Raw genomic sequence first — 141,222 nt, forward strand, 5'->3', positions numbered from 1 at the left:
GGAATGAGAGAAATGATCGGAACGATTGAGGAAAGAAAGAGAATGGCAGCCCCTTTCCTTTCGCCCAGAGGGCATCGTCGTCGGGGACAGGCTTCGAGGGTTCTTCCATATTTAGATATAGAGATAGATGATGATAGAGATCTAGATCTTTCTATAGATAGATCCTTTGATAAATTTCTATTGATCCGCTTTCAAGATCTATGAACAAGAGAGAAAAAATAGAAAAGTAAAAAAAAGGAGATGAATAGATAGGGCTGAGCCGATAGCAGGACTGGGTACGATGATGGGGCGAGAGAGGGAAAAAAACCTTCGGGATGGATCGGGAAAAGTGACCCCCGGCTCAGCCCACGACTTCCTCCCCTTCGCATAGCTCTAGTGATTCCCTTCCCCCTTTTTTCCCAGAATGAATTCGCCCGACGCGACGAATCCTGCCCTCCTGTCTTTCTTTCTCATTGAATGAACCACTGCCTGGGATGCCCCTATGCCTATAAATTCAATGATTTAAGGGCCCCAGGGGAAACTTCGGAAAGAAAGCCTACTGGTTGGTCTGGTTGTCCCCTCGGCGATGCCCGGGCGGGCCTCGGTTCAATCTTGCCGATTCTACCTACACATGGCTCAAAACGAAGGGGTAAGGCCAAGTGTTCTTAAAACAAAACTCTCAGTGCACTTCGGAGCACGGTCTTCCGTTAGGTCCTTTACGGACGACGAAAGCCCCTTGGCTATACTCTACTCTTCGCCTCCGGCTGTTCTGTTCTTTTCTTTCCTTTTGGCTCGGCGGAGCTGAGCTAGGTTCCATTACACTCTGTAGTAAATGCATGGACAGTCCACGCAGCAAACCGAGGCCCTGCGTGCGCCGTACGTACCGCCTATGAATAATAGGTAGCCCCACCCCAGGCAGAGTTTGTGAGCTGTGTAATAGGCGACTATTTTGCGCGGTTCGGGGGGCACTTGAATAAGCCGCCGGCCCCCGGCTGTGTCTTTACCCCTATCCAATTTTTGGGCCAATTCCCCCTTCGTACTACCAAAAAATGAGATTCTTGCCGAATCCAAGTTTGCTGCTCCAACCATTACAAAACTAATACTTATTCTGTTTAGTACTTCAGGTGCTTCTCTAGCGTATAATGTCAATCTCGTAGCGGATCAATTCCAACGAGCCTTTCAAACTAGTACTTTTTGTAATCGACTCTATAGCTTCTTCAATAAACGTTGGTTCTTCGATCAAGTTTTGAATGACTTTCTAGTCAGATCGTTCCTGCGTTTCGGATATTCAGTCTCATTCGAAGCTTTAGACAAGGGTGCTATTGAGATATTGGGCCCTTATGGTATCTCGTACACATTCCGATGATTGGCCGAGCGAATAAGTCAACTTCAAAGTGGATCTGTTGTGCGAAGAGTGCGTTATGAACCGTGGCCGCCTACCTGCTTTGGTTGGTGGGGGCGGCTCCTCCGTTGTGGGTAAACGGGAAACCCGACTCTACGAACCCGAGGAAAGGCTGCACTGCTTCCGTAGGGGCGTTAAGACCGGAGCTTTTTGTAGTGCTAGCAGGAATGCAAGTGAATGAATCCAATCCCATCCCCTCGGCGAGGTAATACCTTATTGAAGTAGGGCATGCTACGGCAACACAGGACTGACGGGGTGGGGGCTTGCTGTCTACTTGGCGAGCCTTCACTGCCCCCTTATGTAACTTCCCTTCTTTCGCCCGTCCACGAGGCAGTCAAAAGAAAGAGAGAAAGGGGTGGCTATAACGCAGGAGTCGTGGCGGTTGTATGCCACAAGGTCCCTATAGACAAGGGGACAAGTGAATCATCGCTTTTGGGTGCAGGCAGCCCTCTACCATCCATCCCATTGCATCCCTCTTGTAGAGTACTGTACCGTCTCAGACCAGATACATTTATGGAAAGAAAGGATTTCATATAAAATCTTCATTTTTCTATTTGTTTCCCATGCATTCCGTTATTCCCGTAACTATGGATTGATTGTCCCTACCTAACTAAATGGTAGTGGTCTAGGGAGCGCAATTGCTAGAGCACGGGAGAATGAAGAGTAATGATTTAAGCAAGAGCAGCCGGACGGACTACTATAGTCAGTCTAGTGACTACTATAGTCTTTTCTTTCTTTGTAGCTAAGGTATAGCAGCCTTTCCGAGCGAGTCTCTGGGATCTCCTATAAACCCCCATGATGTGCTAAAGGGGGGATATTAGGGGAAGCAGTGAGTGGAGATTCCCCTACAGAGAGCCGGATGAGGGGAGACCCTCACGTCCGGTTCGGAGGGCGGGGATATCCCGACCCTACTATCATTATGCCTTTGCAATGTTACTTGGTTCAACTCCATTTGTGACCTTTTCTCGTATGTGGGACTCTCTATCTTCTTGGGTAGATTCTAGATCGTCTTTCATTTTGTTAGTGAGCAGTTTTCTTATTAATAAGTCAAGTCAAGAATAATAAGAGAACCGTAGGAGCTTGCCAGGACGGCTTGGTAAGCAAGCTACCTGTTATGTAGGCGCCAACTCCCAGTTCTTTCTCTTCTTTCTTTTTTTTATTCTAGTTTTTTTGACTATAAAGTATAGCTATGGTATTCTCGGCCAATCTGTCTATTCAACAAATAAATGGAAGTTTTCTCTCAAAATATTGACATAACATAGGAAAAAAGATCGGAAAGCATTGTTGTTTACCTAGGATTCTTTTCTCCTTCCCCTGGGGACCATTTGCCTAAATGCTTCGCCAGGCTGACCAGATAGATTACTTCTTTCTGCTAGCTTGCCCTAAGAAAAACAACAGTTCCACAGATATCTCCGGTGCTTTTCTATTCAAAACACAAGGGCGCTAAGCAAAGAAAATTTCAATTAACGAACAGTAGGTGCTTTTTCTTCCTTGGCCCATCTCAGCGATATGTAGGCTCTCGGCCCTTACTTGAATTATCCTTATGTTCATCCTCCCTATAGAAAGAAAGCGATTTTATGCCCTCCCGAAGGAAAACGTTTGGGCTGACTGGAGCTCGACACGGAGCAAAATGTAGATGATCTCAGCAAATGGGCGAGGTAGGAGGACGCGGTTGGAAGTTTTTTGACACGAGGCCTTGTGCAAAAGACGAATACTTCAGAGCCCACCAGGAAAAGGATATTGGTTCGCATCTCTATATTGATCCGCGGCGCTTCTATGAAGTTTTCCTTGTCTCTGATTTCAAAGCTGAATGGATGACTGAATCTGTCGAAGCATCATTCGATATTTGCATATTGACGTAATGCTATGAGGAGTTAGAGTCTTCTGCAGGAAAGACATTTCTTGTAGAGTTTTTTAGATCTTTTTGCTCTACTTTTTTTAGTATTCCTTACATAAGATCTCGGAAGAGCCGATGTTTCCTTCCGCTTTTCTTTCATATTTTCTTAAATCTTTTCGTTTTTTATCGGACCAAGAGAAAAAACTGTTAGACCTAAACTCTTTTAGGAAAGAAAAACAAATGCATATACAAATGTATGATGCATATATCATAAAGAAGGGATATGGAGCGGGTAGTGGGAATCGAACCCACAACCCCATGGTTATGAGCCTTGTCAGCTACCAAACAGTTCTATCCTGTTAAACTAAAGAGCGGGGAACTAGTGGATAAAAAGGGGTTGAATACGCCCCTCTACCATATCTATACAAATAGAATAGTCCATTTATACAGAATGGTAAAGAGGGCTCTTCTACGATCATCAATTCCGGAAATCCATACAAATACGAAGGGTATTTTATCCTTACCAACTGGATCTTGTTGCACCCGGTAACAAACATGCATAAACCATTTCTCGAAGTATGTGTCCGGATAGCCCAAAGTCTCGATAGTTAGCTCTAGGTTTTCCGGTCAAAAAACAACGTCGATGAAGGCGTGTCGGTGCACTATTACGTGGCAGGGATTGCAATTTTTCTTGCATTTTCGTTTTTTCACTCAAACTCAAAGGGTAAACTTTGCTTCTTATCTTTTTTTTAAGATCGACGAATCAAATGATATTTCTGTTCTAATTTCTACCGCTTCTTCTCTCTCTGAATCAAACTTTTTTTGCCATAATGTGCCGTTCCTACTATCTACCAAGTATATGGTTCTAATCCTAGATGGAAAAATAAATAGAAAAATAAATCTAAGAAGGCGGATCTTCCCCCTCCATCAAGAGTAATGAACTAGGTGCTGATACAGTACAAAAAATTAACTAAATTAACCAAACTTGCCTGATGTTGAGGCAATCAAGAAAGCGGCATAAGTGAATATATAACCCACGGAAAAGTGAGCTAATCCCACCAATCTTGCTTGCACAATGTAAAGAGCCACAGGCTTATCTCTCCAGCGAATTAAATTAGCCAAAGGTGTCCATTCATGAGCCCATGCTAAAGTCTCAATTAATTCCTGCCAATATCCACGCCAGGAAATTAAGAACATAAATCCAGTTGCCCAAACAAGATGTCCAAATAAGAACATCCACGCCCATACCGATAAACTATTCATCCCAAAAGGATTATATCCATTGATAAGTGTGAAGAATTTAACCATAGGTAATCTCTTAACCATCCCATCAAATCAGTGAGAAATCCTGTGATAAGTTTTAAGAACAGCAATCGCTTAATGAGATATAAGACTATAAATTGGCTGTAAAGATATTTTAATGAGATAAACGATGAGAGAGAAAGCACTGGGCTATAGATTTGTAGCTATCTACAGCATAGACTCTAAAACGCAGTGTGTGTATGACATATGGGACACAGTAGTATATATTTTATAGATAACTATCGTATGAATTGAAGCTAGCAGTTAGCTAAACTTACTCTAAGCTAATACTCCATATCAATTTTTTTTTGACGTTGGCTAGTTCAGAAAGCATCGAACATTTGTACGTGGAGGGAGTAGTCAAGATGAAATGCTCAGTGAATGTTCAGTGGGAGAAGTTAAGACGGATAATTTAGGTTTTGGTTTCTGGGGTTGGTTATGACCAAATTACGGGGCATTTAGGTAGAGTTGTTACCGGTTATTTATTATCCACCGCTATATACATACTAGTGTCATTTGAATAATATATGGGCAAAGAAAAATAACTCATTGGAATTTTTATATTGGGGAGGGTATTATTTATTTTACTCGTTTTATCCGTACTCATTTAGTATATGTAAACTTGAACCTACCATTTTTAAACTAGCGTCATGCTACAAAAGTTTATCAAACTTAACTGAGAATTGGTGTAATAATTTATTATGTATAAGCAACTTTGTATAATTTTTGATCAATTTCTAGACGTGGGGCCTACAAATGTGTCTCTTCTTGCCCACTGGTTACCCATTTGGATTGGTAATTTTCTTAGAAATAAGTGTGTGTAAAATTGGGTATGGATATAGGTTACCCAATACTCTCCCTAGTGGCAGGTCTACATTCAGGTTACAAAAGACAGCGAGTGTGTTTACAAATTTTTGGGAGCACCTCCCTATTTTTGGATTATTTTTTGACAATTCAATAGCACTAGATAATACTCAACATTATATGAACCAATTCACCAAACTAACATCAATTAAAACATTTCTAAGTTAAAATTCATAGCCATCGCTCCATTAGCCCGTCACGATTCACAGTATTTTTGTTTGTTAGTTTTTTTTTTAGTACTGGCAATAGAAACCGAACTGATTTCTGTTAGTTCATACTACTAACAACAAAATTGACTTCGATTAATTTGGGTTCGGTTCGGTTTCGGTTTGTTTTGCCACCCCTAACTCATGATGTGTCTCTCACCTCAAATTATACTATTCTCTATTACTACCTCTATCCTAAAATACATAGGCACCGTATGGAAGTCACGGAGATTTTAGGTTTTTGGATTATTTTATTTTTGTTATAGCTATTTAAGGGTATAAATAACTAAATTAACTACTAAAAGTAAAAAAATATTGATTGCGAAAGATCATACGGGGAACATATTTTACACCCAATATACTATTTAGGAGTTTGGAAATCGAGACGATTAAAATCTATAATCCAACATGGATCTCAAATGTAGCCTTATTCGTTCTAGGTTGTTTAACAGAAAATAGAGTTAAAGAAAAATGACCATAGTGTCTCATATTAAATGATGTATGGTTGAGAATGGAAGTGTAGTTAGGGATATGATGGAGATAAATTTGAACAAGAGGTGTTTATTGTGACCATACTTTAGAGCATCTCCGACAATGGGCCAAACAAGTCCCCAAAACAATCCCCTTATTTTTTTTTTGTCTTAATAAATTCCTCAAGATCCGGTGTTTCATCATGTGAAACACTAACATTTTCACCTCCCTCATCGAACCGTTCTCTAGGATCCACTTCTCCCTCATCTTCTATTATCATATTATACATGATAACACAAGCTTTCATAATATATCCTAGTGTCTCTTCATCCCATGATCGAGCCGACCCACGAACAATGGCGAAACGAGCCTGTAGAACACCAAAGGCTCGTTCAACATCCTTTCTTACCACTTCTTATGCTTTTGCAAAATATTTCCTTTTATTACCCTGTGGTTCTGGTATGGTTTTGACAAATGTCGCCCAAGATGGATATATGCCATCTACAATATAATATCCCATTGTATAATTATGACCATTTATGTTATAGTTTACTTTAGGAGCCTCACATTTGGCTAGCTTAATTTGCAAACAATGGAGACCGATGTAGCACATTGATATCATTATGAGACCCGGGTAGACCAAAAAAGGCATGCCAAATCCAGAGATCCTTTGTAGCAACAGCTTCTAAAATTATTGTAGGCTCGTGCAAGCGGCCGGAGTACCGTCATCACAAAATACAGTTATTTAAGCTAGCCATGATTGCCATTAAGAACTTATTGGAACCGAGAAAAGAAAAACACATGTTCTAGCTAATTTAGTGGAGCAGAAAGAGAGAAACTTACACAAATTAAAGAGATTCTAAATAAATTGAAACATATTTTATTAAATTAAAATACATAATCTCTGATGGGCTCTATTTTTTAGGGTCTCTGTGCGGTCTCTCACCTCTCTAACTAGGCGCTAACAGGTAATATCGGGCACCTCCAATGCATAGTGCTTAGTGAGGTACTTAACAACATGATTAAACTAAGCTATGCTTAAGAGAGCTACTTAAGTATAGTGCTTAGCTTAATAATATTGTTAAGCACCTCACTAAGCAGTAAGCACTCTGCATTGGAGGTGCCCTATAGCTTCTATTTTTTTATGCTCCAAATATATGTAATGATTTATGTATGTGTTTGTCTAAACTTTTAAATGAATATATATATATATATATATATACACACACACACACACACACACATACTAGCAAATGCCCGTGCGTTGCAACGGTTTTATTACAACGGGCTTTAACAATACAATTTTATTTTATTTCTGTAAATGATACGGGAATTTTCATATTAATAAATTCACTATTTAGTGTGAACTTCAATACAATGCTGATTTTTTTAAGAAAAAACTAAAATTTAGAAATTTCATCCCTATCGAAATATGTGCAGCGAATGTTAAAAATATTTGTGGTATCGATTATAAATATTGATTTAATGGTAATTTTAAAAAAATGAACACTATTTCTTTTTTAAATTTGGAAAGATGTTTTTATTTGATTGGTCGAATACTGTATGTACTGATAATAAACTTTTATGTGGGCTTCTAAATAACTTGATCAAATATGTTGTGATGAAAATATATTTAGCAAAGTAGATAAAATGCATCAACAATATCGTGAGAACTTCTGTATACTCCAACCCTCCTCTTCTAATGGACAAAACAAAGGCACGACTGTCCATACCAAGTTGAATATATTTCTCTCTTATTCGACTTAGGTAACGTGTAGAGAAACCTCATGTAATCATGACGAGGAAACTGGATCAAGAAAAGGAAATCACGAAGGAATCACCAAGCTTCCTAAAAGCATAACTTGCAAACAGATAATTGATTTGTCTTTCCAGATTCAGAATAGCGCCATCCGCCCATCCTATTATAACGGCAAATAGAACAATTAGATCAAATATAGTGTTTGTGCTATAGAGATTTACTCTGAAAGCATCACGTGAGAAAGTGATGATATATATGAGAACACAATGATTGAAACTTGAGAGTAATACATGTAATATCTGATGTCTTGTTCACTGGATGCGTTGTGATTGCCAGGTTCTGTCAATATCTTCATACTACAAGGAACTAAGAAAAGAGCACATCAAAACATATAGCAACACACTCAAATCACTTGTTAGTTTAAGTGTATAAAAGCTGGCTTCCTGCCTACTCCTTCGGTCCTTTAATAAACCAAATTTTTGGTTTCTGTGTCCCGCACCATCCATCTTATTTGAAAAATTTTCAAGAAATTAAAAAAAGTTAGTCACATATAAAACATTATTCATGATTTATTATCTAATAAAAACAAAATTGTTAATCGCAAAAAATTTTTGAATAAGACGAAGAGTCAAACATTATAGGTAAAAAGTGAAAAATTGGTTTATTTTGGGGCGGAGAAAGTAGACAATGTAACTTTGGTGTTCTTGGAAAGGAAGGAATCTTGCAATATGAGTGAAATACACAGAGCCACAGACACAAACAGTCCAAGGGTGTGTCATCTAAATTCTCATATTCTCAAAATACACATCTGAATCTCATAACTTATCAGAGTATGCCATTTCAGCCTCAAAGTCACGGTTCCTTTGGGATCCTACGTGGCCTTGACATGGTATGCCATACAGAAGCTGACATGTCCTGCAATACAAGGAGGAGATAAAAGGGGAAAAAAAGAGAAGAACAAGGAGAACAAAAGGAAAAGAAAATAAGGAAAAGTAAAATTTTTAAGTGGATCTATTTTTTGGTGTCCACGTGGCATGCCACATCATCTCCACGTGGATCATGGAGGGGCGGTGACAATTTAGTATTGGAATAACATACATTAACAAATCATATGATCCACATATGCATTTTGAGAGTTTGAAAACCTAGATGACACAACCCCATAAATTATGCATATACAATATGCCCCAATACAAATGTACAAAGGCAGTTTGGAGTTCATCAAAACTGTTTTTTAAGCCCGTTCATCAAAACTGTTGCATGTCTTATAAAGTGCATTTTCAACTAGAAGTTCACATAACCTGTCGGTGTCTTCGCTATTATACACCCCGTATATCATGTGCCCTGCAAGGACTGCATTTCCCCTTCCTCAATGAAGAATCCCAAGTTCCTAACATGCATGTTTTTATCCACTAATATTGGTTGTAAAATTCTAATGTTGTTAGGCATCTGCGCTGCATATGCTTCTTTTAGGACATCCTAATTAAAAACTTACATCAAAATTGGGGTTTCGAAAGCATAAGAGTCGTTCAATATATGGTTCAACCAATTCAATTACCGCACCCACAGTCATACAATTTTGTTCTGAAACAAACCCGATCTCCGCCGCGTCGATGTCGGCGAGCACCCCACGGGGCCCTCTGAGCACGGTGGAGGCACGCGGCGTCGTCCTCGCCGACGAACGTGGCCGGCTGGTGCATCAGCCGTAGCCGCCGGATGACCTCCTCCTTGGGGAGCGCGTCCTTCTCCTCGTCACCCCGGTTCTCCGCCCGCGGCATGTCGGCCACGACGCCGGCGGAAGTTGCCCCCAGAGCGGAGGGCGACGTGGCGCGATGGGAACGTAGTTGCTTCTGCAGGAGGAGCTGGCGCTAGGCTTTCTGGATTCGCTCGATCTCGGCGCGTCGGAGGAGCTTGCGGCCGGCGGCCGCCGAAGTCGGATTCGAGGCGCTGGCGCTTCCGCTGCAGCTCGCGCTTTAGGACATCCATGGCTCGCCGCTCGCGGTGGCGCCGGGTCGTTAGCTGCAGTTTCAATTTGGATCCATGGATCGGGTCCGGATCGCGGATCGGACAGGTGATTGGTTCTGGAAGCATCGGACACGAAGACGAAGGGGCGTCTGCTCAAACGGCCCATTTGGGGAGGTCGGCCCAGGAAAGAAGCAGGTGGCCCGTGGAAACCTGGCGAAGCAGCCCGACGGCCCACGACGGACGAAAATCATGGCAGAATCCTTATTCTTTTTTTATAATAGTGTATATATATATATATATATATATATATATGGGATAACAAAGAAAATGACTGTTAACAAATTATTAGTGTATAGAAAAGGTGCATTCCTAGATATAGATAAAATATAAATGCACTTATAAAAAGTGCAACATCATTGGCCCATAACTTTTGTATATGCTACGTGGAAAAATATCTGATGAATTTTTTTTCCAATTGTTCTTTTGGATTAACCAGTCATCACCTTTAAGAAAACGAAGGGCTGTCATATTAGATGGGAGCGAGTGAGGTTGGACGGTTGGAATAAAGTCGCAAAGATTACTAGATTAGGATATATTCGTACTAGGATTACTCACAGCCATATAAGTATTTCCAATTTGGTTTGTTGTTATATGATATTCTTGGTTGTAATATGCGAATTATCATGAATGTCCCACCTCCATCCCCACCCCTGACATAACATATACAAGGGTGATATTGACGTATTTACACGTGAAAGATAATTTGTTAATGAAACGTTTATATATGTATTCTTAGTGATCTAAAAGCTAAGATTGAAAATAAACTACCATGGAAAAAACCCCAAAATCAATGGAACGAGATCCTCTAACTTTGATCTCAGTGGCTGACACATGGGCCGATGGACGATGGAGCCTGCATGTCAGACACCCACGTCCGTCCGACTTAAGTCAGAGGGACTGTGTTCAAAATCAACTCTAAATTTAAAGTTAAAAATTTAAATTTGGATTATAATCGTAAATAGAAACAAAAAAAGGATGATGCTGACAGACAATGAGGTTAATTCGGCTCTCATATTTCTTTTTGAGGCTGAAGTCAGGAGCTCTGCCATTCTTTAAAAAGGGGAGAAAACGCTCGGTTCGAGATTAGGTTACATGATCCACCTTAGAACAGGAGGTCAGCCGCTACACGTTTCTATTTAGAATTTGATCGGTAACAGATCTATCATCATATTGGCCACCTTCATCGACGTGTTGGGATAGTTATTATTGAAAATCGAGTGAAGTGCACCAGCAGTTCATGACATATTGGTGATGCCATATGGGTCCCACATGTTATTATCTCTCTCCTCCTTATTCTTTTCTTTCTCTTCTCATAGGCGTCACCGTGGCATGCCACGTCAGCGGATGGAGCGGGTCGAAGCTCGTTTGGACCTATATGACACCCCCGGACAAGTTCGGGAATCCAAAAATACATTTTAAGAATTCAGAGATCTAGATGATACATGCACACAAGTTTAGAAACCGCTGTTGCACTTCAGTCTCGAAGATTCGGTCATTGCGGTGCAAGCACTATAAACAAAAGCTGCATCCAAAATTTTCCGTTGTTCCTTCAGAATCTTGGCCCTGCACACATGACACATGCCACCACTGTAGGTAGTCTCCATTACAGAGAGTGGCCGTAATTAGCCCAACTCCAGTCCAGCCATAGCCATCTCAGCTCCTGAATTCCTAACCCTCCCATGTGTTTTGGGTCTGCATCTTGCCTTCCAGTTGATCAGGCAACGACCACCGTTAGCTGATTCTGAACCTATCCACACGAAGTTTTAGTTTCTTCTTATCCTGTCCATTTTCTTGATTGGTCCAGTCTTTAACCTCAACACACTGGCACAGGTTTGGTTTGGTATATGTCACAGGAATTTGAGCTAAAGCCTCTGAAATGATCACCAAGATACAATCTTACGTGATAAAATTGATTAGGGCCCCTTTTAATCGCAGGAATGAAAAAAATGGAGGAATGAGAAAACATAGGATTCTGACAGAAATGTAAGTGTAAACAGAGGATTGCAAAACACAGAAAAACGTAGGAATGACCGTTTGATTGGACCACAGGAAAAACACAGGAATTTGAGGAGAGATAAAGACACAAGTATTTTTTCCATGAGGTTTTACCTCTTGCTAAATTTTCTCCAAAACTTATATGGGAAGAGGAATTTCATAGAATTTTATAGAATTCATTCCTTCGATGCAAAGGGCTTTGTAGAAAAAATTCCTATAGGAATGAAATCCTCTAGAATTCATATAAGTTTCCTTTGAATCAAATGGGGCCTTATATGTTTGGGTCTTAGGTTGTTCTCATCGGTGGCGAGGAGGAAGGTGACGAATTGACGACACGCCTAACGCCTTTCATCGTCCTTGAGGATGGTATGCTTACGCTTATGGGTGAGAATGTGCCAAGACCTGTGGCTATGTTCACAATCCTATTTATTTTTTTTAAAAAAATTAGTTTAAAACTTTACACAATTTTATTTTGAACCCATTTTAAACCCGGCTCTTAACTTTTATAGTCAAAATGGTTTGGCCCATTACTACCCCTAACTACGCTCGTCATATATCTTTGCGTGTGTCGGAGTTGATCAATATTATAGCGGACGTTCGGTGTTGGCCAGTTTAATGTTTATTTTTCGTAACAACGTGGTTAAAATTATTCTCTTACCCTATTCGTTCAAAAATATTTATTATTTAGCATAAAAAAACAATTTTATGTTAAAATAAACTTACAAAATATAATAAATATAATAAGTTTACGATATTATGAAACTACATTCCGAGGAGAAACTATATGTACCATCTTGTATATTTACGCTAAGCATTTAACAAATTATCGATGATCGAAATTTTAGAAATTTAAACAAATATCATAAAAACGATAAAAAAAATTTAACGGACAGAGCATAATTTAGAATTGATCAAGCTACTTCATACTCCGTTTAAAATAGACCAACCATGATTCTAGGAAGTACCCATGTCCAATGGTTAAATCGAACTTCCATCCTTATCGTTGTTCATGTTGACGGGTACGTCTGTACCACTGGAATTAGGGATGAACGGTTGAGGTGAACCGGTGGAACACAGTGATCGATCGAGCAGCATCCTGTGCTTGCCAAAAAGCCAAAAATGATACTAGTACTATCAAACTGACAAGAGAGGTGTACAATCAATGGACGTATATATGGACGGTGCACATTAAGCAGAAGAAGAACATCATGCACATGCCATTCCGGGATAGCATTATGATTTTGTAGGAAAGGAAGATGATGTGATTTATCTATGTCGGCCTGGATTATACACATGCTTTTTCTGTAATTTGTAAATTCTGACCGATTCAAATAGTTACTACAAGATCCGCCCCAAAATATAATCATTTCTAGTTTATTTAGCATGACCTAAAGATATGTCAGAGAAAGGATAATTTTTTAATTTGAAATCTATTAGATTTCGTTTCTAACTATCTGATTGTCTTTGAAATCATTGGAATAGTTAAAATTATGACAATTAGTAAAAAATATTTATATTATTGTATAAAATTTGAATACTATAAATACTTATATTTTAGAAAAAAAATTACACTATAAGAAAACACGTCTAAGAGATATACCAATTACATATATAAAAACACTGGATTTTGGAGAGAATATTGCAGTTTTTTTAAACATGGTACAGACAATACATAGATGATAATAACAAAATAAACTACTGTACCATTTTTTTTCCTCGGGCAAGTACTACTTTTCAAAACGTTGGAGGGATCTCATGTGATGCCTAAACTAGAGTGCATGGATCGGTGATTTTTCATGGGAATTTTGGCGTGCTAAACCGGTACACTTAAAAGTTAAAATGCATGCTTAATTAATTTTTTTCTTCTTTGGACCACACGAGTTTGTGATGATGTTTCCTTTTCTTATGGGAGAGTGGCCAGATTACGTGCATCTCTACAAAGTCTATGCCAAACACTGTAACATTTACGTCACAATAAACAAAACAAAAACAAAGAGTGAAAGAAGAATACCAAATAAAATTTTGATAAGTAGATGCTTCTAAAGAGCAATTAGATGCTTATAAGAAAATATAATCAATCCAAAATTAAAAAATTATACATCTTCTTTGTTTATACCAGATACCTTACAAATGATTATATTTTTAACGGTGGTCACATTAAAACAGTTAAATTTATTGGCACGACAAAAAGTCTCTAAACCAAATAGCCTAACACTTCTAACACTTACTTGGTTTCTTTGTTGAGCTTCCCTAGAATGAGCATTTTTTGGTTTTTTTAGCATTTAACCATTTGTTATTTTAAAAATTATAAAAAATTAAAAAAATTATTCGCCTAAAATGCTATCCATATTTTATTATCTAATAACAATAAAAAAGTAATAATTTTTTAAATAAGACGAAAAGTCAAACATTCTGTAAAAACCTTAAAAATTATTTATATTAGAACGGATATTATATTTCTATATCAAATTTGAAAGGGTCTAATTTACGACAATTCTAAAGTCACATGGTACGAAAAAAACAGACGAGCACCGAATTTTCAACATCCAAAAATAAAAAAATGAAAAAAAGACCGCACGAACACGTGTACTCGGTGGGGCCCACACACGTGGGAAGACGCCTCCAACCACGTCCAGCCGAGGCGACCGCGAGACACGATGGCCCCAGCGGCGGGGCCCACATCGCAGCGAGAGGCGCGTGGCGTGTCCAGCTAAGCCTAGGCGCAGACACGCGCATCGCCTCACCTTGCCAGCGAGGCGCCCACCACCCACCCACCCACCCAAACCAAACCAAACCCGCGACTCCGCGAGAGAGAGAGAGAGAGGGAGAGGAGGCCGGCGGCGGCGCCGACGATCTCCTCCGGCGCCATGCTCGCGCCCGCGCCCGCGCCGGCGCACGCGGGCTTCTCCTCCTCCTCGCCGTCCGTGGTGGGGAGGAGGGTGCTCGGGGCTCGTGCCCCACCGGCGTCGGTGGCGGTGGCGGTGCGGGGTGGTGGTGGTGGTGGTAGGGGCAGGAGGCTCGCGGGGGTCGGGGTAGCGGCGGCGTCGCCCGACGAGCTTCACGCGCGTGGGAGGCCCCTCCGCGGCGGCGCCTACGAGGAGGTGAGCGCCGGTCCAGCAGAGCCTATTGCTGCTGCTGCTGCTCCTCCTCCTCGTCCATGGAGACCGTGGTTTAGTCCGTATATTAACAGCAGAATTTTTAATACGAAATCGAAAATTCGAGGTGAATTATGAATCGACGGCTCCATAGTACTAGCCTCTCTAATATGCGAAGCAGTGAAACCTGAACCGATCACCAGCAGGATGTGGTATGGTGCGTCGAATGGCCTAGGATCTGATTAGCCCAAAGTGAGGCAGCTGGATTTGCTGTAGATTGTATGGTACATCTGTTTATTTATCCTGGAAATGTCCCAAGAGCAGGCGACAAAAAAAAAAAAGTGGCAGCTGGATATTAATCGTGACACTCATCAGTCTTAACTCTTCATGAGATGTATGGGCTTACTGAAAATGTTTCCGATGATTCAAGTGCTAATATGGTTAAACCTTTTTAGTGTGTGCTACAATATTGTTTAGCCCTCGTTGTCGGATGGCAGTGATAGAGAAGTAATTCAGAATGCTTGAGTGTCTCCACAAAAGTTTGAGGATGTTATTTAGCTTTCACCAACAAAGAATATATGCTTTTCATCCTGAGCTGTCAAATTTATCTAGATGAGAGCATTAGCATCTTTTTGGTCCTATTAGGTTTCTAGATTGTCACTGTTCCTTATCATGATGCTCCTGTGTTTCTTGTAGAGATCTGCGCTTTGGAACTTGATAAAAGACATTGAACCTTTGGATCTAAGCATAATCCAGAAAGATGTTCCTTCTGAAACTGTGGATGCAATGAAGAGGACTGTTTCAGGCATGTTGGGCCTGCTTCCATCTAATCAGTTCCATGTGGTCGTAGAGTCCCTTTGGAATCCTTTTTTCAAGCTATTGGCATCTTCAATAATGACAGGGTATGCTTTCTCTGCCTGAAAATTAGCTTTCATGTTCATCCACTGTATTGATTATAGACTTCTAGTTGAATCTAGTTGGTCAAAAGAACTTGCTTTTAAGCATCATCACCTTTTGCAGTGCACATGCAAGTAGCAAATAACTTGATGTGGAATTTTAGGTCAATGCATTAACATAAATAATTATGTAGCGTGGAACAGAGAAGCTCCTTTACACCATCTATATGCATGAAATGGAAGCACTATTTGCATGTACTTTGGCTAGTTTAACAAGACAATCACAGCACTTCTAACCTTCCATAGCTTTGTTGTCCATGACATTCTAGTGCAGAGTCTAGTATACTGAGTGCATATTACAAATGAGCAACTTATCTTTTCTACTTAGAAAATTATCACCCATATAATCTGCAAATATTCCTTGAACATTTACCTCCAATTCTCTTCCCTAACTGGCTATTCTTCCACCCTTTTAATTAAAGGGCTAGCATTCCTTTTCATAATAGTTCCTTGGTACCAGCTTGGCACTCGTCTAAATCAAACTTTATTACTCAAAATTTCAGATTGAATTATTATCACTCTTCCTCACAAAAAAAGGAAGAAGATAGATTAATAACCTTTTTTTATGGCAACCAGCTTTCTTTCATCCGATAATTCTTGATATGGTGAAATATAATTTTTCGATATTGTGAAAAACACATATAATTTAGCACAAATACATGATGAAGTGATTTGCATGTGCCAGGAAAATTAGTTTCTATGTTTGCCTCTATGCAGGTATACTTTATTCAATGCTCAATACAGACTCTCTCTTGAAAGAACACTGGAGTTTTCTGAAGAAGAAACTGAATGCCAGAAAGGAGAGATCAGTGAAGATATTGACCATGTTATCAGTGTTAGAAGGTCTGCTATGTTTTTCAGGTTACCAGAAGATACAGGCTTGACACTTGAATCAGAAATGGCAGATGAAAAATTATGTGGAAATATGGATGGACTAGGTAACTTAAGTATTGAAGCAAAGAAACTTATTCTCGGTATGCAATCTCGCTTGGATTCCATGGAAAAGGTAATTTCCATCTCTTATCGGATCGGATGATCACAGATGATTGGTAGCGAATACTTGTGTGGCCGTTCTATCGCCCCGTTCGGTAGGAGGGGGGAGGGGGTTAGTATCCGGCGTGAAAAACGTAGTAATAGATTAGTACATGATTAATTAATCATTAATTATTAAAAAAATATAAAAGAGATTAATATGATTTTTTAAAACAACTTTCCTATAGAAAGTTTTTGTAAAAAATACACCGTTTAGCAGTTCGGGAAGCGTGCACGCGAAAAAGAGAGGTGTTAGATACCTTATTGGGGTGGCCGAACATGGCCTATGTATAAGAACTGCTTGCATATATCTGCCAATCTCGGCCTACCTACTATACTCAGAGGAAATGTCATGACTGATTAATTTCACTGTTCTTTCTGCATCAAGAATGCCTGCTTATTGTAAGCTTGACTAGTTAGTATAATTCTATGTTAATGACCCATTGGTATTCTTTAACATCTTTGCAGGTTTAAGTTTTCACTTGAAAGCTATTGCTGCAGAATTTAATTGTGTTACACTATTCAACCTTGCAGGAGATACGCGAACTTAAGAAGAAAAAATCTTCCCAACAAATGCAAGAATTTGCCGGAGAAGAGAAAAATGAGTTGCTGTATTACTTGAGATCGCTATCACCTGAGAAGGTTGTTCTGTCTCTGCTCTTCCGTCTTTTTAGTTCCACAGACTTCCACTACTAATATATTTCCTTGTGTTGGATACTGATGTGAACAAAACCAACAATAGCAACCAAAGTTAGATGGAATTTTCTGGTAGACACATTTTGTTTTAATTTGAGCTAATAAGCATTTTGAGCAGGTTGTTGAACTCTCGGAGTCTTCCTGGCCTGGCGTGGAAGAAGCTGTTCACTCTGTGGTATATGGTCTGCTAGCAACACTCTCCCCCAAAATGCATACAAAGGTCTCTCCGACATCAGAGAACATGGCAAATGGAGCACTAAATTTTGGACCGGAGGATGGTGACTTCGCTGAACTCGTGGAGGATGTGCCTCTCCCATTTCAGCCTGTGATAACCATTCCTCGCGACCGTCTTGCACGTCTCTTATTCTGGTAAATACTAGACGATCGGATCGATAAGTTTCCTTCCCTGTGCCGCCTTCTGTTATTTGAGAGCGTTTTGACCTTGTGATCTTGCAATGGTTGTTCAGGTGCATGATGCTGGGCCATTACATCCGAGGCCAGGAGTGCCGGCTAGAGCTGACGCATCTCCTGACAGTCCCTAGTGATGCAAACTCATGATCTCCCTGGTGGTGGTAGCAACAGCAAATCTCCTGTCACTTGATTGAACGTCTGCATGCGAAGATGGAAACTGGAAACACCACTATGGTGGCATCATCCGAGTCGATCCAATCCAATCTCGATGCAGTTACCAACACCAGTATCAGATACGCAGAGAAGGGTGAACTGTGACTACTGGAGCAAACTGGCCAAAGGTTCCTGCACTCTCGTCAGCTCCTCGTCCCTGCAGAGTACAGAGCTCGAACCAGGTTGCCCATGAGCGTCGGATTTCCATATGACCATTCCATGGCATAGCGTGCTTCTTTTTCACCTTTTCTGTCGCTTGCGTTATGTATACTTGTATTTCCTCGTCCTCACCGATGTTTTGGTAGTAAAAATACTGGTTTTTCGTAGTACTAGTCCTAGCTAGCAACCTTGGTGTGTTGATCTGTATATATAAATATAGTTTGGCCATAGCGTGTGATCGTCGCCTCCTGTATATATACGTAATGTACAAAAAATCGTTTTTTTTCCTGTTTATAGAATCTCTAATAGGAGTATTCATTTTCAAGATAAAGTTGGACCCCTTTGGGAAGTACTCTATCTCCTAAAATAACCTTAACCTGTTAGATATAATGCTGTTAGATATAATGTTTAACTCTTAGTCTTATTTTAACAACTTTTTACGATTAATATTTTTATTTTATTTTTATTATATGATAAAATATAAATAATACTTTACATATTACTAATTTTTTAATAAGAAAAACTTAAAAATTGTGTCTTTTTGGAACGGAGGTAGGAGTGGGCCGGAATTCCCAGGGCCTAAATAGGCTCCGCGGTAATAATCACCGTAATTTATTATTTACCTCTGCGAGGAACCCAAAATTTACCCACGTGGCGATAATTTGGCGCCTAGTCACGAGTAATTTCGAGTTTTAAACCCTAGCTCGCCGAGCAGATCCCGCCCGCGGAAACCAAACCAAAAAAAAAAAAAAAAACTAAAGCGAAACACGATTCCACGAAACCCTCGTCGTCCTCCTCGCGAGATCGGATTCGATCCAGCTCAACTCGTTCCGGAGGCGGAGGCGGGGGCGCGTCTCCACCCTATTCGAATTCTCGATTTGGCGCTCTTCTTCCCTCCCCACCTCCCATTTCCCCACCCCCACCCCACAAATCTACTTAACCGCCGCCGCCTCGCCGGTGCTGCTCCAAATCAGTTGCCGGAGGGATGGCTGACAAGGAGAACGCCACCCCGGCCTCCGCGGCGACGCGGCTCACCCGCGCGGCGGCCAAGCGCGGCGCGGCCGACTCCGGGGCGCATGGCGCGCCGGCGAAGAGGAAGCGGGTGGCGCTCGGTGACCTGCCGACGCTCTCCAACGCCGTCGTACCCCGCCATCAGCCCCCGTCGCACGCGCCCCTCGTCGTCAAGCCGCCGTCCAAGCCGGCCGCGGAGGAGGCGGCGGAGGCCCGTGAGCCCGCGGCTGCGGAGGGCGTCGGCGGCGGCTCCCCCGCATCCGTGTCGACGTCGCCGCCCGCCGCCGGTGCGGACCCCCAGTACGCCTCCGACATCTACACCTACCTCCGATCCATGGAGGTACGCTCCGATGAGTTCCTCCGCATTCGAATGAATGGTGCTACTACTAGTGTAGGGTTTAGTTGGGGAAGGGGATCTGATGATGCGGTGACGCAGGTGGAGGCGCGGCGGCAGGCGGCGGCGGACTACATCGAGGCGGTGCAGGTGGACGTGACGGCCAACATGCGGGCCATCCTCGTCGACTGGCTGGTCGAGGTCGCCGAGGAGTACAAGCTCGTCGCCGACACGCTCTACCTCGCCGTCTCCTACCTCGACCGCTTCCTCTCCGCCCACCCGCTCAGGCGCAACAGGCTGCAGCTCCTCGGCGTCGCCGCCATGCTCATCGCTGCGTAAGCGCCGCCTTGATCCCCACATTGCTTCTTCTGCTCTCATTCCGTCCGAGATTGGGGGTTGATTGGATTGTTTCGTGTGGTGGTGATGGTTGCAGGAAGTACGAGGAGATTACCCCTCCTCATGTGGAGGATTTCTGCTACATTACCGATAATACCTACACTAGGCAGGAGGTTGTCAAGATGGAGAGCGACATACTCAAGCTCCTCAAGTTCGAGATGGGCAATCCTACCATCAAGACATTCCTGAGGTGGCACACTGACCCAAAGCCTCATAAATCTTCTGAAAATGCTTGCTTCCAATCTGAACCTGTGGCTGAATGGCTCTTTTTTTGTGCATTTTCCCTCTGTCCCACTGAATTTCAGGCGGTTCATGAGATCTTGCGAGGAAGACAAAAAGGTGACCATCAATCCTCGTGATTCATTATGTTTTGGCCATTTAATTCTTGCTCTGTTGCTTCCTTAGGTGCATAATTTGGTGTCCCTGATGTTATTGTTGTATACTTGTTGCAGCGCTCTAGCTTGTTATTGGAGTTCATCGGGAGTTATCTTGCTGAGCTTAGCCTACTGGACTACGGTTGTCTCCGGTTCTTGCCGTCGGTGGTTGCTGCCTCAGTGGTGTTTGTTGCTAAACTGACCATTGATCCGTACACCAATCCTTGGGTAAGAACTGAAAACTATTTCTCTGTTCAAATTTCTGCCATCGATCTATATTCAAAGGCTAAAGACTGTCCTGTATGTGGTTCTAGTGCAAGAAGATGCAGAAGTTGACAGGGTACAAGGTGTCTGAACTGAAGGAATGCATAACGGCCATCCATGACTTGCAGCTCAATAGAAAATATTCATCCTTAACTGCAATTCGTGACAAGTACAAGCAGCACAAGGTATGCGCATGTCCTGCATTTATGTAGTCTTAATCAGATCATTGTCATAACTGTAGTGTTGGTCTAATCCTGCAATTATTTGGAACAGTTCAAGTGTGTGTCAACATTGCTTCCTCCTGTTGATATCCCTGCATTGTACCTCCAAGATTTAACAGAGTAGCTGTTTTTGGTCTGCAACATTGTGAGGTTAACAGTCTGAGCTCATCTTGAGCTCCTGGAGATAAATGAAGAATTACAGTTGCAGAGCAGCTTTCTCAGCTGAGCTAAGTTAGGGTGCTGTAAGCATTTAGAAGCTGGAGGTTTTAAAGCCTAAGCCTCAGAGGGAGATCTGGAGTCCATTTAGGAGTCACTGAATCACTAACAGGCATTCTCCTGTTTTGTAAAATTGTAGTTCTGTATTATAACTTACAACATGGTGCCTTGATCTGTTGGGAGAAAAAACCTGTAATATTTCAGACGCTGATCCATTCCCTTTGTTCATCTTTTTATGAAATTATCTGTTACTGTCAATAAACTCAGTACCTGGTCCCCCCCACCCTAAAAACCACTGACAACTTGAATAGGAATGCTCGACATGTTGATGTGATGCCTCTTGCCATGTACGTGACAATTTGGTAGTATTGGAATGTTTTGTTCAATCAAACTTGTAAATGTATGTGCCATTGCTAATGCATCATCAAGAAATATTTGATGTAATTGGCGTTATGATGACTACTGTGTTGAGGAACTCTGGTGTGGTTTATTTGCAAACTTGCATTTCTTTCAGTTTCAGGGCAACCAATGTGGCAGAAATAACCTTTACAGTTGTCTCTGTTATATAAGTGCTGCCTATATTTGTGTTTGCAACAATACAGTAGCCTAGGTTAGTTCAGATGCCATTTCTAGTTTTCTACTGATAAACTTGTGCAGCTTGAAAGGTGAATAAAGTTTTGTCCTTTTGTCCCACCCTTTCTAGCTTGAAGTTTTTCTGCATAGGCTGCAATGTTTTTTTTCTCCTTTCCATAGTTTTTCTTAGCTGAGTGAGAACTGATAATCTTTCCTTACCATTTTCATAAAAAAAAGATAACCGTGTACTACTCTTTAGAACTATCTTCCGTAATGCCTTTTTGAACGTTAAAATCTCATAGGATTTGCACTAATTTAAAATTAGTCAGCCCATTTTCTGTAGGAATTGGAAAAGATTCCTGCCGTTTTGAACTGTTTTTTCTGGGATTTTTGCTACATGTTGTTTCCCAATTATTTCGTGGGCATGCTTAATAGGTTGATATCTTAGGAAAAACAAAAATTGAGAAACATGCAATATAACTGAATTACTGATATAGACAAGATACTTGGTTTGTGTAAGAAGTGCTGAGGAATACATATCTTCCTTCGCAATTGAATTAACTATGATCACTCTAATAAGTTTCTAGCTACAAAATTATCAAAGTAATTTGGCTCTGAAAGTTTTTCAATAATTCTGCCAAGACTTTCCAAATGAACAATAATACCTTCGAAGTTCAGTACTACCATATGATTTCATCAGATGGTGAGCTGAACCTATTGAATACTTCAAACTCATTTATTCAGAACTCAGAAGGACAAGCTTGAGGAGGGACTTATGTACTGGTCAAATTGTACATCAACCTATCAAAGCCTGAGATTCAAGTCTATCTTACTCTGTTCTGATGGTTGGTCTGAAGGTTGTGATCTCAATCTGAAGCTCCCTGGCCATGTCGAATTCGTCACCTCCTCATAAGCAAGCGGTGGCCAGCTGATGCTGCCTTCATAGAATCTTGGTGCTGTCCTGATCTGAGCTTGCTGGCTTGTCTTCTGAATCACTGAGCTCTGGTTTACTCTTAGGGAGTGCACAAAGGCGGCATGTGCCTCGAGAGGCAGCCCCATCACCATCCTCTGGGCATGGTAGGAGCGTTTGGCGGCGCTTCGCTCTCGCTTGTGGGCGTTCTGGTGGCCACCCAGAGCCTGTGAGCTGAAGAACTTCCTCATGCAGAAGTTACATGAGAACACCTTGTGTGGTGCAGAAGTTTTAGGAGGCTCAGACTCCAAGCAGTTTGCTGCTTCTGCTTCTGTTGCTGCTTCTTCTGGTGATCCCTTTGCGCCAAGGGTGAGACTCAGCCATGTCGCGCTGTCATCTTGCTCGCCGGTAAGCAGCTGCTCCGAGCTCTCCTTGTTCACTGATGACTCGTCTGCTGGATCCATCTTCTATCATGTAAGTGGTTCAGGCTTCTGGCTCTAGTTTTGCAGCTCATGTATGGTGCATCTTCTTTCAGTTTTCAGATGGCTTTATAAAGGATGACGAGGTACGAAGGCAGAGGGAATTTTTTTTGGGGGCTAATAATTGAGGCTTGTGGATGGTCTTTGTGAGGAATCAGGAGGTAAAGAACTTTGTCTGTAGTTAGTGGATCTCTCTTTAGTTGCTTATTATCTCTTCTTCCCTTTCTTGCCTGGCCCTTGCATGTACTGTAGTGGTGCTTGCTTACCTGGTACATATCCCAGGGGTAAGGCAGTGCATGCTTCTGTCATCTTTTCCTGTTGCTTGAAATTGTGATTTGATATCTAGGTCCACACCATCGCACTTGCTGATGTGTGTACTCCTGTTCTTTTTCTAAAAGAAAAACAAGATTCATAATACGAGGCATGAAATTTCCATGACAAGCTTTCTTCCATTGGCTGGTATGCCTCCTACAGGTGCCGTTTGACTATTCAGCAGGGGGTTTGATGAAAGCGATCCCCCATTAATAAAGTCATGAATCTTGTTAGGATTTTTGGTCGAGTCTAATCAGGCAAGCCCACAGTTTCAGGCTCTAGAATGATGGTTCGGTTAGGCCATAAGAAGCAATCCTATAATAGTCTTCATATGTACGGTGTATTCCTGTTGAACATCCTGGGCATAGGTGCTGTTGCAATAGTAGCTATATAAATTATCTAGTTCTTTTTTTTTACCATCTGTACCATACTACCATAGACCATAGTTCACTTATTTCTGATATTAACTTGCAGAAAAAGCATGATGGTTAGGTCAGAATTCACATTAAGCAGTACATATTGGTGCCAGCAGAGAGATAGTAATTAGTTAATCCCACCACTGTTCTTTTTGTAGTATTATTCAAAGATAGTGTTGAAAAAAAAAATACATACATCCTTCTTGTTACTTCTACCAATATTATAACAATCTGATCTGCGAAGTGACAAGTGAGAACTAACAACTAAAGTGGAGCGGTGAGGCGAATAGAATTGTTTTATGCATCGTGTTATCCTTTCAAGAACCAATAATGGAGTTATATACTGTTGGTATATTGTGGCTATCTTGCTGTTAACTTGTTAGGCATCATATTTCTTTGCTTTAGTGGGAGACTGTTGCTGTCACAAGCGTACTGGAGGAGGACCACCTGTACTTTTTAGGTAGTCTTTTGCTGGAAGATGGAAGCTGAGTTCTTGCCATCTTGCTTTCCCTTCCTTTGTGCAAGTGTGATGATGATGTTAACATTGGGATGGATGCTTTATTGGGGATAGATAGAGCTTACATTTGATACTAGTCAACTTGATCAAGATAGAAAAGGAGAGGCACCTAGCTTCCTTCCACATACTTAACCATATCTGCAGGGGGCAGTACCCAACATGTGTCGCTTTCATCAAGATATGTAGATCTATATGCATTTTTCAAGCACAATTTGTCAGGGACCCATTGGTATCTAGTTCTTTTGTTTGTGCAAACCTCTTTCTGTTCATATTTGATCATTACTAGGGGGAGGTCTTTGTTTTTGTTCCTGATCACTGCTTTTCTCTGGCCTAAACAGGAACACATCACTTGTTTCCCCTGTTACAAGTGCTATACTGATGTCACTTGAGGTACCAACTAGTTCTCAATAATTTATCTTGTTGCAATGAGCTCCAATTCAGCTCCTGCATTCATTGGTTTACAGTTGAGAGTTCAGTAATCTGAATGTGAAGTGAGAAATCTTATTTGTTCAGATATCTCTTTCTTCAAAGGGAGGGCAACAGGCAACTGCATAGCTTCTCCCAAACTGATTGGACATGTACTGGAATCCACTCCATGTGAGAAATGAGCAAACCTTTTTCCAACAGTCAGCAAATGAAGAGGATTAGCCATATCTCCTTGTCCAAAAGGTAAATAAAATTTCTTCTATGGGATTTTTCCTGTGATGATCACTGTTGTCTGCCATTTCATATACTGGATTGGTGACTCAACAGACATTGCACCGATGATAGCTGATTGCAGATAGTCATATAAAAAAGGGTTGCTCTTTGGATTATGTTTGGCCACAATAGCACCTATAGGCAGGGGCAGAACAAGGCCTAGAGCAGCTATGGCTGGAGCCCTAAGTCTAGATTCATAATCCCTTTAAAATAATGCAAAATTATCCTATATATTTTAAAAATAATTAACAATATATTAGCTTAGCCCTGCTGTTCAATTTTTGTTGGTTTCGCCCCTGCCTATAGGATCCTATAGGATACTTCTCTTGTATTGTCTAGAACGAGGAGAAAAGTGACATCTTTTGGCGACGTGCATGTTTAGTGCTGACAAAGTACAGAGAGTGGTTGACAAGATTGCAATAAAATTTTGGACTCAATCAGGCCTGCCTCCACAATGTTAACTCAATCTTATGTCCATATTAGCCGCCTGCCTTTTCGTGTGACACTGACCTCTCCTTTAAGGGTGCAGTTGTTGGGATTCAGAAGGATCTGAAAAACGTTGGACAGTAATTTTCAGTAGCAGTTACAGCTTACAAACTGTTGTCAGCAACTCCAAGTCTCCAACTGAAGTTCTCTTGATGCCCTTTTCTTATGCAGATGAAAACTGTGACGCATTTTTCTTATGCAGATTTTCTTGGCTTATCTGAACTCTGTATATCTGCATGCTGACGAGGTTAGCAGGTTGCTCAAGCAACTGAGCGTGGAGATGAAGACCGACAAAGTATGCGTAGGAGAAAAGGTTCATTGAAAAGACTCCCTTTTTTGTATGAGTCTGCCCAACTGTCTTTACTTCCTTTATGTTTTATTAAAGTTCTCCATAAGCTTGTTATCCTACATGCTGAATTTACATTTACTGGCGAATATATTTAAGTAAGGAAGCTCCCTTCTCTGATGACTGCCTTGAAAAGGCTTTACATACTGAATATAATATAAAGCTATCATTAGAAATTTAGCATGCATCTTAGATGTGGTCCTTTACTAAACACAGCCAGTTATTAACTATTTTAACAATAGCATGGTAATTAATAGAAGTTTAAGCTTGTCCTCATCTTCTCATTGTTAACAATTCGAGCTCCGGCTAGCTCGTGATTTGCTCGAAAGCTCTTTTGGGCTCAAAGTCCATAGCTACATCGATTAAAAAGCCCATAAGACTCGATGCTTGCAAATCTGTCAAAAGATTCAAGATGAGGTTCGTTTGCTGGGCTTTTAGGAAGATTTTGGACCTTCAGAAGTCAGAACTTGATAGTGTACTTGTGGGCACTGAAAATCAGAAAAAAGAGTAAAATAATTATTACATACCCAATATTTTGCTTATGCTTATAAGTCAAAATTTAAATTTTAAAACTTAACTTAGATTTTAGGTTTTCTCATCATAATTTATTTTACCGTTTTTTGCTTTTACAATGATAAGAACACATATGCAATGGTTTTATCTATAAATTTTTTCCAATATTTTATTTTGTTTATGTTTATTATAAGCGAAACGACGAGGAGTATTCAAAGGGAGGACTTTGGTATTTGGCAACTGGAAGTTAAGAAATAGATTTGGTGTCAAATAAATATCTTGAGGTACCATTGGATATAACATTACACATTCTATTCAGTTAGATTCAATGGTGAAAAATGATTTGAGTACTTTTTGTTGGACTAGAGCAAATCTATTTTAGCTATCATAGTCTACTTGTCACCATATGGATTTTGTGCAGAAACCTGCGTCCAATGGTGTCCAACCCAATCCTACATGGTTTTCTGCAGAAACCTTCATCCAATTTTATCCAAACCATCCGATATTCAGAAAGAAGCAGAGACCACCCGGGGCCGGCAGATGGCTGCCAGCGGCGTCGCCATCGGCATCGACAGCCCGCCGCCTTCGGCCATGTCGACGGCGCCGGCCTCGTCGACGCCCCACTCGAAGCACTGGACCAGCGCCGCCAGCGTCACACTGACAATGCGCATGGCCAGCCCCTCGCCTGGACACCGCCGCCGGCCGAGCCCGAACGGCAGCATGGGCGCGGTGGCCGCGCCGGCGTCCAGGAACCGCTCCGGCCGGAACTCCTCCGGCGTGTCCCAGACGTCGCCGTCACGGTGGATCGCCCACGCGTTGACGAGGATCATCGTGCCACGGCGGACGCGGAAGCCGGCCACCGTGCAGTCCTCCATGGCCTCGTGCGCCGGGATGACCGGGCCGACGGGCCGGAGCCGGAGGGTCTCCTTGACGACGCACTGCAGGTAGGGGAGGCTCGCCATGTCGGCCTCCTCCACCAGCCGCGCCGTGCCGACGTTGGCGTCGATCTCGGCTCGCACCTTCTTCATCGCCTCCGGGTGCGTCAGCAGCTGCGCCATCGCCCACTCGGTGGTCAGCGCCGTCGTGTCGGTCCCGGCGGACAGCAGCGACTGCACATCATGCATCATGTCAGTGCAGTCTACTCACCAAGATCACAATGGAGTCGAGCAACTGAGCAATGGCTACTCACCAAGACGATGCCCTTGACGACATTGTCGGTGTAGTGGTTTGGATCGGTTTCTTGCAGCGTGAGGAGGGCGTCGATGATGCCCTTCTTCTCCTTGTCTCCGTCGCCGGCGCCGCGGCTTCGGCGGTGGTCGTCGATGAGGCGGGCGACGAACGCGTCGCGCCTCGCTTGCAGCCTTCGTAGGGCGGCCACGACGCCGCGGAGACGGTCGACCCACCGCAGCGCCGAGAAGAAGTCCCCGAGGCTCGGCGCGCCGGTCGCCCTGAACGACTCCTCGATGATTTCCTGGAACCGGCGCGCGTCGCCGGCGTGGCGGCGCGCCGTCAGCGCGCGCAGCATCACGTTGAGCACCAGCTCGAAGAGCCTGGGCCGGAGCGTTACCGTGCCCCGCCCCGCGGTGCCGGCGCCGGCGTCGCGGAGCAGGCCGTTGACGAGGTGCGCGACCTCGGCGTGGCGGTCGGCGGCGAGCGCGGCGACGCGGGCCGCGGAGAAGAGCTCGGCGACGTGGAAGCGGCGGAGGGCGCGCCAGTGGTCGCCGAGGGAGGCCCAAACGATGGTGGTGTAGCCGTACCCGAGGATCTCCCCGGCGAGCAGCCGCGGCCTCCCCGCCAGCGCGGCGTCGCACGCCGTGAAGCACTCCTCCGCCGCGGCGTGCGACGACACCAGCAGCGCGCGCCGCGCTCCCAGCCGCAGCGACACAACCGGTGCCCCGACCCCGGCGGCGAGCGCCGCCAGCGACCGGTGCAGCGGCTTCGTCAGCAGGTGCAGGTGCCCGAGCACCGGGAGCGCCGGCGCGCTCGGCGCCGCGCCTCCCCGGCCGCGCCACCTCGACCACCACCGAACAAGAACGACACCCACCAAGAACAGCACGGCGATGCCGCCGACGCGCAGCAAGGTAGCGCCGCCGCCGTCCATGGGTACGTCGAGATCAGCCATCCGGCGAGATCCAAGATGCAATTCGTCGTGGAAGAACTCAAGTAAGTAGAGATCGTAATCGAGTCACCGATGAAGACGACCGGCGGTGGTCGCCGTGGTTGCGGTCCATGGCAGCTAAACTGACGTTTGGTGTACGTCGAACATACTATGCATGTGGCTGGCATGCGGCCACGACAGGCACATGGAGGAATCTTCTACCCAAGATTTGTGAAATGTTGGAATAATCATATATTGGAAGTTGAGGAGTGACATAAACTTGGAAATAATCTCTCACCTCATAGGCTAGTTTTTAGGATATAGAAAGGCTTCCTGTCAGTTGGGCCGGCGTCTTCCCAAAACAACCACAGGTGTGAGGCTTGTATGCGGAGGGAGTGAGCTTTGAACGGTCGTATTAGGCCCTAGTTAGTTCAAAATATTTTTCTACAAAACATTACATCAAATCTTTAGATATCTAAGAGCATCCCCACCGTTCATCTATCTCATGAAGATATGGATGACGAAATTTAGATGATCTCTTATGAATGCTCTAAATGAAGCATTAAACATAGATGAAACAAAAATTTAATAAACAATTATGGGAGAAATCACGAGATGAATCTTTTGAGCCTAACTAATCTCTGATTAGCCATAAGTGCTGCAGTAATCCGCATATACTAATGTCGGATTAATTATGCTCAAAATATTCGTCTTGTGTTTCCAGGCGAGCGGTGAAATTCGTTTTTTCATTCCTGTCCAAAAGTCTCAACCGACATCCGGTCAAACATCCGATGTGACATAAAAAAAATTCTTTTTCCCAACTGAACTAAAAACAAGTTATTTCAAATAACGTTGCATATTATAATAGTTTGTTTAATGATAAATCTAGTAATAATATTTTACGTGATCGATTTTTCTAATTCTTTTACTAGCAAAAGTATCCTTACGTTGTACCGGGTGAAGTTAATTTTTATAGTGTAAATTAAAATAAATTTAGTCTTTTATCGTGCGTCACCTACCCATTTCGTTGTGTATTGTTCGGTGGCACTCTTCGAAGACGTAGATGACAGTGGAGGGGGAGTCAACGCTCTGATTGAGAGCTAGGTTAGGCTTGAGAATATAATGTCCTTTTCGGTCGGTTTGGAGGAATTTTACAGGAATTTTGGAGAAATTGAACTGTTTACTCTGAAATTCTTGTGATCCAAAGAAGCCCTAAAAGTTTAAGTTATAAAACACATTTAATTATAATTATAGTCCAAGACTTGAGAGAGCGAGAGGGAGAGAGAGTCTAAACTAGGCCCATACATCCAAGATATTTTGCAGCTTTTTGATAAGAAGTTTCGTCTCTAAAATTAGACAATTAAGACGAATATGAGGCTAGTTTAAATCACGCTAGATGATCTAGGTGTTAGTACGGTACTACGGGCATATATATCAAGAGGATATCCCTTGAATCGTAGCATCGACACCTATATCGTAAAAAAAAAAAGAAACAATAATATTCTAACTTATATACCGATATTAAAGTTAAGAAAAATAAAAGAATGTAGTAACCCTTAATACTATTATAAAGAGATTCTGTGCTATACGTTATGGTGATGTCAGCAGCAGAGTCAGCTTTCTCTTTGTTCTTTTCATCCTCCCGTGCGACGCTTGGTCTGTTTTGTTTCTGTTTTTGGTTTGTCCGCGCCTATCCATCGTGGGCCTAGCGCAGCGCTCTTCCACCAGCAGAGGCAATGACAGGTCAGGCCCGCACGCAGGCGCATCGAGACCAAGGGCTGGCGGCAGGTTACCTTCACTAGGAGGCGGTCCGGGCTGTTTAAAAAGGCGTCGGAGCTCTCCATCCTCACCGGCGCAAGCCTCGCCGTCGTCGTCCTATCTGAGGCCCTCAGCGCATTCTGCTTCGGCGACCCGTCCGTCGACGCTGTACTCCATCGCTACGTGCCGCCTAACGCCGCCGTTACGACTGTCGCTCCTTCCATGTCTAGGGGGACCCCAGCGACGACGACCACCACTCCTTCCATGTCTAGGGGGACCCAGCGACGACGACCACCACCACCACGAGGAGTTGAGAAGGGCGGCGGAGGACACATGGTCGCAGGTCGCCGTGGAGAAGTCACTGTTGCGCGAGGTGGCGAAGAAGATCGCGGATGCGAAGACGGACAGGCAGTTCTGATGGGAGGCCGACGTGGAGGCGCTCGGGGAGGTATAGCTGCCGGAGTTCGCCAGGGTGCTCGAGAAGCTCATGGCCAACGTGCGCAGCCACGCCGACACCGGCTGTCCGGCCAGCCACAGCAGTAGCGAGGAAGACGCAATTGATGCACTCTATTCCTTAAATTAATTACGTACTTAATCGCGTTTAGTGCTTGCTTAATCAAACATGCCACTAGCGCTACTGATTGGTTCTGATTAAGTGATTCTATTTAGCCGAAGCAATTAGATCATCTGTTTCCATTGATCGCATCTTGGTAAAATTTCAGATATTTTTTTTTTGATTCGCTTATGATATTTTGGAAGGAAGTAGCGACCAATATCTTGATCAACAAATTTTTGGAAGGCATTTCTGTTGATCTGGATCATGGAAAAATATTTTATTTCAACCAAATTTTCTGCTTCATAATCGATTTGGATTATTCTCATATTATATATATATATATATTAATAGTGATCTGCTAGCGAAATTGTAGGTAGAAATTTAATGTGACGCAGGCGTGGGCCCCAGCTAGGTGGGACACACTTGTCAAGTAGCGTGAGTAGAGATGCAGCTGTGTGAGAAGCGGTTGGATCTTTGCAAAAGCAATCTAAAAATTAGCCACATCAGCTTATCAGCCTATAAGTATAATCAAGTGAAGTTGTTGGTTACATAAAGATACGGCGGAAATAAATGATAAATATTCAGTAGATTAATGATAAATATTCAGTAGATTATGCATACTACGGAACAAGGATTTGGCCGACAGATGTAGCATGCAAAAGACAAAATTCATGCCAATCAATGTCCAAATACTAAGCAAGTATTCTATCTGTTTCATATTATAAGATTCTATCTGTTTCATATTATAAGATTTTCAGGGTTTGTCGAGATTTATCCATCTAACATATGTGTCTAGATTCATTCACACATATACGAATTTAAGCAATGTCACAAAATCTTATAATGTGGAACGAGGGAATACTATATTTCCAAAGATTTTATTTATGTATGTATGTGCACAGAGGATATCTTATCGTAGTGTAACAATTTGCTAATTATTATAGCATGTCACACTCGTGAGGATTAAATAAAAATTGTTGCACAATTCAAAACAAATAGGACTACCGCATGTCCGCTCAACGGGATAAACAATTCAAGGCATCCTATCCCTCCAGAATGGCGACCGTCTACCCAGTGCCGCTACCCACTTCTAATAAGGTTGACCACACATGCCTTTTGCGTTACTCAGCCTCGGCGCCTTCTAGATCATGCCCTGGCCATGGGCTACTCCTCATCTTTGCCAGGTCCTCCTCTCCACCTCACCAACAGGCAAAAAGCGCCCCCTTTTGTTTTGCTTGCCTTCTTGAAACCTTGGGTTTTTTCATTTGCTTCCGGCGTGATTGCTTGTGGGCACTGCTAGAATTAGAAGCTCTATAGAGGCAATAGAAATTGATTGTGGGGATGATATGATTTGGGTTTTTAATTAGGAGTGTGGGGGATGTGGGTCAATGTTGATTCGGTCTAGGGTAAATCTTAGCTGTGGCATTGTGAAGCAACAAAAACTTCTCAATTGATGATATTTTGATGTTGTATGGTCCTGAGTTTCTATTTGAAGTTGTAATTTGTTCCATAGCACTAGAGTGTCTGTGAATTTGTGATCATGGAGGTTGCTGGAGCTCGCAAATGGGGGGAAAGTTTGGTCTTTTTAGATTGGTTGGCTTCTGTGGTTATATTTTTTATGCCATCCCTAAAGGAGGTTCCCGCGTGCTAGACGGAGGAAAATATGAATATTTGTTCAGTGCAATAAATTAGAATACAATGAAATTTTATATGAAATACTTTTTATTATTTATTAAGTGCAATAAATATATTTAGTAATTCCTTTTATTCTCGTGGCGAAGCACGGGCATTGTGCTAGTAAATATAAAATGTAGGTGAACTAAGATTAAAAGATAATAGTATTAAAAATATTTATATTTTAGAACGGAACGAGTAAAGTTAATTTCAGTTTTCAACATGAGTTTAGTAGGATTGGACTTAAATATGAAACCCATCTGCACCAATTTACGCAAAATCATCATATATTCAGGATTCAGATACAAGAGGCCGATACCACACTCTTGACAAACTCCCGCGGCCGGCACACGGCCGCCACCGGCGTCGCCATCGGCATCGTCAGCCCGCCGCCTTCCGCCATGTCGACGCCACCGGCTTCCCACTCGAAGCACTGGACGAGCGCCGCCAACGTCAGGCCGACAATGCGCATGGCCAGCCCTTCGCCGGGACACCGCCGTCGCCCGAGCCCGAACGGCAGCATGGGCGGCGCGGTCGCCGCGCCGACGTCCAGGAACCGCTCCGGCCGGAACTCCTCCGGCGCGTCCCAGACGTCGCTGTCACGGTGGATCGCCCATGCGTTGACGAGGATCATCGTGCCGCGGCGGACGCGGAAGCCGGCCACCGTGCAGTCCTCCATGGCCTCGTGCGCCGGGATGACCGGGCCGACGGGGCGGAGCCGGAGGGTCTCCTTGATGACGCACTGCAGGTAGGGGAGGCTCGCCATGTCGGCCTCCTCCACCAGCCGCGCCGTGCCGACGTTGGCGTCGATCTCGGCCCTCGCCTTCTTCATCGCCTCCGGGTGCGTCAGCAGCTGCGCCATCGCCCACTCGGTGGTCAGCGCCGACGTGTCGGTCCCGGCGGTGAGCAGAACCTGCGTACCATTGTCAGAGCACTTGGCAATTGATCGCAGCTGGCAAATGGATACTCACCAAGACGATGCCTTTGACGACATTGTCGGTGTAGTGGTCGGGATCGGTTTCTTGCAGCGTGAGGAGGGCGTCGATGATGCCCTTCTTGTCGTTGTCTTGGTCGTCGCCGGCGACGGCGCTGTGCCTTTGACGGTGGTCGTTGATGAGGCCGGAGACGAACGCGTCGCGCCTCGCTTGCAGCTTTCGTAGGGCGGCCTCGACGCCGCGGAGACGGTCGACCCACCGCAGCGCCGGGAAGAAGTCCCCGACGCTCGGCGCGCCGCTCACTGAGAATGTCTCCTCGACGATGTCCTGGAACCTGCGCACGTCGCCGGCGTGGCGGCGCGCGGTCACCGCGAGCAGCATCACGTTCAGCACCAGCTCGAAGAGCCTGGGTCGGAGCGTCACCGTACCTTCGCCGTCGCGGAGGATGCCCTCGACGAGGCACGCGACCTCGGCGTGGCGGTCGGCGGCGAGCGCGGCGAGGCGTGCCGTCGCGAAGAGCTCGACGCCGAGGAAGCGGCGGAGCGCGCGCCAGTGGTCGCCGTGGGAGGCCCACACGAAGGTGGTGTAGCCCAACCCGAGGATGTCCCCGACGAGCATCGGCGGCCTCCCCGCCAGCGCGGCGTCGCACGCCGTGAAGCACTCCTCCGCCGCGGCGTGTGTCGACACGAGCAGCGCCCGCCGCGCGCCCAGCCGCAGCGACACCACCGGCGCGCCGGCCCCGGCCGCGACCGCAGCCAGCGAGCGGTGCAGCGGCTTCTTCATCAGGTGCAGGTGGCCGAGCACCGGGAGCGCCGGCGGGCTCGGCGCCGCGCCGCCCCCGCCCCGCCTCAACATAACAGCAACGGCAGCAACCAAGAACAGACCGGCCACCACCGCCGACGCAGTGCCCGTGGCTACCTCCGGACCGGCCATCTGCCACGGCTCCGGCAAGAATTCTCAAGCAAGGGTGTCAACTGCTTCCTGGAGGTGGAGTGGAAATCAAGAAGAGAACTGACCATCACCGCCCAATCATCTACGCCGCCGGCTGCTGCCCGCGCATTGCTGAGGTCATTGTCAGCTCAACGAAGTCAAGCGGGCGTCGCCATCGAAGCTAGCCATGGCGTGGATGGAGGAATCGAGGGGAGGAGATAGGCGTGCCATCTGGCGCGCTCCCGTTGCCGTTGCCGTTCGTGCTGGAAGAACATGCGGCCAGCACGTCGCCACGAGAGCAGGATTCATCCAACCGTAAACCGTTCCGTCCCGCTGTATTGTTTTAGAGCTGAACAGGAAGTTTACTTATTTTTTTATAGATATTTAATAGTATGAAATTAGCTATTATAAAATTTAAAATCTACTTTGGAAAGATGTGATTATGAACTTTTACCTATAGTTTTTTTTCCTAAAAAAAACTACACCATTTAAATGTTGGGAAACACGTGCGCAAAAGGGAGAAAAATGCAGGGAATAAGGGGGAAAAGAACAGTCAAAAACCGTTTTTTTAATCGTGCAGAAAGCATTAGACACCCATTGACTCCCGGTAAAATCTGCTGTCTAACTGTTTTGCTGAAATTAGTATAAACGAAATGCTTTATTAATAATTAAAAAATAATTTGAAAAACTTTTATATTCTTACTCTTAGCAATCTAAAAGCAAAGTTTACATAAATTAGGTGGGAAACATAAATTAATTCTAAATTTAAGTTTTGTCTTATAAGTACAAGAATAAGCGAAAACGTAGTGCTAGTCTTTGCAAAATGTATAAAATTCAACAGGCTAAGGGTTCCATTGGAGCATGCCATCAAATTGATTGGATTACGTAGAAACAATTTCTCTAAAATTCTTATAATATTAGTTTTGATGTTCTACAAATGTCAGGGAGGGGGGGGGGGGTGTTGTCAGGCATAAAAAGGTGTAAAGGTACGTGAGGTATCACTCGCTCAGATTTCATAATTCATATCGTTTTTGATAAAAAAAACAAGGGTATATTCGTTGCTTTAACATTTCAACTACTCTTTTCTCTCTCCCTCTTTTTGGACAGGAGAACACAAAGGCATGACCAAGTAATTTAGGCCTGCTGAAGAAATAGAAGGATTCGGGCCTAAGGCCATGTTCGGATTTAGGTAGGTTATCTGGTGTAGAAAATATAGTAATATATTAGTACATGATTAATAATGTTAGTTATAAAAAATTATAAAATAGATTATATGGTTTTTAAAACAACTTTTCTATAGAAAATTTTTGAAAAAAATCGCTTAGTAGTTTGGAAAATGTACAAGCGTAAAACAAGAAAATCTGGCTTATTAGAGCAAGTTCAATAGTATAGCCAACTAGTAATTCTAATTTATATATAGCCAATCTAATAGCCAATTCATACAATAGTTATCTAAAAAACATATACTACTATATCCCACTGTCATACACACACTACGTCTTGGAGAGTCAGTGCTGCAGCTGACTACAAATCAAATCTATAGTCCACTGCTCTTTTCTCTAATATCTTATCTTACTAAAATATGTTTACAGTCAGCTTATAATGTTATTGTACCTGCTCTTAAACGAAAGAAACCAACGCGCATAAATACAAAAGGTTAGCACATACCATGCCCTTAGAAGAGTGCTGAAATTAAAAGTGAAGCCTGGTTGCATTTATATGCTGGGCCAAAAGGAGGAGTTTTTGGCCCAAAATTATCTGAGGCATCAAGTGAGGCCTTATAGACAATCTTAGTAATCTTGCACATGCCCTTGTGCTTATTATTATTATTATTATTATTATTATTATTATTATTATCTAAAATAGCGGCGTATGTGGTACCGTGAATCTTTTACTCCGTAAATAGATCAATTTCTGTCTACGAACATAGACACTGTACATAGAAATTGCTTTTCTTTTTTCAAAAATGGAGGGAACAGTTAGGACTGAGGAGAGAAGTGCTAACCATATAGTTAACTGTTAGGTCGAAACGATTATACAAAATGATTATTTGGCATGACAAACTAAGTCATATACTGTAACATTTTCAAGAAAAAAAGGAGCCCTAGAGACTTTTGAGCAGAGGCATCATCTCCACGCGCGGCAGGCACACGGCCGTGAGAGGCACGGCCATGGGCATGGTCAGCCCGGACCCCTCGCTCATGTCCACCTCCTCCTTCCCCACCCGCTCCCACCGGAAGCACTGGATCATGGCCCCCAGCGCCACCCCCACGGTCCGGACGGCGAGCCCTTCGCCGGGGCACTTCCGCCGCCCCATCCCGAAGGACATCATCCTCCACCGCGCGGCGTCGTCTCCGCAGCCCATGAACCTCTCCGGGATGAACTCCTCCGGTTCCTCCCACACACGAGGGTCTCGTTGCATAGAGTACACGTCCACCAGCACCATCGCCCCCCGCGGGACGACGACGTGGCCGGCGGCGGCGGCGACGGCGCAGTCTCGCGACGCCTCGTGCGGGACGAGGTGCGGGGCGAGCGGGTACAGCCGGAGCGTCTCCGCGACGACGCACCGGAGGTAGGGGAGGCGGCCGCCGGCGAGGTCGGACTCCTGGACCAGGCGGGAGTCGCCGACGGCGGAGTCGATCTCGGCCGTCGCTTTCCTGAGCGCCTCCGGGTTGTTGAGGAGGAGGGCCATCGCCCACTCGATCGTGCTTGCTGACGTGTCCGTTCCGGCTTGTAGCAAGCTCTGCATGCGCACGTGTTGGAGAAGATTAAAATTTGCATATTGACAGGCAGCTGGCGACAAATTTCAAAGTTTTTCAGCATTCCATAGTAAAATAGAAGTATAGTGGGACATTAGCATGGCTCAAATATTTGTTAAAGGTGACGTCAGAGTGAAAGATCATTACCACAAACATTAAATTAATCAATCAATGCTGAAGTGTGTACTACACATCAGATTGTTGACATTAAGGCTAGTGTGCTGCATCATCACTGACGACTAATGTCCTGCACGATAACTTTGCTTTCTGTTATATACTATAAACTAACACCAGTACCGTGCATTTTCTGTATTTTAATAGATGATTCCGTCAAAATTTTGTCATACTTTCGATCATGTATCTTATTTAAGAAATCTGTTCAAATATGTAAATCTAAGCTATAATTAAAACATACTTACTGATATATTCAATCACAACAAAATAAATAATAATTATATAAGTTTCTAAATAGGACGGATGATCAAACATAGGACGAAAAAAATCAATGGCATTTTAATAGATACTACCGTACACAGAAGAACTAACGTGTTTTCAAACTTGTACAGATATGGTCACATTGATTAATTATTAATTATAAAAAAACTAAATTATTGCCACTAATTTAATCAGCTCAATTCGGCAGTGCAGTACACATCGGCCTCATTTCGCGGTGATGAGATGGATGCACGCGCGACAACTTTTGCGCCGTCGGATTAAAAATCGACGGCTCCCACAACGTGCCCCCAAATTAATCACCATGTCTGAATCTGAACTACGGACAAATCATTTAAGCGGCGATCGGTGCAACCACCGCGTGACGTGACGAACGCGATTTCATGGGAGTTCGCATGCGAGAGTTGGGATCGATCGCTTACCAAGCAGACGGTGCGGATGACGTCGTCGGAGTACGACTCCGGCGAGCTCTCCTGCTGCCGGAGCAGGTCGCCGACGACTGTCCTAGGCGGCGGCGGCGGCGACGGGGAGGTGGTGGTGGCGGTGGCGAGGTGGCGGCGTCTGTACTCGTCGATGATGCGCTGGCCGAAGTCGTGGCGCTCCTTGGCGATGCCGGCGAGCCTCCGGTTGACTCTCCCGAGGTCGAGCACCCGGAGGAACGGGAGGAAGTCCTGCCGGTTGGCCGCCCCCGCCGCCGCGAGCGCCGCCTCGGTCAGCGCCTTGAACCGGAGCACGTCGTCGTCCGCCATGCGCTTGCCGGCGACCATGGACATGATCACGTTGGCCACGAAGTCGTACGCCGCCGACTTCACGCTGACGACGACCGCCGACGCCGACGACGACGAGCTGCGGCGCCAGAGGCTGCCCGCCATGGCGCGCGCCTCGGCGTCGCGCGCGGGGGAGGTGGCGGCGAGGCGGCGCGCGCAGAGGGCGTGGACGGTGGCGACGCGGCGGAGGTGGCGCCACCGCGGGCCGTACCGGGCGGTGGCGATGGTGGGGCAGCCGTCGGTGAGCAGCCGCTGCGACGCGAGCCCCGGGCGGTCGGCGAGCGCGGCGTCGTGCGCCGTGAAGCACTCCTCGGCGACGGCCCGGGACGAGACGAACACCACCGGCCTGGCGCCGAACCGAAGGAGCAGGAGCCCGGAGCCGTCGCCGTAGCGCGCCACCAGCGCGGCGAGGGAGCGGTGCAGCGGCTTCTGGAGGAGGTGGAGGTGGCCGATGACGGGGAGGGCCGGCGGGCTCGGGATGCGCCGGCGGGCTCGGCCATTGGCGTTCTTGGGAGGAGCTTGGTAGGAGAGCAAATGGAAGAGCAGCCATGTGAAGAGGAGGAGAGAGGCCAAGGCCAGAGCTTGTGAGATCTCCATGGCCAAGTGAATGATGGCAATCTGCATGCGGGGCTCAATCTCAATATGGCTTGTGTTTATGTAGTAGGGTTCTGTTGGCCTTTGATGTGGTGTCAAAGATGCTATAGAATCTTGTTTGATCTCCTAAATCAGCGGTCGATTATTGTGCCGAATGAATTTTAATTACGTCATCGTAAGTGATTAAATCGAACATAAATTGGAGGATAGCTGAGTTGTAAATATCAGACATTTGCCCATTTATTAGACACCGGAACGAAGAGACCTTCAATTAAAGAGTAACTGAACTATAAGGTGTAAATAACAGACATTTGCCCATTTATTAGACACCGGAACGAAGGGACCTCCAATTGGAGAGTAACTGAACTATAAGGTGTAAATACCAGGCATTTGCCCATTCATTAGACACCGCAACGAAGGGACCTTCAATTAGAGAGTAACTGAACTATAAGGTGTAAATACCAGACATTTTCCTATTCATTAGACACCGCAACGAAGGGACCTCCTATTAGAGAATAACTGAACTATAAATTAACTTTCACCCAAATCTTATTGGTGGAGAAGTTGAACCAGAGAGACTAAGATAGAGAGTAGGGGATATATGAACGAAAAGTGAGAGATAAGTTGGTTCAATAATTTTAGAAAATACACCAAAAGAATAAATAGTGACATATATCGATTACCAATGAAATTATAATAGTATGGTTTAAAATAGGTGAATATTAACAATATTTTTATTATGGTGAATTTGTTATGGCATAATCCAATTATCTCCTTAAAAAAATGGGCAAATAAGGGCCCACAAAATTCGACACAAGGACTTAGCAATCTCGAAACTTTAGAGAAAAGAAAGAACTACTAATAGTTGTGTGTATACAACTTATAGTGTTCTGAGATAGTGGTTATATTTCTACGAAAGATTCTTAAAAAATAATAATAATGAAGGATAACTTTTCGTTTTAAGCTAATGGATATGGTTCACATCTATAACTGCATATCCATCTTACATCCTCTATATCTATAAATTCTAAACATAGCCAGGATAAGATATTTTCCCTTCATATTTTTTTTATATAACGCCGTTGACTTTTAGGATTACGTTTGACCATTCGTCTTATTCAAAATTTATATCCAAATATGCAAAATTATAATGCATACTTAAAGTTACTATAATAATAAATCATATTATAATAAAATAATTAATAATTATATAATTTTTTTAATAAGACGAATGATCAAATATAGACCTAAAAGTTAACGACGTTATATAAAAAAATATGAAGTCAACGGCGTTATATAAAAAAATACGAAGGGAGTACTTTAGCTAGAAATTCCAAACAAAATTGATGATTGCAAGCAAGAAATGGACGCGATGATCCCTGCATTATATATCCAGGAATGCATGCATTTCGATCGATCGTGCACGTGGGAAATGCTGACACTAGGGTTAGCACATATAAGTACCACACGTTTTCCATCTCGCACGTTTCTTTCAAGAGATCGAGATGCATACATTAATGAATGGTTAGCGCTTAGCCGCTTTTAGAACACTCCGTGTGTTGCGATGCGTGCGTGCACGCAGGCACCAGCTGTGTCTGATTCGGATCCATCTAGCTGATCGTGATCAGTCGGCGAGTGACGTGTACATGCCGACGTGGCATTGTCCATGCAGGGCCCCACCCGATGAAGAGTGCTACCCTCTCTGACCCGAATTGAGAGCGTGCAGTACCAAGGCTCACACGTCAATACTGCAGAGGATATGCATCCCTCTAACCCTATCCCTCTAACCCTGGTATCGTGGTAAAAATAGTTCCATTAGATCAGGCTATTAACTGATCTAAGGCTGCGTTTGTTAAGAAGATAGATAAGTTAACTTATCTGATACGAAAAAACGTAACAATAGATTAGTATATAATTAATTAATTATTAAAAAAATATGAAATAGACTAATGTGATTTTTTAAAGCAAATTTACTATAGAAAAGTTTTACAAAAAATACATCCTTTAGCAGTTCGGGAAGCGTGCGCGCGAAAAACGAGAGGGGTAAGTTATCATATCTTGCTGCCCAACGCGGCCTAACTTTAACAAAATAAGATGATCAATGTTAAGCGGCTGCAACTTTTATGTATGATGTGTCAAAGAAGCTACAAATCTAATATAATTTTACGCGTACATTTTTTAACTCATATTAATTAAATTAAAAGTGTGGTTTTATCAAACTATATGGCCATATAATCTGTGGTTACTTACCACATAAAAAAATCGTGTGATTTGTGAAATTTGGTGCATACTCTGTGAAATTTACTCCAATGCAAAATTGTCCTCGATCGGTGTACGGGGAACCTTGAAACAGCTGGCCATATGTTGCTACATTGCCCGCTGCCCAGAGATGGACTTTTGGTCTCAGCTTGACTCAGATCCGACCGTCCAATTGGACAACAGAATCAAGTGTGCATGAATGCCTAGCTGGCTCTAACTGTTTAACCCTAATAATTCTCTGCTCCTCAAGGATGAACACTTGAAAAAAAAAACGTCGCATCATTTTGCTTATCCGTAGGGCTTATTAGTAAGCAAAAAATAATTATGAGTAATTACTTTTGTATATGTACGTGTGTTCTTAGTAATTTAAAAATAGTTATCATAAAATAAACTATGATGAAAAAATTATAAAATCAAGACTAAGTTTTAAGTTTTAAATTTTAGTTTATAAGTATAAGCACGAGCATGGACGTAATTTAAGATGAATGCCTCCCTGAAATCATGACCAAACATGTCCTTTTAAAAGATGTTGGGCTGCCTCAGCACAACTGACCAAAGTTAATTAATTAATTCTTTGGCCATTGTCTTGGCTACAACCCAGATCTCTGATCTTGTTTTACATAAACAAATGCCTAACATGGTGGTAAATAACAATTAATTAATTGACCTGAAACGCAGTAATTTCTAGCTAGCTAGTAGTAATAATTAATCCCTGCATGTTACCAGAGCAACGCACGTCAACGGTGCTAATCTGTCTAAGGTATTTGCCGCTAAACAACGTGTATATTGTCAAGCTAAGCAACCTAAGTATATGTGCGAAAAGCAATGCCATTTCGTATATCTTCTATCTTCTCTTCCTTTTTTTCGCATTCATAGTTAGGTCTAATTGGAACGAGATCCTACTGCAGATGAGAGCTACAAATTAAATACTGTGAATTTAAGATATCTTATTATCGATGGATTGCGTATTTTAATACTGTTAATAACATTTATTCGTAGTTATCTTCACATGAACAGTTATCCTACACAGGCCGCGTTCTTTCTCCCTCCTACTAATCTAGATTTGCTCATTTTTCACACACACACTTCCTAAATTGTTAAACGGTGTATCTTTTTACTATAGAAAAATTACTTAAAAACCATAGTAATATATTTTATGATAATTAATTAGGCATGTACTAATATGTTATTATGTTATTATGTTTTCCGTGTCGAATAACTAACCCTCACCCGAAAACGGTCACATTAGTGTAGAGAAACCGGATCCAACCTAACTAGTGGTGGTACACGACGATGTAGAATAAGGTAAAGGTAGCAAAGAAAGATATATAAGAAGAGCTGAAAGTTACTCCTCTACAGTGTCCATCTTAGAATAATACTCCCTCCGGTCTCAAATAATTAACACCAATAATTAACACCAGTTACTATCCATTTGTGAACATTTGACTATTTGTCTTTTTGAAAAATATTATGTATATCAAAAAATATATTATATTTATAATATATGACGTATAAATATACAATGGTATAATTCTCACTAATCATGTAATTGTTATTAATGAGTAATACTCAACGGTAACAAGTAAATGAAGGCGAATAGAGTACTAATATCTTTGTGGTTTAATTTGACGGAGACATTAGTTTCTCTGTTATACTCTTGTCTTTTCGTTTATATTTGTAAGCTAAAATTTAATTTTTCAGTCTTAAAAATTAGACCACGGCAAAAAAAACTCTTTAAAATTAACTATATATTTATGATTAAAAATTTAAAATTAACTAAACAGAAGCAAATAGACATGGTTTATTGCAGTAATATTTGGCTATGAAAACCAAGTTCCTGTTGATCAATAAAATAATACGCATGTTGTAGTAAAAAGAAGGAAAAGAATGCTACTGCTACTACCGCCGTAGTTTCTTCTAGTAATCCGTGTAACAACAAAACCACGCATGTCACGTTTGCTGATCTACCAAAAGTCTAAACAGGTTCGTTGAGCAGTTGACTCTCTGACGGGTGCACCCCTCGATGCAAAAATCGCAATAGAGGAGGTGATTATATATTTATTCTTAGTAATCCAAAAGTTAATGTAAAAATACATTTTTTTAAAAAATGAAAAAAAAAACTCTAAAATTTAAGATTAAAATTAAAATTTAACTTATAAATATCAGCGTAAATTTAAAAGATTAGTTGTATGTATTCCCCCACCTTGCCTCCCCCAGGGAAATACGTATTCTAACGCCTCGAGAGCCGCACACGTTGCTTCCCGCCACCGCACCACGTCAGCGCTTTTGGGCCACGTGTGCCCACTTCCGGATGGGTTCACGCCGACAGTGCGTCACCCGTGGGCCCCACCTCACACACTGACAGTGGGTCCCACGGATAACCGCCTCCTCTTCTTTATACTAGAAGTGTAGCGGCGCTAAAGTGGAGTAGTAGTACTCTCTCTCTCGGTGGGTTAGCTGGTGTGCCGCTGGCCGGTGGGGCCCACTCGCGCGGCGGGTTCTGGAAGGTTCGGGAAGGTTCGTGGGGAGGAGCGGGAGGCGGGCGGGAGGATGATCGTGTCGGCGCTCGCGACGTCGGTGGGGATCAACCTGGGGCTGACGGTGCTCCTCGCCGCGGCGTACGCGCTGCTCCGCCGCCGCCCGCCGTACGTCGGCGTGTACTCCCCGCGCAGGCCGTACGCGCCGCTCGAGCCGTGGCTGCCCGCCGCGTGGCGCCGCACCGAGGACGACGTCCACGCCGCCGCGGGCCTCGACGGCGTCGTCTTCGTCCGCATCTTCGTCTTCAGGTCCCAACTCCTCCTCCTCCCCCGCGTCGTCGTCGTCTTCGCGCTCGTGTTTTTTTTTTTTTTTGGGCTTCGCCTTGTGCTCTTGTGGACGAGGCGGAGATGGAGATTGACGAGGGGTTTGGCGGGTGCAGCATTAGGGTGTTCGCGGCGGCCGCGGTGCTGGGGGTCGGAGTGCTGATGCCGGTGAACTTCCTCGGGGACCAGCTGCGGCAGATTGACTTCTCCGATCTGCCGAATAAGTCCGTCGATCTCTTCAGCGTCTCCAACGTGCAGGATGGCTCCAACAAGTGAGCGATTCTTGACCTCCTGATGCCTGATTTCGGTGCCAATTTAGTGGGGTTTTAGAGGGTTTTGTGTGATTAGTGCTTCAAGCGGGTATAATTGGTTAATTAGTTAATTACCTGCCTCATAGAGTTCATTCAAATCCTCAGCTTGGTATCAGGCGGATGATTCTCTTGGGTTCTAGTGTGCTGTTTATATTTATGAGGTTGAGTGTTGCTATTGAGATGTTCAGAATTCGCTTTACAGCTCATTTTTAGCTTAGGATTCTCAATTTGGTGAAATTTTGATTTTCTTTCCCCTTTCCCTACCCCCTAGCCCCTAGCCACTCATATGTTTATAATGTATGATTTGAATCTCCATGGTTCCTTATTCATGTTTTAGTTTGTGTTTTCCTTGTTTCAAAGGGGCAAAGGCCTATTTGGATGAGAAAAACAGAGATTCACTAACTTAGCTATTTGGCGCTATCTTATAGTAGTAAGATTGTAAGTTGTAACTATGGATTGAGAAAATATGTTGCAAGTATCTCATTTTTGTTTAAAAAAAAGCCTTTTGGTAGTGTTCGGTTTTCATATCGATCATTCAAGATCCAATAGTTTCAAACATATGTCCTGCATGCTTAACTCCATGCTTATGCCACTGTCTTGCTAGAGTATAAGTTGATACCTGTAGTGTCAATTATCTTCATCATTGGGCTAGAAATGCATAACTTACTCATTACCGGTGGTAATTTGGTGAACAGATTGTGGCTCCACTTTTCTGCTGCGTACATCATAACTGGAATTACATGCTACCTCCTTTATTATGTAAGTAATTAAACTTTCTTCCTCTTGGTTACCATTTTTCAATTAATTGAACTTTCCATTTGATATTTCAGTTGAACTCATTACCTACTAGAGTATCAATTGAACTTATTTGATATTTCAGTTACCATACTAATGCATGTGTCAAATCTGACATGCATCTATCACATTCTTTTATTTCAAGTTCCCTATCGCTCTACTATTTCACATCTGTTCGTACACAATGGTTCATGTTAGCTCTTTGCAGGAATACAAATATATTTCTGGCAAGAGGCTCGAATATTTTATGACATCAAAACCACTACCTCAGCATTTCACAGTTCTAGTTCGAGCTATCCCTGTAACCAATGGTGGCTCTGTGAGTGATTCTGTTGATAAGTTCTTCAAAGAGTATCATCCATCTACCTACATGTCACACACTATTGTTCATCAAACTGGCAAACTCCGCCGCCTTCTTGTAAGATTCAATTGTTTCGCTACTTTGTGTTGCTTCAGTGTGCTTAATATACTATATTCCTATATTTCATCCATGGTTCTAAAAAAAATACTACATGGGGTTGACTATGGATTGCCTTTTGCATATTATGTACATGTTGTCGTCTTGAAAATAAATAATAGTGTTAGTTGTGTAAAGCTTGCATTCTGTTCCAGTTATAATCAGTACCTTTTGACTCAACTTATTAGTCCTTTCCTTGTTTTCTTGTAACTCAGCATATTGGAGGTTGCTATTTTTCTTTTGGGAACATGGCACCTGAACTGTATGTTTGTAGTCTGACATACATCTTATTATCATACTGAAAATAGATGTTAGGTTACATGTGAAGTCACAAAATCCTTCTCTTCCATTGTTTTATAAAGAAATTCATAAATTATTTCATATGTTTCTGTGTCGACATGTCAAGGGTCAAGGGAAGAATATACACATAAGTTGTGATCCTCATTTAAATCATCTTATTTCACCTTTCAACATAATTTATTTTCTTACCATGCAACCAGTTCCGTTTAACCTATATGTATCTGAAGTAATGGTAAAGTAACATGTTTTGTTCACAACCTGAAAAACGTAACAATTCCATCTCTACATTATGATTTCACAGTGTCTTCATTTTAATTTGCTTAATGTAACCTCCAATTCCATTTTTATAGTTGATTCCATTTTTATTCAGAATGACGCTGAGAATATATGTACAAAGCTTGCCAACTTAAAGTCTGTACGGCGTCGTTCCGTAGATCCTCCAAGAAGATTTCTTGGAATATTTGGTGGAAATGATCTGGTTGGAAAGTATCAGAAAAGGCTGGAGGACATAGAAGAAAATGTCAGAATGGAACAATCAGATGCTACTAGGAGCAGACAGGTGCATATTTCTACTTTTTTTATTGTTGCTCAACCATGATGTACTGATATCTCCCAATCTATTAACTAATTTTTATCCTGTGATGGAGATGTTTTTGGTTCTGGGACTCATCAGTCAGAAAATGCATACATAAGCGTTTCATTATTCTATCATCTGTTCTCATTTCTTTACATCTCTTCAGGAAGTTCCTGCCGCTTTTGTGTCATTCAGATCTCGATATGGTGCTGCAAATGCTATTTACATTAGACAATCAGACAACCCTACTGAGTGGCAGACTGAGCATGCTCCTGATCCTCATGACGTTTACTGGCCTTTCTTTTCTACATCCTTCATGGAAAGATGGATATCCAAGTTTGTAGTCTTTGTAGCTTCTGTTCTCCTGATACTCGTCTTTCTCCTAGTTTCGGCATTTGTTCAAGGACTCACCTATTTGGAACAACTAGAGACATGGCTGCCTTTCCTGAAGAACATACTGAAAATGTTAGTTTTATTCCATCTATTTATTTTTCACCAAATTCTGTGTTTTGTTACTTCAAAAAGGAAATTTTCTGTCATTATTAGTTTTTTTCCTTTATGGCGTGTGGCTGTGTGCATCTTAGCTATGCAGAGGCTGGAAGTGTTCTCAGAACAGTTGTATCACCTTGATAAAATTGATCGAGTTCAATGAAACTTTCATTATCTAAAAAAAAGGAAAATTTCTCAGATCATATTAATCATGCATTTGTTTGGATGCTTAGTTTGTGATACTAATGTTTACCAGTTTAACCTTGTTGGTTTTACTTTATCTAATGTATCACACGATGTGATGGCATGACTAACCAAGTTTAAATTTATTTGGTTATTGCAGAGCTGTTGTCAGTCAATTGGTTACAGGATATCTTCCCAGTGTCATTCTTCACTTTCTTTCCTCCTACGTGCCCTCAATAATGAAGACATTTTCAATTATGCAAGGGTTCATCTCTGTGAGTGGGATAGAAAGAAGTGCTTGCAACAAAATGCTTCGGTTTACAATATGGAGTGTGTTCTTCGCAAATGTTCTTACTGGCTCAGTACTCGGTCAACTCGAGATATTCCTTGATCCAAAGGAAATTCCTTCAAGGCTTGCAGTTCTTGTACCAGCACAGGTACAGCATGTGTTTATCATTAATAGCCTTCATGAATCATGATAGGAATAATATGCCCATGAAAATCTTGGTCCCAACTTTTGAAGTCTTCTGCAAAAACGTTATAATAAGTTTTGGGAACCAGTTCTGCCTTCTAAGCTTCATATGGCATTGACGGTTTTCTTTCTTATGGGCATGATATGCATACATTGATAGATTTATTATTCATATGTTAACAATCTTAGCAACCGTTTTATTAGCTTAGTGAGTTAAAAAAACTCTGTTTTTCAATGTGAACTGCTGTCCTAACAATCTAGTATGGTATACATCTTTACCTCAACTGTGCATTGCTAAGCTGCCCTTGCCTTACGTTTTCTCTGCAGGCCTCTTTCTTTATTACATATGTTGTAACATCTTGGACAAGTCTAGCATCAGAACTTACTCAAACTGCTGCCCTTTTATACCATTTGTGGGGTAGCTGTGCAAAATGTTGCAAGAGGGATGAATCGAAACCTCCATCAATGCATTACCATAGTGAAATTCCTCGGGTTCTCCTGTTTGGACTTCTTGGGCTCACATACTTCATTGTATCTCCACTTATTCTCCCATTTGTACTGGTATACTTCTGCCTTGGATACTTTATATATCGTAATCAGGTGAGAACATTGCAGTCCATTTTATCATCTTTATTTAATTCTGTTCTACTCATTGAGTTTTTGTGCTGTGATATACTTGGATGGAATTTGGACAGAAATTGGTACCTAAACCTGTTCAAAATTTGGATAGCAGCCCAACAATTTGTTTGACATTTGCATAATAATTTACTGAATTTGGTTTTGCAGATCTAATATTTAAAATTAACTTACACCATGGGGTATGGATGGCATCTTGATTGCATGAGTCCAATTATCAAAACCTTTTTCTGAGAACGTTTAGCACATAATTGTAGGTTGTTCCTGAAAGATGATCTTAGTAATTAGGAAAGGAATTTCGTAAAACTGTGCCTTAAGTAACAGTTCAAGTGTTTATTATGAGGATTTCTCTACATAATGCATGCCTGGTAAACAGTAAAAAATACTTCCCCACAAGTATCTCTCCTTTTCATTTCTTGCAAATAAGATTTGAGTTTGATTTTGTAATCTTGGTGAGATATAATAGAACAAACGCTCCCTTTTATATGTTCTTTTAAGAATTTTGAGAACTTCCATACTCTTTCATGTGTTAGCAACACTCATGCCATGTATAATAGCTGTTGTAATAACCTCAAAAAAATATAATAGCTGTTGTAAACATTGTGTGTTCTGTTTATGCTGGTCCTGCAAATACTAAACAATATATTATTTGTAATGAGGAAAAAATGCCAAATCAATGCGATGCATTCTATAAGTGGATTGTTTTACTGGATGAATTTCCTAGACCTGAGAACCATGACAAGTAAAGTGATATTTTGCTAGAGTAGTTGATAGAATACTACTGGTTAACTCTACATGCATCATAGTACATACTTCAGGTACCTTTAATTCACTCTTTTGGACTTACTGCAATTTTGCACGTGTTTAACTTTGTAACGACTTAGTTTATCCATGTGCAATTAACATTACAAAGTACAAATGCAGCTTTTTAATGTATATTCACCCAAGTATGACACTGGTGGAAGATTCTGGCCAATTGTGCATAATGGAACAATATTTTCTCTGGTGCTGATGCATATAATTGCAATTGGAGTATTTGGATTGAAGAAACTTCCTCTAGCATCAAGTTTGCTGGTACCTCTTCCAGTGCTAACCCTTCTGTTCAATGAATACTGCCGGAATAGATTTTTACCGATCTTCGAAGCATATTCTACTGAGGTACTACTTTGTGTTTTCTATTTTGTTAGAGCGGCAATGCAATACTCTTTGTGCAACTTTTTATCAACACAAATGATCTTTCCTTCTGGTTATTTAGCTATCTCTTTGATTCATATAATGTGACTCCACATTCTACCTATTGTGTCTGCAGTCATTGATAAAGAAAGACAGAGAAGAACAGAGTAAACCAGAAATGGCAGAATTCTTCAGCAACCTTGTAACTGCATACAATGACCCAGCAATGAAACCCATCCAACTATCCACAAATTCAGATGATCGTACTGCACCTCTATTGTCTCCTGCTTAGATCCAGATAAGTAATATCTTCATCCTGACTCTAAACGGCGTAATTTTGGTTTGACGCCGATAATCAGATATGAAACAGTACATTTTGTGCTTTCTTGTGATGTTACACTTGTAAAGTTCCAAGACCTGACTGTATTGTTGTTGCGCGGGTTTGATTTGTACATCTTAATTTGTGCTCATTGCTTAGAGATGAATAATGCATTGCTCCTTAATGAAGTAGTGCCGGCAATGCAAACTTGTATGGGTTTGTACTTGTAGAGATGTCAATTATCTTCTTTCTTTGAGTGATTGTATCACCTAATCATCTGAGATCAATAAAAGCTTGCTTTATCTAAAATTTATTTTTGTGTACGTGGATGTTTTGCTTCAACTTATGCAGTGATGAGATTATTTGGCACTTGGAGTGATACTTGTACAGTTGTACCCATGCTTTATTATCAGCTGAGTTATACGTCCCTTTTTTGACCTCTTTAAGACTATTATCATATAAAAATTGACGTCAAAATTGAGTTTTTCTACATACAGAAGATTGCAAACCGTTTTGAACACAACATCAGTTGTTTAGCCTGCCTCTTATATTTTGCTGTAACCCAATTAATTATATGTTGAGATCATTTGACAAGTTCATACTCTACAGTCACTCTAGCTTTGAAAATGTCTTGCCACCCTTATTTGTGTACTATTCTCATTTCTCAAAATGCTACTCCAACAAAGATTTGCTTCAGTCAGATTGAGCACATACATGAGAGCAGCAACATTGACGTATTCCTAATTGATTGTTCTATTACTTGGCTTGCATGAAAAGGAAATGGTTATCCGATTGCCTGCCACTTGGAGAGAAAACAGAGATGGTGCTGTGGTAATCTGTCTTAAGCAAGCCTGTTATTAGTACTCCTTAATTCCTTATACGGGGGCTTAAGTATTAACAAAGATTATGTGATCATCGTTCCATTTGGCTCCCCTGTTGTCTGTTGTAGTACTACATTACTGGATGCTGATCAATCCTAATGTGGCAAGTAGAATTCCATGCAATTCAATCCATAGGCCTTAAATAAAAGGGTAGGCCATACCAACCTTCTTGTGCCATTTGTCTTCCTTGTTCAAAGGAAATCTCATGTAGAAATATGTTATGATGCTGATGATATTTTCCTACAGGCAAGTTGCCTGGACAGATGAGGATCATGTTCATATCAATTTGGTATCCCTGTTAGTAGTTTAATCATTTTGCTTTGTCCTAAAGTCTATTGTCATTTGTGTCTTGCAATTTGTTGGACATCTGCTGGATTCTTGGTCACAAAGCATGAAAAGGCATTGTGATGTGACCATAATGATGTCTATAGGAAATACAGGGTATTAGTATAATATTAGAGGTCCTTTTCTAATCTACATGTCCTCAGCCAAGACCCATAGAACTCTAATTTACAACTGATTGCAGCCTTGACCCTGTCATACACCTTGTGTAAAGACCATTAGCTAGATTAGACTTGACCAAGAGACTGAAGGAGATGCATGATGACAGGCTGGGTCAAGCAGTCAATAGCAGCAATATCAGCACGTCCTGTTTGCTTTGCAACCGTGGAAAGGAAGAGTTAAGTGACTGAAGAATGTATATGAAATTAACCTTTTTTTTTTTCGTGGACTATACAAATCTGTGATACCTGAGAGCACATGATATAACCTATATCATATAACTACTTGTTTAAGTGAAGCTAGATAAGGATAAAACATATTATAAAGTGAAACAGAGATAATATTTGATATGCAAAGAATGAAGTTAGTATATTTTCTATGAAAAAAATCATGTAGTTATATTTTTTTTTTTACAAATACACAATTAGAAAAGTCATACTACATCTGTTTCATAATTTAAGATTACATCCGTTTCATAATTTAAGATGTTTGACTTTTGTTGGTTGCAACATTTGACCATTTGTCTTATTAAAAATTTAGTATAAATATAAAAAATGATAAGTTGTGTTTAAAGTTCTTTTGATAATAAAGTAAATCATAAGCAAAATAAATGATATTTTCATAATTTTTTGTAATATAAATGGTTAAACATTGCAAGTAAAAAGTCAAACATTTTACGTTATGAAACGGAGGGAGTATAAAATAACATACCCAGAACAGACGCAGGTAGTAGCGCATATGGAAGAATATAAACGGTACATTCTGCCGAGTCCTTTAGTTTGCATGCTTTCTTTTCTTATTAGAAGAAGTGAGAAAAGTTACAATCATTGGCTGAAGAAAAGGCGTGTAAAGGTTCATTGGATGCACCGTCATCGTCGTCCATGACAAACACAGAGATAGCAGGAAAACAATTGTATTGAAGCCAATCTGATTACTCTGGGGTAAAGTAAGTAAGAAAAGCATAGAAGCACAAAGATTTCAACCCTTTTGGTTTATCACTCGTCGCAGAAACATAATATATATTGGTTTGGCAGATGCGCATTTTGTTAATATGTGAGTATTTGTATAAGATGTAACTTGGTCGTGCATACCGTACTAGTTAGAGGATAAGTTCTTTTGGTTCTCTGAATATATATAGACGATGTATTATCTGATTTTGTTATTGTATTTGAGATTTTGAGGGTATTAATGAATGATTTAACTATTACAAAACTAAAAAATTTGTTTGAAAAGGTATCCAAAGAAATTTGTATATTGTAAGTTGTTGCGGAAAATCACATCATTTAGGAGCTTTAAAAGATCATGGTTATCCATAATCCGTAAGACCAAAAGAACAAACCAAATTAGATTTTTTTAAAAAAAATTACAAGGAGAATTGAGCGAATTTGTTTCATGAATTTTAAAGTGATAAATATAATTATGGTGGAGTTTTTAACTGAAATTTGAGCCCTCATCTAGGTCATAGGTGGAAAATGGACTGATTAACCACGGTTGCCTTTCATCACCTTTGGTGATCAAATGATCTGTGCTATTTGAATCTTTCATAATTATGATATCACTTGCTAATTAGATCTTTGATAATTGCTCTCATGCTATGCTTGACCTTAGTTACAATTAGGGCTGGATAACGAGCCAGCTCGGCTCGGCTCGTTATCGTAACGAGCTAAAAACCAGCTCGGCTCGGCTCGTTATAAAGCTCGAGCTGGCTCGTTAGGCTCGTGAGCCATGCATAAAAAGTTAACCTAAATAATTTTTAATAGGTTATACAAGCAAATTTTTATTTCAAACATGCAAATTATATGAAATTATATTTAAATATTAAAGTTTGAATCAACAAATCACATGGTGAACCTATAAAGTACTAAACACATGTATTCCAAGGTAAAATCAATGAACACAGGTAAATCTTGTATCTTTGGTCTAGCTTGTTAGGCTCGTGAGCAGCTCACGAGCCAGCTCGAGCTGGCTCGTTATCTCTAACGAGCTAAAATGCTAGCTCGGCTCATTAGAAAAATGAAACGAGCCGAGTTGAGCCGAGCCGAGCTGAGTTTGTCACAAGTCGAGCGAGCTAACGAACTACGAGCTTTTCCTTTTCCCTAGTTACGATCTGCATTAACAAAACTAGGCTGGATGACTAACTTCCCTAGCCTTTTGGTTGTCTTTGGACGTTATAATCCAAGTTGTGTGCATCAAACTGCATTGCTACTAATAAAATGGTGCAAGTTGCACAGAATGTACAATGACAACATACTACTAGCTATAGTTGATCAATTCAAGCCCATAATTCACCAAATATAATATAACCCAAGCTTGCATCACTCTAAAAAGGCTCTTGAATTAGCAAGTAAGACATGAGCTAATCGCCAAAAGGTGATATCTGGATGTCCTGGACCTAGTCAAAGGCAAATGTAAGTATGAACTGGGCAAGGTCATTTTCATGTGTTTTTTGTTACCATTTGTTCCTTGTCTTATTTCCATGAAAATGACGACCACCAAATTAATCTGAGAAATTGATTTATACCATAGACAATGTATAATTTTTTAATGTGTGCCTTGGACTAGCATTTATTTGCAGTTTTTTGTTGGTCCATGTGTCGAGTATGTGCATCCTATTTGTATAACCTATAGCTTATACACGAGTGTAATTATCGTTTACCATATTACATCTACCAATTTCTTAGTCTTTAGAATTCATGAATAGTTTGGTGTAGTGGTTCCAATTTGTATGTTAGATTTCAACATGATGATAATAATCAATAATAAAAAGGAAAATTTCTGACGTGGAAATGCCCTTGCAAGAGAAAATCGCAAAAGAAAACCACAAACACTGGCCGATCATTATGTACATGGAGAGTATTCACAATCACAAGGCAATTATTAGAATAAGGCGAAAATTTTCCCCCGTGACTTATAAAATGTGTACGAAGAAGGGTGATATAAGAGTCCTATAGAAAACCATTACAAACAAGCAAAATCTCTTATATTTTAGAATGAATGCATTATAATCCATTCTAGTGCTATTATTACTATGCTCCTACAAACGGTGCCACCATCGCTATATCATGAAATCTAAATAACATATAACCAACACATAGTGATCTAGATTAAAAATCATGTTTCTCTGGTATGATATGACCTTGCCAACAGTTATCTTGAAAAATGAGAGAAATTTGTGCTGATTACAAATGGGGAACATGGAGGGTGAGCTGCCACAAATTGATCCTGCTCTCTTGCCTAACTATAAACAATGCATGAAAGCCATAAAAGTCTTAGCATAATACAAGTGAGGTAACAATGTCTGCACTACTGCAATCTCAATGTCATGTCCACCTGTCAATGACTAGGCCTATACATCCTTACACTCATATCCTTAGCTAAGCAACATCATCAATTGAATTAACTAAATATCCAATCTCTCTCACTAGATTACCTTGTCCCCCTCCACAATCCAAACAGTACTAAATTTAAACCTTATCAATCCATCATCATCAACAACAACATAAGCACAATAGATTGTATATAACATACAACGATTTCCAAAACAATATATTATATTATACATAAATGCTCAACAATAAGGTCTAATAATGATACTACTCCCTCTGTTTCATAATGTAAGATGTTTGACTTTTTTGCTTCCAATGTTTGATCATTTGTCTTATTCAAAAAATTATAGAAATATCATTTATTTTGCTTGTGACTTACTTTATTATCAAAAGAACTTTAAGCACAGCTTGTCATTTTTTATATTCATACTAAATTTTTAAATAAGACGAATGGTCAAACGTTACGACAAAAAAAATCAAACATCTCACTTTATGAAATGGAGGTAGTAACTCTGTTCTTTATAATTAAGTTTCCAAATTTCGTGCCTTCAACCTTCTTACCACTAGTACGTAAGGAATTACTAATAGTTGTTTTACAACAATTTCAATAATAGATTTGTCATTGGAAATGTTATAATTTTATCAATGCATCTTAAGATGTTAATTGAAGTGCCATCGTTATAGCCACAAAAAAAATTTTAAAAAAAACACTTACCCTAATCATAAATATTTGACGATTAAGATAAGATTAAGCCAAACCGTTAAAATTCTCATCATCAGTAATTTCTAAATGCTCAATTTAAAAATAATAAAAAAGAACATACATATATTTTGTCTCCAAAATTACCATTGTAATATAAAGACTCATTAGAATTTGTAAATTCACTCTAATACTGATCAAATGTTTAAAAGTTTAATCAAATCTTGTTCAACGTCGACCATAGCTACTAGTGAGCGAAATAATTAATATACCAATACACAAATATAATTAGCATAATGGTCACATCTTCTCCATCTCCAACCGTATATATACTCCTCCATCGCCATTGCTACCCACCTCCAAGCTCAGTCACGCGCCGAGCGAGCTCGATCGATGGCTCCGTCCATGGCGAGGGCGTCTCCGTCCATAGAGAGGAAGCGCAAGGCCACCGAGGACATAGACGCCGTCGCTCCCGACCCGTCGGTGGCGGTGGCGGGCATGACGGTGGCCGCGGCGCCGCAGCCGCCGAGGGGGAGGAAGCGGTTCGTCGGCGTGCGGCAGCGGCCGTCGGGGCGGTGGGTGGCGGAGATCAAGGACACCATCCAGAAGATCCGCGTGTGGCTCGGCACCTTCGACACCGCCGAGGAGGCCGCGCGTGCCTACGACGAGGCGGCGTGCCTCCTCCGCGGCGCCAACACGCGCACCAACTTCTGGCCGCGCCCCTCGCCGCCTCCGGCGGCGGCGGCGGCGGCCGTTGTCGCTGTCCCGCCACCGGAGCCGGCGCCGGTGGCGCCGGCGCTGCCGTCCAAGGTCACCAACCTGCTCCTGCTTCGGCTCAAGGCTCGCAACCAGCAGCTCGTCAGCGCCGGCGCCGCCGCCGGGGCGCCGCGGGAAGATGATTTGGTGGTGCACCAGCAGCAGCAGAGGCAGAGGCCGTCGCCGTCGCCGTTGCCGTTGTCGTGTCAGGAAGTGTTTGTCCATGGCCACGGCGAGGAGTACAGCTTCCACGTCGACGACTTCCTGAGCGACGAGTGCAGCAACGAGCAATCCGGCAACAGCTCGCAGGAACTGGACGACGACGACGACGGCGAGGAGGTAGAAGAGGAGGATGAGCTGGACTTCCAGTTCATGGACGCGCCGGACGCGTCGACGACAGCGGGGCTAGGCGAGGTGGGCGTGCTGTGCTCGCCGTTCGACGTGGTCGCCGCGGAGCTCGGCGGCGCGGTGGAGGCCGACGGCGAGCCGGCGACGGCCGTGCACGACGCCATGAGGCAGATGGACTACGAGAGGAAGATCTCGGCGTCGCTCTACGCGCTCAGCGGCGTGTCCGAGTGCCTCAGGATCCGTGCCGGCGCCGCGCGGGAGCAGCTCTCCGGCCTGAGGGAGGCTTGCCGGAAGAAGCAGCAAGAAGCGGCGGCGCAGCAGCAGCAGCAGCAAGAACCATCTCGATCTCCTGCCATAGAAGCATCAGCAGCAGCAGCAGCAGAGGATGGCAAGGCAGGTCAAGACGACAGCTCAGGCGGCGCGTCGGAGGCGGCGAGCGGCGGCGACGGCGACGTGCTGATGTGGAGCTCGCTGGACTTGGCTCCGATCTGCCACATGGCATAGCTTGGTTTGGAGGCTCCAATGTTTGATGATATATTAGCACCTTACTTAGGTTGTGGAATTAATTCCTTGGTGACATGCATGGTTGATGATGGCAAACACTGGCCATTACCCTTGCTTTGCTTACCTTACCCATTTGTTTTCTTCTACACCAAAAATAAAAGTTCAGATATCCTCTGATCATAGTCATAGATTGAAATAGTTTTTATGTTGGGTCATCAGATGTGAAATACAATACTGCCTTCATTTCAAAATGCAAGCTTTCTAGAATTCAAATGTTGTGCCACCATATAAGCATTTTGGCACTGATTTCCATGGATACTGATCATTTCAATGATTGCTAAGCTAACCAAGTGCTTGCAAAGGAAATCTAATCCATTGGAAATTCAAAAAAAACCACTAAGTTACTAAAAGGGAATCTTTTGACATAATCTTCATATTTGCTAAACAAATTTCTGAACGGAGGGAGTACAACTGTGATATTCTTTGTATTCATGACACCTTGAGTGCATATGACTACATGAGAAGAGCTAACCAGTACAACTTAGGTGAGATTTCTGATCAATTTAGAAGCCCAAAGTATAGCACACTCCTTCATTTTGAAGGAGAAAAGAAAACATTTAAAGAACCCAAGTCATAAGAAACTGGAATGGAACACTTACAAAGCGAATCCAAACGATAGACAATGCCAAACGAAGTCACCAATCTATCATCTCTGGTTTGTTATCTGTACAACAGTACATGACACACACAATACCTAAGTAATCCGGAATAAGGCAACTCAAAAACAAAAACGCAACACTTCAACAGATGCTGGAATGCTGCTTGCAAGGTCCAGTACTTGGTCAGTTAGCCTCATAGTCACTACTCACTTCTATAGTACTATATCATGTGAAACTTTTTACTGTCTCATAGAGTCCAGAGGAAACTCCTTGGCTTGTCAAGATCTTGTCGATGTCAAAATTGGGCGAACTGCATCTGTGAAATCTTCATGGAACCTCTGCTCAGAAAACCTTTGGGCGCGTTTTCGTGCCACTGCTGCCATTTCTTGCCTCTCTGCCTCCGGCATTCTCAAGACCTTGACAATTGCCTCCGCATATTCTTCCTTCTCAGAGGCTAGAAAACCTGTCTGGTGGCTATCCTCATCTAGCACAATGTCCATCATTGGTCCTGCTGATTTATGGGCTGCAGAAAGTATGGAAAGTTATGGTTTGGTGTAGACATCAATGATACAACTTATGACCCAGGCATCTTGGTTGGTGACCTCAGAAAATTCAACTTCTACTTATATATGTTTAGTGGCATTTGCTTCATGGCTTGAAATTTATCATGTCCTTGGTATTTATGCCCCAAGAAATTGCAATATGAAATGCACTCATATTTTGGATTTATTAAAATAATTGCTGAAAAAACAGATCATTCTGAGCAGCCTTGACGAAAACGAAGTGTCATGAACTGACAAGATGGATAGGGCAATCTGACAGGTACTTACCAATTGGAATAGCACCAGCAGCCATGTATTCAACAACACTTATTCCAAAATGCTCATCTGTCATTGAATGGAGCCCAGCAACAGCACCACCTAGAAGCTGTACCAAGTCCCTGATATATCCATATGAATATCCTGTAAGATTACTAAAACAACTTGCATGGTGAGAATTTATTAGTGCTAGGTTGACCGCAATACCTGTAAGAGATATCCTTGTGGAACTCCACAAGCTCATCTATGTGTAGTTCAGTGGATCTGTCTTTAAGCTTTTGTAATCTTTCCAGATCCTCTTTATTCCGACAACTTCCAGCAAATTGAAGCTTTGGCTTGGGAAAACCTGGACCTAGCTTATCAAGAGCAATTGCAAATGCCTCAAGCTGAAGTCCATGGGCCTGGGAGAACAAATGGGTGCACATTCTTACTCTGGAGTGAGTGAAGAGTACAATCTTGTGCAAAGAATGTGATCCAATGGTCAGTTGGCTTACCTTTTCTGGCCGAAACTGTGCAACTGATATAAGAATAGGAGGTGTTGTTGGTCTTTCCAGTGGAAGCATCTGTTTTATGCAACATGTGTGTCTGATGAGTACCAAAATAATCGACTCCATTTGATTAAAAAAGAATACAGGAGTAATTTAAATCAATTTCTTGCTTTCTTAGTATCCAAACGGCCATGAGATAGAGCTAATTAGGATTGAAATAGATATATAGATGGCTAGAGTCTGGATGTACCTGCAGGGCAGAAGTATCACATGGAGGATATACCCTCCTAGTACGCTCTGGTATCCTCCAAATGTTTTCAATATGGGATCTTGTCCATGACGAATTTACCATCACAAGATGTGTGCATGAACCAACCAGACCATAGAACCAACTGAATGCGCTATAGTAGAGGATTTTGCACCGAGACAACCATATGCTAAATCCAAAAGAATATGTGATTATTTTTGAAAGCTAAGACCGCTGTAAATAATATTAATAGATCATATGCAAGGCACAAAGAAGAGAGAACATGGTATACAAAAGCACTTTTTAGGTTGCCCCGATAAAGTTGAGTTAACCGATGGTTAGGTATAAAATGAGAAGTTTGCATAAATCTATAATCTGTGAATACATGATCATGTTTATCCTGATATATCTAACAAGAGAGGACTCAACACTTCATATGTTAAAAACTTAAATGATAGATCAAGAAATCAGAACTGATGGTTAGGTATAGAATAAGAAGTTTCCATAAATCTATAATCTGTTAATACATGATCATGTTTATCCTGATATATCTAACAAGAGAGGACTCAACAATTCATATGTTAAAAACTTAAATGACAGATAAAGAAATTAAAAAAAGGGGATGACTAGAACTTGTATGATTCTGATCCCTAAGAAACAAGAATGCAACCATGAATTAAACATGTCGGTGTTCCAATAAGAAGAAATTAGAGTTACTCAGTGAAGTGCATACCTTCCAGCAATGCGAGAGTTGTTATTGTACATAGAACTGCGTTGCTTAACACGTTCAACCATGTCAGAACTAATTGTTGGATAATGAGTGTAGCAGATGACCTTACAGCCAAATAACCGAGCCAGTGGATATGTAAAAGCATAGCCACTTGTATCAAAATAAAACTGTGGGGTGAATTTACTAAGAGCTTCCCATGCAAGATAAACTGAGCCAAGACTTTGCCCAATCATTGTGAAGTGAGGATATGTGCTTGCTTCAACCCACTTTCTCCTGTTCAAGTGAACAACCTGAAAACAAAGCACGGATATTTTTATTGGTATATGCTAGTGCCATTATGTCTAACTAGTAAAATTTGAAACATTTATTACTCCCTGCATCCCAAAATATAGCTACATTTTGCATTCAAAATATGTCCCAAAATATAGCTACTTCTCCAACTACTCCCTCATCTCAATAGATCACAACCATCTCCCATTTGATTTCTCTATCTACCTTCTCATCTCAACCAATCACAATCATCCCATTTAATTTCATCCTATTCCTTAATCCCTCCAAAAAAAATTATAAAGGTAGATATATTTTGGGACAAAGGGAGTATATTCCAAATAAAATTAGCAAGCACGCATATGTGTTCATATCAAGTAAAAATGCTATTATCCACTCATCTCATTTAAGGGAGTTATATTAAAGGTGAAGTGCACTCCGTTTATGCTTGAAGAAACCCCAGAAAATGCCTTATTAAACCTATACAACTCAGTACTCAAATTGAATATCCAAATATGGTGAAAGACAAACAAAATGACCTTTTTAAATAAACCTCATCATCACTTTCAGCCGGCTTACAGTGTGTTTAGCTTACAAACCACCCAGGATTCTGACTAGGAAGACAATGCCCCTTACCTTAATACCAGTGTTAGCATATAGCTACCAGCTACATCTAATTTCAACAAAATCAAACATATTGCGTAATGCCATTCTTTCTTTCCAGACAAGGGAACATGATGCTCCAAGACCACGTTTTTGAAAGCTAGTAAACAGCAAGAATGCAAGATTCCTCAAGTGCTCTGATGCAAGCAAAGCCCCGATAAAGCAATTCCTCAAACCAGTAACCAGTCAGATCCTACTCAATTTAAACCCTGAACTGAAACGAACTAAACCAGACTAATCATTTACTACAAGAAACGACTAATCAACTGCCTCGAAGATCCAGTTTTCACAAAGAAAAAAAAAGAGCGCATCTTTTTGCAGGCCCGATCGGTTGGGGGGGGGGGGGCGTTTGGAGGAAACCGCACCTGCGGCGGGCGGAGGAGGCGGACACCGAAGCGGTCGAGCGCGCGGGCGGCGAGGCCGTCGGGCGAGGCGTCGGCGTCGCCGGTGAAGACGGCGCAGGGGAGGCCCGGGCAGAGCTCCTGCACGGCGCGCACCGCGCACCAGAGCACGCGCTCCCCGCCGCCCCCGTCGTTGGTGTACGGGTGGAAGAACCCCGCGGCGGGCGCCGGCGCGGGGCGCCACCGGCGGAGGGCGGCGGCGAGGAGCGCGGAGAGCAGGGCGGCGAGGCCGGCGAGGAAAGCCATGGACGCGACGCGACGCGCTCTCGTCGGGCTTTGGGTTTTTGGGTGACTTTCTCGGCCCATGAACCCACCCTACTTATGGGCCTATGTGACCGAAGAATGGGCTTACTTGTATGGTTGGATATGGGTCGGCCCACAGGTAACCCAAGATCGGATCTAATTCAACTCAATAAACTATGTTAATGGTAATAGTGACACTGAGCTGATTTAGCTAAAGAGAAATACTAGAAAATGGTATACCATTGTAAATTAAAACATATGTATCAAATCTTTATCTTTACTACTTATACGTCATGAGCCTCCATACGGGCTGCCGCCCTGCATCCGCTGGGCCGCACCGATTGGCCGCGCCCTAGCGTTGGGCCGGTCGTTGGAAAGGGGCGGAGAGGGAGGAGAAGAGAGAGAATGAGGAGCGAGTAGATCGAGGGAGAGCACTAGTTGCCGCCATTGTCTCCTTCGCTCATCGAAAAACTTTACTTACCCGTTAGTGCCGACCATCTCATCATTCTCCCATCTCTAATACCAAACAAAGAACATGATTTATTTTATCCCTCAAACCAAATATATAGTTGGAACCATCCAATCTTAAAAAACGATCTCATTCAGTTTTTAAAACTTTTCAGCAACTGTTATAAAACTAGCAAGAAACGAGAGAACATTCTCTTAAACATATTAAAAGACTTCTCCACCTGTGACTGCCCAGCTATGCACGAGGTGCCTTTCTAGTAAGAAAACTATTACCTTCGTCTTATAATATAAGATGTTTGATATTTTTGGTTGTAACGTTTAATCATTCGTCTTATTTAAAATCTAGTACAAATATAAAAAAACAAGTCGTGTTTAAAGTTATTTTGATAATAAAGTAAGTCATAAGCAAAATAAATGATATTTTTATAATTTTTTGAATAAATAAATAATCAAACATTACATATAAAAAAATCAAACATCTTACGTTATCCAAGAGAGAGGGAGTATCTATGTTCTTGTCCGTCAAATTGACATCCATCAAACTCACACATCTACTGGACTGGATGATGACGGTGAGAAATGGGTGGCAACCAATGAACGGTTGACAAGTGGACTTGCGTATTGCTACTGACGGCTGCACGTATGGGCCAGCCTGCACGCGACGAGGGGTGAAAGCAGCACGATTGCCGATATTGTATGATGCCAACGGTATACTCACTGTATATATATTTTTTTAAGAAAATCTAAAAAAATGACATTGATGAATGGGAGTTTAAAAAATGTCATCGTATAAACGAATTTGTCTGAGAAATGCCATCGCCGTTAAGATTCTGTCCATTTCCGCCTTAAAAACACTGTAGCACTTAACGGAAAAAAGTTGTCAGAATCCTAACGGCGATGACATTTTTTTAGACAAATTTATTTGTACGGTAACATTTCTTAGAACTCACATTCTTCAATGGCGTTTCTTAGACTTAGACGTTTGTAAATAACATTTGTTAAATTTTCTCTATTTTTTATATAACGCCATTGATAATTATATTTACGTTTGACTATTTATCTTATTAAAAAATTATATATTTATTAACTATTTTGCTATAATATGATTTATATTATTATATGATCTTTAAGTATGCCTTATAGTTTTGTATATTTAGATATAAATTTTGAATAAAACGAATGGTCAAATATAAATTCAAAAGTCAACGGTGTTGTATAAGAAAAGGAACAATTGCATAACTGGTCCTACTTTAGAGTCTAATTACGGATTTAGCCATGTTTTTTCAGTTTACAGATTTAGCCCCGCTTTTCAAAATTAAAACTTCCGTTTGACCCTACTGTTAAATAACCGTGATTAGTGTAAATAGAAAAAAAGAAAGAAAAGGAAAACCCACGCAAAATGACAACAATACCCCTGGCTACTCTAACTCTATCATCACTCCTCTCTCTCCTCTCCCTCCCGGTTAGAGGATAGTGTTCTTCAGGCGGGCGGCGAGGGAGCGGCGTGGGCAGGCCCGCGGCGGCCAAGGGCGGCTAGGGTGCGCGCGTCGGCTAGGAGGCGCGGCGGCGGCCACGCGCGACGGCCAGGAGGTGCTGCTGCCGATTCCGAGGACGCCACCGTGCTGCTCCTCCCCTGCCGCCACCTGTGCCTCTGCAAGGCGCGCGTGCGAGCTCAGGCTGGACGCCTGCCCCGTCTGCCTCGCCGCCAAGAACGCCTCCGTCCACATCGCCACCAACTGATCCGTCCGTACATCTCGCTGACCCCGCTCCAGATGAGTAATTAGCCAGGTAGATTAGCTTAGGCGATTAGGAGAAATGATCCAATTCGTTCCGTTCTTTTGGCGAAAAAAAACAGAGAGATTAGTAGTACATGGTTCCAATTCCATTGGGATTTTTTGTGTTCATATCATCTGCTGTAAAATTACCGCCCGGTGGAAATTTTCATCACCATCACTTCTTGGTCAAGAAAATTGCACTTAGCAGAAGAAACATGCGACTTTTTTTTTCTGCTCTACTGTTTCACCGTTCAATCGAGAGCTTCTCCATCTTTCATGGAGGAAACGATACTGTTCATGGAGTGCGGGTGGAAGTAGAAGAGACACCGCCAAATATGTAATAGTACTAATAAAACAACAAGATTAAATGTAAAGGTAAAGAAGTTCACTTTTTTCTCAATTAACACTGTTAACATGACTTAACGGAGTAGGGTCAAAAGTGAGCTTCAATTTTAAAAAGCGGGACTAAATCTGCAAACTGAAAAAAACAATGCTAAATCCGTAATTGGACTCTAAAGTAGGATCAGTTATGCAATTGTCCCATAAGAAAAATATGGAGGGGTATCTCCGTATATGAACCACCGTTGATATATAGCAGCTCTATTTGGAAATTCATACCTACTTCTTTACCGTCGTAGAGCATGAAAAGGTTTAGAGCTGGACATAAAGTAATTAAAGTTGATTCAATTAATGGGAAAATGTTAGGATTAATTGAGAAAAGAAAGTAGGTAAGAGATTTAGTCATGGAAGTTTGGGGTTGGATAAAAAGAAGACGTAAGTGTAGAAGTTATTATATTTTAGAACAAAATTTGGATGCTTGAAGCTGTTATAATTATTTAGAGTTTTTTAAGCAACTCGTACTAGATAATGTGAAGTCTTTTAATTTATTGATATAAATAAGTTACAAAATTATAATCCTATAAGGCTATAGTCAAGAGAAATAAAAGAAACACTACAAATAGATAACATCAAGTACACACCACATTATAGAACGAACAAACACCCGATCGGCCACCACAAAGCAACAGATGATACAATACCTACATCTATCTCTACCATGTTATCGCGTATCCATTGTGCATGAGCCTACCACCCTAGATTTGTGTCCACCAATAGTGGTCCTAGGCCACCATGCCAACGTCATTGTTAGCCACCGTCGCTGACACACCCAAGCCCATGCTCGCAACCGTCGACGAACATATAAAAGTAGTCGCGTCACTCATAACTATGGGTTGTGTATGCCAACATCAATATGGGTGTGTTCGCACCTAGTGGTGTAACCTCGTCTTATAGTCATCTTCGCGTGTATTATTGTTTCTTAAAGTGAAAAATTGGTAATCACATATATATATACCATTGACTTATCAAGTAGACTTCCACCATAAAAAAAATTTACATATGATCACAAGGCAGGACAAACACGAGGTTTGCAGGGCGCCGAACAATCATCCTCTTGTGCTGCAACAACAATATCCAGCAGTACTAGCTACCACTAAAAAAAATTGGAATATCCAGCAAGTGGAATTTTAACATCCTATCGTTATTGATTTATGATAATGTTGGCATATATCCTCATTCACTACATTTTATATATATATATACCAGGTGTAGCTACTCTCTGCACGTCCATGATGAAAAATATTTTTATAATTGCTTCTGCTCCCACCCAACAGAAAGTATAGACACTATTAAATCTCATGTGAATGATATAACTACATGTATATATAGTTTGTACTTTCTGTTGGAAGAGAGAAGAAATATGTATAAATATGTTTCTGCACCTTAGACGTGAAGAAAGTAGCTATACCTGGCAGTTGGATAAAGGCTTCCTCTATGTATGTATGTATGTATGTATGTATGTATGTATGTATGCGTGGAATCAAGTAAGCTTGAGCTTCCAGTGAGAAACCCAAACGGTTAACTTATCAAGTTCTCAACGAAAAATGGCGCGAACTTTGTTGTTTCTGGTGCTCCTGTGCTCGTGCACTGCCCTATTAACCTGCACCAATGGCGGCGACGGCGGCGCGGGCCTCCGCATGAAGCTCACCCACGTCGACGCCAGGGGGAACTACACCGATGAGGAGCTCGTGCGGCGGGCCGTCGCCGTCGGCAGGCAGCGGCTGGCCGTCGTGGACGCCATGGCCAGCGGCGGCGGCGGCGGCGGCGTGGGCGTGCCCGTCCACTGGGCGACGTTGCAGTACGTCGCGGAGTACCTCATCGGCGACCCGCCGCAGCGCGCGGAGGCGCTCGTCGACACCGGCAGCGACCTCGTCTGGACGCAGTGCTCGACCTGCCTCCGAAGGGTCTGCGCCAAGCAGACCCTGCCGTACTACAACTCGTCGGCGTCGAGCAGCTTCGCGCCGGTGCCGTGCAAGGAGAAGCTGTGCGCGGCCAGCGACCTGTACTTCTGCGCCCTCGATGGCGGCTGCTCTGTGATCGCCAGCTACGGCGCCGGCTCCATCGTCGGATTCCTCGGCACCGAGGCCTTCTCCTTCCAGTCCGGCACGGCGGAGCTAGCGTTCGGGTGCGTGACATTTACGATCATCTTCCCCGGTGCCCTCCAGGGCTCCTCCGGCCTCATCGGCCTCGGCCGCGGCCGCCTCTCGCTGGTGTCGCAGACCGGCGCCAAGAAGTTCTCCTACTGCCTCACCCGCTATTTCCACAACAACGGCGCCTCCGGCCACCTGTTCGTCGGCGCGTCGGCGAGCTTGGGCGGCGGCGACGGCCCCGTGATGACCACGCCGTTCGTGAAGGGCCCCAAGGGCTCGCCCTTCTACTACCTCCCCCTCGTCGGGCTCACCGTCGGGAAGACGAGGCTGCCGATCCCGAGCACGGTGTTCGACCTCCGGGAGATCGCCCCGGGCGTCGTGGTCGGCGGCGTCATCATCGACTCCGGCACACCGTTCACGTCGCTCGTCCCCGACGCGTACGACGCGCTGGCCGCCGAGCTGACGGCGCAGCTGAACGGCAGCCTCGTGCCCGTGCCGCCGCCGGGCGACGGCAGCGCCGTCGGCGCGGGCGCGCTGTGCGTGGCGCGACGCGACGTGGACAGGGTGGTGCCGACGCTGGTGTTCCACTTCCGCGGCGGCGCGGACATGGCGCTGCCGCCGGAGAACTACTGGGCGCCGGCGGACAAGGCGACGGCGTGCATGGCGATCTACGCCGGCGGGAGGTACCGGAGCCTGATCGGCAACTTCCAGCAGCAGAACATGCACGTGCTCTACGACCTCGCCAATGGCGAGTTCTCCTTCCAGGCCGCCGAGTGCAGCGCGCTCTGATCTACAAGCATCGCTCCTATCCGACGGGACGAACACCCTGCAAGCATCACAAATTTGTGGTAACAACCACAAATAAACACTACGGTGTGCATCTCGAGATCTTCTCGATTACCCTAAAAGAATGATCTCCACGTATATTAAGTATAAGTAAACAAATAAATACTCATGCTACGTTATTAATAGAATTTCAATAAGACATGAGATGTTCATTCGTCTCTTGAAACGTCGTATTTTCGGTGCACTCGTCGGTGTATCCTTAGGCTATTCTCAATGACATATTTCATTTCACAGTTTACAAGTGTGATACGTCAGTATTTCAGTTTTGTTAGAGCATCTCCAATAGTCTCTTTCATTTCACAATTTCATAGACATAGTAAAATATTAAATTCCTGCATAAGAGTGTGATCAAATGTGTCATGCAAATTGCTGGTGAAAAAAATATTTGGCCTCAATGGACTTTCATTTAGCTTTTATTTGCTTGGAAACAACGCCACGAGCCTTTCACTGGGATGAAAGAGTTCTTTTCTCTTTTTTAATTAAACGTTTGTCATGTTATCAAAAAAATCTGATGTGGTATCTAATTAATGTCAAATGAAAGGGTCCCTGAGAATGGCCTTAGGACGCAGTTTCTCTTTCGTACTTCTCATCGTAACATGATCACTGACATACGTTCTAAACTCGGTTTAAAATATTAAAAAACAAGTGAGTGAGACTTCCTTCTGTTTCGTTAGCTCCGCCCCCAGTGAACATCGTGGAGGCGCACATGAGCACAAGCAGAATAGGTCTTGCCAATTTTCAACTCAGGTGTTTGTATAAATTTGCAAAGAAGGAACTCGTGCCCTATTTAAATTAAATGAAGTCCAAAGGGGCTCTCTGACATTGTAAATGTGATCAGAGTTCAAAATCCTGGTGGTATCCCAGTCCTAAACCGGTTTCAATTGAAAGTAAGATGATCCATATATGATACTAAACAATATTAACCTGCAAGATTTTATACCAGAAGTGTTGCTTTTACTCTTTTCTAAAACATAGCTCTTTAACCAAGAAACTCTTTTAAATCCTTGAGAAGATATCCTCTGTTTCTTTCATTACATCTAAATAGTTTTTTAAAAAAATTAAAAAATTTAACAAGGTAGATTAATATGTAATGTATCACTATGCAAATATTTAAGATCAAATTTAATATGTACAAGTTTGCAAATATAAATGTTTGTCTACTAATCTGAGTTTAACCTCGTTTTTACACGACATCCAAATAGTTAGGAAAAATCAACAAGATAGGCTAATATGTGATATATCACTCCACAAGCATGTATATTTAAATTTGACTTAAACAAATTAAACTCTAATTACTGTAGCATACTCAGATTCATTTTTTGCAACTTGTATAAGTCAGATTTGATCTTTCCCTATTTGTGTAGTAATTAATATTTTACACATTAATCCCCCTTATATAAAAATAATTTGTTTCATAACCATTTAAATGACATTAAAAAAGAATATACCTGAAGGATTTAAAAGAGTTTTCTGAGTAAACTAAGATACCATTATCCTTATAACTAAAAGTCATACAAATTTGTATTTTTTAGTGTAAATAATAAAATTAAATATTATAAAATCGAAAATATGTGCTAAAATGTGATAAGAGATGGTGCTACAGTAAGCAAAAAATTAAATTTTTAACCTTAACTTTAAAGTTGATTTTAAAGTTTTTTTATCGAAGTTTATTTTCCAGCCTTGATTTTTAAAGCACTGACAATACATGTATAAAAGTTTTATTTATAAATTATTTCTCGTTTACAAATATGTGAATCAACCCCGTGGATGCTAGAGATATGAGTGAACCTCACAGTCTCAGGTTGATGGTATTCACGTGTGCCTAAATTTTAGAAATAAAAATTTTACATTTTGGTGGGTGGAATCATGCAGTTTTAACCGTGTCGCCATACCAAGAATGTTCCTCCGTAGCACATTTTTTACTTGGTCATCGTAAACTTTGTGCCATTCTTCTGATTCAAATGATAAATCTCTCACTGGAACAGCAATTTGGCGTTCCTGAAAATTACGATGTACAAAAGCAGAGAAATTTCATGTTTGTCATTCGGAAGTAGCTTTTTGCGTGTGTTTGTTTTGTTGATGTAATTCGTTGTATTTGGTTCATTGAAGGGGGGTAATGAAAGGTGAAACCTCAAAAAAGTTAATAAAATTATTTAGACATTCAGCGATTCAGCACAAAAGAACAGGCCCGGTGCATTATGATTAACACTATGAGATATATGTACACCGATGTCGCAATACTTCCTAGGATTTCAAGAACAGTCGAAAGATGTATCAGGCAAAAAGTCAGAGACACGAAAAAAATTCATTCATTCCATGCTGCCAATGGGTTGAACAGATCATCCAGTTCAGCTCAACTTTTCATATTCCAAGGGCACTGAAGACTTGCTCTGCTCTGCTCTGCTGCCTATTTTCAACAATGCGTCCGCTACGTTGCAGTTTCACCTTGCACAAAACCATGCTCATCCAAGTTTTCCGCCACATGCTCGTTCAGTGAGGATATTTCGATCTGCAAATTCAGCCAATACTCAATTAGTTAACATATGGAGCCTTCAGAAAAAAAATGTAAGTCATAAAATTCATATGTGGAGACTCAACAAAAATTAGTAGTCATAACCAATAACATTTAACAAACTTTTATAGTTGAATCTTGTGAGCAATATTTTGTGGAAATAAGATAGAATATACTATACAACACTTTTATGCATATGAAAAGTTTGTACAATAACATATACAGTTGAGTATAATAGAACATAATCAAATGTATGTTTGTAAAGGAAACAAAGAATTTACAAAAACATTTGTTACTCAGCAAACAGAACTCTTAAAAAGGTACAAGTTCTAGGAAGGCTCTACTTCTGATTCATCATTAATAGCTTCCTTTTCCTCGTTGCCAGACACACGCTTCAACCGGGAGGCAGCTTTGTCAATTGCCAAGTTTAGTTGGCTTATCTTGTCACCCAGTGTTTGACGGGTTTTCTGGATACAATCCATAGCTTTAGTTGCCAAAAGACATGTTACAAGTAGAATAACCCAGAAATATTTTTGGTTTCTTACCTCTAAACCTTCATCATAATATCGACCATACCGTGGCTTTACTAGGCCATGTTCATCAGATTCACTGTCTTGTCCACTTTCATCCAATAAAGAATCTAGTGTCTTGCTGATCTGAAAAAGAATGTTCTGTTGCTAACTACCAATTCCAAATTAACCTTACCAATCCTGGTAACAATACCGCCTACAGTGTGATCATAGCAGTCTAACACAAAGCATTGAATTATGAACAACATTATTATCACTGAATAGTAGCTCAGATGCAAAATTTTAGTTAGGACTCTTCCTAGTCAACTTGAGAATGGATATGTTAAATTGTTAAAACCAGAAATTGCTTGTGAAGACATTTTGCTATCTGCTACAATACTAGACAGTGAGGAAGCGAATTGTAAAAGAAGCACGATGGAACAATATTTGTTACAAGGGGTTTTGTTATCTGCTTCACATGAGCATAAATCTTTTAAGGTTTGGTGATACCTGGGGAGCAAAGACATATCCCAATGTTCCAAAGATTGCGCCCCCTATAAGAAATCCAGTCAGGAATCCTCCCCCACCTTTAGAATCTTCACTGTACAAGCAAATCATACCAACAATTACAGGATATTCTGATAATATTATAAGCATGCAGCTGAAAACATATTTACAGAACAATATTGATTACATGATTTTCCAAATGAAACAAGACCTAGCTGAAGAAGAAATGCATGAAGGAGAAAATAATGTCATTCAATGAAGATCCACTCCAAACTCCACTATTCAAAAGTTACAAAGTACTCAAGCAATTAATCAGCCTAATTTCAATGGTACAATTGCAACAGACATTTCCCATAGAAGAATATGATACCTCAAACCAATCATTGTAATTCCATTTCACTGTGCTAGTGTTTGATTCAATTGTGATTAGAATAGGACATGGAGATATAGAATCACGAGTTTGTGTCTCCAAATCAACTATACTGCCTAGTCACTTAGGTAATATTATGTGAACATATTCTCTAGTCTCTACCATGCAAAGTAATCAAGTAACTAATCAGCTTAATTGCAATGTTAGAATTACAACAAACATTTTCCCGTAGAAGACCATGATACGTCAAGTCAAAGGTTGGCTATATTCAATACAGATCATTGAGCTGGTGTTCAATCCAAGTGTGATTAGATCACTAGAGCATGGGATACATGGAGATAGACAATCACAAGTTTGTGTCGCCAATTCAACTATACTATAAACTCAGTCATGTGAACTGGGAACTCCAGTGTGATCATTCTCTAGTCTCTACCATGAAATGCTGAATCTAGAGACTAAAACTAGGAGTAGCTCCACCTCCAGACTCAAACTACATCGTTCTCACAGCTTGCTCTGCCATTCATGCATCCGGAGAGAGGAACACAACATCAGAAATTAGAAAAAGCAAGCACCTTTGCGCTCTGCAGATAGCAAGCGTTCCGCGGTGGTTGGCATCGTTGTTTGAAGCAGAGGGAATCGCCAGCCGCGAAGCATTTCTCTCCAGCTTCAGCTTGCCGACGCTGCAACCAAATCCATGCGCCGCGCCTTAGACACCAAAAGATGAGGAATTGATGAGAAAGAAGAGGGCGAAACGGCGGGAGAGCTTGCGTATGGAGCATAAACGAGAAGGGAGCAGAGAGAGAGAGGGGGGCGGGGAGAGCAACGTACGAGGGTCGAGCCCGGCGGGCCGCCCGGAGCCACGACACCTCGGCCGTGGCTGCTGCTGCTGCGCCCCCGCGTGCCAGCGCGTGCCGAGCATGTGGGCGCAGGTAGGCCGACCTCCCCCCTCCCTCCCTGGCGGCTCGCCTCCGACGTAGCCCGCGACGGCAACCGCTGCTGCTGCTGGCGGCGGCGGCGGCGGCGGCGAGGGAGCAGCGGCGGATTCACAGTGACCTCTCACCTCGCCGGAGCGTTGGGTGGGGGAGGGGGGGGGGGGGGGATGGGGATAAGGCGCAGGGAGGGCCTGAGGCTGCCACCACTGATAAGCCAGAAGTTACCCTTCTTTTCCCCGGAAAATTTAACTATTTATCACTATTGTAAATAATATATCTTTAAATATCATCTTTAAAATTAAGAGAAATTTTTTTAAATAATTTACCACGATTGCACACGTGGCGTGTCTAACTCACATTAGGACGTACGATGTCCATTTTACCCCTCGTGGACCCCATAAGTCAGAGACTCACCGCCTGCTGGAGCTCGGCGTCAGCGCGACGTCTTCACCACGGCCGTCGTGGCGGACATCTCGCAGGCGGCGGCGGCCTCGGGGTGTCTGCTGCTGCGGTGCCCGGCGACATTGGGGGCGGGGCTCGTCAACGTCGCTGCGGCCGGGGAGGAGGAGGAGGAGCGGAGGGGCGCCGCGCCCGTCGTGCTCGTCCACGACATCTTCGGCTTGGGAAAGGCATTCTTCCGGCGCTTTGTTTCCCTCGTGCAGAGGCTCGTTGGGCTCTCGTATTTCGCCGGCGCCGAGAAGAAGGACGACTGCGTGCTTGTGCCTGATTTGGGATCGCTCACCTGCATCCATGACAGGTAGGTGGTTTGGAAAAGTAGAAAAATACATTGGTCTACAATTTGATTTTTGGGGAAACTGATAATTCTCGGCGCCTGCAGGGCGCGCGCGAGCTATTCTAATACCTCAAAGGAGGGCAGGTGGGCTACGGCATGCACCATCGCCTCGCCATGTCGTCGCCCGATGACGACGATGATAAGAAGATGGTGCCGACGGTGAAAGAGATGAGGTGAGCCTCTGACTTGTGGGGCCCATAAGGAGATAAAATGGACATTGCACATCCTTATCCATGCTGGCAATGTGAGTTAGCATGCCATGTGTGTAATTGTGGTAAATTATTAAGAAAATTTCTCTCTCTAATAGCAATTATGTAAGAACAATTTTAAAGATGACAGACATTCAAAGAGATGCCAGTTCTAGGAGTGGTAAATAGTTAAATTACCCCCTCTTCGCTTATGCTGGTAAGCTGGTACTTTTTACAGTAAATAATATTATCGTTTAGGATAAGATTTGGTTAAATTTGTAAAATTTTATTAGATAATTTAGTGTTAATTAAATTTATAAGACCTAATGTTTATGACTTTTTGAGAATAATCTATATATAATATTTGTTTTTTATTTAAACCAAGCATTTAAGAAATAATTGCTAGTTGGAATTTTAAAAATGTAAACAAATTATATCCTAAGCAACAAATATTTTTGACCGGACAAAGTAAATATATTTTAAAACTTATGTTTGCATATTGTTTTAAGGTTTTTTTATTATAGTTTATTTTTAGCATTTACTTTCAATTTGTTAAGAACATGTGTATAAAAGATCCACCTACAAATTAGTTTTAATTGTTAATAAGTTGTTTCTTATGCTTATAAAAATCAAAATCAAGAAGATGAGGCTTAGCCGTCCTAGTCTTTTTCAATATATACTCCCTCATTTTCAATTAGCATGCTTTCTAAACTAAGGTACGGTGTCTTTAAGTGTATAATTATAATATAGTAAATTTAATTTAAAATCATATTAATATTTTTTAAGTTTTTTATACTAATAATTAATCAATCATGTATTAATTCACTTCTCTATTTTAGGTGTCAGAGAACATGCTATGCCAAACATAACAATAACCTATTGACTTCGCCCCATGCCCATACATGAATCGGGCCCATCTTAGGGTCGTATTCGGATTATAAATTTGGAGTAGAGTTTGAAATTTAGGATTTGAATTTTAGAATTATTTTTAGGGGTTTAATTGTTTAGTGTTCCTCTATTTTTTTACTGCCTCATCTTTTTATTTATATTTATGCTTATACGTTAAAATTTGAATTTTCACTCTTCAATATGGAATTAATCTAATTTTGGATTTTTCTCCAATACTATTTTTAAGCTTTGTTTTGTACGCAAGCTTTTCTTTATAAAAATTATACATCTGACCTTTTAAAAACAAAATTATTAGTTAATTCGGTCATTTATACCCTTAAATAATGATCCCAAGAATTAAATAATTCCAAAAATCTTAGCTATCTTAAGAATCCCCCAGTTAACCGAAAGTTCATCTAGACATGAAACTCCACAATTGTTCGTTTGACGTGGAATATATACCTTTTTCACTTTTACTATTTTACTATTGATTAAACATTTGATTTTTCTTTTTCTGTCAAACACACGCGGAATACATAGGGGACTAGAGAGGAGGACATGTATGAGATTTTTTAATTTGCGTACATGCCTTTATATTATCATCCAACGACAGCTACTGCATTGCATTTGATTAACAGAATTAAAATTTTCTAACATAATGCATTTGATTAACAGAATTAAAATTTTCTAACATTTGATCAGTAGACGGACCCTAACTTTTTTTTAGGTACCGTGGAAAATATAAGACAATTGCCATACATGTGGTCCTTGTAAGATGAATCCTAGCTCAATTTTCCACATTAGTTTCTTTATATTGCCACAAAAATCTTACAAATTACCTATGTCTAATGACCAAGCATCAATCACACTAAGTAGATCACAGTTAGGGCTCAAGATTAACCAGAAGACCATGTTTTGGCACAAGCTATAGAGACCATGCATCCATGGCGTGTACAGTGTACTTGTCCAAGAGCTCGAGAGGAAGGAGAAATGTCACACTATGACACAGAATGCCTCGTGTTCCGCGACGGCGTCGACCTCGTCTCCTCCAGGTTGGCGGAGCCGGGGCTCTCCGACGTGTCGGAGCTGCTGTTCTCGCCGCTGCTCGCCTTGCCGGACCACAGCTTGCTCAGTATCTTCTTCGGCATCAGCCCGCCGCCGGTGCTCCCCTTCGCCGACGACGGCGGCTTCTTGCAAGCCTCGCCGCCGCCGCCCCCGTTCTTGTTGCTGCCGGTGTCGCCGCCGCCGCCGGTGCTCCTCCCGCTGCAGCCGCCACCGCCGCCGTTCTTGTTGGCGAGGCTCATCGACCGGAAGGAGTTGACGTCGCTGGACGTCGGCACGCCGCAGGCCCACTGGTCGTCCTCGGTCGCCGTCGTGGCCGCCGACCTTGAGCTGCCGTACGAGTTGCCGTCCTCCCTGGGGAGGAGGGAGCGCGCCGGAAGGCCGTCGCCGTCGCCGCCGGCGGCCGCGGCCGCCGCCGCCGCCCGGACCTGCTCGAAGAAGAGCACCTGCACCACCACCCGCAGCGGGAGGCGCTCGTTCTGCACGGCGTGCATGCTCGCCTCCGGCGACAGCTTCTTGCAGTCCATCAGCCCGCACAGCCTCTTCTTCTCACCCTTCGATAAACCCGGATGCTCCTGAAAAAATGTCACAAGCTAACAATCAGAAATTTTTTTTTGAGAAGATTCTCCTGAACAATACAAGCTGACAATTTACTCCCTCTAGTCATAATAAATACTCCCTTTGTTTGCATTCGTCTTATTAACAAAATTATATAATTATTAATTTTTTTATTATAATTTGATTTATTCGTATAGGAACTTTTACTTATAATTTTATATATTTAAATAAAATTTTAAATAAGATAAACAGTCAAATGTAGATTTAAAAGTCATCGACGTTAAATAAGAAAACAGAGAGAGTATTTAATGTTAGAATAAGATTTGATCAAAATTTTGAAACTTTGGCCATGAATTCTACAGTGGAATAAGTTTAGAAACTCTAATGAGTTTATGATAGGCTTTCAAGGTAAAACTAGTAATTTTAGCATACCACTTTTTTTGGTCTTACAACTAACTATTTGAAAAATTATTGATGGTCAAAAGTTAAAAATTTCGACCAAATCTTGTCCTTAATCTGCGTGCCTGTAGGTGAAAATGTGCAAGCTGATGGGTGCAACGTACCTTGAGATACATGTCAATGGCGCGGTAGAGTCCATCATGCACCGGCCGGAACGCGAGAGGCGCCATTTCAGCGATGGCGACGAACCTCGAAAGGGGTAGGTTGGGGTCTCTTGCAATCTCAGCGAGATACCCATCGACCAGCTTCGCGATCGCGAGCTTCGAGCTGCTGCTGGAGACATTACCCAGGCTGCTGTCACCACCATCCATGGCTTCTTCTTCGTCATCCTCCTGAAGCTTCGCGCCATCGTCGTCGTCGTCGCAGCGCCGCGCCATGAACTCCTCCAGCATCGCCGAGACCAGCCCCACATCGTACAGCATCGCGTCCTCGCCGGGACTGGCAGGTATGAGAAGGTCCGAGACCGAAGCTTCGTCCAGCTTTGCGCCGATCCTCCTGGTCAGGCTGTCGCGGAGAGCCTCATCTGATCCCAGCAAGCAAGCAGCTCGCAGAAGCTTCAGAAGAAAAGAACATGGCACCGAACCTTCCTCGGATGGCAGCAGAGAGACGATGGTCTCGAGAGCTGCAGAGTGCCTCGTGCAGTCGAGGCCATTGCTGACAGCGCTGTCCAGTGAGCTGAGCAGCCTCCTGTGCGCGTAAGCTCTCAGCGCTTCTCCGATCACCTCGCTGCCGACCTTCCCCTTCGACTTGATCGCCAGTACGGCCCTCCTGTACAGGCACATCTCGAGGTCGCAGAGATCCTCCACCCACCAGTCTCGCGGCACCGTCTGCTGCTTCCTCACGCCGTTCCAGTGCGCGTCGAGGCCGTTCTCCGATGGAAGCTTCCTCCGGTTGTAGGTGTACGACCACTCGACCTCCGATGGATCGATGGACGCCTTCGTCGCGATCGAGTCGACGCAGTGGTTGATCACCTTCAGGTTCTCTGACCATGGCAGGAGTGATTTTGTCGTCTGCAGGACGATGATGGAGTCCTTCCAGGTCCTGAATATGCTGGACGACAAGAACACGTCGATCTTGTAGATGAGGTTCCCTTTGTCGATCGTCTCGAACATCTCCAGATACTCGGCTGCGCAGCGCGCTGCGAGGACGTTGTACGCGTTGAGCGTGACGATCATGCCGTAGCAGAACTTGGCGCAGATCTCGAATGCTGCAGGTCCACCGGGGATGTCAGAAATGTCGATCTCGTCGTTGCTTTCCTCGTTTGTTGATGCCACCAATGTTTGCAGTCGCGAACTCTTTGATAAAAGAGGGAACTGCATTTGATTTCAACAGAAGAAGTATTAGTTACAATGAAAACAGCTGACAAGCTAAATTAAAGATATTAAATCAAGGTCAAATTTGCACTGAACATGGATCAGACAGAGCTACAGAAGTTCCGAATCACTTCCAAAATTCAAGTTGCATTTTATCTGTCTTAAGAGTTAAGACTACTGGGTGGGGAGAGCTCAAAGAAGAACGCAATGTTCAGTCACTTGAAAATGCACCTGTTAAGCAAAAGTATTGGGAAGTAACATTTCAATGGATTGCAAAGGAAATAAATAAAAACTTGAGTTCAGATAAACAAAAAAAATATCATGTACGTAGTATGCTAAAAAATTCAAGGCTGCACTTGGCCATTTGCTAAATCACACCAATGTGAAGACTTGAGACAGTAAACTTGTACAGGTAGGAGAGTTGGCGTGTACCTTGTGAAGATAAAACTTCACTTCCCCAACAGTGATTACAATGTCCGTTGCCAACTCAGTTGCAACAAACCTGAAAAGACATTTTCATCAATGATACATTCAACATTAGCATCACATAGATGTAGTATACAGTTTTAGGGCACAATATACATGGGTTGAAAGCATAGAAGATACGCAAATAAGTCTATTATGTTTTTTTTTCAAAAAAACAAAAGTGATCCATAGTCAAAGCACTGATCTTCTTTATATTGTTTTATTATGCTTTTGAGGGGCATGTTTGTTGTTTCACAGCTGCTTAGGTCAGCATCGTTGGAATAGCTACCATATATGAATATCATGGTACCTGAAGTTCTTCTGGGAGAGATTCATGATGATTACTTTGTTGAGTAACTGAGCGCTATTAATCATGTTGCACAATGAAGATTCATACAAAACTACTTTGACATAGTAAAGGAGAAAATAATGGAGAATGGCTGAAACTGTGTGCTTTTATTTATTAGGTGTTCTACAGTGTTCTATACAAGTAGTAAAACTAATCTAGATCATTTTTTTTCTAATCCAATGGATTCACTGGTAGTGAAAATCTAAGTCAATGGCCCAGATTTTTTCTACTGACGATGGTACTAACAGTAGAATACTACCAGTAGAGAGCACTGTAGTCAAGCTTATGATCGGGACTACAATGATTGCAGGGGCACATAGTCACACAACAGTGGAGGGTAAAAAGGTTGTCTTGGAAAAAAGGAACATGGAAACAAAAGATCCCTGGAATCTAAACAATCCAATAATGCATGTACATGATAAAGATGAAATGACATATGAAATCAAATCTCCACCCACTGAAACTGCTGAGTGTAAGAAAAGGAGAGAGAGTGTTAGCCTACATAAAGTGCCATTGGCAAAATAATAAAGCAAACAAAGCAAATTCATAGAAAGTAATTCTATGTATGACAGATATAACTAATCAAACTGCTAAGTGGTCCAAGGAAAATGATATGACAACAAATTCATTGTGTAAAAGGTTAGGAAATTGTAGAATTTCGTTTTCAAAATGGACCACAGTTCCACCAACCAACCCCTATGTCTGATAGGTGAACATTAAACAGGCTCGTGGAAAAGATGTAATGAAAACAGCACATGCTCCGAAGCATACAGATTGCTCAAGAAGAGATGCCATTGGCAAAGAATCAAGGATGATGTATCCTATAAAGAAGATCAATTGTATAGGTAACCTTTTGCAAGCTATCATTAGAACCACTGCTTAACACCACAAGTACTCACTTTCACAAAGGTCTTTTGGGTGCCAATCATTGTCAAATGAGAAAAAACATAAACTTGACTACATTTTATTTTAAGATTCATCCTAGTTACCAGATATACCATCACCAGAAACTACAAAAGAAGATGCTATAGTCTAGCTTTAATAAGTTTACATTCAAACCGTCTGATATAAATAGTGCAAAAATATTCCTACTTAGTACTTCAGGTTTGCAAGTATTCCCAAACATAAACCAAAATCACAATTAGTACTTCAGGTTCCCAAACAAATATTCACAATATTTTTCTGAGCGATGTATTCACAATATTTGTAAGACAAACATAACGATCTATCATTTGGTAGATCACATAAAGCTCACTAGCATGCGCTACTCAGATTACAGGGAAACATGTAATCAGTACCTTTGATCCTACACTTATTTTAATACATTAACATAACTGCAAAATTAGGCATCACTTTGTGCCCACATAGCTAAAGGCCATTCTTCCATGTGACCAGCTAACGGTATGGTTGCCCCCCACCCCCCACCCCCCCTACTGACTACATTAATTTAGTCTTAGCTCATGATCCTTTGGCCAGATAAAGAACTGGGATTCACACCAAAAAGCATGCATCCACTCCTACATTACACAAAATGGATCAGGTAATCCCTACTTAAGATTATCGCACCGTTAGATGCAGTGGCAGGAACTTGTATTCCATCATCTAAAATTTAATATCACCGCAATTCATGAACTACTATTGATACACATGATAAAAGCTAGAGCTCAAGTGTATCAATTCAGGTCAAAAGTAATTAATTGTGAAGTGAAACAATATATTCATCTTTGTAAACCTGAAAAAGAATTATGGACAAGACCAAGTAAGGAATACTTCACCTGATATTGTTTCCCTCTGTCTGGAACACATCTGGCTTTGATCCAAGCTTCATGTACTTCATCTTGACACACTAAGAATAACCAACAATCTGCCACCTTTATTCTTGCTTTCCTTCTCTTTTTTTTCACACTTTAATTTGCTCCAACAATCACCACAAAATCAGAACACTGGCATACAACTGTTTACTCTTCAGTCCAGAGGCAAGAGCAACTATTAGCTGCAAAGATCTAGGCCCTCTTGATCCCCTTGCCAAGAAACCAAGTATTCTCTCTTTAGATTGGCAAACTGTTCAGCCAATCTTGTCAAGCACTGGGTCCAAGAAAGACACAATGACAGGAAACCAAGAACTCCTCCAAGTTGGATTTGGATCACACAAACACAGAGAGGAGGGCAGCACCTGCAAAGCACAAGAGCAGCATCCTGGGGTGAGGAGACAGTGGGAATAATTGCTGAGACAATGGGGGATGGGTTGTAGGGAGACCATGGGAACAAGCACTAGTGAGGCTGGAATCTTATCAGGTTGCAGTGGGAGAAAAACCACATGAATGCGCAAATAAAAATCCAAGCTTGAGCTCTTTTTTTAAGGAATTTGCACATGTAAGGCAGTCAAACAGTGGGTAAACAAAGAACTGCATGCTGCAGACCACAGGTTTGGGCAAACAGTTGCTTTCCTTGGACCAAAATGAGATTGGAGTATACTGAATAAAGGAGGTGGCTCTCTGATTAATTGATTTCCAACCAGAGTTCTTAGCGGAGAGGAAAAAAAATGGGAACCTATTTTTAACTCCCTAAGATCCTAATTCAAGAAAAAGGAACAGAATCAAGAAATGTTCACAGAGGTGAATTTGAAACAAAATGTGTAATCAGAAAGTTGATATGTGCATGAAGGAAGACGGCTGGTTCAAATCTACACAACAAACCCAGTGAAAATGGATGTGCACAATCATCAACGCAAGAAAAATCCAGCAGAAAAGATAAAGATTTTTGTTTCCTGTCAATAGTACAAAACCAACCAAACTAAAATGGACAAACTGATGAATCCCTAAGTACCACTCCCACTCCCACACACTGCTCCAAAAGTTAGGCAAGAACATCTCTCTGAATTGAGTCACATTCCATGAGAGGTCTGAACAACTTCAACATAGACAGGAAAGAAAGGAAAGGGTGAACTCACAGGAAGCTGAAGCTAGGCGAGGCAGGAAGGATCGATCCTTTTTCCTCCCTCCCTGTGAAGATCAAAGATCCCCAGGCAGCCAAGAACTGATGCAGGAGGTAGGGAGAAGAAGCAGTAAAAGCAAGCAGGAGGGGCAGGCAATCAAGCAGACACCTTTGCGCCTCAGCTCCTGTGTGTGTTCCCGGGAGGACGAGACGAGACGAGACACGGCTTGCTACTCCAATCTATTATATATATATATATATATATATATAAGAATAGGAAAAGAAGGCTACAGCTTTAGTTTTATGGGCTAGAAATTACTAATCGGAGAAAAAGATAAAAATGTAAACCGGGATGAGTTTTTTTAGAGAAAAAAGAACAGAACGTGGATTTTTTTTATTTGGAAAGATTAGATTTTTTTAATATGGATCGGACAAGAGGAAACATACGTGATTTTTTAGGTGGAAAAAAGAACATATTTTTTGGATAAGCAAAGAGCGTGGATTTTTTTAGAAGGATTGGTTTTTTTTAAATATGGACAAGTAGATAAAAATCTGTTATATATATAAAGTAATAGGAAAAGAAGACTCCACGTTCACTCTTATGGGCTAGAAATTACCATGTTAGTCGGAGAAAAAGACAATAATATGAACCGTTAGATCACGGTGGGTCCAGATTATAACGGTGTAGATAAATCGGAGAAAAAGAAAAATATAAACTGTTAAATCACGATGGGTCCAGATTATAACGATGTATAATTTACATGTTTCAAGTTTAAAACTATATTGCTACTTTAATATTTATATTTTATAATATAATATAAAATTATATTTAATATTATAAAAATTTTATAACAAAGTTAGCCGCGTAGATGGCGCGGGCTCCAATGCCAGGGAGGGAGCGAGGAGACAGTGGTAATGGAGTTAGTTTAGCTTAAAAGCTAGTGCCCCTAGGGTGGCACTCTGTGGGGCCCAGTGAATGGACTCTTCTGTCCTCAAACAGCACACATCATCTTTCTCAGTCTCTTTCTATCTCTCATTTCTTTTTTTTTTCAATAGATTGTATACACTTTATAATACACATATTAATGTTATAAAGTTGGTCTATTCTCAAGTTGTATTCTCTTGTTCTTAAGCGGTCGGGCCGGTGGCATGAGAATTATTAATACTGATAGGTTAGTCCATTAATTTTGGGGTTTATTTATTTCCGCTAAAAGATTCGATTGATTAGCTTTTTCTACCATTCATCCTTTTCTGGAAGGCTTGGTCTTGTATTACGATCCTACGAGAACTTGTTGGGTGTATGATTATTGGTAGGCATCACATATGTAAACAATTTTTTATTATTAAGTAAAAAAGAGAAAGTTTACTTTTGAATTATGGCACAAATAATTAGCACATGATCTGTTTCCTATAATCTAAAAAGACTGGACCCTTATTCTCTTAAAAAAGGGGAGAAAAGAAGAATAAATGGCCTATAAAGTCTGAGACAATGTGAGAGAAAAAAAAATGAGGCAAAAATTACACGCACATCGCATCAGTTCCTTTCAGACAAAATCAAGGCCCATGCTGTGACCTCTGAAGTTCCATGTCGGGGATGAGCAGCATCTCTCACCTTCAGCTGACAGTGAAGGTTAGGAGCCGTGACACTGCATCCATAATTGCGTTTTTGCATGAGATTGTGAGATGTACATTCCACAGTGTAATATAATGAAGCTGTCCATGTATGCACCATCAGTAGTTAATGGTCAAGAGCGACAGCATTACATGGTCCCTCTACTTATCAATTTTGGGGACCCAAATTGGGCCAATTTGGTGCATCCATTGCTGACCATCATCAACCTGTCCAATTATGGAGATAAGCATAGAGAGAGAGGAAATGGAGAGCTATCCTTGATGGTGATCTTGTTCACTGGTGAACAAGGCACTTCAGATGAAATTTAAACAAATATTTGATTTCATAAGGGAAAAAAAGGGTTAGCAGTGGAAGTGAGAATTTTCTGAATTTTTAATTTTATTTATTAAATTATAAATTTAATTTTACGTTTTAAAAATTTACAGAACTAACCTCCTACCACCCTCCCAGAGGGCGAAATGCATAAAAACTGACTCCTCCCCCTCGTGCACGCGGGCGGGAAGTTTTGAATATACCCCCTTCCCACGTCTATAAGGGCGGAAGGAGGCAAAATAAAAAAGTCCCGCCGCGCCGCTGATGGCCGTCCCGCCTGGCCACCGAGCCGTATGCCACGTTAGCATGAATGCTCTCTGGGAGGGCGGCATGAGGTTAGTTATGTGAATTTTTAAAATGTAAAATTAAATTTATAAATAATTTAATAAATAAAATTCAAAATTCAAAAAATTCATGGAAGTGAACATAGAATAGTATCGGTCAAAATACCTGATGTAATGTTCAAGAAATTTCTGCCAAAAGATCATGCTGGGTCAGTTTCTCTTCTCTCTTTTGACCAAGCTGCATTTGTTTACATCTTCAGTACGTTGCTTTGGTCTTCTCCATAGCCATCTGAAGCACCGGCCTTTCTTCCTTTTGCTCATTTTTGTGTCAGTGTGCAGGTTTGACTGGAACTTTCACTAACCTAAACATCTGATTCAGTATTAGTCTACTTCGAATTCCAGGCAGAGTTAACCATGCTGCTGCAGTCATATTATTAAGCAAAATATAATATGATAAAGAGTGCATGCAAATAAATAACCTGAATTGTATACACCATGGATGGTCTAATTGTGATGCCAAGTAGGATCACTTGACCTAAGAAAAAACACATGAAAAATAACCCCAGTTGTGTTTAAGAAGATCTCATCATATTCATCGTCTCCTTAAACGTTTCCCAATGATGGTGCTCCCCTTTTCAAAGTATATTAACACTTGTGGTCTACTCTTGCCTGAAGCTATGTATCTCACTTCATCTTTCTTGGTCCCCTCCACCCAAAATCTAATATACTTTTCTCTCTTGCTTTCTTTGCCTAATTATCTTTCTAGTCATATGGATGGTTGCACCTGAAGTTTTACAATATCACAGCTTACAAAATGAGAGGTGGCATACATGATACATTGGAAATCAGCCCTTTAAATCTTGTTTAGTCCATGTATGTAATGTAGGGATTATTGGTGGTGTTCCTGCTCATTTAACAAAATTAGGGATTTCTAATACATTATAAAATTGTTTATAGTTATACTCCAGATCACTCTGAAAGTTGAGCTACATGGTGAATTTGGCAAGACAGTAGCAAATAATGAATACCTGAGGGAGATATGAAGAAATGAGGCAAACACAAAGTACAGGCCTTGCTGTTTATATTTATGTTAGGCTGAAACTTTTAATCTGTCACACTGTGAGCCTTGACACATGGTGCTGACTCCCCACATTGTTATCAGGAATCTGCTCATTGTTATGAGGGCATGCCTGTACTGGCCTTACTTTCTCTTACACATTTGCACCCCTCTCTATCTTTCCATTTCTTTTTTGTTGCAAGATTTGGGGGATCAATTGTGCAGATATTGTTAAGACTATAATTTGCAGTGGTGTAATAATACTGTGATCTAGGATCCTGCCATGGATTTGGGTTGGCTCACAAGTCCCAATGGCCAATATTTTGTCTGCCCTACATATCAGCTCATAGATCTGAAGATCCATCAGCATATTTTTGCAGATTAGCTGGCTTGCATCCCCTGTCATTAGTCCAAACATTTCTTCCTGTTTAGACACTGTTATTAATCATTCCAATTCACATTACATAACTGTTGTCAGGTGCACATAATTTGTGTGGTGAAAATAATTCTACTACAGCTTTCATTTTCTCCCTGAAAGATATCATGAGGTACAACAGCAAAGTTATTCCATGACAAATGTGGGCTTGCTAACTATTGCTTCAACAAAATTTAGTGATCAAGAGTTTGTTTAGCTTGGCAAAGCTAGCTTCAAAAATAAACAAGTAAACAAACATAGGACCAAGAGTGACAGCTGCAGAGTATAATATATTTCAATTAGCTTCAAGAATTCTCCATCAAGCAGAAGCCCCTAAAGCCAGCAAAGGAAGGTGTCCTATGAATATGATCCTAAGAGGGAGAAAGCAAGCTATGGCCTACACTATCACTGACCACTGATGTGAGCTGATTTACCCTCCTACACTTGAGAGTGCTGCACAGAGGAAGTGTCCATGTTCAGCATGGCAGCCATTCCCTACCCACTTTCTTGTGTCCTACCATGGCTCCTCCATCAGATTTTGTCCTCCAAAAGAAAGACTGATCTAAGCTGGTTAACACAAACCATCCTAACCTCTGTCAATGACTCCTGCACTAGAGATGAGATGATGGCATGGAAAGAGACTGGAGAACTGATGATTATAGCAGCACAGTACATACAGTGTGTGGTTAGGTGACAGGACATTGGCATGCATGGATTGGCAGCTTTTAAGTCAAAGTGAGATTTGGATCCCTCTCTGTGTCATTGTGTTCATTGGGACCCTTTTGTGTTAGGCAGCTAATAAAGCTGGGATTGTGCTTGTGCATGCATGCTCTTGTTTGGCCAAGAGCATGACTTGGCAAAAGGACCCTGCTAGTAGCATCATCACTGATTAATCCTTTCCATGGGCAGGCTGCTAACTCTTTCTGGTTGTCTGCAGCCAGATGCAAACTTGGACTGTGCAAACTCTTTCTGAAATCCTCTGAAAAGAACTCTTTCTGAAATCATTTCTTTTTTGTTGAATACTGTCTAGTTGTCACAGATTCACATGCCCATATGCCTGATGCTTGGAAGTCTGAACTCAGAGAGAACAATCAACTGAACTGATCACCTTGCCCATGACTTGCCAAGTTGGCATGTGTGTTATATATTCTCTCTCACCTCCATGCTAGGTTCATGCATGGACTGATGGGCATGCATGTAATCATTTTGATCATCATCCATGCATTGAAGTATTGAACTCCCTTGACAAGTGAAAAAGATATTCTGATTGGATCCTCTCTCATATTTTTCTTGTCACCAACTCATTCAAAAATGCAAGGTACTAAATAAGTTCATGGCTACCTAATTACTTGCTCAGAGCATGAACCTAATACCAATCAATACTGACTGTTGCAACAGAGTTTATGCAATAAACTTGAGCTAGTATGTAATAAACACCACATGGCATGCATCTAGCTAGGGACATCAAGAAATATTCACATCAAATCTTCCATCATGATCTCTGCTAGCTCCTGCAACTTTGCAAGGTGTCTGGTGTTTATTTACCTCAGTCTGGCCCCTACTCTGCTGAGTCTGAACATGCACACTGCTGTGCATGCATGTTAATGGATGGATCTTTGGAAAAGTCCAGTGAGAACAGTGCCCAGATTGGATTTTGCTGGGGCTCCTTGAAGAAATAATAAATCTGGATTTGATTAGCAACCCCAAAGGAAACTGACTTAAATAAACTTTGATCTAGCTAGAATCTAGATGCATGCATATGCATGTGTGGCTGAATTGGTCATGGCCCTACATGGAGAGGTGAACATCGATCATGTCACACATCCAACACTTATTCCCTCCTCTTTTTATCTTTTCAGCTAACCAATCCACATGCATTTCAGATTCTACAAGACATTAGACCCATTCATTTCTTCATGTGCATCTCAACTAGGATTGTTTGATGATTCCACAGCCTTCTTTACTTGAGATTTGCTTCAGTCTAACAAAAAGTAATAAAAAATATCTTGAGCTACCGGTATCTCGTGGCATCAAATCATTTCTAATCGTTGAATCTAACCGTGCACATCCTACTCAGCTAGATCCAATGGTGAAAAATAATTTGATACATCGAGGTACTTTTTGTTGGACCGGAGCAAATCTCTTTTTACTTTATTGCCCATGAACCATATCAGCTACTGTTTCTATCCCTTTCCTTCTCTTTAATTTCAAGTGTTAAAGTACTTGATTATCCAGATATGTTGCATTGAGAGTTTTTTCTTGGATTTTGGAGAGACTAAAGGAAAATGGATATATGAATGGATAGACATGGAGAGACTAATGTGGTGACCCTCTTTGATGCAACTATTGCTTTCACTCTGATCCAGTCCAAATAGTAGCCATGTACTCTATATGTGGTCCATCATTCATATATATTAAGATTTTCTAAACTAATCTGACATGTTAACCGACAGGTTAAGCATCAGGTCAAAAGCAAGTGGTAGACCCGTTAGATACTTTGCAATAAATTCATATATGATGCGATTCTTTCCAAGGTTGAGTTTTCCAGATCTTAATATTTGAATTGTAGTGTGACTATCTATGATCTAGCAACATCAACCTTAGACTCTAGGGTCTACCATGTTTGACATGTGGTGTGATTTTCTTGTTAAATTCCCCTACAACCATGTGCTACGTACACTATTTTGTTCTATTTATATTTATATTTATATATTCATAAGTACATCTGTATTTTAAAATTTTGAAAATATTGGTGAACGAAAATATTTTTATCCCAGAGTAGCAAAATTTTACTGAAACCACCAGAAGGGGTTGGCAGGTTGCCATGTTGCATTTTCCAACTACTTAAGAAAATCATTTAGCAACTAGCCCTCCTTCTATTTGTTAAAAAGGAATATAATGTTTTGTTAATTAATTTTCTGACCAGACAGTTAACACAGTACCTGTTACTCATAACTACCTTCCCATAGCCAAAAAGATGAGCATCCAAAGAGCACCCAGGATCACCTTTGAAATGGTTCCACATAGGATGCCAATTGCTATGCCAGTGCCAGTGCCCACTGGGCAATTAATTACAGTATTAAGCACATTTAAGATCAACAAAAGCCATCTCTGTACTTGGGATTCCATAATGAATTGATAGTTAACATGACCATCAGGGGAGATTGGTTTAGTTTAGGCTAGTTGACATCATGTGATAGGAGGCATTGTGGTGTACTACACAAGTATACAAAATATGGTTGATGTGAAGTTGATTAATTAAACTAATCAGTGTTTGCTCCCTGTTAAGTAGTGGCCTGCAACAAGGCCGTTGGTAAAGGTGTCCCATGGAACGTGCATGCCGGTGTACTGCCTCTCATGGAGGCCACCATTGTGGTTTCCTAGGGTTTTATGTCTCTATGATAGACCAAGTCAAGCCATATGAACAGCATATTAGCTTGTCAAGTTAAAGGATTGAAGTGGCAAGTCACAGAGAGAGGAGTTGGGAAATGGTATGTGCCGTCTCTAGTGCACCATATGTAGGTTAATTAGTAGGGATGCAAACAAATCGGATTCGGAGTTGAAGATATTTTGTATTGGCAATAAATATACATGTGGTATATGAGATTGAAACTACGATGGTGCCTAAGAGACAATAAAATATATCTAGGTTCTGGCGTTTGAATATGGAGTAAAGCCCTACTCCTGCTGAATAGGGTTCAGCCGTGTTTATTAGTGGAGTATTGAATTTTGTCGTGAATCTCATGCCCCTAAGAGGTCCCCCTATCTCCCTTTATATGCCGAGAGACGTGGTTAAAAGGTAGGGAATCTAACCAAATATGACATCGGTTTCTTTATCTATACAAGGTAAGGTTTAATTGGGACTCTATTTCATATCTTAGGATACAAGACAACATATGACCCGAGTTCTAGTTTATCTCATATATTATGGGTCTTGACTATCCCTATCCATAGCCAATTATGTCTTTTATGTGAGGGTATCTAGTATATATATCATCTATAGGACGAATAGCAGTCATATTGTACTCTAAACCATAATTTTTAAGCAGATTCGGAGTCGAAGCGACGATGTGCAGATACGAACATATATACAATAATATACATGGACCGCTATATGAATTAGACATAGTCAAAAATATCATATGCCATGAAACATAGGGAGTAGATGTTTGTGCGTTGACGTTAAAGTCAGCGTGAAACGGACAGAATAGATGTTTGTGTGTTGACGTAAAAGTTGGTGGGCAGTTGAGAGTAGGTGTTTTTGACCAGCAGCATCGCTATGATGTTGTTCTACTTTATAAAGGTAAAATAATGAACTTATATATATATATATATATATATATATATAATCTTTTTTACATAAAAAAACATAGTTTAGTAATTCAGAATGCATGTATATAAAAACTGAGAAATAATCCGGAGAATTGGAGATAATAAGTCGATAATAAGCCTCAAAGTTAGAAGTAATATATCAGAACTGAAAACAAGCCATGATTGGTTATCAGTACGTTAAAAAGCCTACACTCATGGGCCCAAAAGGCCCATTCAGACTAGACCAGCAGAAACAGGCCATGATCTGACTAGTGGGCCAGCCCACACTGCAACGTAGCTTGATCTGATATTTTTCTTGGGCCAATATGGCCCATGAGCTAATGCTACCGCATTTGCTGGGTCAAGCAGAAAAAATTTTGAACAAAAACGTTACTCAATTTAAAATCCTAATGCTTACAGCGATGGAAATTCGGAGGAAAAACGTTGGGTTAGTAATAATTTTACATGCATGTACAGAATACGTACAATGGCACTAATATGTTCAGCCTGGAGAGAACTAGTGACTAGCGTTGCCTAGCTTCACTCCTTTCATTTCAAAATAAACAAACATGGTGCAGACATATCTTAGTGCTATAAATCGGAATATAACTTATGCCTAAATTTGTAGCACTAAAATATGTCCTATCTAGTGTTAGGTTCGTGTTTTTATTTTTTCGCTTATGCTTATGCTTATAAGACAAAATTTTAATTTTTAGATTTTTTTCATCGTAGTTTATTTTTCAGAATTATTTTTTAATCATCAAGAACACGTACATAAATTTTTTATTTATAAATTATTTTTTGTTTGTAAATATGTCATTTGTTTTTCTTGAAAAGGCCAAAATATTACCCCACCTATCCATATTCATCGTAGCAGGATATGTCATATCTAGCGTTGTTGGTATGATCAAATCGTATTAACCTCCTACATTTTTTTACCCATTATTCTCTCTGATGTTTAGCTTCTCTTCCATAAGCCGATTTATTTAAAAAATGCATCTATTATGTTTCAAAATCACGTTAAGCCAATAAGGTAAATACTTTTGTGCTTGGACATTTTCTATATTTGTTACTTTTTCTAATTAGAAAGCTTGCATATTTTTCACTGATGACACAAACATTTTTTTCTTAAAAGAATATCACCAAGTCTAGACTGGATTAATTAGTTAATTTGATTAAGGCCGTCCAAAAAATGCAGGCCATGCATGCTCTAGGCCGTTCTCAATTAGCCAGGGCAACAGGTGACCGACCAGCAGCTCAATCATTCCAAATTAAATCTGCCCAAATCCAATCACAACTTCAAAGAATTAATTTCATGTTTTTAATTGTAAGAGGTAGCCTACCCATCCAACTCCATCCACCCAAAGTAAGTTGATGAGTCTAACTATACATCATCGATCTCATCTCTCCTGGTCATACAATAATTTCAGATAAGACTCTGAACATAGTATATTTTGTTTGTGTAAGTAAAGACTCTGAACAGGGTATTATTATAAATTAAGCCATATGTTCTAGCAACTAAGCTACCCGGACCTAACTAGTCGAAACAAAGTTAAGCAACGCTGACTTAGGTTTTTTTTTTTTTGAGCGGATTGTTGCCACAAATTGTTATCAATTTAATTGTAGGAATAAATGAGGTAAAGAATTTTAAAGAATAAAAGTAACAAAATACGTGGTCATCAGTTAATTTTTAACTCCTCAATCAGATGTTTACTACAATACACTATGGAGTTAAAAATTAACTGATGACCTCCACAACGATATATGTGCGGTGTGTTGTTCAAAAAGTTAAAATTTAACTCAATTAGCTTTGTTGGGTGGTGGTGGACTGACACGGAGTTTGGTTGGTTGATCGCTGTGTGACGCGCTACGTTGTTTCGTAGCGCCACCGTGTGTATATATATATAACATTTTAAAATCTTAACTTTGGGGAAAAGGAATATACCTTATAGTATTTTTACATTGGAGGAAGTACAGTGGGAAAAAGTTTCTTTTAAGGCACACACATATATATTTCTTAAGCGTAGAGTAAATATCAACTATTTGATACTCATTTTATTCTAAAATATATCAAACTACTATGTTCATATCCTGTGGTATGATGTGTTTAGTCTAGTATTGGATTGATATTTTAAAATGGGCGGATATATAGGTGGAAGAGCAAAGGGCCGGATCGTTTGTCCACTAACGCATGGCTTGACCTGGTTTGAGGTCAAATTAAATTAGTATTCCAAAATGCATGCGCCTATATCAAATTTTATATACTTACTCATTTTAGGGCCGTGTTTGGTTGGGTAAAGATAAGTTAAATTATCCTGGTGCGAAATACGTAGTACTAGATTAATATATAATTAATTTATTATTAATTATTAAAAAAAATAAAATAGATTAATATGGTTTTTTAAAACAATATTTTTTGTAAAAATAAACCGTTTAGCAGTTCGAGAAGCGTGCGTACGGAAAACGAGAGTGATAAGTTAACTTACCCCCACGAACGAACGCGGCGTAGGTAGGATAAAGTTACATCTCGTTAAAGGTTAAAAATAAATAGTCCTGATTGGCTTCTAGCCAAAGGCGTAACCAAAAATTGGTAGCAAATATCAAATGTTAGAAGAACACTGACTGGTCAAATATTGCTAAAACCAACTTTAGCCTCAAAGCAAACTGCTCCGCTGCGCGCCGCAACTAAAATTGAACTTTAAAAATTAATTTTAGAATGTTTTATATGTTTTTATATCGCTTTTTCTTCAGTATTAGCTTTTTAAGTCGCTATAATCACCTATATATTTTTTAGTAGCGATTTATTTTTATTATTAGCAATCGACTAATTAAATCGAGTTTAGCTAGAGCGAGCGGCAGCTGGTGTGGCAGTAGAGGCTGTAGAGCGACCAGTAGCAGGATGATATCTTCTCTAGATGGGCAGCACAAAGAAGCTTCCTGAAAGAAACGTGTCCACATGCATAAACATGATGAGAGAAGGATCAGAGCAAGAGCTTTCATAGACCATGGATCGAGTGGATTTTGACCTTAATTTTAGACCGATTAGTAGCTAATTTTAATTGCGTGTTATGACTCTCCACGATCCAGTTGAGCAATCCCAGCTGCTAGCTAGCTAGTTTTTCACTAATGTCTTGACAATTAAGTTGATGAGCAAGCATGTTGCATGGTAGCTACTAAGCTTCCCAGAATGTTCCTTAATTGGGATTAGAGTGAAGTGCACCAGCGGTCTCTAAATTTATATGTGTCATCTAGGTCCTTGAACTCTTAAAATGCATTTTTGGGTCTCCGAACTTGTCCGGGGTGTCATATAGGTCCAAACGGACTCCGACCCACTTCATCCGCTGACGTGGCAATGCCACGGTGACGCCTACGAAAAGGAAAAGAAAAGAATAAGGAGGAGAGAGAAACTGACATGTGGGACCCACGTGACACCACCAAAACGTAGGCGTCACCGTGGCATGCCACATCAACGGATGGAGCGGGTCAGAGCCTGTTTGGACATATATGACACTCCTGGACAAATTCGGAGACCTAAAAATGCATTTTGAGAGTTCAGGACCTAGATGACACATAGATACAAGTTTAGGGACCGCCGGTGCACTTCACCCTTAGGATTACTACGTGTGATTTTTGGCTTTTTCAAGAAAATATCAAACGATATATTTATAAATAAAAATAATATGTAATAAAATGTTTAAATATGAGTTATTAGCGATCTAAGAACTAAGACAGTACAATAAACTTACGATAAGACTCAAATTAACTTTAAATTTAAGATTAAAAATTTAAATTTTAACTAAGTATAAGTACGAGAAGAAGCGAAAAGGCGAGGGGTATGTGTTCAAATTCGTTTAGTTTATTCAGGTGTTGACCATGTATAGTACTACTTAGGAGGAGTACTTTAGTGCCATGACTTGCTAACCAAGCATGCTAAACTAGTATATGTCTTTTTCAACTCATGGCAGTTGTTAGTTACCTCGAGTTTTCTCGCACCACCCAGGATGCTACATACGTACACATAGCCAACAGGATTGGTCAAATAATTAACAACCACATATATCTCTTTCTTCTCCTTTAATTAATTTCCGTCTTATAATTCTCCTCCACGTCACACTCAAATTCTGCATGGTAAACCACGTGTTTATACTTGACATTATCCTACCATTTAAAATAATATTATATTCTACTTAATGAAAACGTGCAAACTAAAAACATAGTATGTATAACTCATATTATCTCACCATAAAACAATAACACACTCCCTCTGGTTTCAAATAACTCCCGGTAATTAAGAACTGTTTGTTAGTTAACTTTGACCACTTGTCTTTTCTCAAAACAATTATATATATCTAAAAAATATATTTATCAAATTATTAAATATAACATACAATTTTCATTAATCACAATTTAATCGTTAAAGAATCATTAATGACTATAGTTGAAATATTGGCAGTCTACGGTGACAAGTAAATTTATATATATGAAGGGAGCAGCAACGGTATTAATTAATTACTGTGGTCGAATTAGAACAAATATGAGAATTATACATGTTGGCTGTACTAATCACACACACATACGGTCTCTTGAATCAATTATCAATCAGAGCAAGCAACATAGCAAGCCTGGGTCATGGTTTCCTTGCAAGTTATCTCAAGATCAGGTAATCAAGCTACGAAACCAATTCAACGAGATCATCATCTGATGACTAGTATTCCTCCGACACTTGATCTGTACATCAGCTAGCTGAGATGTGCACACAAGCTAGGTTAGCAAGCAAGTGATCACTGATTAATTGGTAGCTAGTAGGATCACACGGCAAGCAACATGCATGCATCTCATCTCTCCATCTCCAAACTACTAGATAGCTAGCTGAGAAATCAATAATTAACCAACAAATTAAATACATTTGCTTATTGTTTTTATACATGTTTGTATGTACATACATAAACCAATTCAACCAATAAAAGAATTGATCGCTTTAGCTCCTATATATCTAATTAAACCAAATCTAGCTAAAAGGGGACTACAAGATACAGTGAGAGATGAACAAACAATGGCTATGTACACAGACTAAGACTAATCAATCATCCCCAAGATTTGTCTAGCTGGCTAACCACAATCAACTAATTAATCACAAAATTAAGGAAGTAAATTAACAGAAGCTAATGAAATTTTCTGGCGAATTAGCTAGCTAGGCTAGCTATGCTGGGATCATGAGCCTGGGCTTCTTGAAGGCGAGGGGGCTGAGCACCTCGTCGTCCTCCGCCGCCTCCGCCGTGCACCGCTGCTCGCCGGCGATGTCTGGCAGCGCCGGCAGGTTGAGGTCGAAGCCCCGGGCTGCGGCGGCGGCGGCGGCGGCGGCGGCGGCGGTTTTGGCCGGCTTGGGCGCGCCGGCGGCGGCGCTGCCGATGGTGCCGTCGTAGTGGCACCGCTTGTGGCCGCCGAGCGCCTGCCCCGTCGGGAACGCCTTCCCGCACACGTTGCACTCGTGCGCCCTGCCTCCGGCGGAGGAGACGCCGGCCGACGCCGCCGACGAGGACGGCGTCACGACGGGCGGCGCCACCGCCGCGATGTCAGCTACCGGCGGCTTCACCTCCACCACCACCTCCTCCTCCTTGACGACGGCCGCCGGCGCCGGCGGCTTCCGGTGGCTGGCCTTGTGTCCGCCGAGCGCCTGGTAGGACGCGAACGCCTTGCCGCAGACGGAGCACCGGTGCTCCGCCGCCGCCGCCGCCACGGCGCCGTCACCGTCGCGTCGCCCCCGCGCCAGCATGAGTAGGCAGAGCGCGAGGTACTCCTCCTCGCTGTGCTGCTGCCGCCGCCGCGTCGAGCGCTTCCTCTTCCCCCGCCCCTCCACCCGCCCACCGCCACGGTGCAACCCCTCCCACGTCTCCTCCCCGCTACTACTACTACTCCCCACCACCACCGCCGCCGACGACGCCGCCGGCACCACCGGCGCTGCTTCAAGAACCGCCATGCCCTATAGCTCGTAGCTAGCAAGAGGAGAGCTTTCTTGAGCTTGCTGATCAAGAAAGAGATTAAGTGCACAAGAAAAATAAATGGAAGGAGAAGAGAAGAGAAGAGTGGTGAGTAGAAGAGTAGGGCAAGAGTGTGGGGTTTATATGAATGTCACATGGAGTGGAGTCTTGGGGTCAAACACTGAAAATATGTGGGATATCAACAAACAACATGGGATTAGATTAGATTAGATTATATTAGATTAGATTAAATTAGATAGATAAGATAACCAAAAGTCTGTGGATTAAGTGTTGATTAGTACAGCTAACTAGCACCCTGCTTAGGAAGGAACTAAGCTTGCTTAGGATAAGTGAAATGCTAATATATATGCTTGGTTGGGATTGATTGGTTCTAAGCAAAGATTACAGAAGAGAGAAAAGAGCAGTACATTTAACTATTTGTTACTCTTAATATAAATGATAACAGATTTACCACTCGCTGTCTATGATATATTGATCTGGTGATAAATCTGTTATCACTCCTTGTAAGGGTGATAAAAAGTTAATTATTCCATGAAGGGTGTGTAGTGGTGCATAGTGGTTAGGATAGGACAGGCATGCAAGGTTAATGAAAAGTGGCACTATTAATTGTGTTGATCTACATATTTAGATGAGCTGGTCAACGAGATGGAAAATTAAGCATGGGCAACAGAGGCGGTCGGTGCCAACTGGGTCTGGTCACTAGTACGGTACTCTAGTCAGTGGTTGTAGCTAGTAGCTTCCAAATGGATGGATTGATGCAGTGACGTGTACAAATGCGTACGTGGTGATCTAAACTCGATCTGAATCCACAAGGAGGGGCATGCGTTCAACGCTAATCTAGGTACTCTCTAGATCTTCAGTTGGATGGATGATTATCGTTTTTGGAGGAGGACACCATTTTCAAGAGATAATTTTAACCACGGTTTTTCTTTTATAATTTATATTAAGATATCTATAAACATATATGATTTTGGTTGTGTTTTTTTCAGCTGAGAAGAAAGATTGTCTAATTTTTAATATCTAATTAATGACATAAATAATTAATTAACTCATATAAAGTTGAAAAATCTACTTTAAAAACGTGAAATAATGAACTCTTATGTATTTAGTTAGATACAGTAAAAACAAAATTAACGTTTAAGAAAAATATTAAGTTAAACTCTCATTAAAGCTCTAACTACCAATAATTTCACAAAATTTTGGGTTAAGAAAAATACTAGCGTACGTCTTGAAAAATACTACAATAATATCTAAATTTATCAGATCGATTCTGTACATTATTTCAATATAAGATCGATTATCTGGATTTTAATTTAAAACTTTTGACGAATACATTCTCACACGCATTTCGGTCGATCGGATGGAGTAAATAATTAACAGGTGATGAAGTAATTAATTTTACGGTAAACGCTACTATCCTAGTAGTGACTCAACCACTTTAATTCATCTCATCTCATCTCGATGTATTCACGCGGCAGTCAATAAATAAATTATTAAAAAGAAAAGGAAAAAAGAAAAAGAAAAATTGTACGTATCTGCATGCTGACGTGTGCGTGTAGTGTGTATATATATACATGTCCACACGCATAGTATACGCGTCATATTATTCTTCGCGCCAAAGCAACTGATCCAGCTGACTCTCCTTAAGTACACATGAAAGCTCACTCTAATTTCACTACATCTGCTAATTAAAAGGCCATGAAAAGTGTCTCTCAAACATCTTTTTAGTTGTCAATAAAAAGTTGCAAAGTTTGAAACCCATACGGTTTCGTAAATGACATACGTATGAACAGCATTATATTTACCGTGATTTTGTCAATATCAAAGGATATATATATATCGGCTTTTTTTGAGAGGTTATATTAAGCATATATCCTACTACCAGGTGTAGCTACTCTCTTCACGTCTAAGGTGTGCTGTATTATTCATATGAGATTTAACGGTGCCTTTGCTTTCTGTTGGATGAGAGCAGAAACAGATATAGAGATGTTTTTACACCATAGACATGAAAAAGGCTACTACATCGTGTAGTTGGATCTAATTTTACTAACATGTTATTATTATGATTGTTTTTATAAATTATCTTTTAATTGCTACGTATATTTGTCATCGACACGTGGGCCCATTGATCACACACTCATTTTTCTTAAAAGGCAGAGAGTTATTGGAAATGATTAATATGCAGGTCTCATGATCATTTTTCAAGTTGGTGATGGGGTTAGTAGTTGCCTATCACAACCATTGCTCAAGTATAGATTTTGGTCTCGTTTGGTTCTCTATCCTACTAATCTATTGGCAGTGTCAAATCATACATAAGTTTTTGCAATGTTTTCACATGATAGTGTAGTATCAATGTTAGGGGTCGGTAGGCGGTCATTTCTATTAATTCGGTCTTGGTCTTCAATCTTGAACTAAATTTTAGTTACTAGAAACTCAAGATGGACCGGCCTTGAGAAAAAAAAAGACCGATCAATTCTTTTTCGGTTATGTCTGAAATTCAACAATAGTTTCACACACATAAATAAATCATAGAAACTTTAACACAATAATTATAAAGAAGTTCACAAGCACATTGAGTAAAGATTCTTATTGGGCATGTCCAAGTAAAAAAAAAAGCAAGCATCGTTTAATATTATTGAACTTAGCGGACTGTAGATTGGATTTGGATTTTTTTTTTGTTAATTTGGTCTTTTTCACTAACTGACCAAACTAACCGAATTGACCAAACTTTCATACCTGCTATGAAACCGAATTAGGCCCCGTTTAGTTGCCAAAAAGTTTTGGGAGATGAGTCATTTGGACGTTTGATTGGATATTGGAAGGAGTTTTCGGACATAAATGAATAAACGAATTTCATAGCTTGGCTAGAAACCACGAGACGAATCTTTTGAGCCTAATTAAGACGTCATTAACACATGTTGGTTACTGTAGTACTTATGGCTAATCATGGACTAATTAGGCTCAAAAGATTCGTCTCAAGATTTCTCTGTGTAATTAGTTTTTTATTTTATCTATGTTTAATGATGTATTTAAATGTCCAAAAATTTGATGTGATGTTCTTTAGAAAACTTTTTGGGAACTAAACAAGGCCTTAATGTCCGAATCTGTTGGATGATCTTTTTCTACCCACCCCTAATTAGAAAGTACTAATATGTAAAATTATAAGTCAAGCTTACAATATCTTTAGTAATGATCAAATTACTATATGTCACGTCCAGAAATTTACACCAAATTTCTGGACAAATAGCATGCATTGAATCTCGGTCCAGGAATCAGTCCGAGTACACACTAGGACAAATTAATACACAGTTCCACGACTTAAAAACAAACAAAAATAATTATCTATCGAAATGCAGCGGAAAAGAAAAACAAAGCTAAACCATCTAATCTTCAGCTTCAGCTGGCAATGACGGCTCCACACCACAGGCATTCTCGACGGCGGACTGAACCTCACTTCAACCTTGGGAACAACCTTCTGACTGGAACTCTGGCACTTGCTCTGGTGGGGGAAAAATTAAGCAAGGCTGAATACAAACCACCGTACTCAACAAGTAACACCCAAGAGAGGGAGAATAATGAATGCAACAGAGTATTAAGGAATAGACCAAGGTTAAATTGCACAAAAGCTATAGTAATTTAGCAAAACAGTAGATAAAATAGACTAAAATAAAAGTAAAGTAACATTTAAAATAATCATCCACTGTCCAACGTTACACCACGTTGCAACAGGCCCAAACCACTGTCCAGCGTTACACCACACTGCAACAGGGTCAACCCTCTGTCCAACGTTAAACCACGTTGCGATAGACCCAAACCACTGCCAACATTACACCACGTTGCGCAGGGTCAAACCAGTTCCAGGATTAATCAGGTTATTAAAGGGGTTCAACTAATGCCAGTGAATCTGTCAGTTCGCCCAATAACCGCGGGCACGGCTATTCGAATAGTTTTATTCTGCAGAGGTGTACAACTTTACCCACAAGACATGGCTCCCAAGCATGTTACCATGCCTCAATGTATCACCACGATACCTTAGTACAGAAACTATGATAAGACCTTTCACCTAACCCTCCCTAGACAATCGCACCGCACTTCAGGTTTCACCTCCTCCTTTACACCAAGTCGGGCAGTCCCCTCTTGTGCCTTGGTGAATCCGGAAGCAGCAGAGGCTTTCGTTACACCACGATTGCCCGTCCATACTCCATCACGCTCACCCTTGCCTTGGTACGTCGAATAGGGACAAGCTAGATTACGAGTCTCACCGTTGCCCATTCTGGCTTGTAGTTAGTACGTGTAAGACTTCCAGGGTTTCCTGAGAACCGGTCCTTAATTGCCATGGGCACGACTTTTAAAACCATGCACCCACAGCCCACTATAAGCAATATTTTAGTTGTATTAATCCACAACGGGAAATTAATAATGATCAGAACCATAAAGGTCTATCAAAGTCTAATCAATAATTAAATGATAATTAGTGAGCTAGTTGAACTAAGCATGGCTAAGCATTGCCTAATCCTAATTCTAGTCAAATTAACCCTGGGAGGACAATAACAATAAGTGGGAATCAACGGCTATAAAGGTAGAAGCCCGATAGGTAAATAAAATAAATAGATTAAAACAATACATGTTTGAATGTAAAGCGGGGGAATTTTATAAACATAGTTTTAATATGATCAAAGAAGGGTGCCACTTGCCTTGCTTAGACCCACGAGGAACTTCGGCGACGACTTCGGGAACGAACGGCGCTGTGACGGGGTCAAAACCTACGACAAACAAGGCAAAACATGCTATAAAACTACTGAAACAGAGAAAGAAACTATTTTTAATGGATTCTTGGCATTTTTCTGGATTTAATGAAACTTGAATGGACCTAAACGGAGACTAGATGAATTACTTATGAATTTTAGAATTTTATCTGTGTTTTTAACTAAACAGAAAAGTCCTAAATCAATTATTGCGCAATTAATGGGGCTACTGACGTCAGCGAGGAGAGAGGGAGGCACTGACGGCTGGGGACCACTTGTCGGTGGGAGAGAGGAGAGATTGAGGGATGACACGTGGGCCCGGGGAGGAGAGAGAGGAAAGAGGGGGGTGGCTGACGGGTGGACCCCGTTGGGAAGGGAGAGACGAGGGGAGGCCAACGGGTGGGGTCCACCCGTCGGTGGGGAAAAACAGAGGAGGGAGAGGGAGGTGGCTTCGGCCGGGCAGGGAAGGAGGCGGCATCGGCGGCGAGCAGAGGAGGGTGGTGACCGGCGAGCAGTGCGTAGGGCGGCATCCGGGGACGACGCAGAGAGCAGCGACCGGCGAGCGACGCGGACCGACGGGGGGTGGCACAGAGAGCGGCGTCCGATGGGTGACGCGGAGAGGAGGGTGACGACGGCGGCATGCGAGAACGAGAGGAGATCACGCGGGAAGGCAGGAGCGGCACCACGACGGCGTGGCGACGGGGACGTCGGGCGGCGACCCGGCGGCGGCTACGCGCGGCCCTTGGTGCCTACCGATGGCAGGGGGAGCCCGGCGGCAGCGGCGAAGAGGATAGAGAGGGCGAGAGGGGAGAGGAGTTGCTCACCGGTGGAGGTGAAGGCGGGGGCGCGTCGACAAGGTGGTGGCACACGCGGTGACGGCCGGCGGTGAGCGAGAGCGGTGATGGCGCTGAGAGCGGCGGCACCGAAGGGGGAATGACGGCGGCTTGGGGAGGACAACGACGACGGCGCGATGAAAGGGCAACGGTGCTCCGGCGTCGGCGACGGCGAGGCGAGGGTGACAGCCGACGGAGGGGCGACGACGATGGTCGGGCGACGCCGGCAGAGGGTCGGCGACGACGGGCGATGCGAGGGCGACGATGGCGGCGCGAGCGCGACGACGACGGCGGCAAGGGCAACGCCGGCCGCAAGACGACGGGCGGCGGAGCACGGCGTCGAGGACGACGGCGACGGCGCTTGGGAAGATGGGCGCGTCACCACTTTGGCGTGGCGGCGGCGATGTCGGGTGGCACTCTGGCGGCGACGTCCAACGGTCCACGACGCCCGGCGACGGTGCGGTGCGAGGAGACCCGGCGGTGACGGGAAAAGAAAGGAGGGAGGGAGGAGGGGAGAACTCACTGGCGGCGACGGAGAGCGGCAGCAAGTCGGCGAGGATGAGGCGGAGGCGGTGACGCGGCTGGACGGTGACGAAGGGCATCCAGCAACGAGATCGAACGGCGGCGGCGACGGGGCAGCGCGGCGACGACTCGGGCGGGTGGAGGAAAAGGGTGAGCGGCGGCGCGAGGCGGCAGGGATTTTATATGGGAGGATGGCCGGCTAGGGCGGGGAGGCGGTTGGAGAGGAGACCGAGTCGGCGACGAGCCGGATTCGGCGGCGGCGGTTGCGGCGGAGGAGTTGGAGTCGGCGGCAGCGCGGCGCGGGCTCGGACTTGGCTGGCGTGGGCGCAGGTGCGGTCGCTGACAGGCGGGCGAAGGGCGCGGCGCACTGGGCCGAGGCGGCCCGGTCGGGAGGGAGGAGGCGCGCGCGCGGGAGAGGAGACGGCCGGTCGGCTGGGCTGGCCGAGCGGGGGAGGTAGGCCGGCTCGGCTGGGCCGGCCCGGGAAGGGAGAGGGGAAAAAGAAAAAGGAAAAAGAAAAAGAGAGAGGAGGAAAATTGGACTTCGTCCCAATTTGAGAAGGAAGGGAAAAAGAAAGAAAGAAAAAAGGAGGGGAAAAAGGAAAATCCCCACTTTTGCCGAATTTTAAATTAATTTGTTTGACCAAATTTTATACTTCTTCAATTTGAGTTTAAATCCTGTTAACCAATTTGCGAACCTCGATTTAATTAAATTAGTTTCTTTTAGAGGGATTTTTCCTGAGTTAATTAAGCCAATTATTATTTACGGATTTCCTTTACAAATTTAGGCTTGGGATAAATTTAGGGCGTGACACTATATAAATTTTTGAATAAGATAAATGGTCAAACGTACATAAAAAATCATATACTATTTAAATTTTAAAAATTGATAGAACAAATTTTGATATGAAACCAAACGAGCCCTTTGACTTTACCGTGAATGAGACCATCAGTTCTCGCCTCGATCATTTGCCAAATGCAAAAGGTACCAAAGTAAGTACCCAAAAACGTGGCCCATGAAGCAGGCTGTAAACAAGCCCAGCCCAATCAAGAGAGTCCAACAGGCCCGAACAGATATCCATCAGGCCCTCAGATCACGGCCCATAAATCCAGCCAGACTTCTGGGATAAGCCAATTCCATCACCTGCTCAAATTGGGCCCAAAAATCAAAATGCTCTCAGACAATCCACTCCACTAAATTCATGCTTTAATTATGTCCCAGACAGAAAAACAAGAGAAAAAGGAAGAGTAGGCATTACTATTGATCTCCAAGGTATGAAAATGACATTGGTGATTTGCCAACTTCGGGGGCGATCGTCGAACGGCATATATGCGAACAAAAATATTTTATGAACAAAGCTTTTATATATATGTTCTTATCGATCTAAAAGCAAAAGCTGAAAAATAAATGACAATGAAAATATCCCGAAATCAACTTAAAATATAAGTCGAAAAGTTAAAGTTTGGCTTATAAATATAATTAGAAACGAAAAGATAGAGCCGCAATCCTACCAAGAAAGAAAACAGAAAATTTGATACTGATAGGATTGCTGAAAGTTTCTTTCATGACCATCAGTACTCTCTGTCACAAGTGACACCCCCTATATTGTCTCAATGGATGCTTCTTTACTCTGCTTTTGTTTTTAGACCTTATCCTTCCCCAAGTCCATGACACCTACCTAAGTCCAAGAAACAAGAGTCATCATCCACATCATAATCACCCTCTTAAAATTCTTCTCTGATGAGTCACCAATGATTTGTACAGTTCCTATCTGAGGAGCTGTAGTGCTGTTTGGTGATGACAATATATACTGGTGCTTAATTACATGTTGCACTATTTTATTTTCTTAATCTTTCTTTGTAAAGTCGCTATCAGATGGTCCATTACGGTAGCCGTGTGTATATATATACTCCTTGTACAAGTGCATCAAAAGAGTCGTGTCATGTTTTCAGCTTGATGGTGATGTGGTGCTGTACATTTGTGATATTAATTAATTAATTAAAGCCAGTGCAATAATCTGTTCAAGAGTGTAAATCACTTCTGATTAGTACTAATAATAAACTACTATTCCTGATTAATTGCCCGGAGTCCGATATGCACAGTTCCATATCACTCATCAGTACCTGGTCGGTGCCGACTTGCCATCCAGCAAAATGCAGAAATATTTTATCATAATTTATTAGTACTAGAAGTATTATGCATTTCTGCATATTAATAATTGTTCAGTTGCTGAAAGAAAAATATTTTCTGAGGCAGAAATGTAGTACAATTCAGAATTGAATCATGCTAAGGAACATGCCACTGTCTGCTGTGCTAGCAACTGTACTTTTTGCCTCTTCAGCTGCTTCATTCCATGGCATATGGCCAAATTTTCACAGCTCATGTGAACTGTCCACCAGAAGGCTAGGTCTCCCTAATCATTAACCAAAGTGCAACATTAATTAAACAGGACAGTTCATAATTATGTGACTTGTGAGCAAGTGTAGTGCCAGGATCATGGGATCCTGACACACCATTTTTTTTTCCAGTCTAACGGTGTCATTATTTTTTGTGTGTCAATCAAGCAAAACCTTTTCTCTGAACAGTAAAGTATGCAGCAAGTCGTCAACGGTGTATAGAGAAATGCACAGTGGCTGGCTTCAAGAGTAGTACTCCTACCTGAAAGCTCATGCTTAAGTTGTCAGGGACAAATAGTAAACATCACTCCCCATGTGATCCTTCTACAACAAAAAGTTTCTCTGCATGATGCTATGATGATTCTTCAAAAAAAGATTGTAGTAGTAGTAGTAGTGTCATGCACTGCACAAAGATTACAAGTTCCACAAAAACTCTCAAATAAAGTAGTTTACCTTTTAGTATCATCCTGTGATCTTGTCATCCAAGTGGAGTTCAACAAAAGTAAACTGTATGAATTATGAATTGGTTACTGGTGTAAAAATGCTTTGACATTTGACACCACCACAAATCCATTCCAATCCAGTGAACGATGATGAGGAGTGAGGAAGCAGCCAGGAAGTGTGAGATGGTGCAGAAGAACCACACCACCCTGCTCACAGATGGACAGGATGCTCCCAGTTTTAATGCTAGGACACTCTCCCCATCCTTGGAATCTGTTGCATTCAATACAGCTCTCAAAAAACTTAATTTTTTTTAATGCAGTCCTAGCTAGATCCATCCAAGGCTCCAAGCCCCAGCAAACAAAAGCACTGTTTGGCTCCAAATAGTTGAACTGCAACTCCTCTCATTTTCAGAGTGTTAAGTAGTACCCCTCCTCACATGTGTGCTTTGCTTGCTTGCTTGTGTGATTAGTGGAGTAATCAGGAAGAAAATAGTGGGGAGGCAGGCCAAGTGGAAGATAAGTGTGTGTGGGTGTGGCAATAAAGGTGAAGTCTTCAAGTTTGCAATCTTCTCCCCTTGCTCCCACAAGATTACAAATCTTGTGTTTGTCCTGTTGCCACTGCCTCTGGTGCCATAGAAAGGAGATAAGAAGAAACCAAGAAAAAGGAAAAGAAATAAAGTCGAAAACTTTCTGCTGATATTTTGCACACATATATTTTTATTTCTCCTCCTACTTCTGCACACTCTGGAAAATTCTGTGCTTGGTGGGAAGTTGGGGGAAGAAGCTTGGAGCTTTGAGCTTCTGAATTCTGTAAGTTTTTTCCTATCTAACTTTGGGGCTACCAATTGGTTTATATTTCACTGCTGGTAGTGACTAATTTCCCCATTATTCTAATGTGCTGATGATGTGAAGTCTGGGGTTTTCTATCTCTTGCATCCTTTTCGTTTGCATTTCTTCAGAGATTTGTTTTTCTGAAGCAAGCATGCAGAAATCTCTGAAGTGTGAACACTGAGGTGAAGCTCTCAACAACCGAGATTTCTTAGTGTTTCTATGCTTGTCCCTTTCTCTCCAATTGGGGAGTAACTAAAGAGGAATCGGGATGGTCTAGTCTTTTGTTCCTCAGGATTTGCATCTTCACCGTGAATCTTCCAAGAAATCTGTATCTCTCCTAGGTCTACCAGGTCTATTCTTGCAAACTTGGATAAAATACAAGAAACAGTGAAGGTGGAGTCCTGGTGTTCTTTTCTGTGCAGTTTCTTCTGAAAAAGTCTCCATTTTGCTTCTCAATGAACAAGAAAAAAAGCTTCAAGTTTTGGAGTGTTGCTCTCACCAGTGGTTTCTTTGATTGTTCTCTTCTCATTAATAACAGCATCAGCTCATTAATTGTATCTTTTATTTTTCTTCTGTTGATGTGAAACGCATCCAATCTTTTGCAATCAATGTGAAGCTTTCAGTGGCATAAAAAGTGGGGGAAGAAAGGTGGAGTCTTTAGGCTTCTACTGATTTGTTTCTTGTGTGCAGCAAGTCTGATTCAAGGAGGAGAGGAGTTCTTGAGGTGTTGGTGTAATGGGGGAGATGAACCAACCTCCGCCGCCGCCGGTGGCCGTGCCTCCGCCGATGATGGTGCAGCCCATGATGCATCCCGTCGGCGCCGGCGCCGTCTTCCCGCCGCACGAGCAGTTCCACCATCTCGCCTACTGCGTCCACTCCAACCCTTCTTGGGGTAAGGAACCCTTTTTGCCTCCTCTTTTATCTTTCTTTGTGTTTGTGTGGATGAATATTCCCTTCCTCCTTAAAAATCTTGGAGCTTTCAGGGAGGAAGATTTTGATCTGGGATTTTTGATTCAAAGATATTTTTGCCTTTGGATTTTGGGTGGGGACCTTCTGTTGTGCTTTGTTTTCCTGTTTCTTGAATTGTGGTTTCCAGTGATATTTGATAGTAGGTGTTTTTGATTTGGAAATGCTTTTTTTTTTTGGTGAGCACAACTCCTGTTGCACTCCCCCTGCTAAATTTGAAGAAATCATGGTGTCTACTGGTGCCCACTGTTGATGCTCCCTAATGAGTTTGGAAGCTAATGGTTCATCAGATCTATAGTGAATAAGTCTATCTAGGCAGTAGGCACACATCTATTGTTTGCACATGCTTATGTAGGGATTGAATTCTTTGTGCATATCTATATGCAGTTGCCTGTTGACCTAGTGTGAATATTTTAATTGTGACGGTAATTGTTATTATTGATTTTCTCTGAGCATGGAACTTTTGACACATGTTTATTTGAGATCCCTTGCGATGCACAGGCAAACGTGCTGGTTCTGTTGAAAAAAACTTTGAAAAGAGTAGTAGGAGGTTCAGTTAGATGTGAAACTGCATTCCATGAAGTGTTGAAAGAAACTGCATGGATCCTAGAAGCTGCATCTCTTGTAGCTGTATTTTCTCAGCTCTCTTCTAAAAATCATAATGGACAATAACTTTGATTTTTTGAAATTATCGAATGTACTACTGGAAATTGAACTAATTATATCAATCCAGACACGATTAGGTCATGTAAAGCTTATGCTCATTAAATTGCTATTGTTGATGTAATCTTCAGTTCAGGTGGCCGCACTTGCATTCCTTCACTATCTTGTGATGCTGGGTTCTACTGTCATGCTTGCATCAACTATTGTTCCTGCAATGGGTGGTAACCCGGTAAGTACATTGCTTATTTGGTTATAAACATTTTATCACATACCATTATAGTTCTCTTTTGAAAATTTGGTTATTGCTGTTTTCCCGCTTGTTGCTAATAGGGGGATAAGGCTCGGGTTATTCAAACCTTCCTATTTATGAGTGGCATTAATACACTGCTCCAAACACTTATTGGAACACGACTGCCTACAGTGATGAATGCTTCCTTTGCATTTGTCATCCCAGTATTGTCAATAGCCAGAGACTTTGAACAGAATAACTATCCAAGCAGCCACCAGGTACAGCACCGGTCATTTTTTTCAATAACACCTTATTTTTATTTTGTTGGAAATGTCAGATTTTAAGAAATTTTGTTTGGATTATGATCAATATATTTGCCTTGATTGATCAAATCATTATTGATTACTTATAACCTATTAGGGATTTTGCAGAGATTTACTCACACAATGAGAGCAACTCAAGGGGCTCTTATTGTTGCTTCTATCCTCAACATGATTCTCGGATTCAGCACAATTTGGGGGGCGTATGCCAGGTACACATCTTATTATACTTATTCTTAAACTACAATAGTCATTTTTGTGCTAGATTTTTTTCAGGCTATTGACATCCACATGATTTCTTTCCAGGAAATTCAGTCCTGTAATAATGACCCCTGTTGTTTGCGTGGTTGGTCTTGGGCTATTTGCACTTGGCTTTCCCCAGGTACAATCTCTATTTTTTTATGATTAAAACAAAGCAGTTCACAAATAAAGGAAGCATGTATTGTTTGGTATGCCAGGTTGGGAAGTGTGTGGAGATTGGGCTACCAATGCTAATCCTTGCAATTGTTGTGCAACAGGTAATGAATTGATCTCCTTATAGGGTGATTTCTTTTTAGTAACTCTAATCGGTGTTTATACTGTGAAGCTATCTACAAAACTTATTATTTACTATGCTATATGCAGTATGTGCCACAGTACTTTCACCATTACCATGATCGAATCACCTTCATGTTTGAGAGGTATTCGTTGCTTCTTTGTATCGGGATTGTGTGGGCCTTCGCAGCTATCCTTACTGCTGCTGGTGCATACAACCATGTCTCACTCAAGACCCAGCAGCACTGCCGCACTGACAAATCTTATCTCATGTCGTCAGCACCATGGTATGTTTTCCAAATGTATCGATTATGAACTAATTTTAAGAGGTTGTAAGTTTTTCAGATAGCTGATTCTAACCAACCCTTGGCATACATGCACTTCTAGGATAAAAATTCCATACCCCTTCCAATGGGGCACACCAATCTTCACTGCAGGTCATTCATTTGGAATGATGGGTGCTGTACTTGTTTCAGCTTTTGAGGTTAAGACCAAGGCACAAAATATAATCAAATCTCTTTCGCTTTTTTATATCTTTTGTAGTTTCTAATTTGTGTTATGTCATGTAGTCGACTGGTGCACACTTTGCAACTGCACGTCTAGCTGGTGCGACACCACCTCCTGCTAGTGTCCTTAGTAGGAGTATTGGTTTGCAGGTCAGTGTTGTTCTATGGTCTCTATTTATAAGGTTTTGTGTTCTTACACCACATTACGGTGATATTACTGTCATTAATAGAATGTTTTTTCTGTATGTAAATTACATTTGAAACCAACTCCCCTGCTCATCAACCTGTAACACGTAATAGCGGGTCATCAACTATGGTTGTTTGTACAATGCATGATTTTCCTTTGTTACTTACCAAAATGATTTGATCAGATGGATCTGTGGGAGAGCTCTTAGTTCAAGTATTTGACAACTAAATAACTTATGCTATTGCCTATGACTTATTTTCCCATCCTTGCTTTTAGTCATGATAATTAACAAATTTACTCATGTGAAATGCAGGGCATTGGAATGTTCCTGGAAGGTATCTTTGGTGCTCCAGCTGGTTCATCTGTATCAGTGTAAGGAGATCTCAATTTTTGTGCCCTTTCTACATGTTTATTATTCTAAAACAGTTCCACAGAAACAGATGTTAAATATATATGCTTCAAACAATGAAAGCTCAAAATCAGATGTAGTATGGGTGTTAACAGAGTATCTAGTTTTACGTTCTAGCTTAGGTCGTCCAACATTCTGGTTAGGTGCATCAACAAGTTTGAATGGGTAGGGGCTGATTAGGAACCATAGTACAAATGACGAAATTTAAAATTCACACATATTTATGGATAGGTCCTGAATGAAATTATTCTGTTTATTGTCTGAAACTGAAACTATTCTGTTCAACTAATAGTAGTCAACTTGACAGTCCCTGCTTAAATACTTAAAGGTACTTGCTTGACAAGCTCCTTCATGGTTAGGAGTATGGAATACTATACCAGTGCACTTTGATCACATTGCATGCGAGTAAGATTTGGTTTGTTCTTTATATTTGTGTGCGCTTGTGAACTGAAAGCACTCCTTGCGTTTTGTATAATGCAGTGAAAACATTGGGCTTCTTGGACTAACAAAAGTTGGAAGCAGGAGAGTGATCCAGATATCAACTGGATTTATGATATTCTTCTCCATATTTGGTAGTTGTTTGTTCTCATCTTCAGTTGCCAAAGGGGAAAGATAGAGTTTTATGGCTCAAATTTGTGAACATTTATTAATGCAGGGAAGTTTGGTGCCTTCTTTGCCTCTATTCCATTGCCAATCTTCGCAGCAATTTTCTGTATCTTATTTGGCATCGTTGGTGAGTGAGAATTTTCTTTCTCAAGAGTCCTTGCATCAGTGAATCTATGGCCACAACATTGTTTTGTTTATTTCATGTCCTTATCCTTTTCTTTTGCATATCAGCTGCTGTTGGAGTCTCCTACATGCAATTCGCAAACAAAAATTCGATGAGGAACATATACATCATTGGACTCTCCCTGTTTCTAGGCATGTCAGTTCCTCAATATTTCAACGAGTACACTGCTTCTGCTGGCACTGGACCTGCCCGGACGAATGCTGGATGGGTATACTCCTCAATTCTTTCACATGCTATTACACAGAATTATTTTCAAATAATCCGAACACGGTGACGCATTCTTCAACTATATTTTTGGGCTTGCTCCTGTAGTCTTGTAAAAACTTTATCTTTAGATAAAGGTGCATTGTAACAAGACATCTTTAAGCTTTAGTTATCTTAGGTCTGTATCTTCCAACTCTTGGTACATGAGTTCTGGTTTCTAAACTGATCTTTTTTGTTGTTATTTCTGTTATTGCAGTTCAATGACATCATAAACACAGTCTTCTCATCGGGCCCGACAGTGGCGCTGATCGTCGCATCGGTCTTGGACAACACACTGGAGGCAAGGGCCCATGAAAACGACCGAGGGCTCTCATGGTTCAGGCCGTTCTTGCACCGTCGGAAAGGTTTCTCGGATCCTAGGAACGACGAGTTCTACAGCTTCCCAATCAGGGTCCATGATGTGATTCCGAGCCGGTTTCTCTGACGCGCTGAGAAGGAGCATGGTCACCTGTGCTTCATTCAGTTCTGTGCATGTAAATCTCTTTGTTCTTGTTAGCCCCCTCCTTACTCCTGTGACATGTAGCAATTGGAAGATTAAAAAGGTCTCAACTTAGTGGGGATATGGTACAAATGGTTAGGACTTTTTGGTTTTCTTTTCTTTTCTCTTCCTCCCTCTGGGCCAAACCATGATGGTGTAGAGTTGTATGACCTTGGTGAAATGATTTTGGGATGGATCTTTAAAGAATTACCAGCTAGTACCTCATTTGTTGATTGCTCAGTCAGTGGTGTGTAGTTGTGCTTCCAGTACATGCATTGACTCATCATAACTCTGTTGTAACAGCATTGTTCTTTCAGAATCAGACCAGGTGCACTGCACACTCAAATCATGGGCAGTTCTTTGAATGACTGCATATCAACAGGAAGTAATAAATTCCATCATGATACCATGCTATCTCCTTGACCCAATAAAACAAGAGATGGAGAGGTATCATCAGGTTGTGTTTTGATAGCCAGCTGTCGATGTAAAATTTTTTTTTGTAACTTTTTCTATCTTAATTAAATTACATTAAATGACCTCAATCGGTCGTTCCGGCAAAAAATCAGCTTGTGTTTCTTGACCGAAGTTCAGATAGATGACCAGGAAGAAAGAGTTCATGAAATTGTACGGTAACGGTAGGCCTGGAAGCCATCGGGAACTGTGAGACAAGTCAGTGGTAAGCTACTAGCTGAAGAATCCTCAAGTCAAATGCTGGGATTTGGCATGCAACAGGTTTCTGCAAGTTGCAGACTTGGATGGACATGCATGGCACATATGCAACTCCTCAGGCTTGATTTGATGCTGGTAATCACTCCAGTTGCTGCATCCTTGAGGCTTCTTCAAGGTTGTTGAGACGGGTGTTTTTACGAGTTGGGCCATGTTATTTTACGAGACAATTAACCGATACGGAAAATGTAGTAACAATTAGTATACAATTGATTAAATAATTATTATCTGTTAAAAGCGTTAAAAATTGATTGATATGATTTTTAAAATTAACTTTTGTATATAAAATTTTCAAAAAAACATACTCCCTACATCACTAAATGTTTGACGCCGTTGATTTTTTTATACATGTACCGTTCGTCTTACTCAAAAAATTTACTTAATTATTAATTATTTTCTATATCATTTCGTGTATTGTTAAATATATTTTTATGCATATATATAGCTTTACATATTTGATAATTTTTTTAATAAGACGAATAGTCAAACGCGTATAAAAAAGTCAACGGCGTCAAACATTTAGGGACGGATGTAGTATCATTTAGTTGTTCAAAAAACATGTGTGCAAAAGGTGAGAAATCTCGTATAGGTAACTGAGAGAAAGAACGGGCCCTGGATTTGATCACCGCTGTTATAAAAACAGCCCGAAATCGACTTCGAAAACCTAACAAGGAAGCACCAGGATTATTTGCATAAACAGCTGCTGCTAAGCGAACCGTACATGTGATGCCGCTGACCGGCCTCGCATGCATACCAGCGAGAAAATTGCTATTTTACCGCTCTCAAAACCTGGATTCGCCAAAATGCTACTGTCGGCACGCTAATATGTCATTTTCACTCATTTGATGTAAAATAAATGTTTTGGCCATGTTTTTGCTCATTGCTCGTGGCTTGACCAAATTGTCCTTAGTGAGTTTTCTTGAGCTAGTCAAATTAGCTTTCTCCAGCTGCAAGGATGGTAAGATAGCAACGTCATCAGATCAAAAGAATCACATAAATTCAACATCACTTTTATTCTTTAGGACATGTTTTGACGGTAAAATAAATCAACTCCACAGATACAAATGACCACCAAGCTAATAATATTAGCAAATAGCATCAAGAGCAAACAAGAACACGGCTAGGAGCAGAACATACATCTAATCAACAAAAAAACAAAGGCTAGCTCGATAGGATTGAGCAGCATGTGGCACATAAATTAATCGGGGCAATTTTGTCATCTCACCAATAAAGAAAATGGTGAAATTGAATTAATTGAGAGGAGGCAGGACAAATGACATTATAACGTGTTACACCTTTTGACGATGGTATTTTAGCGAATCCAAAACTGGAAATGGCATTTCCACAAATCCAGGTTTTGAGAGTGCTAGAATAGCAATTTTCTTCATACCAGCACAGCGAATGGAGTTTCCCCTGGCTCAATGAAAAGCTCTGTATAGCATTTGTTTTTTCGACCATTTAATACAATAAACCATTTCCATGTGCAATGCAGAGGTTACCTATGAAGAAATGGGAATATCTGAAGACACACTGCTGTAATGTTATAAATTCAGTTTGATCATGTCAGGTCAGGAGCAGTAGAGATTATAGGGATTGGGTTTCTCGACATTCAAAGTCATATTACACGGTTACTGACATGTGGGTCCGATGAACCTTGGGTTCACATGTCAGTGACAAAGATAATATGCCTTTGCAGACAGAGGATCTCAATCTGAGATGATAGGTCATAGTTTGCTTTGTGACCAAGTGTGATATCTGATTTTTATGTTAAGAAGCCAAGAAGGATTACATGATGGTTCTCTAGGACGTCCGACACGAAACATATTGGGCAACATATATAAGAAGAATAAATGTTACACAATGCTCTACTGGTAGTAGAATTAATAAAAACCGTTTATTTACACTAACACATGAACTATGGTATTAGAATATTTTTCTATTGGTAGTATAATTCTAAATCAATGGTCGAGACAGTTCCGAAGGTAATATTGGTGGTAGAATACTACTAGTAGAGATCACCGTAGCATCTCCGTTTTGTTTGTTTTAGCTTTGCCCTCTGATTTGTGATATTTTTATGAAAGATAAGATAGATAGGATGCATGGCGACCACCTTCAGCTGAGCTGAGAACCATTATTTCTCTGCTGTAACGTGGCAGCTGCATGCTGCATTGAAGTGAATTTACAGTGTTCAATAGTAGCTTCACCACATCCTTCTGATCGATACATAGAAGAACTCCGATGTGAATATTCATATGGCTTCAGCAAGAAGATCAAATCCCAAATCGCAAAAAGAAAAAAAATCCTATCTTGATGTGATAAGTTCTTTGTTGTTTCTTAATAACGTTTCTGCCTTTTTTTTTCCTTCTCTTCGTGATGTCAAGAAATTTCATCTCATTTTTAATCCAACCATTTTTGGCTTAACAGCTCCATCTTTTCGCTTCTCAGTAATTCAATTTCCCCTCAGTTCACTAGATCCATTTGCAGTGATGAGCCAACTTATCCATTAGTTTTTCTAATTCAACGTATCGAATCTATTTATACTACCACATATCAACTATTAGTAGCCGAATATTTTTTTCTATTGGTAGTATAACTCTAAACTAATTATCGATATTCTTATATCGATGGATATACTAAGATTAGAGTACTATGAGTGGAGAGCAGTGTAGTCAAGCTCCTGTCAGATCACTCGGGGAATCAACTGCTAATATAAACTACAAAACAGCATGTGACAGAACATGTGATTACTAAATGTTTGAAAACATGAGTACATTCATTTTGGTACAAAATAATGGCATGTAATAAAACATGAGGTTCTGGTGTGATATGGTGATCCCTCTTTGGTCTATAAAAGAGCAGGTGAAGCACAATTACTCAACGAGTGGGAAGAACATTTTATTCATGCATGTTACTCCTGTGGTTTTTTTTTCTGTGTTAGGCTTAGGAGGCATTATGAGCTCTTGTGTCTTGTGTTACTATTTTTTTTCGAGCATGTAAGATCACGAATATCTGTGACCATTTTTGGTCTCAAAGGATTGCAGATAGCACCATCACTATATCAAGAGTATGGTTCTGATAGAGAATGAGAAGAGTATGTGACAAATCCAACTTCTTGCTATAAACAACAATTGTCTTATGAGGCATAGAATTACTTTAGTCATGGAATAGATAGAGCAGGTTGTTGTCTCACCATTATGTAAGTTTCCGTGGACGATTATTGAACATAATAGGCAGCGGTGGTGTGCCATTAATCACTGATCGTGGCATCTTGTATGATCGTAGCTTTATTAATTTCTCTAGTGCATAATTTGAGTAGATTTTTTTTATCTAACTTGTTTTGAGAGTTGAATTCCCATGTATCTTTTACCTACGAATTTCGGCCAAGTTCTCGGCCAGAGAAGCGTGCCATGTGGTGCAGCAATAGTCCTGCTTTTGCTACCTTCCCAGAGCCGCCGGATCGAGAAATGACGGCGAGAGACTGCCGCGGGTGGATCTAAAGTAAAATATATAGAGGGTAACTTTCTATAAAATTTGTGATCCCCATTAGATCAATGGCGAAGTCGCTGATTCGAAAATTTTAACTTTTTGCTACTCTTACGAGTGGTCAAAACAGATTTGTTATTTGCTGTCTATGACATGTAGGTTCTCACCAGTCTATGGTATATAGATCTAGTGGTAAATCTGTTATAAACATTCGTAAGGGTGGCGAAAGTTAAATGGCCCCGCTGATTCTTCCAGCGAAATTGCTGCACTATGTGCATCGCTCGCCGCTGATTCGGTCAGCCACCGCACACGTCCACTTGACCAGGAAGCCATGGCAGCCGAGGTGAGGTGCAGGTGCTCGTGTGTCGACTGGCCGTCTCCGTCGTCGTCCGGCTCACGCCTCCTCCTCCTGCTTCTGCTACGCCGCCGTTGGACGTGCCATGGTGGCTGGGCCGCCGCCGGCCACTGTCCGGCGTCGCCTTGGCCACAGTGGTGCGGAAGCTACGAGCTGGCACTAAATGTTGTGTTTGTTCCATTTTTTTCCCTTGCATTTGTGGTTGCTGATTTTTAGCATGAATCCTACGTTTATTTAGCTTCTACTGAGGAGTTGCTTTATGGTTATATTCATATATTGATTATATGTTAGCATCCATAAAAATGTCGGCAACGATAGAAGGTTTTACGTTATGAAACGAAGGTAGAATTTTATTTATAATATGTTATAGTCAAACTAGAGCATTCACGACGGCGATGTGAACTAGGAGAAAAGGCGGTGTATGAGGTCGTATGTACTCCATTCGTCTTTTTTTTATTTGACACCATTGATTTTTATGCTAAGTTTGACCATTTGTCTTATTCAAAAATGATATAATTATTAATTATTTTATCATGATTTGATTTATTACTAAAGATACTTTAAACATGACTTATAATTTTACTTATTTGCGTAAAAGTTTTGAATAAAGAAATGGTCAAACTTCTAAACAAACCAAATGGTCACATTGTGTATAGTAGGCCCATTTACGCACCGCGCTTGCTTTCTAGTGCATTCCTATGGGCAACAATTGTTTTCCTTCATACAACATCTGAATTTCCCATGTTGTCACTAGATAATTATTCACATTTTTTTAGGGAGATGGACCGGCTCTATAAACAATATAATTCGATGATATTAGTTTTTGTTTAACCAATTTCATCTCTGCCTTGAAGATAGTAAAAGGCTATGACTTAACAAGTGTAGTGAGGCACCAGGCATGCATTCAGCGGTAGGTGCAAATTGAACTACAGTACAGTTATTTGTGAAGTGTTGATGGTACGGTACTACGGTGCTCTCGACCGATAGTATTCTACTACAGTATTGTCGGTAAAATAATCTTGATTAGAATTCTATTATAAATAAAAAATATTTTATTATAAGTAATTTATATGGTACTATAAATAGGTAAGATCCATTGATTAAAAAAAACAATACTACGTGTACAGAGCATTAATTTTTGGAATGGACCGTTAAAGAAATACTACCTTCATAATTTTTTGACGCCGTTGACTTTTATATCCATGTTTGACCTTTCGTCTTATTCAAAAAATATATAGTTATTAATTATTTTGTTATAGTATGATTTATTATTGTAGGAATTTTAAGTATGTTTTATAATTTTGCATATTTAGATATAAATTTTGAATAAAACGGATGGTCAAACGTAGATTTAAAAATTAACCGTGTCATATAAAATTTTTATATATGGATGGAGTACCAAACACCTCATTTGTTATTTGCTTAATAATATTCACCGGTGTGGACACGCTTCCAGTACATGCATTATTGATTGATTTATCAGAGCTCTCTGACTGCACACTTCTTTTCATTGTGTTTGATAAAAAAGATGATCAGAATTAACCAGACTATCACCCTATCTTCTACCTTCTGCGTATGCTTATAAGCTAACATTTAAAATTTTAATCTTAATTTTAAAGTTGATTTTGAGATTTTTTCATTGTACTTTATTTTCCACCTTTGGCTTTTAGATCGTTATAAATACTCATATAAAAATTTTGTTTACAAATTATTTTCTGTTAAAGATGTTGTTTGACCTTTTTTTAAAAAAAATAAAAAAATGACCGAACTCGGCGACAGGTCTTTGATCAATGACCGAATGTTTGTCAGACAATAAATTCGTGTATTACACCATGCTATCTTCATTGCTCCATAAAAGAGCAGATGAAATGAAGTAGCACCAACATTGTTTCTTCCTGCCTGATGTTCAGAGTCCAGAGAGATGAACAAGAGGAAATCATGGAGTTCAGCAGCCCAGCTCAGGGGATGGCTTGCCTACAGCATATTGTAGGGCCTGGGAGGCATCAGGAGATGGGAGATAAACCTGTGGTAATTAAGCTGCTGCCTTGCCATTCCATCTGCATCTCATCAGCTGCTGATTTGATGCTAGGAACCACCTAATTTGTGCTGTTTTTCAGGCTTTGGGACTTCATTGTTCATGTTTGGGATATATACTTCATTGTTCATGTTTGGGATGTATATATATGCGACTCCTGTTCATTTGATGATTGCAAAAACCTGCTTTCTGCATATGGCAGGTTTCTTCAGGGTAGGGAAAGGAACACTTCATGAGGTGATTTGATCAGCTAAGCGTTGAAGACTCGTGATACAGCTTCTTCCGTCGCTTTTGTCGGCGCCGGCGAAGTTTGTCTGTTAATTCCGCTGACTTACATGTGAATATGTGATGCGGTGGTTTTTAAGTTATTATTCTTCACATAGTTGTATTGGTTCACCTAGTTCTATCAAGGGGGTGATTGTTTATCCTTTTCTCTAAAACGATGTATTCATAAACGAAAAAATAATTTATGAATAAAATATTTATTTGTCTTGTTCCTGGTGATTATAAAAACAAAGATTGTAAAATAAATATGATAAAAAAAACTCCAAAATCAACTCTAAATTTATTGATAAAAATTTAAATTTTAGTTTATAGATATAAACTGAAACGAAAAGATAATACCGTGGGAGCGGGATACATAACAAGGCAATCTTCTCACCCTCTGATATATTGTTTGGCGTGAACTCGTTACGATGTCATCTGATACATGTTTTGGCGATAGGGGATTTTTTAATTTTTTTGGAAGTTTGGAAATCTTGGAACATATATTTGACCAAATTTAGAAAATATATTAGCTCTTTTACGATACTCCATCTTACCTATAGAGAGGTAAGAGCCCATGACACATATGTCAACAGATGTACAACAATGTACAAGATTTCCTGCTTGTCTCTTTGACAAGTTGGAGGTTCAGATGGTCAGGACCTTTCGTACTGTGCCGTTCATGTGGTGAAATTAAGAGTAAGAGTAGCATTTTTTGAGTCCTGTGTGTTATCTGGATGAAGCAACCATGGCCATGTAATACCTCAACCTGTAAGAGGGAAGTGACATTACTATTGCTTGTTCACAAACAAGATGGTCGACATTTCGTACGATTTGAGCAATCACAGACATGAGAAAAGACTGTTCAATGACTATGCTGGTAAGGGCAACGGGGTGAAAAATAAATTTGAAAACTTAAATTTTGGTTTAAACATAAGAAAAAAGATGCTAAGCTTCTGAGAAACAGAGTACACTCTGTTTTTTCTGTTGGAAAAGTGTTCAGCTGTTCAGAACGAACTGCATCTACACGCAGGCTGCATTCTTTTGTACAGATTATTCTGAGTTTTTTCTTATCTTTAGCGCGCTACACAAACCGCTGAACCGGCATTTTAATATATATATATATATATAAATTCATCATTTCACCTTTATAAGATAGATTTTTAATTTGCTAGTAATTAAATCTATCGTTTACATCATTAAATAGCTATCATAAAAAATAATACTTTATCTTTCATCCTTCGTCCAAACAACCATCACATCCACACATTTGAACCTCATTTGTTAATTGCCCTGTCAACAGTGACGTGGATGAGGATCCGCTCTCATTATGCGCATTTTTTCCATTCATTTGTTAACTGCAACTCCTTTTTACAGCACTTGAAATAAATGAATGAATCAAATCGGATGCACATTAAACTCAGTTGCACGTCTTGAATGACTGCATGGAATCAGACATACTGTGCTATCTATATATCCTCTTTGCTCCATAAAACGAGCAAGCAAAGGTGGCAACAACTTGTTTCTCCCATCTCAACTCATGTATGAAAAGAGAGATGAACAAGAGTAGTTCATAGTGTTCAACTGTCGAATTAGCTATACTTTATACTACGGTTTGCACACTATAGTAGGCCTGAGAGGCATCAGGAGCTACTAGACACATGAGTCAATAGATGTCCACGTGACGTGTCGCCTAATAGAACACCGACTCTAGTTCAATCATTCTCATCCATTCATGTGCCATCAGGTGGTCTGGATGGATAATTTCCATACGAGTTAAAGAGTTGGCTATAGAAACTTCACAAGTTATATATTACTTGTCATTGATATATAAATCCATTTATAACTATAGGTGTATTACTTGTCACAAGTTATGTAACATGAATCTACGATCCGAGACCCGATAGGTATTTACTCTATTAAAGTAAAGATATGAACTAAATGTATCACCCATGAGTATCTACTTGAGCAAATACCGTCACTCAATTGGTATGTGGGGTATGGGGACGTTCCTACAATCCCCATATCCGTTTACCCATGGGTAATAAATACCCAAAAATCTAAATGCACGTCATGTCTAAATATCAAATTAGACTAGCCCCAATTAAGCAAATCATATGTATTTAAGCCTATGTTTCAACTCATCCATCAATTTTCTACCCATCCCCATCTGGCCATCTCCTCCTGGAGGCTAAGCGTTAGCAGCCACGTCAATCCATCACTAGGGCTCCATGCGTATCTCGTCGATGGACCGCATGGGCCCGAAGCAACCTCACGACCACGTTACATGGATGACTCGACGGGTGAGGTTTTTCTAGATGGGTACGGATTTAGGAAAATTTTTTACCCACGATGAGTATGGGTATATTGATAGAACCGAAAGTCGATCTGGGATACCAATACCCGATAGAGATTTATCCATTGACGTCTCTACATAGATGGATCACTCCGGTGCATGGCTTGTAGCATACTTTTTCTTATTTTATTTGTTTGAACAGCGCTATATATTCGTATGGAGAGAGTACCGTGGTAGTTAGGCGTGGAAAGCACGGGGAGATCGGCCGCGAAATATTTGTGTGTTCTTCCGTAAGAATCTTCCAAATTTTCAGTATACATGATGGACCAGACATGTTGCAGATTCCATTACATGTATCCCTCCCTATCACTGGGAGTAATTCTTATTAACCTCACCATTTTTTTGATTAACCTCCCTATCATTCTGTTTTTTTTTACCTTTTTATAAACATTAACACAAACAGGTTGTTACATGGACCCCATCGAGGAAGTCAACAAGAGCTTCTAGACGTCGTGAATTTCACTGTAGTTGGAACTACCCTGAACTTCTGGAAAACAGAACTCAGTCCCTCTGTTCATTTCCTCAGTAATTTTCTCGCAAGATCAGAGTAAACTGCATGAGCATATGGTTATGTTCGTCCAAAAAACAATCAATTAAACGCATTTTTTCAGCTTTCTCTGTGACCGACTGAATTGTCCATCTTTAGTCACTGCACTCAATTCAAACTTTGGGAAATGACGTTGCTGAACATTCATTATCAAATACCCTCGTCGAGTTCAACTTTTTACTTGGCTTTTGTGTCCTTGCTTTCGAAAATACTAAACAGTGCGCTTTAAATTCAAAAGGCTTTCACAGAGAAGTTTGTATCTTAGATTTCTAAAGTAACTTTCAACTTTGTATTAGTTAATTTTATCATTTATACCACTAAATAGGTTAAAAATCAAAAAATATTCATCTTCATCTTCACAGTTTGGAGTTGTCAGCTAGACGGGTGCTAACTCGTAAATCTGGTCTCAATTTTTTTTTCTGTTTTCTTAAGTACTCCCCAGTCAACGAAGACTGATTACACTAGTAGTTCATTAAGCTAGGGGTGTAAGCGGGTTAGCCCGCCAACCCGCTTATAGACCAATTAAACGGGTAACCCGGTGAACTACCCGCTTAATTGGCCTATAAGCGGGTTGGCGGGCTGGGCCACTTACACCCTTACATTAAGCAATTAACTCATATGTATTGAACAAAACTTTCAATGTTCAGATATCATCATGGCCTGATTGCTCTACATATAAAGGACAGCACCAAGGAGCATAGGCTGAGGAAAAGACGAAGAAGATTTAATGGGCACGTATCACTCCAGTGGCTTGTTATTTCCATGGGTAGCTAGGCTTGGAAGGCACCAGGAGCTGTGCGGTTATAGATGACCCATTCCCAAATTATCTGCCAGCAATTTTACCAACTAAATGCATTTATCATCTTCCTACTTTCTGATCAATGGCTATCGTCAGCAGCAGCAGAGGAAGACCACCAAGGGGTGATTGCTTGGTTTTTTATGGAAAACCAAACGACATATTTAAAAATAAAATATAATTTATGAACAAAATTTTATATATGTATTATTAGGGATCTAAAAGCCAAGGCTGAAAAATAAACTTTGGTGCAAAAACTTCAAAACCCACTCTAAATTTAGGATTGAAAATTCAAATTTTACCTTATAAACATAAACAGAAGCGAAAAGATGGGGTACAATTGAATGAATAAGAGAATGAATAGATTTATATACATCTGGTAGTTATAGGAATATATAGAGATACTAGCACATTGTTCATGTTACGGATTTTATTTTTTAAAAAATAGCATTAGCATGTTATTAAAGTAGCGGTAATAAAACTATGTTGATATATTGCCCATGCTTTGTAGCAGGATTTTATTAAAAAAATATTATTAATATATTATTAAAGTAGAACTAATAAAAATATTTTGATATATAAGTCTTAGTTACTTTTCTTTTCGGAAAATAGGAGAGAGTTGGTGGTGGGATAGGGGTAGATTCACCACCACTACTTCTCTTTATAGGAGTATATATATGCTGGTCGTCTAGTTATTCAATACATATATCTTCCTCTATTATCCAACCAACGTTAAGTTCCTAGAGTTGGGAGGCATCAGGAGTTGTCAGATACACTACTGCTAATATCTCCGCTCTCAAGCAAGTCTGAGGAGTCTTTCATATCCCAACAAGGCAACGTTGCATAGTGGACATGGTTTGTTCATTTCTCAGGGTACTTTGAGGATGCAGAATAGTGCAATACCTGTTATTACTAAATCATTGGGCAAATTTTTTTCAAAATTGAACCTTTTGGCCGTGCCAGTGCTGGTGGCGTGGCAAGATAATATTGCCGTACAATCCGGTTGGCGTGATATGGCGTGACAGTCTCACCACACCAATGTCAGTGCTGTGGCAAGACAATGCTGTCACGCCACCGATGATGGCGTGACAAACCATTTCGTCACGCCAATATTGGTGGTCTGGCCAAAAGGTTCATACGATGTAAATATTTTCCCCAGAGGTTTATAAATAAAATTATTTATTAAAAAGTTTAAAAAATAAAAAAAATTCTGGATGGATCGAGTCATCCTGGAACACACCCTGTCCGGCCAATTATGGTGGTGGAAGGGATCGGAGAGCGTGTATTGGTGTTTTTCCATGTAAAATGAAATGAAGTTATTACGATCATCCTTTTCCACCCATTAGTAACGGTAAAAATGAAGAAATCTTATGTGGAAAAACAGAAATGATATAAAAGAGTATTGGTTGGAATGATATAGGCTGATATCTAGGTATGAATAATGATGCATATGTGTATCAGACCTGTATCAGACCTGATACTTACGTCCGTCTCTAAAAATAATGCTTCTGTGCTCGTGTTTCTGTAGAGGTGATCTAAATCATGATCTAACGGCTGGCAGCAAGTCAATTCAGGTGGGGTGGGAATCCTCGGGGCTGATTTCTATTTTGACCAAAATTGAGGGATTCATCCCCAAAACATCGCTCTATATCTTTACTTTTTGTTAGATCAATCTGGACCGCTCACGTGTTAGCTAGATTACAAAAGTTGGTTATGACCTTAATCTACAAGTCCAAATAGACTTTTTTTTTCCCCACACAAGCAAAACTCCACCAACCGGTACTACCTCTCTTTTGACATGTGGGCTTGTCCACACACCATGACCCTTGCAGGCATGTAAGCATGCATCCTACATTAATTTGCACCTGCGAATGTCTAGTTTTCATTCGCCTAAAAATACCCCAAATTCAAATCAAATCAATTATCTAGATTGCCTTCCCAGCAATCGCTCGATGCAGCCACTAACCGGCCGGAAACCGCGAATAACGCCGGTGATCTCCCTTAACCGATGTCCTGTCCTTTCCTACCGCTCTCGCCTCAGCGAGTCTTTTTCTTCCCCTCTAGCTTCTCCGGCTAGAGGTTGAAGAAAACTCCTTGACTACTAGAATTTCAAAAATCCAACAGTAAGTATACTACAGCATCCATGTCCAAACACTCCCATCTGACCAACTTCAGATGGAAAAGATTCTTGTATATACAGTTGGTCGGTATAACTTTTTGATATATAAATGGACAGTCAGAATACTATCCGTAGAATAGATATAGATCATTGATATATAAGGGTATTTCAGTACTTTAGTAACTCAGGGATTAGGGGTAATGTTGGTATTTAGAATTTTATCAATTCTTTATAAGAAGTTTGAGCAATTCTACCGTCCTTGAAAAGGTATCGAAAATTGCTCAAAAAGTTTTTATCTATTTTATTAGATCGTATCGCTTGCTATGTAGCACATACTTAACGACACATCATTTCAAAGTCTAATAAAATTAGATAAATAGTTCAGATTTATTTATACTACTCGTAGAGAGCACCGTAGCAGGATATCCTTCTCGTTCCAACTACTTCCACTTATAAAAGCAAGACAAAGAAGGAGCATAAACTGCCGAGAAAGAGATGAAGGTCTGCTCATGAAGACAGATCAGTTCATTGGCTTTGTTGCCATGGCGGTTGTAATGGTAGGGCTGGGAGGCACAGGGAGCTGTGCTTTTACGTAGTGCATTGTTGCGTGAAGTTCTTTGACGATCTAACTCCCAAATTAGCATAGAGTGATGTCTTATTAATCTGTATGTTTATAACAGATGGGTCTAAGGCCCACATGTTATAGACTCGGAGAGCGACAAAATCACTGGCGAAGCCACCTATATGGCAAGCTACGGCGGTCGCCATACCGCCGGTAGAACCCCTCGCCATATTCAGTGTTGTAAGCCGCGCAAAAATTGATTTATAAGTATTATGATTTATATGGAGTATCATTCGCATGATAATTTATAAGTTAATGCATTATAGCTTCATTTTATTTTATGTATGTGGTTCTTATACACAAATTAGAACTTAAACCGCGTTCGGGGTAATGAGGATAAGTTAACTTATCCTGCACGAAAAACGTAGTAATAGATTAGTACATGATTAATTAATTATTAATTATTAAAAAAATATAAAATAGATTAATATGATTTTTTTCAAACAACTTTCATATAGAAATTTTTTGCAAAAAAATACACCGTTTAGCAGTTCGGGAATTGTGCACACGAAAATCAAGGGGCATAAGTTAATTTATAGGGGGCGAATTCGGTCTCGCCATAGATAGATTTTCGTCATGACTCTGCCACAGGACAAAACATTAAATGAGATAATGTAGTTGGTGACAAATAATTAAATGGCCTCTTCTTAAGGGATTAGATTTGGAGTCTAGTTTAAGGTCACGAGCCATTTTAGAACCGCACACTCTGTTTTTCTTTTCATTGGGTATTTTTAGATACTTGCTGCGAGTTCAGAAGTTAAAAGCAAACCACAAGAGAATGATTATTTTTGATTAAATAATTAGCAATTGATATTTTTTTTGAAAAATATCATCATAGAAATACATGAGTTGTAAAATAACATGAGTCTCTTTCTAATACTACCAGTAGAAGTAATCTAAGGTTGCCTTCGGCCATGACCATAAGTTAACTAAGCCTCTCTCGATTTCCACGTGCACGCTTCCCGAACTGATAAAAGGGTATATTTTTTGCAAAAGTTTTCTATATGAAAGTTGTTTTAAAAAATCATATTAATATATTTTATATTTTTTAATAATTAATTAATCATGTACTAGTCTATTACTACGTTTTCCGTGCCAGGCATAAGTTAATTTATACCTCCCATGCCGAACAGGGCCTGAGTCATGGATTCAAAAGGTAATTTTAGTACTTTACTAATTAATTGATTATGGTTTTTTTGTAATTTACATTTTTATTAATTATGAGTATTTTGTAATTTACATTTTTTTGGCAAGCGAAAAGGGAGTACGTACATGCCTCACGGCAGTCCGGCAGAACAGCGACTCAACGCAGTAGGCACGCGGGGCAGCGAGCCTGCAGTCCACGGCCATGTGCGCTCATAATTTGATAGACTTACTGCTCCTCTCTATTTCTATTACTACTACTAATACACGTGAGAGTGTAATTTAATTATAACCGTTCGGTAAAACTAGCTCGACGGTAAAGAACACCGAAAAAGGACCCAAAATACTGACAATAGAACCATCAAATTAACCACTTGACACGAAGCAAGGTAGCACCAACTTGTTTCTCACACCTGATAACAGCAATGAAAAGTGCGATAAGCCTGGGAGGTGTGAGGACGTCTTAGATACTCTCAAGAAATACAAATAGGATCCCCTACAGTACTGCAGGGGATCCTGACTCCAAGGAATATGTTTCACCGACCATTCTGCCAAGTTTGAGACTTCAATATACGGGAGTCAACTTTAATTTGGTATTTCTTTTGAAGAAGCTAAACAACGTATTTATAAATAAAAAATAATTTATGAATAAAGATTTTTATATACGTGTTTTTAGCGATATAAAAGTAAAGCCTGAAAAATAAACTACAACAAAAAAATCCTAAAATTAACTTAAAATTTTGGATAATAAGCATAATTATAAGCAAAAAAGAGCATAAGTATACGCAAAAAGATAAAAGACGAAAGAATATGATCTACCTCATCTGAGTAAATTGCTCAATTATATAAGTCAGGAGACTACTATTTTCCATGGAAGTTTCATATAGAATTGACTACTCTCTCTCTTACCACAACAAAGTGCATTCATTAGTGGTACACCTTTTGCTCCATAAATATGAGATAAAGGAGCAAAAGTTGGAGAAAAGAAGATAAAGAGTCGATGGAGATCACTTTAGGAAATTATATATCTCCTTCGGAGGAGGATTCCTACTCAATATGAATTTAGTGTTGGCCTAGGACTAGGAGTCATCGGGAGCTCTGATGCCACCTCATGAAATATACCGGCTGGCATCTTGCTGGCTAGCCGCTAATCTACACCGACCAGGGGTTATGACTAGATAGTGGTGTGCCATGGACTACAAGCGGTTGCAGCCAATGTCCTGGCAACAGGAAAGGTCATATAGGTTATTGAGATGCTCAATGTCAGTGTCCATCAAATGCTGCTTTTTCTAACCGATATGTGGTATGTCATAATAGATATGAACTATCGTGCTCTTAACTGGTAGTATTCTACCATCAGTATTATCATCAGCTTAAGAATTATAGAGCTTTACTGTTAGTAGAAAAAGTTATTATACTACCGGCGGTTAACATAGAAATATTGATAGATCTAATCTAATAAATTAGGAAAAAAATAAACAATCTAGATTAGTTCTACTCAGTACTCAGTAGTAGAGTATTGTGTAATTAACATCTAGGGACAATCCCTTTTATAGCCGGTCTCTAACGACTATCGGCCGGTCTTGGCTGCCGCTGTCTGTTGGACATGCAATGCACTGACTACTAGGGGGCATGAGTTTGGCATATAAATCTCATATCCGTTTTGTACTAAGTAACTAAGAGTAATTCGCATAAATGTTAATCATGACATATCTCCATTGACGATCGAGGCTAGGTTTTTGAAAGAGGAACTTTTTCTCAAAGCTAGGTGCTGCATTGAATTATATACCCTTCATTTAATTGACGCGATTGACTTTATTTTTAGAGTTACGTTTGAATGTTTATCTTATTTAAAAGTTTTATCCAAACATGTAAAATTATAAATTATGCTTAACGTTTCTATAGTAATAAATCGAAACATATCAAAATAGTTAATAATTTCACCAGATCGAGCATCTATAGTTCCGGGTGATCCTGAAATTCACTCTCACAGCAATCACGGCATGGTGAACGATATACGGAGTACTTTGACCAATCTGCACTGTTTATGTGTGATCGAATGGTTGAGGGTGACAATTGTAAATATGTACGTGTTAGTTTTAAGTTTTAACCTCTCGGTAATTACCAACCTATGAGTGGCAATCAGTTGTTAATCTGTTCAAATCTTGAAATTTATTATCAGGATATGTGACACCAACCCAGAGAGAGTCCTGGACATTGAATTAGTAATCAAGTGACAAACTGATGAGACATTTACAGGGTGGGCTATTGTATATTTTCAAACAAAAATTAGTTCGTGAATAAAACTTTTAAATACGTGTTATTAGCGATCTAAAAACAAAATCTAGAAAATAAGCTATGATGTTAAAATCCTAAAATCAACTCTAATCTAAAGTCAAAAGTTCAAATTTTGACTTATAAGCATAACCAGAAACGAGAAAATAAGGACGTTAGCCTATACAGCTCCCAGGCATTACAGTTATGAGAAAAAGTTACTATCCGTATTACAGAGATGCAACCTCTATTGGCTTGCCCCATAAAGAGAAGACAGGCAAGCCATGGGGTCTTCAGAACTGACCACTCTGTTTGTGCATTCAGAATATAATTGTTCCATACATAACGAGACAAAAGGAGTAGTTCAAGTTGAGAAAGAGATGAAGTGTTGGAGATCACTGCAATTTGGCTCATTGCCATGGTGCCTAACCCTGGCATGCAGTGGGAGACTACACCTGAAGCTAGCTTTCATGTTGCAAGCTAGGTTTGTTCCCATGATATTCTTGCTCATGGTTGCTCTCTCAATGGACATGAGCAGAGAGAACACTCCATCCATGGAGCCTGTTGCTATGGGTGTTGGCATAGGAAGCACCGGGAGTTCTCTTTTCACAATCGTTTTGGGATGGACCGGCGACTCCATGAGCCTCACCTTGGTGACTGGAAGCATGCAACAATGCCATCACCAGTTCACCACTGCCCACCCTCTGGCTATGGATGCTCTAGTGGAGAAAATTTAAATTGATTTTGGTTCTTTTCTCAGTTCTAATTTGTCAAATGCATCCATAAGTTATCGAGCTACTGAGAATTGTAGGAGAATCATGAATGGATAGTATAGTTTTGAAAGGATATGAAACTGTAAAATTATCATGTCAAAGCAAGTAATGATTGTTGCATGTTTATCCCATAGTAAGGCATTTCAATTATCATCGAAGTATTAGACCATGTCAAGATTTACAGTGTGTTTGTATTGGATCTTTATAGTTGTGTATTTGTGTTCGAGTTCACCTGGGAAGAAGAATAGAAAATTCTAACAAGCTTAGAGGATGTTGGATTTGCCATCCGCTAGTTTGTGATTTCCTATCCAAGGGTGACTGATAAGATCTCATTACATGTGTAAATTTGGTACTTCAAGCTATAACATATCTAGATGTACCAAAATTAACATTAGAAATTATGGTATCTCCTAGTACCTTTTGGAGGGTGGAAAAAATTCTCCCACATTTAGTGGCGAACAATCGAAGTAGCGAACTGACTAGACTAGTATGGCTTCAATGCACCAATGCTACAAGAAGCATGTGCTGATCAAAGTAATTAGTAAAATTAGAAACAGTACTATTATGGATGGCATGCAAACTCTTGTGGCTTGACTGGTCCATAAAAGAGAACAAGAGGTAACGTGGGAGCTATAAGCTGAGTGATATGACAATGAAACCATTGTGAACTCAAGTTCTTATGGACATATCCCAAGCTTGAAGTTCAGCGAGTCAGGGTTAAATCTATCTGCCTTTTGGCATTTTTTTTGTGTGTGTTGGGGGGGTGCATTCAGGATATTTCGGTATGAGATAAATTGAAATTTCCACATATCTGACCAAATTTGAATAAAATTACAAAGATCACAAGAATTGAAAGTTCTGTGCAAAACATTTTCCTATGTTGGAAGGAGGGATGTGTTCTGACCGAGTTAGCTACATCGCTATAGTAGGACTAGGAGACTTCGAGACATAACTTGCTATGGAGGATTCCTTTTACTAAAGTTACCAGCTGCAAGTTTGTGTGTATGTCCAATGCACATCTCTACATTATACATTTTTAGAATTGTCAACTAGTTCGAGATAAAAAAATATTTGGCTCGATATATTTATGAATTTTTTGGTATAAAGATACTACATGTCTGGCTTGGCCATCCATGACGTATCATCTATAGAGTTCTCAATACAAGCCGCATGAGATGACTTGTTACTGCATCATGAGTTTTGTACAATAATAAATCTAATGTGTATCGCAAACGGATCCTTTATTTACCATTCCAGTATTCTAGTTGATTGTTTGGGTTTTTCATATAAAAAGTCAAACGATATATTTATGAACGAAAAATAATTTATAAATAAAAATTTTATACATATTCTTAGCGATCTAAAAGTCAATGATGAAAAATAAACTTTGGCAAAAATAATGTCAAAATTAATATTAAATTTAAGATTAGAAATTCAGATTTTGACTTATAAGTATAATCAAAAGCAAAAGAAATGAGGAGAAACAGAAGGTGAATTTCAAGTTATGCATTGTGAATACCCAAAGATACTTGGAGAGTACACAGTAGCTCATCCACATCGCTGATTGGGGAATTAAAATCAGACTGCTTGTAATAAGATATTCAAGCAGTAAATTCGTGCAAGATACTGTCCTATCCTTCCTGCTCCATAAAAAGCCCAGATAAGGAGGCAAAGGTGATCCACGGTGGAGAAAGCGTGTTAGGTGAGACAATACCCTCGAAATTTATTTTTTCTTATGCTTATAAGCACACATTTATCATTGATTTTGAATGGTTTTGACCATAGTTTATTTTCTAACCTTTGTTTTTAAATCGCTAAAAACACGTATATAAAAGTTTTGCTCATAAATTATTATTTGTTTACAAATATAATGTTTGTCTTTTTCCACGAATAAGTGAAAAGTTAAATAAGCCTCGAACAGTTCATGGAAGTGGTCATCAAGTTCTTGCCAGTTCTGATAGCAAGGCTTCAGAGATGAGTAATGTTTCAATGGATGATGGAGTGGTCAGTCCAGCTCCAGCCAGCCAGTTGCTATGGCTGTTGGACTGGGAGGCATCAGGAGTTGTCATCTCACAATAGGAATATCTCGAGCCACTGTCGTGGCATCAAAACTCAGGCATTGCCCTCTCACAATGGGAGCATCTCGAGCAAGCGTCAGTAAGAGCCTCCGTATTATGCCCAGCTGAAGCGTATGGTGGTGCTACCATTACGGTCCATGTTCCGGCTTCCACTCCTGTTGGACAATGCAAGAGGGGACTATTGGTGCCGGTTGGTAAAGGGATATAGGTGCTGGACAATGCATCGAAGAATGTTGATCACTGGTTACATGTCTTAGATCCTCGAGATAGAATTGTGTTTTAGATCAAATACGACATCTTTGCACTTTATCACCATTTCTTTTGATCCATAGAAGCCCGGATGAAGAAACAACCTTATATATGCAACACAATAAGAAATTATTAGTAGTCTACAATTTGTATTACTACAAGTGGAAAGTTTAGTCATTACGAAGGATTGAATACTCACACTAAATGATTTGCTAACTTAATCTTTTAATTAGCCTAAAATTGAAACGAAGATATGAAGGATGACTAGAAGTCAGCGTCTTAAACTTATTTGAATTTAAATATGATATTATTGCCCGGTTAATACAAATTCAAAAATTTCACTTCATATTGTACTCAAATTATATTTAGACTCTAATCCAACCTAATGCAACTTTTTGTTATTAACATTTTTTTAAAATTTTCAGCTTTTCCATAATAAAACAATTTTCTTAATAGACAGATGTCCATAGATGACACAAGACATCAGCATCTTTGTCCTCATTACAGAACATATACTCAGGCACAATCAATTCAGTCATGCAATATAGTTGAATGCATATACGACATCACGAAACAAAATTGAAGTTCCAGATTTTTTTTCTGCTTTTTACAATGTTATACTGAAAAAAAGAAAACAAAGAGCTCCGAGCCAAGAGAGATAGAGAGTCATTCATGCATGGTGAGTGCTGGCTCATATGGAAGTAAAATTAGACACGATGAATTGCTATGTTAGGCCCCTTTGGGTTATAAAAGAGTAAACAAAAGTACTCTGAGCTAAGAGAGATAGATACAGGGTGATCGTGGAAAAAGCCAAACGACATATTTACAAAAGAAAAAGGCAAACGGCATATTTTTTGCGATATCAAAGATCAAGGCTAAAAATAAAATTTGATGAAAAAATCTCACAATTAGCTTCAAATTTAAGGTTAAAATTTTAATTTTTCGCTCATAAGTAAGAGTGAAAAGACAGAGATGAGAGAGTCATCAATGGCGAGTGTTGGTTCACATGGAAGTAAAATTAGATCCGGCAAATTGCTATGCTAGGCCTAGGAGGCACCAGGAACTTTCTTATTGGTGTGAACTTCAAGACCGTAGATGAAAATGAAATCAAACACTGTGGTAGACCCAAGAAGTGGCAACGATATTATGGCTTTTTCAGCCATACCTTCCATCGGATAGAGATTGACTCCATGGAGTGGTATTTGCTCAATGAATTGGAGCATAGACTATGCATAATTACAGGAACCAAGTACTATATCCTTCTAATCACATTCTTTACCCCCATACACAATGCCATATATGATATGGAAAGGATGAAGTATTAAGTAAGGATGTGCTTTAGGATTAATTGGATGCATGTATTATGTAGAGAATTTGTGGTTCACCTTTGTCATAAACCAAAAGAATATGAATACGATGTGTAACACAGTTGGTTTTGAAATAATTGTAGTGTTTAAATAGCTATTGTCCATTTGATACCATTGACGTGTTTTATTACCTACAATTTTGAATACTCTCTCTGAGCTAAAATACAATGATTTCTTATTTAAATTTTGTCTCACAATATAAAGATTTCTACTAGCTACTATTTACAGTATTATTAATCACCTCAATCACTTCCTATTCAAACTCCTTCTAATATTACATTCACCGTGAATTTACTGTCCAATTGATTCCCTGTAATTTTTTGAGTCTTTTATTTCATACTCTTAGGGCTCCTCCAATGCAGAGTGTTTAGTGATGTGCTTAATAACATGATTAAGCTAAGCACTGTACTGATTTTTTTATACAAGCACATCTCTTTAGCACTGCATTGCATTGGAGGTATCCTTATGAGAAATTATTCGATGCCTATTACAGCGTAAATAAATTCGTTGCGTGAATTGCATTCCTTCGTCTGCAGCGTGTGTTTCTATTCGTGTTTAATTGGGCCAAACAATAGACTCTACGTTCTCTTGGGCCATAATTGGGCTGCAATGTGGCCCATGGAAATAGTCCGGCCCAGGACAGTAACAGGAGCAGTACCAGCCCAGCCCACGCACCGCCTCCACTCCCAAACACCTACGCCGCCGCCGCCGGTGGCCGCCGCGGCGTCGCCCCTGCCGCTCCGGCCCCGAACTGCTGCCCAGTTGACGGAGAAGAATATGGCCGCCGCGGTGGCGCTGCCATCGCCGTGGCGGGATCCGTTCGATTCGAGGTCCTTTCCGGCGGTCATGGCCATGACCAGTGATAGTTTAGGTGGCCAGGCAATCACCTCCACCTTTTGCTTATGTTTAGGTTTAAAAGTCAAATTTTAAATTTTAAACCTTAATTTTAAAGTTGATTTTTTAAATTTTCTCATAGTAGTTTATTTTTTAGGTTTAACTATTTAGAAAGCTAAAAATACGTATGTAAAGTTTTGTTCGTAATTTTTTTTCGTTTGCAACGTTTGCAAATGTGCCGTGCCATCAAACAATCAACCCCAATCTTCCTTGGCTCAACATGCTCCAGGTCAGTGCTAGCCAATGTGCAGGTGGAATTCAGAAAATTGTATCTGCTACTTCATCCACAGGATTTACGACAATCCGTCAGTCGTCAGAAGCATTCTACGGTCGATGTGTGGATCATCTGGGGTGTATAACATGAGAGAGGCGGTCAGGTTAGTAATTTGATGTGGAAGAAATGGCTGAACATGACAGATGTGCTTTAATTTTGTTTTATTATGTCCTGGACAAATTTATATATCTCTTATTCTGAAGGAAAATGCAGTGCATGTCTTGCTCATGTGTTGATGCTTTGGAGGTCATAACAGTGCTGAAATGATCTGTTTCTGTGCATGTGTTTGCTATTGCCTAAACCTTGCTTCTGCTTTTGCTTTGGAACAAAAAAGGATTTTGGCTCTTTTTTCCTTCATATAATCAGTAGTAAAACATTGAAATTCATATTTAATCTTAGCTTGCTGAGTTCTTGTACTTTCTCTTGCCCAGATTTTTTTCTCAGGTATTTCTCAACCAGCTGCTTTGGTGGAGTGACCTTGGTATCCATGCATATGACATGAGATCACTCAGCCAACTCTTCACCATTCAACAGCCATGTCAAAACTGCCATTGCAGTTCAGTGCAGCACCTGACACTGGGTTAGTATCCGAGTAACAGAACAACTCCTGATGCCTACCATAGCAGCCCATTGGCCTAACCCTCATGGCTCTTCATTTCTCTGTCTGCCAGCTTGTAGCACTCCCTTAGTTGGCCTAGTGATGTGTGATGGCTTTCCCTGTCTCAGAGAGTTTCAGAGAAGTGCAGTATTAAACCTTTATCAGGTAATTACTGAGTAAATTTTCTCCATGTATTGATGTTCTTAGCTACACACAGAACACTTTACTCATTTCCTTGAAAGGTACAGTATGTAAGACCTTGTAACCAAAACAGCTGATTGCTTACTAAAGTACACCTCATGAGCAGACAACAGACTGGTGAATTTTGATTTATCACTCCAATGATTAAAGAAACAACTTAATTTGTGGTAACTTGGATGCACATGTTGTGCATGTTCAGTTTGTCAGGTCTAGTTCATTGCTATTTGCTCGTTTTGTGCTCTGTGCCAGACCCATTCTTTCTCAATAGAATGATGAACATCAGTGCTCTGTAGCTTCTATTGAATGGAGATATATATACGTTGCATACATACACATCCATGGTAGTTGCACATTGAATTACTTGCTACTGTGGATATATAAAGTCAAGTCACCAACAACTATAATTACTAGAGAGGAGTAAAACATTATCACCAAACTCTTTAATGAATTCTTTATATTTAGGATAAGTTTCAAGTCAGATAAAAGGCATGCCATCCACTTTCTCGTTTGAACTAATCACTGAACTGTTCTATATATCCTTGATACAGAGGCTGAAGGTGTCTTGCATTCTTGCGTTATATAAAAGACAATTACTATAATAATTTCACAAGAGCTTTGAGTTGGGAGGGCTGAAAATTCATTTTGAATGCTTGTTCATACTTCATTTGTGTATTGGCCGAACTAAAGTGACTTGCTGGCTATGATAGGTTTGGGAGGCGTTTGGAGTTTTTGGGTTACTGCAAAGAATTTCCACACACACTAGAACAAATACAGATGCGCTTGCTGCAATGTGTAGCCAATTCTCTTGGTTTTTTATCAGACCATTTGAAATGCTGCAGCGATATATATACACATTGAGGCAAATGATAGATTCACAACGACCGGCTTTCAAATAATAATATTAATTAGGTTCTGAATAATTGCACCGAACCAAGAAGGACATTCTTATAATAATATTAATTAGGTTCTGAATAATTGCACCGAACCAAGAAGGACATTCTTATGCAATATCGTGATCTCCTACAGCAATTTGGCTATCTCAAATAGCAGGCCAAAGATCAGAAAAAAAGATGCAAGCTGAATTAACTATGCTGTCTATGGAGCATGTAGCTCTGTTCTGTTAAGAAACTGAATTGAATTATATTGGATTTCAGTCCAACGATTCAGACCTCAGAGCAGCTGATTAAACATACTGAATGTAGATATACATACACATCCAAGCAATGGTAGGCTCACAGTTCACACAATGAACTAGGAATCAAATATTAGGTGCTGACTATGAAATCAAGCAGCACATCCTACGCAATGTCTGATCTATTATGGCAGGCAGTTTGGCCCATAAAAGGAGCAAGTGAAGATTCAGAAACAGAGATGCAAGACATGAACTGTTCATGGTGCCTGATCTAGTGTCTCTGCAACCGTAGGTTTGTGAAGCATCAGGATTTGTCTCACGTTTAAACATTCATCGCTGCCCAAGGCCCCAAGCATTCAGCGTGTTTGTTCGAATTTGAGTGACTCCTATGTAGTTCAGCAACAGACTGACGGATGATCAATCAGAACTTGTCTCTCCACAAACACCGAGAGTAGAGGTAGCATGCAAGCTTGGTTGTGTATTCTCTTATCATTTAGCTACTCATCAACCTACAATTAAAAAGAAAATTACAAATGTATGTCCTTCTGAAAATAAACGTTTGATCTATAATTAACATATAGAAAAGTTCTGCTAAGTTTTAAACAACCACAACTGATTTTATAGTTTGAAACAGACAAGTAAAGTTGTATATCTTCATTCAGATAATACTGTAAGTTCACGTACGTACTTGATTTTCTCTCCAATCATTCAGGCTGTACTTTCAAATTGTGTAATATATCATGTTAACTCAATACTAATCCTCTTGTCCTAGTATTTTTCAGAACCTTCTCTTTTCCCTGATTTTCTAAACCACCATGAGTTTTTCCACTGCCAACTTTAAAGTCTGGAGTACAAAAATTGACAAAGGAAAAGAATACTGGCTGTATACGTGCAAACAGATCACATGCAGATCTCATGTACATGTGGTACAGCCTTGTTTGGACAGGTTTAGATCCAGAGATTTCTGCAATTTTCAGAGGTTCAGAGCCCTAGTTCCTTGACCTGACAAGGTGTCTTTTTATTAGGAGATGGTGACAATTCTGCTGCCTAATTCTGTATGCTTATCTGAATATCTGATCATGATGGTCTGTCATATTTAAGACTAATAAAAAATCACACGAACGACGGCTTTTTTTTTCTCGGTTCTTCAACCATCATTGGGGATCGAGCGTGCCATATGTGTATGCATATAAGTGTCATGAGTGCAAGAAACAATTTATGGGTCTTCCTGATTTGCCTGATATGAGTGATAGCTATGTGACCATTCGTGCACAAATTGCACATAAGAATTTATTCCTTTTGAAAAGTGCCGTCTTCACGCAAAATTCTATGGACAATCACTGACAGGTGGGTCCAATGGATGCAACGCGAACATCGATGGTTTCCAGACCCACTCCGTGAGATAAGTGGAACAAAATGTTAACATCGAGTTTGTGCATGGACCCATCTGTCAATGACCATTGTGAAAATTCTCGCTGTTTGTGATTAGCATATTGTCCCACCTGTGAAGAGATGTTTGAACGGAAGGCCTCTCTTGCATGGTCCCTTTTCATGCTCTATACTGCTACTAGAATTAATCTAAGTCATTAATTAGAAAAGATATTTTTATACTTTGTTACTTAATTAATTATTAGTATTTTATAATTTGGATTTTTTTGCTAATAAAAAGAAATTACATATATGATTTTGGGTATTACGTACGTGAGGTTTGGTTGTCTGGCGGAAGAGCAGATCGCTTTAGCGTCTACGGCAGCGGCCATCGCTTCATCCGTGAGTGTGTCCACGATGGCGAAGCTGCGATCTAGCATAGCACGACCTAGATATCTTAGGTTGTTTAGGCTCACAGTTAAAAAGACAATAATACCCTTACAAATTTCTACTCCTAATGTTATTTTGTTGCTAGTATAATCTAATCACATAAAAATTGTTTAATTAAATTCTACTGCCAGTAAAATGCACCGAAAAGAAGCTACTCTTGCATACTTATCTACAAAACAGTAGTTTGCTATAGCTAAACCCTCAATTGCAACCGGATATTTCTGCTTGATGCCAAATGCAATTGTTGACCTTAAAGCTAGCAAAAGCTGTTGTGGTTGATGTCCTTGCCAAGAATCAATTGGATGGTAGTGGCCACCTTTTGGTGAGCCTATTATTCTTTCAAGAGGAAATTCACCACGTGAGCTTCTAGATGTTGCTTCACAGATTAGGGCTCCTCTCAACACCACATGATTGATTGCAGGAGCTTCTTATCTGATTGGTTGCATGACCATTTTTTGTTTTTCATAATGGACAGATATATAGATCTCTTCGTACCTTACCAAAAAAAAAACAGAGATTTATATGTTTGTCTTCAGCAGAAGTGAGATCAGAATCAGATACAATGAACCATGTGTTTTTTAAGTACTGGCTGGGCAAGACCTGTCAGAGATTGTTCTTGGAGATGCATCATTCATGTGAGTAATGAGCATATGCACTGCTTCCACTGCTACTAGATCCAGCACGAGTTTGTATTATTTTATTTTTTTTTCAGGTGTCAAAGCTTATCATCTTTCAAGGTTCAGACTTGCAGAAGTTAGTGGAGGCACATTTTCAGTTTACTTTAAATTCTTGTTCATGCTAATGCAAGATTTTGTGACTCCTCTAATCTCTAACCACTCATGTGCTTTTCTTTACTCCAGTTTCAACACAGTTCACTTGTGGTGTCAAGAAACTCCATGCTGGTCATAGCCTTCAGACTGCTGCATCATCTCCAACATGGTTGGCACATCAGCACAGAATTTTCATTCATAGACTTGTTTGAACTTTGGAATAGTAAGACTGATATTGTATATAAAGAGTTTTTTTATCATCTTTGAAAAAGTATTTTAAGGTACTACTTTTTAGTATAAAATGTGTAGTACCTTGAGCTATATTATGCCTTGAGTTACCAGAAATTTATACTAAAATTCTTGGTACCTTAAGGTACTTTTTAAGAATGGTAAAATAAACCTGTATATAAAGGACCTGCTTTGTGCAATTTGAGCTAAAGAACATAAAGAAACAAGTAGTTCTATAAATTAATCGAAAAAGGGTAGAAGGGATCCTTGATCTTCCAAAGCATGAAGACTGATTCAGTGCAAACAAAGCTCCTGGTGACTGATTAGCTTTATTGAATCACCCTGAATAGAACATGAGGATAACTTATATTTATATTATGTATCCTCTAAAATCTGCTGAAATGTTGAGGACAGTGTCAGTGGTTTGTGGTAAACCTCAGGTGATTGAATTGAAAGACAAAATAACCTTCAAGCAAGGGGAAACTGACATTGGACCTGAAGGTGACATCCTCTTGCTGAAACCACCACACAAAGTTGCCCCTCACACTAAGCCATATGTGCATCCTCCAATCACTATTGATCACCTCACCAATTAGATCCAATCCTGCAATATTCCCACTATGCTCCACAATAAGGCTAGCTGTAACTTTCAAGCAAGGTAAATTTCTCCCAATAAATCTACCGGCACTACAGTGATCTCGACGTCGCTTTGACAAATGGAAGCAAAGCCATCGCAGCACAGTCATCCTGTAACATTGCGGTGAAAATATTCCGCAACAAACAGACCCTAACAGACGACGACGATTGATACCATGAACATGACCTGAAGAACTTTTATCCCGTGCAATGTTGCCGTACCTCACACTACCAGCAGTAATAGTGTAGTAAATTTAAATCTAACTATGTATTTTTTATAAGTATGTTAAAAATTTTATTTAAAATTTTAGTAATATATATTTACCAATTTATCTATTTTAACATGGTATATATTTTAGTTCTCATTTTATCCCTATAATACAATCAGAGTCATTGGATCTAAAGCAACAAACGACTCATACTTATTTGAGGGCATGCTAAAAAAATCCTAATTAAAAGAAAGGACAATCATTCGGCTAAGAAAAGCGATTGGGGGTAATTAACCAAGAATCCGAATTGCAATTGCCATCTGCTGCTGCTGCTGCTAGGTCATGTTCCATGGTGAGTGCAGCAGCAGGAATCGTTTTCATGCTCACTGCCGTGTAGCCTCAGCTGCCTCAGTGCCAGGACACAACGTCAAGCCACATCTGCACACACACACACACAGCATAAAGGCTACGAATTGAGATCACATTCATCCATCCATCTTGTAATGGTGTTGATTGCTGCAAGCCAACAGTTCCTCTTTTTGACCACCCCTCTTTCGAATTCGCTTTCCGTTTCGATTGCGATCATTTTGCCTTCAGACTTCAGTCGCAGACAATCTGCGACGTCGATGAAAACTGAGAATGTTTTTGAAATGACACTAGGTACCATAGAAAGTCTCTATTTGAGCTTTACTCATATCATTCCTTTTGTACGTACCATGAGGTACTAAAATACTCACTCATGCTATCCATCTCACGATCAAGTTAGTACCAAAATCCCTATTGTTGGTGATGATAGATTGAACGGTCATGATTGCATGGTACCTTGAGATACCAGCTTGGTCATGGGATGGATAGCCCGAGTGAGTATATTAGTATCTCACAGTATTAATATCTCGCGGTAAAAAAGAAGAATGAGAGTAAAGCTCCTCTAGATTTATATTCGCGTATTCATCTGCCACATATGGTTTTGCCAATAACCTCGCATCTTTTAGATAAGGAAGATGAATTACATTCCTGGTATCTGAATCTAGGATGAGCACAGCCAAAGTTTGTGTAATTAAGTAATTAAAATCAGCTTGGGAATAAGAACCATATGGAATAACTTCACATCTACCTCAGATGTATGAAATGGTTACAAATTTCAGCAATCAAAGAAATTGTCACTTCGATTATTCTTGTGTGGTAGTGAATGGAGTTTATAGTCAAGGTCTATGACCTGCTGGTCCATGGTCCAAAACTTTGACCAGGTTCACTGAAGGGAATCGAAATTAAGGAATTGTTATAATTAAGATGATACTTATAATGAGAAAAAATAATTTGGGAAAGTGACGTGTGCGGCTGAATGGCATATTCTAATTGCAAGGTGATGATAACTCACATATTTAGCATGTGTTCATTAGCTTGTGTGCAGCCAATAATGCTGCTGTTTTCAGTGCTCTGGCATATCCATGGCAAATTGGCATTGGTCAGTTTTTTTTTTTGTAGTAAAAAACAACCAGCGATTTTCTTGGAGATGCTGGATGGCTACAGCCTACAGGCTACATCTACCACAATATGTTGGATAAATATTAATTTGTTCCTGCCATCATGGTCATAGTAATTTAAAATTGTTATTATATGTTGCAAGGAAATCTAGCCACACAAATATTGTAATTCTCATACATGACAGATAAGCTGAAATTTTATGACCAGAATCAATTCAGAAAAGAATTTCACTTACTATTACATTATGTCTCATCATACTCCCTCCGTCTCTAGATATTTGACGCCGTTAACTTTTTTATGCATGTTTGACCGTTCATCTTATTCAAAAAATTTACTTAATTATTAATTATTTTTATATCATCTCGTGTATTGTTAAATATATTTTATGCATATATATAGCTTTACATATTTGATAAATTTTTAATAAGATAAATAATCAAACGCGTATAAAAAAATCAACGGCGTCAAACACGTTTAGGGAGTATTATATAACCACTTTGAGGAAACAAAAATGTGGGTTTCTCTTTCTCGGATTCAGAAAAAATCCTTCAGTAAAGTCTAATGATTAGACACTCTTCCATCATATAAAATTGAAGGTTGTTCTGACATTGGAAAAGATAAAGCACAACACCAAAATAGTGTTCTCTTTTAAAGAATATGTTGGCCGGTGGGACATCACACGTGTTTGCAGTGAGAAGAGTTCAGAAGACAGTACATTGAAGGCCTGTAAATGCATCGTAGGTTTTGCTACAGTATGAACCAGTAATGGCCGGATATCAGGCCATTCAGCTGACTTCTTCTATGTTTCGTTAGCATCATCAATTGGCGTGTTCGGCTTCAGGCAGCAGCCATGTTGACCTAGGCTCGTTTCCCGTCGTTGGATCTAGCTGAGCAGGATGAGTATTGCTAGATCTAACGATCATAAACGATCTGGTATCGTAAGGTACCAATACCTCAAGATACTTTTTGTTGGATTGGAGCAAATCTCATCTCGGAAGGTCTTCGATCCCCGATCAGTTTCCTTTTCTTCGAGATCCCCCAATGCGGTAATATTCATCATAAACTGGCGTTGCCAATGGAGATGTTTTATCTCAGCTCAGGATTGTGATGAACTCTTGTGGATTTCACAACTTGTTAAAAAAAATTAATTAGTTTGTACAACTGTCCATCTACAATAGTAACAAGGAAATTTTGGTTGAGATTGAGAAACTAAATGGACAGTGCACTCTTCTTTGGAGATATCACAAAACAATAATTGATGAGGCATTGTTCTTTGGTGGATTGGGTTGCTTGGTCAAAGCACATAGCGAGTTTGTTGATGCTCATTTAATTTGCACAAGCACTGAACATGAAAGTCCCCATACTTAGGCCTTCTTGTTTAGTTGCCAAAATTTTTTGGCAAAAGAGTCATGTCGAATATTTGCCCGGATGTCAGAAGGGGTTTTTGGACACGAATGAAAAAACGAATTTCACAGCTCATATGGAAACCGCGAGACGAATCTTTTGAGCCTAATTAATCCATCATTAGCACATGTGGGTTACTGTAGCACTTATGGCTAATCATAGACTAATTAGGCTCAAAAAATTCGTCTCACGATTTCCCCCATAACTGTGCAATTAGTTTTATTTTCATCTATATGTAATGCTCCATTTAAGTGTTCAAAAATTCGATGTGATATTTTTGGAAAAAAATTTTGGGGAACTAAACAATGTCATGCCCTACTATGGGCATCCTGATCTTCTCTTCTTGCTAGTACTGACTCCGTCCAAAAAAACCTCATTTATCGGTTTTTGTGTCAAGTGTTTGACCATCCATCTTATTTAAAAAATTTATAGAAAAAACTCAAAAAAATTATTCACGCACAAAATATTATTTATGTTTTATCATATAATAACAATAAAAAGTATTAATAGCACAAAACTTTCAAATCAGACGAAGAGTCAAACATTCTAT

General features: G+C 40.8%; 14 protein-coding genes and 2 long non-coding RNA genes across 19 annotated transcripts; 7 read left to right on the plus strand and 9 right to left on the minus strand.

Moving 5' to 3' along the window:
* The first annotated feature begins 12,788 nt into the window (after positions 1–12,788).
* Positions 12,789–18,736, plus strand: LOC102719168. The gene is made up of 7 exons (XM_015842853.2): positions 12,789–12,898; positions 14,716–14,941; positions 15,632–15,837; positions 16,609–16,897; positions 17,458–17,565; positions 17,738–17,988; positions 18,087–18,736. The coding sequence occupies exons 1-7, from the start codon at positions 12,789–12,791 to the stop codon at positions 18,175–18,177; spliced, it is 1,281 nt and encodes a 426-aa protein (XP_015698339.2). The 3' UTR covers positions 18,178–18,736.
* Positions 18,737–19,146: 410 nt separating this feature from the next.
* LOC102719447 (cyclin-A3-2-like) lies at positions 19,147–21,658 on the plus strand. The gene is made up of 7 exons (XM_040529582.1): positions 19,147–19,753; positions 19,850–20,082; positions 20,181–20,333; positions 20,449–20,482; positions 20,596–20,745; positions 20,832–20,966; positions 21,055–21,658. The coding sequence occupies exons 1-7, from the start codon at positions 19,388–19,390 to the stop codon at positions 21,124–21,126; spliced, it is 1,143 nt and encodes a 380-aa protein (XP_040385516.1). The 5' UTR covers positions 19,147–19,387; the 3' UTR covers positions 21,127–21,658.
* Positions 21,659–22,254: 596 nt separating this feature from the next.
* LOC102709793 (zinc finger protein 7-like) lies at positions 22,255–23,417 on the minus strand. The gene has a single exon (XM_006664085.3). It carries the CDS (start codon positions 23,163–23,165, stop codon positions 22,596–22,598), a length of 570 nt encoding a protein of 189 aa, XP_006664148.1. The 5' UTR covers positions 23,166–23,417; the 3' UTR covers positions 22,255–22,595.
* A 2,530-nt stretch (positions 23,418–25,947) lies between these two features.
* Positions 25,948–28,773, minus strand: LOC102719728 (cytochrome P450 81Q32-like). The gene is made up of 3 exons (XM_006664618.3): positions 27,659–28,773; positions 26,994–27,578; positions 25,948–26,444 (listed from the first exon to the last, which is right to left on the minus strand). Exons 1-3 carry the CDS (start codon positions 28,589–28,591, stop codon positions 26,391–26,393), a joined length of 1,572 nt encoding a protein of 523 aa, XP_006664681.3. The 5' UTR covers positions 28,592–28,773; the 3' UTR covers positions 25,948–26,390.
* Positions 28,774–32,816: 4,043 nt separating this feature from the next.
* On the minus strand, positions 32,817–34,475 carry LOC107305379 (cytochrome P450 81Q32-like). Its single transcript, XM_015842855.2, has 2 exons — positions 33,527–34,475; positions 32,817–33,468 (listed from the first exon to the last, which is right to left on the minus strand). The coding sequence occupies exons 1-2, from the start codon at positions 34,421–34,423 to the stop codon at positions 32,854–32,856; spliced, it is 1,512 nt and encodes a 503-aa protein (XP_015698341.2). The 5' UTR covers positions 34,424–34,475; the 3' UTR covers positions 32,817–32,853.
* A 1,848-nt stretch (positions 34,476–36,323) lies between these two features.
* On the minus strand, positions 36,324–39,038 carry LOC102720011 (cytochrome P450 81Q32-like). The gene is made up of 2 exons (XM_040529576.1): positions 38,055–39,038; positions 36,324–37,163 (listed from the first exon to the last, which is right to left on the minus strand). The coding sequence occupies exons 1-2, from the start codon at positions 39,021–39,023 to the stop codon at positions 36,525–36,527; spliced, it is 1,608 nt and encodes a 535-aa protein (XP_040385510.1). The 5' UTR covers positions 39,024–39,038; the 3' UTR covers positions 36,324–36,524.
* A 4,667-nt stretch (positions 39,039–43,705) lies between these two features.
* Positions 43,706–50,083, plus strand: LOC102720294 (CSC1-like protein HYP1). The gene is made up of 10 exons (XM_006664620.3): positions 43,706–44,038; positions 44,170–44,325; positions 45,060–45,123; positions 45,368–45,577; positions 46,287–46,475; positions 46,657–46,955; positions 47,323–47,599; positions 47,962–48,234; positions 49,195–49,428; positions 49,580–50,083. The coding sequence occupies exons 1-10, from the start codon at positions 43,803–43,805 to the stop codon at positions 49,733–49,735; spliced, it is 2,094 nt and encodes a 697-aa protein (XP_006664683.3). The 5' UTR covers positions 43,706–43,802; the 3' UTR covers positions 49,736–50,083.
* Positions 50,084–54,338: 4,255 nt separating this feature from the next.
* LOC102720572 (ethylene-responsive transcription factor ERN1-like) lies at positions 54,339–57,029 on the plus strand. The gene is made up of 2 exons (XM_040529881.1): positions 54,339–54,345; positions 55,535–57,029. Exons 1-2 carry the CDS (start codon positions 54,339–54,341, stop codon positions 56,776–56,778), a joined length of 1,251 nt encoding a protein of 416 aa, XP_040385815.1. The 3' UTR covers positions 56,779–57,029.
* Positions 57,030–57,208: 179 nt separating this feature from the next.
* LOC102720847 (GDP-Man:Man(3)GlcNAc(2)-PP-Dol alpha-1,2-mannosyltransferase) lies at positions 57,209–61,297 on the minus strand. The gene is made up of 7 exons (XM_006664622.3): positions 61,016–61,297; positions 59,724–60,010; positions 58,994–59,180; positions 58,750–58,818; positions 58,463–58,656; positions 58,268–58,377; positions 57,209–57,960 (listed from the first exon to the last, which is right to left on the minus strand). The coding sequence occupies exons 1-7, from the start codon at positions 61,295–61,297 to the stop codon at positions 57,716–57,718; spliced, it is 1,374 nt and encodes a 457-aa protein (XP_006664685.2). The 3' UTR covers positions 57,209–57,715.
* A 4,118-nt stretch (positions 61,298–65,415) lies between these two features.
* Positions 65,416–67,280, plus strand: LOC107305381 (aspartic proteinase nepenthesin-1-like). Its single transcript, XM_040529540.1, has one exon. It carries the CDS (start codon positions 65,481–65,483, stop codon positions 66,813–66,815), a length of 1,335 nt encoding a protein of 444 aa, XP_040385474.1. The 5' UTR covers positions 65,416–65,480; the 3' UTR covers positions 66,816–67,280.
* Positions 67,281–69,009: 1,729 nt separating this feature from the next.
* Positions 69,010–71,851, minus strand: LOC102721131. The gene is made up of 6 exons (XM_015843022.2): positions 71,599–71,851; positions 71,343–71,475; positions 70,404–70,494; positions 69,930–70,040; positions 69,729–69,851; positions 69,010–69,381 (listed from the first exon to the last, which is right to left on the minus strand). Exons 1-6 carry the CDS (start codon positions 71,687–71,689, stop codon positions 69,301–69,303), a joined length of 630 nt encoding a protein of 209 aa, XP_015698508.1. The 5' UTR covers positions 71,690–71,851; the 3' UTR covers positions 69,010–69,300.
* Positions 71,852–74,273: 2,422 nt separating this feature from the next.
* On the minus strand, positions 74,274–80,923 carry LOC102710078 (BTB/POZ domain-containing protein NPY4-like). Its single transcript, XM_006664086.3, has 5 exons — positions 80,728–80,923; positions 79,553–79,950; positions 77,396–77,465; positions 75,755–76,963; positions 74,274–75,208 (listed from the first exon to the last, which is right to left on the minus strand). Exons 2-5 carry the CDS (start codon positions 79,612–79,614, stop codon positions 74,570–74,572), a joined length of 1,980 nt encoding a protein of 659 aa, XP_006664149.1. The 5' UTR covers positions 79,615–79,950; positions 80,728–80,923; the 3' UTR covers positions 74,274–74,569.
* Positions 80,924–93,582: 12,659 nt separating this feature from the next.
* LOC102721416 (zinc finger protein 1-like) lies at positions 93,583–94,794 on the minus strand. The gene has a single exon (XM_040529657.1). The coding sequence runs from the start codon at positions 94,698–94,700 to the stop codon at positions 93,924–93,926; it is 777 nt and encodes a 258-aa protein (XP_040385591.1). The 5' UTR covers positions 94,701–94,794; the 3' UTR covers positions 93,583–93,923.
* An 8,218-nt stretch (positions 94,795–103,012) lies between these two features.
* Positions 103,013–105,331, minus strand: LOC107305460. Of its 2 annotated transcripts, XR_001551633.2 has the most exons (4): positions 105,245–105,317; positions 103,670–103,723; positions 103,479–103,540; positions 103,013–103,233 (listed from the first exon to the last, which is right to left on the minus strand). It is a non-coding gene; the product is annotated as an uncharacterized LOC107305460 (long non-coding RNA). The 2 variants fall into 2 exon arrangements; XR_001551632.2 differs by lacking the exon at positions 103,670–103,723 and having other exon boundaries at positions 105,245–105,331.
* On the plus strand, positions 103,798–110,203 carry LOC102710359 (nucleobase-ascorbate transporter 3). 3 transcript variants are annotated; one of them, XM_006664087.3, is made up of 15 exons: positions 103,798–104,469; positions 105,181–105,382; positions 106,251–106,348; positions 106,450–106,626; positions 106,780–106,880; positions 106,975–107,050; positions 107,127–107,186; positions 107,293–107,489; positions 107,590–107,686; positions 107,772–107,858; positions 108,209–108,267; positions 108,785–108,876; positions 108,960–109,037; positions 109,142–109,302; positions 109,555–110,203. In XM_006664087.3, the coding sequence occupies exons 2-15, from the start codon at positions 105,226–105,228 to the stop codon at positions 109,780–109,782; spliced, it is 1,668 nt and encodes a 555-aa protein (XP_006664150.1). In that variant the 5' UTR covers positions 103,798–104,469; positions 105,181–105,225; the 3' UTR covers positions 109,783–110,203. The 3 variants fall into 3 exon arrangements, with proteins under 3 accessions (XP_006664150.1, XP_015698687.1, XP_006664151.1); XM_015843201.2 differs by lacking the exon at positions 103,798–104,469 and adding an exon at positions 104,575–104,672 and having other exon boundaries at positions 109,555–110,147; XM_006664088.3 differs by lacking the exon at positions 103,798–104,469 and adding an exon at positions 104,865–104,883 and having other exon boundaries at positions 109,555–110,147.
* Positions 110,204–131,737: 21,534 nt separating this feature from the next.
* On the plus strand, positions 131,738–133,124 carry LOC107305382. The gene is made up of 4 exons (XR_005812972.1): positions 131,738–131,894; positions 132,147–132,294; positions 132,623–132,771; positions 132,863–133,124. It is a non-coding gene; the product is annotated as an uncharacterized LOC107305382 (long non-coding RNA).
* Positions 133,125–141,222: the final 8,098 nt, after the last annotated feature.

This window comes from Oryza brachyantha, chromosome 12, assembly GCF_000231095.2.
Source record: "Oryza brachyantha chromosome 12, ObraRS2, whole genome shotgun sequence".
Lineage (NCBI taxonomy): Eukaryota > Viridiplantae > Streptophyta > Magnoliopsida > Poales > Poaceae > Oryza > Oryza brachyantha.

Excerpts from the sequence above, each read along its gene's own strand:
- LOC102719168 (XM_015842853.2), top strand. The coding sequence starts at position 12,789 with ATGATTCTAGGAAGTACCCATGTCCAATGGTTAAATCGAACTTCCATC. Across the intron at positions 12,899-14,715 it reads ATTAGGGATGAACGGTTGAG|GCCCGCGCCCGCGCCGGCGC; the intron begins GTGAACCGGTGG and ends CGCCATGCTCGC. Across the intron at positions 14,942-15,631 it reads GCGGCGGCGCCTACGAGGAG|AGATCTGCGCTTTGGAACTT; the intron begins GTGAGCGCCGGT and ends TGTTTCTTGTAG.
- LOC102719447 (XM_040529582.1), top strand. The coding sequence starts at position 19,388 with ATGGCTGACAAGGAGAACGCCACCCCGGCCTCCGCGGCGACGCGGCTC. Across the intron at positions 20,483-20,595 it reads CTTGCGAGGAAGACAAAAAG|CGCTCTAGCTTGTTATTGGA; the intron begins GTGACCATCAAT and ends TACTTGTTGCAG. Across the intron at positions 20,967-21,054 it reads ACAAGTACAAGCAGCACAAG|TTCAAGTGTGTGTCAACATT; the intron begins GTATGCGCATGT and ends TATTTGGAACAG.
- LOC102709793 (XM_006664085.3), bottom strand. The coding sequence starts at position 23,165 with ATGGATCCAGCAGACGAGTCATCAGTGAACAAGGAGAGCTCGGAGCAG.
- LOC102719728 (XM_006664618.3), bottom strand. The coding sequence starts at position 28,591 with ATGGCTGATCTCGACGTACCCATGGACGGCGGCGGCGCTACCTTGCTG. Across the intron at positions 27,579-27,658 it reads TCGTCAAGGGCATCGTCTTG|TCGCTGCTGTCCGCCGGGAC; the intron begins GTGAGTAGCCAT and ends CATGATGTGCAG. Across the intron at positions 26,445-26,993 it reads CCATCTGCCGGCCCCGGGTG|TGCCCACAAGTACACTATCA; the intron begins GTCTCTGCTTCT and ends TCTGATTTTCAG.
- LOC107305379 (XM_015842855.2), bottom strand. The coding sequence starts at position 34,423 with ATGGCCGGTCCGGAGGTAGCCACGGGCACTGCGTCGGCGGTGGTGGCC. Across the intron at positions 33,469-33,526 it reads TCGTCAAAGGCATCGTCTTG|GTTCTGCTCACCGCCGGGAC; the intron begins GTGAGTATCCAT and ends AATGGTACGCAG.
- LOC102720011 (XM_040529576.1), bottom strand. The coding sequence starts at position 39,023 with ATGCAGATTGCCATCATTCACTTGGCCATGGAGATCTCACAAGCTCTG. Across the intron at positions 37,164-38,054 it reads TCATCCGCACCGTCTGCTTG|AGCTTGCTACAAGCCGGAAC; the intron begins GTAAGCGATCGA and ends GTGCGCATGCAG.
- LOC102720294 (XM_006664620.3), top strand. The coding sequence starts at position 43,803 with ATGATCGTGTCGGCGCTCGCGACGTCGGTGGGGATCAACCTGGGGCTG. Across the intron at positions 45,124-45,367 it reads CATGCTACCTCCTTTATTAT|GAATACAAATATATTTCTGG; the intron begins GTAAGTAATTAA and ends AGCTCTTTGCAG. Across the intron at positions 47,600-47,961 it reads CAGTTCTTGTACCAGCACAG|GCCTCTTTCTTTATTACATA; the intron begins GTACAGCATGTG and ends TTTTCTCTGCAG.
- LOC102720847 (XM_006664622.3), bottom strand. The coding sequence starts at position 61,297 with ATGGCTTTCCTCGCCGGCCTCGCCGCCCTGCTCTCCGCGCTCCTCGCC. Across the intron at positions 59,181-59,723 it reads AACTCTCGCATTGCTGGAAG|CATATGGTTGTCTCGGTGCA; the intron begins GTATGCACTTCA and ends TTTTGGATTTAG. Across the intron at positions 58,378-58,462 it reads CACAAGGATATCTCTTACAG|GGACTTGGTACAGCTTCTAG; the intron begins GTATTGCGGTCA and ends TGGATATATCAG.
- LOC107305381 (XM_040529540.1), top strand. The coding sequence starts at position 65,481 with ATGGCGCGAACTTTGTTGTTTCTGGTGCTCCTGTGCTCGTGCACTGCC.
- LOC102721131 (XM_015843022.2), bottom strand. The coding sequence starts at position 71,689 with ATGCTCGGCACGCGCTGGCACGCGGGGGCGCAGCAGCAGCAGCCACGG. Across the intron at positions 70,495-71,342 it reads GCTATCTGCAGAGCGCAAAG|TGAAGATTCTAAAGGTGGGG; the intron begins GTGCTTGCTTTT and ends TTGCTTGTACAG. Across the intron at positions 69,382-69,728 it reads CTATTAATGATGAATCAGAA|ATCGAAATATCCTCACTGAA; the intron begins GTAGAGCCTTCC and ends CTGAATTTGCAG.
- LOC102710078 (XM_006664086.3), bottom strand. The coding sequence starts at position 79,614 with ATGAAGTACATGAAGCTTGGATCAAAGCCAGATGTGTTCCAGACAGAG. Across the intron at positions 77,466-79,552 it reads ACAGAGGGAAACAATATCAG|GTTTGTTGCAACTGAGTTGG; the intron begins GTGAAGTATTCC and ends ATGTCTTTTCAG. Across the intron at positions 76,964-77,395 it reads TGAAGTTTTATCTTCACAAG|TTCCCTCTTTTATCAAAGAG; the intron begins GTACACGCCAAC and ends AATCAAATGCAG.
- LOC102721416 (XM_040529657.1), bottom strand. The coding sequence starts at position 94,700 with ATGGCGGTTCTTGAAGCAGCGCCGGTGGTGCCGGCGGCGTCGTCGGCG.
- LOC102710359 (XM_006664087.3), top strand. The coding sequence starts at position 105,226 with ATGGGGGAGATGAACCAACCTCCGCCGCCGCCGGTGGCCGTGCCTCCG. Across the intron at positions 106,627-106,779 it reads ACTATCCAAGCAGCCACCAG|AGATTTACTCACACAATGAG; the intron begins GTACAGCACCGG and ends GGGATTTTGCAG. Across the intron at positions 107,490-107,589 it reads CTCATGTCGTCAGCACCATG|GATAAAAATTCCATACCCCT; the intron begins GTATGTTTTCCA and ends ATGCACTTCTAG.